The following is a 144,179-nucleotide window of genomic DNA, read 5'->3' as shown; positions in this document are numbered from 1 at the left end:
CTGAGTTTTCGGATAGTGTTGATGTTGACCGAGTTCATCTATGAACATACGCATGGTCCGCAAACATCAGTCCCACTATCCCAGGTAGGGGGTTCAGTATGTTCTATGTTATATGTATATCAACTAAGGGAATCCTAGGAAACATTTATCCACTTTATATTGTTATATGTATATTCAGTGAAAAAAACTTTGTTAAAGGGACATTATGGTTAAGTTGCACTACTAAAAACCTATGAAATTCAGTGAAAAAAATGTTGTTAAAGGGATGTTATGGTTAAGTTGCGCTACGAAAAACCGATGAAATTCAGTGAAAAAAACTTTGTTAAAGGGATGTTATGGTTCCAAGTAAAACCGAAAACCCCCTGAAATTCGCCAGTGCACTGCTAAGACTAACAACCAGGACATCAACGATGACATCACCACATGAGTGCACAAATCTGGGGGTACGCAAGTGCGCTTTCCACACGATTTCGCCGGCGCATGCGGGGTACGTGTTTTCCGGGATACATGAGTGCACGCTTCACATGATTTTTCCGGTGCAAGCGGGTACGTGTATTCTGGGGTACGCAAGTGCGCTTTCCATGTGACTTTTGCTGGCGCCAGTGGGGTACTTGTGTTCAGGGGTACACAAGTGCACTTTCCATGCGATTTTGCCGGTGCGAGAGGGGGTACGTGTATTCCGGGGTACGCAAGTGCACTTTCCACATGATTTCGCTGGTGCGAGCACGGTACGTTTAATCCAGTGTACACGAATGCGCGCTTCACGCAATTTCACTGGTGCGAGCAGGCTACGTGTATTCCGTGGTACAGAAGTGCACTTTCCAAGTGATTTCACTGGCGCAAGGAGGTTACCTGTATTCCGGGGTACGTGAGTGTGCTCTTCATGCGGTTTCACTTGCGCCAGTGGGGTACGTGTATTCCGGGGTACGTGAGTGTGCTTTCCACGCGATTTTTCCGGTGCGAGTGGGGTACGTGTATTCCGGGGTACGCAAGTGCACTTTCCACGTGATTTTTCCGGCGTGAGAGGGGTACGTCTATTCCAGGGTACACGAGTGCGCTTTCCACATGATTTTGCTGGCGCGAGCGGGGTACGTTTAATCCAGGGTACACAAGTGCGCTCTTTCCGCAATTTCACTGGTGTGAGCAGGCTACGTGTATTCCGGGGTACGCAAGTGTGCTCTTCACAGAATTTGGCTGTGTGGGCCCTCCCGGGTGTGCCCTCCACCCTCCCCTTGCCCCGCAGGTAGACCACACCACAGGGGACCACCCTAAACCCCTGAGCATACCCACAGCCAGCCCATCACCCCTGACCATGCCCTGCAGGAAGCCCACCCACCCTGACCATGCCCCACAGGCAGCCCATCACCCCTGACCATGCCCCGCAGTCAGCCCACATGGCACCATGCACTTGTGAGCCCTAACTGATGTCCCCTCACCCCAGCCCATTGATGGCAACCTGCCAGCAGGCCCCGACTCATGTCCCATCCGACCAGTGATGGGCACCTGCCAGCAGGCCCTGACTCATGTCCCCCCACCAGTGACGGGCACCTGTCAGCAGGCCCGACTAATGTCCCCCCCACCAGTGACGGGCACCTGCCAGCAGGCCCTGACTCATGTCCCCCCACCCCACCACCATAGACGGCAACCTGCCAGCAGGCCCCGACTCATGTCTCCCACCCCCATTGACGCTAACCTGCCAGCAACCCCCGTCACATGTGTTCCCAACAAACAAGTTGTTGCAACACAGGACCATGTCAAAAATGCCAACCGAAATCCCACCCCATGCAGCACCACCCCAGTGCAAGCACACAACCATCCATTGTACCCACTCCCCAGTAAATGCCCCATGGTATGACATTCACAATAGCACACATGCATGCACCCAAAGACATGTCCAACAGAGCCACACAGCAGTGACACATGACTGAGCCAATGCTGACTGACACATGCACAAAGCAAATGAGTGTACACCACACCAATAATGAACAGTTGTGAAATGTATTAAAAAAATCATAAATGACAAAATGCAAATACAACATGAAAATGAAAAAGTCATGACAGTCCAGTGAAAACAAATGCAAAATCCCAGAAAAATGAAAATCCCAAAAAATGCAAACTGAATAGTGGTCCATTTCTAAAGTCCAATAATCAGAATCCAAAACGAAAACCATAAAAAAACATTCCTTCATGGGATAAAAAGACAACTAAAATTATGTACAGGTCCTGAACTATTTACAATGAAAGTCCAAGGGGTCCTTTCTTCTGCCCCCTCACCTCGACCCTGGAGGTTCTACAATTTCTGCCCGTGGCCGGGAGGCCATGGGAACCTTGACCCTGTGATCTACATCTAAAGGTAAACCCCCTGGGCTTTAACTACAATGAACGCTTTGCTGTGATGTACACGCTCGTAATAACATTCTGCACGACGAGCGCCTTAATTTTTCATCATGTGTCTGCTCCCACGATGTTTCCCCAAAGCATTTACCATCTTGGGCTGCATTTGTTTTAATTGCTCATTGCCAGGCCCCTGTTTGTTTCCTGTTTGTTGCTGGCTTGTGAGGTGAGCCCCTATGACCTGCAATGTTTTTTTGTGTCCCCCAACCCTCCCCTTGACCTGCAATGTTTTTTCATGTTCCCCACCCCTCCCATTGACCCGCAATGTTTTTTTCATGTATCCCCACCCCTCCCCATGACCCGCAATGTTCCTTATGTGCCCACAATCCCTCTCCATAACCTGCAATGTTTTTTCTTGTCCCCCCACCGCTTCCCATGACCCGCGATGTTCCTTATGTGCCCACGACCCCTCCCCATGACCCGCAATGTTTCTTGTCCCCTCACCCCTCCCCATGACCCATGATGTTTTACTTGTCCCCACACCCCTCACCATGACCTGCGATGTTCCTTATGTGCCCACAACCCCCCATGACCCGTGATGTTTTTACTTGTCCCCCACCTCTCGACCTGACCTGCAATGTTTTTTCTTGTCCCCCACCCCTCCCCATGACCCGCGATGTTCCTTATGTGCCCACAACCCCTCCCCATTACCTGCAAAGTTTTATTTGTCCCCCACCCCTCCCCATGACCCACAATGTTTTTACTTGTCCCCCCGCCCCTCCCCATATCCCACGATGTTCCTTATGTGCCCACAACCCCTCCCCATGACCCGTGATGTTTTTACTTGTCCCCCCACCCCATGACCCACAATGTTTTTACTTGTCCCCCCACCCCTCCCCATGACCCACGTTGTTTTTAGTTCTCCCCTCCTCATGACCCTGTGATTTTTCCTGTGTGCCTCCCACCCTATGATCCGAATTCTTTATAGGTGTCCCCCCACCTCCTCCTCCATTGACCCTTGTGGCTCACTACCCCCTCTGGCTCCCTCCCCCCCTATACCCTCTATGTCCTCTCTCTGTCCTGTGCTTTCTCTGGTTTCCCCCCTCCCCTTTTATCTTCCCTGTTGGTGATCCCTGCTACTTGTCTCCTTCCCTTCTTTTTTTTTCCTTTGACCTCCCCCGTTCTACCTCTTCCCCCCTCCTTTTCTCCCTTCCCCCTTAGCACTAATGTTTTTCAAAATATGGCATCTGTCCTTTTAGAAAGCCACTTGTTCTTTCTTCTGCTCCCCCTCCTCCCCTTTCCCCCCAGCACTATCTAAATTATTGGCAGACCTAGTAAAATAGTCACTTGTTCTGTTCTCCTCCTTCTCCCTCTTTCCAATCCCCCCTCCCTCCCCTCCTCCTGTTTACTTTCCGGCACTACCTCTATTGCTGTTAGGCATAGTAATGTAGCCTCTTGTCTGTCTCACTCTCCTGCCCACCCCTACTCATATTCACATTTTTTTTTTTGCTCTTACTCTTCAGTTAACTCCGCCTGACCTATTTGTTGCAGCTTGTTTGTTCTCCCCTCCCTTCTGTTTCCCCCTTCCTACCCCCACCCCTCCAGCACTATCTGAATTGTTGTCAAATATAGTAGCATTGTTGCTCGTTTTGTTCCTCTCCTCCTCCTCCTTTCAAATCCCCCGTCCCCACCCTCCTCCTGTTTTACTTTCCGGCACTGCCTCAATTGCCGTCAGGCATAGTAATGTAGCCTCTTGTCTGTTTCCTTCTCCCTCCCTCCCCATTCACCTTAGCACTTGCACTATCTGAAATGTCGTCAGGCTGATTATGATAGTTGATCCTCTGTTCTTTTAACATTCTAACTGTTTTCAAGGACTGAAAGAATGTACGTTGTATTTTTTTCCCATGATCCCTCCCCTCCTTGAACCGCCTTGAAACACATTATGTATAGGAGCTATACAAATAAACAATCAATCAATCAATCATGACAAAATGAAACCTACATAAAACCCTATAAAAAACAAAACTATATACAAAGGCGGCGGGCTAGTCCAATGGCTCACTTCTTGATGTTCCGGCCAGGGCATCATCGACCTCCACGTCGATGTCCCGGAGGCGGGCATATTCCCTGGCCTCGAGGGCTCTCAGGGATTCTGCCATGGACTCCTCCAACTCCCTGCGAGTTGCCAGGAGGCACTCAGCCTGCCGCAATGCCCGGTACATGGAGTTCTCCGCCCTGACCATCATGAGCCGTGCCGTCTCTGCCCGCCACAGCTCTGCATCAATTTCCTGGCACAACCGCTGCCACACGGAAGACACCCCCAATCCTGGGTCACCCTGCCCATCGGCTGATTCCTGCCCCCGGGATGTTGTTGTCCCCAAGTCTTGAGCCTGCTACTGCCTAGATGACACGTGCCTGTGCCACCACAGTGACCTCCCGTACAATGGTATCCCCCGTCGCCATTGTGCACGTACCCTGCTCATAGATGCCTGCACATCCTCCATTGGCTGAGGTCCAGTTGGTGGTGTGACCACCTCTGATGGACCTCCAACTCCTGACTGTGGCAGGGATGTAGTCTCCACCAGCCTAGCTGCGTGCTGAGGGGCAGGTCCACAGGGTGCCCAGGTAAGACAAGGGCGGGAAGATGGCACAGAGGAAGACTGGCGCATGGGGGGTGCAGTTGAGGAAGGGGTAGCAAGAGCATCCAGCACACAGAGGAACCCTGTGCTGGTGACCTGTCATAGCAAATCGAGGCGGGAACACAGGTATTTGAAAGGACGTGCATTGTCATGCCTAGAACGCTGCACATCATCCAGAATACCACGTGTGCTCAACACAACACCGAATAGGACAGACTCAATCCGGTCACAGATTGCCACGTCTGCAGGGAGAGGAAGGCCAGTTGTTGTAGACGCATCCCCTCCCTGAGAACGGGTCTGGACAAAGGCATCCCTGCTGGTGCCGGATGATGCAGTCACAGGATCAGAGGCAGGAGTACACACAGGCACCTCCATGACAGCCTGTGCTGCCTCCGGCCCCTGGACTGCACCACTTGCACCAGTGGAACCACCCCCTCCAGGCCCTGTGTGTGAGGCTGATATGGCCTCCTCCTCAACCACACCCCCCCATCCTGGATGACTCCATGCCGTCTTCCTCAGTAGGCCACTGTGGGGGCTCACCTGCCCCTTCTGCTGCCGAGGAGTCCACCTCCAACCTTCGCATCTTGGACCTCCCCTCGGAAGCTGTGGCCATGGACGCTGCACCAGACTCCTTCTTCCGGAAGATATTGCAACCTGGGAGGGGAGCTGGACCTTGGGTATCCGGCTGGTGGTGGCATCACTGCCGCTGTGTTCCACAGCACCGTCTCCGCCCTCTTCATCAGTCGACGCTGTGGACAGGGAGAGACAGAACACAGGCATCAGGGAACCATACAATGGTCTGCTAGACACATAACAATTGCACATGAGTGGCAGTGTCAGACATCACAGACGCCATCACACTCCCAACACTCAGCTCAATTGAACACACGCACATGCACAAACACGCAGGGAACGTGCAACAGGCATCAGCATCCATACACACGTAGCGGCATGAACATCCAAAGGTTGGCATGACGTCACAAGCAACATGGGGAGTGCCGATCCCATGCACACCTGCCACCAGACAGACATGTATCTGTACATCTCCACCTCCTGTCACAGTGCAATCATCGGCAACTATGTCACATCTGCCAATCAGGTACCCAGATGTCCGTGTCACATGCATCCATGGCGTCTCACAGTCACACACATACCAAACAGACACATGAACATGTACACCGTGCACATACATGAAGGTGGGACCAGCATCAATGTGTCACACCCCAACCATGGCATAGTACATATCCAGAAATGCAAACATGTATGCATCTCCACATGCAGTTGGTCATCATGCATTGGAACACATACACCATTGATGTGCATCACACATGACTGGACTCACATGCAGCATGGGCATTTCCCTGCACACACACATGTCCAAGCTGCACACTCCTGCCACACCTCAACATGCATTGTGTTGAGATGAGATAGCTCAGACACTCACTGCTCGACTCCAGACTGGTCTGCCTCTCTAGGACTTGGTGGTGAAGCACTGGTTTGATGTGTTACAGCACCCTCATCTGGTCAATGGTAAATTGGACCTGGCAGCCCCCTGCATCTGCTGCACGCAAGAGGTGCCGGGCCTTCCTGATGGCAACCACGATGTCTGACCAGGTCCTCTTCCGTCTTTCCTTGTAGGCGCATGGTCATCTGAAGAGGGCATCATAATTCCCCAGGACTTGCTCCATCAGGATGCCAACTTCTCTGGCTGAGAAGCTGACAGCCCTCTGCCTCTCTGGCAGGGGGTTGCCAGTGGTCTCAGATGGTGTTTGCCCCGACATGGCAACCCCCAAGGCAGGTGTGGGTGGGCAATTGGGTCCTGGGGCTGGGCTCTGGAGCGATGGAACATCAGTTGGGAGTCTTCTGTTTCAGCAGGGGTGGTCACAGCAACTGCACCCCTGGCAATGGCTGATGTGCAGGCACCAAATAGCAGGGCACAATGGCAGCAGGCAGGCATGCAGCAGCAGATGGCTCATGGGAGGCTGCTCAGGGCTCTGGGGCGCAGGTAAATGGCCTTTTGGGCAGAAACGTGGTCTTCCTTGTGTTGTCGCATGACCAGCTCGATGCAGAGTGATTTATCACGTGAAAAAACAGCACATCAGTGTGTAATTCGAGGAAAGGGCTTTAGTGCGTAAGCGCGTAAGTGATGTGACGCATGCGGGCGTTTCCCTCAGCATGGGTCAAAGGTGAGCGCGGGCCAGCAGTTCGCTGTATGTGCTTTTCGCAGAGCCCGTCGCGTGTGTTGCTACTTCTTGTTGTTTCACACACCATCACTTCACAGCGGATCAAGGATGTACCTCTGCGTTTTGACAGGGGTGTTGCCTATGGGTGTTTTTCTTTCCCACGCTAGTCAGACTGTGAGTCGCGCACGCAATTCTTCCCACTGCCGGTCCCCCTGTGTATCGCGTGCCTGTTTTCAAGGTCATAGTAGCCTGTGTGTCCCATGCGTACGTGCTTTTTGTGTCCCTGGGTGCCACCGCATACTGCAGGAGGTTAATTCCACACACGTGGGCTACCAGGGGTTGCGTGCACGGTTTTATTGTATATTTGGGGAGCCTGAGCATTGCGTGACTCGCTGTTTTCTCCCAGAGGTCACATACAGCCTTGCAGGAGCACTGGGGTGCTGTTTACATCACGTACCCCACCCCCTTCAGCCCAATTGCCCAGGACAATTGTCGTGTGCACCTCCCATTGGCACTTGTACATCCATGCCATGGTTGGGAGGCCACAAAAGGTGAGGGGCACCTCAGTTGGGCATCCTCCACGTGTTGGGCATGCTCAGGGATGTGGCCTGGTGACCAGGCAGTAGGGGGAGTCCAGGGTGGCCAGGGTGGCTACAGAGGGGGAAGAGGGAGGGGTGCGCCACATGTGCAGGATGTCCTGCCATGTGCTGGTGCAGTAATGCCACCACCCCCTGTGGCTCATGGAGATGCAGCCGTTGCACACGACCCTGGCGCCCATGTGACACGGCAGTCAGTTTCATCTACTGTCATTGGCCCAACAGTAGTGGTAGCTGCAGGTGCAACTGTGGCGACCACCACCCAGGCTCTGGATCGGCCAGCACATGATGCGTTGGCACCTGATGACTGCCAAGCTGAATTCCAGGTGGTCAGGAGGCACAAGCAAAGTGCGCGCAGGGATGCTCTGACCGAGGCACGTGTCCCTGTGGCGGTGTTGTCATCTGCTGCCCCAAGCAGCCGGGTCGTGGCAACTGCATGGGCAGATGCAGCCAACGCCACCCCGGCTGTGAGTCTGCCAGCCAGGACAGTCTCGGTCACTGATTTTGCACCTGCGGCAGTTGATACGCTGGGTCCTGGCAACAGCACCCAGCAGCCACTTACGCAAGTCAGGGCTGCCGTCCTGGTTCCACCAGCCACTCTGTTGGTCCAGTCCACCAGCACCACTGCCCCTACTGATCAGGGCGGCATTGGCCAGTCAGGGGCCGTACCACCGCCCAAGAGGAGGAGGGTTGCTCCTGCGCAAGAGGCTGGGACCCCAGACACGGCTCCGGCCTCCGGTACATCGAGGAAGAAGCCTTTCAACAAGCAGGAACTGGATTTTCTTGTGGGCTACATGTCAGAACACGAATGCAATATACTCGTTGTCCCTAATTGCCTTACTACGCTTGCCCAGTTAGGGTCAACTGGCAGCATATTGCGATGGTGTTAATGCATTTGGATATCAGGTGCGCATAGCTCAGGGCTGCAAAAAGCATTGGGATGACCTCCGACGCTGTGCAAAGCAAAAGCATGCCTCCAATTATGCCATGAATCAGTTGACTGGCAGTGGGCCACCACCTGAGGAGGAAGAACTCAATACGCATGAGGAGATTGCTGTGGAGTTTATCCCGGCAGAATTGATCCATGTACTGGGAGAGATGCTGGATTATGATGCTTCATCCGGTGAGTGTTGCTGCGTGTATCTCCAGCTGTGTTGTTTGCTTTTGTGATGTGTTGTGCTTGACTGCCACTACATGCTATGTGTACATGGTTCTCATGTGCGAGTCATGCAATGCTTCACTGATGCTTGACTGTTGGATGCATGCTGTACATGTGAAGCAGGCAGGGACTGTCCTCATCACCACACATGCACCCTACTGACATGCTAGTCACTCGGCTGCCCCGCCGGTCCATGTTCCAGCTCACTGACCTGCCTTCATGTGGCCTGTGGTGTTGTTCCACTCAGCCCTCGGACTATGTCATTGCATGACTGACGTGCATGTGTGGTCAGCCTGCATGCGGGTACTCCACGCGGGCATGCATCATTGCCCCTCCACCCCTCTGCACCACAATTTTACCATGGCACTGGTGGGTAACATGTTGGACTACTGCAATGGCCTGTTCCACGCTCCTGTGTACATGCACACTTCCCTCTGCAAACCTGCCAGACATATACTGTGGGGTACATCCTTTGTCCCTGATGCAGGGTGTCTCACTCGGACTGTGCCGATGGCAGATGCTCCATGGGGACATGAGTGCCCATTCATGCTCCATGAGCATAACATGTGTTAGGGAGAATTCTGTGTTTAGGCTGAATTTCCTAACCTAGTGAGTCCCCCAGCAGCTTTGCTGGATTTTTGGGGTTTATTTTTTTCTCCTTCCAAGCGTGAGACTCTTTTACCCTCACTCTTGGACATGATTTGAGTGTGTTTCTTTGACTCTAGATGTGTTTAATGGGCTATGGGGTCTTTTACTCTATAGGGCTTCATGTGTTTTTGTGATGTGTGTTACACAGCACCCTCAGTGAAGAAACACAGGGGTGTTATAGTGACTCCCCAGTATAGACTCCATACCCTGGGACTGACAGCTGTCTCGCAGGGTCTGTAAAGTCACCATTGACTTTACTAGTCTTAAATTCTGAACAGAACCAGTACAAACCATCATATTGTGGACGTACTGGCTGGGGCAATTCGATTGCCCCGGGGTCTGTTAGTCGAGGGGGCACGTCTCCGTACCCGCTGATCGAGTTTTGGCTGGTGGCAGTGGATACTACTTTTTATATTCAACCGAGAATATTTCTCTAAGGGATTTTCCCATGGTTCGAGGCTACTATCTTTATTTATTTAATTACGATAGCCTCGAACATACCGCCGGTTTATTTAATTGATATTAATTCTCCGGTTGGTATTTTTTGCCAAAACTCGGTTCTAAAATGGCATTTGTGTTCTCTTCTGTGACTCCAACCCAAGTCGAGCCCTTTGTTCCACTTTTTGGCGGGCTTCTCCACAGAAGCCCTCCAAAGTGGTGCCTCTCTGTCTGGGGTACTTAGGAGGGGTGGAGGGGGATTTAGGCACCCTGGAATGAGTTGCCTAGGCAACTCAAGTCGCACTCTGTCCTGATTGGCCCAAGTGGTGAGCCGGCCGGATCACCACTTAGCATGTTTGAGTGACAGCTAGGCTGAGTGAACGGGGGTTTTATGCATAAAAGCAGGGCTTTTGGGGACTGGAACTTCAGAAGTCACCACAGGACCTAAGAATCCGACGAGGGAGAAGCTGAGCTGACCTGCCACGACGACACCACCGGTGGAGCCCTGCTGGACCATCTCACCACTTTTCCCAACGACAGAGGAGATCTCCCGCCAGAGAGTCTTCTTCCTTTGACTGGTGGGGATAACCAGTTTCACCGTCTTTTTGGCTTCCCAACGTATCTCGTGGCTGCTTTGCCTGTGCCAAGCACCCCGGCAACCGGGATACCACGTTTTACCACGACCGCGAATTAAAGGGTAATACCTTTAACCAGAAAACTCTGCGGCTGGTTTCTTCCCTGGCAGTGCAACGACCTTCATCTTTTCCTCCAAGTCGAGATCTTCTCTTTCCCTGGATGACGACGAGACTTGCACCCGCTGCCAGGAACAACTGCCACCGCTGGAGGATCCTTCCCACTTAAGGTATCGTGTAACGCCCAGCTTCCCTTGCCACTGACTGCACGGGGTAGATTTAGCCCCTGGCTTTCGAACCTGGGTTAGCCTGGGACACCCTGGCTACACTTTTCTGAGCCTCTCTAAACTCTTTTTCAAACTCTTTGCAAGACTTTCTAAGCCTAGTGTAACTGTGTGATCTTGGGCGCATTTGTGCTCTGCTCTGTCTAAGAGTGGGCCCAGCCTATGGACTTTGGCTCACAAGTGACTTTTGCTCTTCTGCCTTGCTAATAGTGTTCATAAAGCTTAGAGTGGTGTACCTTCCCATATTCTGTCTTTTTCCCTCCCTTCTTCATGAACTTGTTGGAGTGCCATCTATAGTTAAGCACTCACCTCTGTATGAAAATAAGTGGTGTTAACTAAGACTTATCTGATAAGGAATAAGGGTTGCATGTATTATAATAGTAACTGTGTTTAGAGTGTTTTACAATAAGAGTGCTGGGGTGTTTCAAACAGTGTGTGTTTTTAAATAAATAATTATATACTTTGATACCAAAGCTCTGGTCAGTGTTTGCTTGTATTATTGTATCTGAGTGCCTATTGTGTATACTTTGCATACTGCCTAACTCTTCTTGAGGGAAGTCTGCCTGCTCAGCCACAGCTACCAGGTAAATTTGGGTGGTACAGACTGCTACCAAGTGGGTTTACTGCTAACACCTGTAGTCCTAAATCTTTTGCAGTGTTCCCAAAGGGAACTGCACAGGTTTCTGCCTAACACTGGTGTACAGCGGTGGGATTTGTATTGAGTATACATTTTAGAGTGCTTTAGGATACTTTAGTACAACTAACCACAAAGCTTAGCACTGAAAAGGTAATCTTTCTAACATGTCAACTATGGAGAATTATAGTCAAGATTCCCTTGCTACAAAAACTGCTGATTGTTTAACAGTTCTCTGTAAGCATAAGAATCTCCTGACTAAAGGCAAGAAAATGGAATTGATAGAAAGGTTATTAGCTAACCAAAGTCTGGATGATGGTTCAGAGGAACCTACCATGCCAGAAACTGTAGATAACAGTATAGAGATTGATGTTGAACAAAATGTTGATAATCTTGAGGAAGAGTCAGAAGAGGAGGGTGAGGCTGCTGTGACTGTCCCCCCTGGGCCTCTGTCTGCTCTGCCAGCTGTACCTACTGGACCTTTGCCAGGTCCCACACTTAGTTCTCAATATCTTGAGCTAGAAAAAATGAAACTTGCACTAGAGTTCAAGAGACTGAATACTCAGGCTGAACAAAGACACCAGGAACTGAATCATGAACTAAGGCTAAGGGAAAAGGAGCTCAAGCATGAGCTAGAAATGAAGAAATTGTATGTTGAAAATACTTCTCTCTCTGGCTCCTCTAGAGGTTCCAGTCCTAAAAGACCCCGGATGCCTAAAGAATTTGTTGGTATGTATGAGCCTAAGTTGGATGTGTTGGATTGGTTGTCTCTGTTTGAATATAATCATGGGCTCCAGAACATCACAGGAAATGACTTACTCACCTGGTTTTTCTCTAGGCTCCCCCCTGTTGCAACTGATGTGGTAATGGAGTTGTGGGAGGAGGATTGGAAAGGGTATGAATGTGTGAAACTAGCTCTGATAGCTAGATTTGGGAAGACTCCTTCCCAGTATCTTAAGAGGTTTAGAACCCTCAAAAAGCATGATGGTACCCCTTGGGCTACCTGGGTGAGTGAAGGGTTGAAAAACTTAGAGGGATGGATTAAGGGTTACAAGGTGAACACTTATGAAGGTATGAAGAATCTTTTTATGTTGGAGTCAATTTATGATGCCTGCTCTCCTGAGCTCAGACAGCACTTGGCTGATTCAAAGGAATTAGATTCCAGAAGAATAGCTAAGGCGGCTGACTTGTGGGTTGCCAACAGGGCCACTCACAAGGATTCAGGGGTCACTCAGAAAAAGTATGAGAGAAAGCAGCCACCTAAAGTGAATCCAGAGAATTCTAATACATCCCATACCAAAGAGGGCCACAAACAACAAAATAACCAGGGTAAGCCCCAGGGTAAACCAAATCAGGCTAGTGTACCTTCTGGTCAACAACCAGAAGGAGGTCAGAACAAGCCACCCTTTCAGAGAGCATTTGGACAATGCTATATCTCTAAGGCTACTGACCATATCAAAGGGGATCCCAGATGCAAGGGTAAACCTGCAGGGATCAGCACAGTCTCCTTAGCCTTCACTCCTGAGGATGAAGTACAGATGGCTAGTGCCCACTTTGAACTCTATGCTGAAGAACCCTTGGGTCTTCAAGCAACTGTAAACTAAGAGCCTATGGGTCTGGTTAGTCCCCAGAATAGGGTTGTGTATAACTCCCTACCTGTTAACTCTAAGGTGTATTATGTGGACAGTGTTCTTGTCAATGGCCAGGATACTCCTGCCAGGAGAGACACTGGGGCCAGCAGAACAGTAGTGGATGAAAGCTTGTTTCAACCTGAGGATGTGGCAAAAGCACCCAAAGGTCCCACTAAGATGTCTGGAGGCCCTGTCCAAATCGTTCCTATTCGACCAGCCCTCATTCAGTGTAACAACATGACAGTGAGGATCCCTGTCAGTGTTCAGACTGAGGTGCCTAGGAAGGTCCTGTTGGGGAATGACCTGAGAACTCTAGGAGTAGTGTCACATACCCCCAGGCCTCCCAGTATGGAGACCCAGAAACTAACCAAATTGGCTAGAGGCCACCTTAAGGGACCACTCTAAGCCTGTGGGGACCTCTACTGAGACCCCCACTACAAGCCCAGGTGTTAGTAAGTTGACCTCTAAGCCAGGCACATTTCAGGCTAGTACATTAGGGAAATGGGAGCCCCAACCAAGCTCTATCATTGTTCCCCCAGTTTCAAAGTCTGTGACTCCCCCTGCTTCTGAGGAAGAGGTGGATAGACCTACTGGGCCCCTACCTAGGCCTGAGAGAACTGGTAATTCTCAATGCTGGTGGAAAACCAGGAAAGAAAGGTCTAAGGCCAAAAACCTTCAGACTGTTGGACCTTCTACTGAAGACCCCAACTCAAATCCTAGTATTAGGGGGCAAACTCCTACAGTAGGTAAGGTTAGATCTAAGAGGAAGGGGAAGCAGGTACATTGCCTAACCCCAACCCCTCCAACCAAGAGGCCCAATACCCAACCTGCTCCCACGAGAGAGGTGGTGAGGAACCTTGAAGGCCCCTCTAGATCTAAGGGAATCCTTTATAAGGACCCCTTGAAAAAGCCTAACACAGGTTCAGAAGTGGTACCAACTTCTGAGGGACTGGTCAACCAGATCCCCTACAGTTTCAAAAAGACTGATGTTCCTCAAAGGATGTGTAGGTCCTTTAGCTTACAAAGGAAAACCTTTGAGTTGACCATAGAACCTAGGTCAAGGTGTCACCACCAAAATGCTGCTGGACTCTCTAGGATGTATGTCATCGACTAGAGGTATGAGGTTCATCCAGAAGTGGATTAAATCCTCCTGTCCCTTAGTCTGGGGGGGGGGGTGAGTGTTAGGGAGAATTCTCTGTTTAGGCTGAATTTCCTAACCTAGTGAGTCCCCCAGCAGCTTTGCTGGATTTTTGGGGTTTATTTTTTTCTCCTGCCAAGAGTGAGACTCTTTTACCCTCACTCTTGGACATGATTTGAGTGTGTTTCTTTGACTCTAGATGTGTTTAATGGGCTATGGGGTCTTTTACTCCATAGGGCTTCATGCGTTTTTGTGATGTGTGTTACACAGCACCCTCAGTGAAGAAACACAGAGGGGTTATAGTGACTCCCCAGTATAGACTCCATACCCTGGGACTGACTACTGTGTCCCAGGGTCTGTAAAGTCACCATTGACTTTACTAGTCTTAAATTCTGAACAGAACCAGTACAAACCATCATATTGTGGACGTACTGGCTGGGGCAATTCGATTGCCCCAGGGTCTGTTAGTCGAGGGGGCACGTCTCCATCCCCCCTGATCGAGTTTTGGCTGGTGGCAGTGGATACTACTTTTTATATTCAACCGCGAATATTTCTCTATGGGATTTTCCCATTGTTCGTGGCTACTATCTTTATTTATTTAATTACGATAGCCTCGAACATACCGCCGGTTTATTTAATTAATATTAATTCTCCGGTTGGTATTTTTTGCCAAAACTCGGTTCTAAAATGGCGTTTGTGTTCTCTTCTGTGACTCCAACCCAAGTCGAGCCCTTTGTACCACTTTTTGGCGGGCTTCTCCACAGAAGCCCTGCAAAGTGGTGCCACTCTGTCTGGGGTACTTAGGAGGGGTAGAGGGGGATTTAGGCACCCTGGAATGAGTTGCCTAGGTAGGCAACTCAAGTCGCACTCCGTCCTGATTGGCCCAAGTGGTGAGCCGGCCGGCTCACCACTTAGCATGTTTGAGTGACAGCTAGGCTGAGTGAACGGGGTTTTCTGCATAAAAGCAGGGCTTTTGGGGACTGGAACTTCAGAAGTCACCACAGGACCTAAGAATCCGACAAGGGAGAAGCTGAGCCGACCTGCCACAATGACACCACCGGTGGAGCCCTGCTGGACCGTCTCACCACTTTTCCCAACAACAGAGGAGATCTCCCGCCGGAGAGTCTTCTTCCTTTGACTGTTGGGGATAACCAGTTTCACCGTATTTTCGCCTTCCCGACATATCTCGTGGCCGCCTTGCCTGTGCCAAGCACCCCAGCAACCGGGATACCACATTTTACCACAACCACAAATTAAAGGGTAATACCTTTAACTGGAAAACTCTGCGGCTGGTTTCTTCCCTGGCAGTGCAACGACCTTCATCTTTTCCTCCAAGTCGAGATCTTCTCTCCCCTGAACAACGACGAGACATGCACCCACTGCCAGGAACAACTGCCACCGCTGGAGGATCCTTCCCACTTAAGGTACCGTGTCCCGCCCGGCTTCCCTTGCCACCAACTGTATGGGGTAGATTTGGCCCCTGGCTTTCGAACCTGGGTTAGCCTGGGACACCCTGGCTAAAGTTTTCTGAGCCTCTCTAAACTCTTTTTCGAACTCTCTGCAAGACTTTCTAAGCCTAGTGTAACTGTGTGATCTTGGGCGCATTTGTGCTCTGCTCTCTGTAAGAGTGGGCCCAGCCTATGGACTTTGGCTCACAAGTGACTTTTGCTCTTCTGCCTTGCTAATAGTGTTCCTAAAGCTTAGAGTGGTGTACCTTCCCATATTCTGTCTTTTTTCCCTCCCTTCTTCATGAACTTGTTGGAGTGCCATCTATAGTTAAGCACTCACCTCTGTATGAAAATAAGTGGCATTAACTAAGACTTATCTGATAAGGAATAAAGGTTGCATGTATTATAATAGTGATTGTGTTTAGAGTGTTTTACAATAAGAGTGCTGGAGTGTTTCAAACAGTGTGTGTTTTTAAATAAATAATTATATACTTTGATACCAAAGCTCTGATCAGTGTTTGCTTGTATTATTGTATCTGAGTGCCTATTGTGTATACTTTGCATACTGCCTAACTCTTCTTGATGGAAGTCTGACTGCTCAGCCACAGCTACCAGGTAAATCTGGGTGGTACAGACTGCTACCAAGTGGGTTTACTGCTAACACCTGTAGTCCTAAATCTTTTGCAGTGTTCCCAAAGGGAACTGCACAGGTTTCTGCCTAACACCATGCAAGCCCCTATGTGTCCTTGGCAGGATGATTATTGTAGTATGTCTCCAGGATTACATACGTGTAATGGCATTTGGTCATCCATTCCATGCTCACTCTGGCTCAGACCTGCATCACACACATGTTTAGGGTGTCGTTGTCTGTGTGGGGCACAGGCCTCCCCCTGTTGCAGGCCCCCTGACTCTTTTGAACTGGTTTAGTGCCTTCTGAATGAATGGGTGTACTACTGAGGGTGCATCATGTCTCCTGCTTACTGTCCCATTCTCATATGCTGTGGTGTCAGTTGACAGAGATGATGCAATTGACGCTAGCCAACACTGTCTGCCAATACACAGTTCTCTGGTCAAACTTTCATTGCCATGCAATGCCTCCCTTCATTTTCACTAAGCGGGTCAGGCGGTTAACTGTAGCCATGCAACCCAGTGCATGCACATTGCACATGATGGCTGAACTTGCCCATACACTGCCGTCATGTTAACTGATTGACATCAAAACATAGATGTTTATGTAGATTGTTGGGAATGTACACATGTACTGCACTGCACCCACCCACTTCTGAGCCATGTTTCACCATTCTACATGCCTACTCATTGCTGCAATGTCAAAGTGACCTGGCATGTATGTTCAGATGTTCATCCCTTCACTGTTATGAAACGCACTAGCACAAGTGCACCTTGTGACACTTATATTATGTATCAGAACACCCTAGCGGGTGTTTAGCAAAATTGATTGGTCAATCTGCCAACTATACTAACTGGCATAGCCCGTAGATTGATTACAGCCCGCAAAATGGGTTGTTATTACCGTGGAGCTGCCTGCACGTGTGTATGAGTCCACTTTCACATACATCAAAGCAAGCAGCGTTGGAGCTGCTTGCTTTGATGTATAGGAAGGTGTTCATATACACCATACGGGTGTATATGAACACGGGTGTATATGAACACTTTCACATACACATGTTGAAGCAGCTTCAACGTTGTGTTGTGCAACATTGCAGCTACTTACTTTGGTGTGTGTGAAAGTGTTTTTTTACACATGTGTTCTCAGCAGCATTTTTGTTAAATTACAAACATGTCATTTTTTGCTGAATGCTGCTGAGATTTCTGCATTGCGCACGTTTTGTTAAACTGGCACAATCCTGAAGGTGCACTGTCGTGCACTACGAGTACGCCCAGGCCCACTTGAGAATACTGGTGGAGCATGGGCATAGTGATTTGATGCACTGAATCATGCTTTTTGGCACATTCACTGCACAAAGTGCTGAATCAGGTCCAGAAGGGTGTTCTGAAAGCTTCATGGACCAGCAGCTCGGACCGTACCGGGCGTTTGGTCCAACATACCTTGTTGAAGGCCCTCACTTTGCTCGGGATATTAACTATGTCTTCAGGGCCCATGACGCCCGGTACGGGCCGAGCTGCAGATCGATGAAGCTATATTGGTGATGATGATTTAGTGATGCATGTCTACATGCATATGACGTGTGTCATGATGTGTTTTGATTCACTTGCAGCTGTGGCCATTTGGCTGTTCAAACATGCTTATGCTACATGCCATCTCTTTGTTGACATCTGTCATTTCTGCCTGTGATCTGTGCCTGCCAGAGGTTGTGTGTGATGCAGGTGATGTACTACATTCTGTACATGTGTAGGTTTTGCAATTTAGACGCATCCATTTCTGCTTTCAGGATGCCGTTGCATATCAATGCCACTGGATGATTGCCGGAGTTTGAGTTGTGTGTGAAATGTCTGCTTCATGTGTTGGCTGTCGATGTAGTGATGTCTATGTGTGTGTGTGTTATGTGCTGCTGACATGTGTACTCATGTTTGTTTTGTTCACGTTACAGGTGATGATGTAATGGAGCCAGAGGATGAGGATGTCATTCCAGACAAGGGTTGATTTTACATCAACAACCCGGCACAAGTGGTGGTCGTGGGGTAGTAGACCACGAGAACCCATTTGTGCTCCAGACCGTCATGTCCAGGGCTGGCAATCAGTCAAGCTCTGATGACCCTTCTGAGCACAATGTTGAATTGGATACGCATCATGACAATTCATCGCCGGTGAGTGATGTAGATGTGGATGATCTACTGTCTGCCACACCTACAGTGAGGGGTCAGGCAGTGTTGGAACGTCCGCCTGTGGTTGTTACGGGCACATGGTCACACTCCACACCAGTTGCTCATGTTCCTTGGGCATCAGGTCGACAGGGGGATGCAGTCCTGCAGCCGCGGGCAGTGCCAATCCTGCAAGGACCACAGCTCCTTGGGTCCTGCAGGTGTAATGTCTGGCAACGTAGTGGCTGTGCACCACCGGGGACCACTGAGCGTGAGCATGCCATGTATGCCAGTTCACAGCAACAGGGGGCAGCTATTGAGATGATTGCTCAAGGCATGGAAAGTGTGGCCCAATCCATGCTCCCCCCTGATAGGCAGGTGGAGCTCCAGCAGCAGGCAACGCAGTCCACGTGAAGCGCACTTAGGCTGGGCATGGCGGCCTCAAACAGGACACACCGGGCTGAAATTATGTCTCTGCGAGAAGCACTTACTGCTCAGGCAGAGGCACACAGGGAGGCCCTGAGGGAAGAACACTGATCCCTCAGATCTACTCTGGGTGTGCTCTCGATGTCCCAGAGAATGCGGTCAGAAGTGAGGATGGAGCAGCTTGAAAACACCATCTTGGCTGAGCTACGTGCAAGCCGGGAGATGCTCCAAATGTCATGTGAGGCCATGCAGGCAGAACTCTGTCTTACACATGCAACCTTGCAAGAGGAAGCACGCGTATCACGTGAGGTGCTGTATGCTGATCTATGTGCCATTGCCACACACAACCATGCTTACCAAACCTGCATGCTTGCTAGCGTGGATGGGCAAGCTACGGATAGGCATGGTCAGGCAACTGTGCCGCGTCCACCTTCAGATTTACATCCAGAGGGTGACTAGGACGACGACTTATCTTCCACACAGATCGGGGCGTGCAGGCTTTGGGCCCATGGAGGACTTTTATCTCAACATCATCGCATGTGGGTGTTGAGGTGCACCCTGTACCTCTCCCCTACTGGGTGCCCCCCGCCCCCCAGGTCGTATGTGGCCATTTTTATTTTTTTAATTATTATTGTTTGTCTATTGTGCATTTATGAGACAGTGTGGTGCTTTGTGGCATTTGAAAGCATCCACTGTGTGTTCCAGCTGGGCCCATACAAGCTTGTCTCGTGTATGTGTTTGTGGCTTGGGGTCCTGACACATATGCCACTCCTGCTTCCTCTTTCCATGGGCTTGCAAGGATGGATTGGTGTGACAGCAAATTACACAGGGGCACTGGACTTTCATCATATCTGAGGCCAGTCTGCAGTCTTACTTGTGAATACATACACCCCTAGTGGGGATTGTTAGGGAGAATTCTAATTTATGGCTAATTTCCCTCAGCTAGTGAGTCCCTCAGCAGCTTTGCTGGATATCTGGGGTTTATTTTTTCCACCTGGTAAGAGTGTGAGCCTTTTTCCCACTCTTACAGTGTATTTTTGTGTGCATTGTACTTTGTGTGCTCATGGGCTATGGAGTGTCACCAACTCCCTTGCCATCATCTTTTTACTTGTGTGTCACACAGCACCTTTAGTGCAGTGACACAGGGATATCTTTTAGACTTCCAATGTGAACTCCATTTCTGGGGATGACTACTGTCCCCCAGAAACATGTAAAGTTGCCATTAACTTTACATAGTCACTTTAAACCACAGACCCATTACACCCCATCTTACATGGATTATTGGAAAGGGTTAACTCTTACCCCTTTTTGCCTGTGCCTCAAGGAGCCTTGTTTCGCTCCCTTAACATTAAGACTCGGCTGGTGGCATTGGTATCTACCCTAACTTTTCTACCTCGATTATCTTATATAACGTGGTAATGTTTTAGGCTATCATAGTAGCCTCAAACATAAAACCTGCTTGACCATATAGGTTTTCTTTTGGCTCCGGTTGGGTTTAGTTGCTGTCACGACCCTCGCCCAAAACCCCCTCTGGCAAACCCATTGGCCAGGTGGAGTCAGGACTCGGGCCTCTAGAGCCAGGCATCCTTTTCCAAAGCCCTCTTGGGGACACTCCAGGTGCCTATGGCGCCCATGGCACCAGGCTCATACACCATGAGAAACATGTGCTTGGGAACTACTTATTGAGTTGCCAGCCAACATGAAGGCAGCCACATAGCTTGGTTCCCAGGAACCAAGCTATGCGGTCTAGTGTTTTGGGTGTGGTAGCCTAGGGACTACTTTACCTGGACTATTTTGTTGGGACTATTTAAACCACACCCGAGCAAAACAACACGTTTCGCATTACTTTGCAGCTTGCATCGTGATGCTCACTGTGTCCAGCTATTCCCTCGAACCTCGGAGAAGCAGAACCTGCAAGAAGACAAAAGGAACATCATAAGCAGCAGCATCTAATCTGCAGTCTTCATCTTTAACCATTCGCAGCTTCTGAGAACAGCTTCCTTGAATCAGCACGCCTCCCGGACAGCACAACCTGAAAGAGGAAGATAGAGGCAACATTAAAAAAGCAGTAGAGACATTTGTAAATTACGAACTGCTCAAAAGACTTACCTGGCTGGTCGCCTCACGGCTGGCACCATTCCGGACATTCTACTCGAGCTGAAGAACACTGCGACCTACAACGAAGGAAAACACAGGTTAGCAAAGGCAAGACTTTGCAGCGCTGCGCATAGTGCCTTCTTACCGCATCATAGCGCTCTTAATGCACCATCATTTACCAGCGGGGCTCAACCAGGCCAGTTTACCGCGCTGAAGCTCCGCATACCTAAGGGAGGAAAAAGAGACATTCTAAATAAAGAAAGGCATGCAGGATAGCAAAAAAACTAAAGAACAGCAATAAGACCTACCTGAACAATATCAAACGGGCCGGCGCCAGTGAAGTAACTGGACCGCACACGCCCAAGAAAGACAACGCACCCCTGCAAAGAAGGCAGGATGGAGAGCATGCCTAATTTTACCACCAGGGTGAGGAGAGGGCCCAGAGGGGCTGAAATCATATGGGGGTGGAGGGAGGATACTTACCCCGGTCGGTCAGTCTTGAACACAGTCCTCCTGTATTTTCAGGCAGAACTTTCTCTGCAGACCACATCTGGGCAGAGCTGAGAAGCATACCAGCGAGTAACCCGGCTGGGTGACGTTCCTGTGGATACCAGGTGAGCGTAAAAGAACGCGAAGCCTACCATAACAAATCCACCTGGGCGCCATGGAGACATCAGAAATGGACCAATTGGCCCAATTACTAGGAGAGCTTCGTGCTGAGGTTCATTCTGCCTGACAAGAGACTAATGCCCTCTGGAGAGACCTAATAGTGACCAAAGAACGCACTGAAGAGATTAGCCGGCAATACTTGCAATCACAGGCAGGACAGACGCCTCTACGTGGAAGCAATCCGACGATGCAAAACCCCACCATATCATCCACTCCGGTGCAGATCATGTTACCTGGAACAGTTCCCTTCGCACCACCAGAAAGGTTCTCAGGCGACCCATGGAAGTATGCAGCATTCATCAATCAGTGTCACCTTCATTTTCTTTGTAGGCCTGGAGCATTTCCAAACCACCAAGCTCAGGTAGCTTTTGTCTTATCATACCTGAGTGGTAGCGCAGCAGATTGGTCGGTGCCGTTGGTAACCCATGACGATCATCTATTCTATGACTTTGGGGGGTTTCAGAGAGAAATGGAAACACTTTTTGCTCGCCATACCCAGGAACAATTAGTAGACAATGAACTCTTGTCCCTCCGACAGGGGAATCAGGACTTTTTAGCGTACATTGCTACCTTCAACAGATTGGTTGCCGAAGCTAGGTGGCCAGTAAACAAAAGAACCACATTATTCCATCGAGGCTTACAAGGCGAATTAAAGGACGTCTTAGCCCACGTGGTTTATCCACCCAGAGACTGTTCCGAATTCATAAATCTGGTCATGCAGTTAGACCACCAGTTGCAGGACCATAAAGCAGACCGGTCTAAGACGGACTCTCGAACCGTTTATGTTCGACCAAGGAAAAACACACCCCGTGTACCTGAAAATGCTGTAGAATCCATACAGATTGGAGGGATATGGCCTCCATTAACAAAACAAGAGCGGGACAAAAGAAGACAAGAACAACTTTGTTTGTATTGTGGGAAACCAGGACATTTCTTGAAGGACTGTCCAGTAAAACCCCCAAGAAGAATAGTCGTGGCCACAGAGAAGGATGAAGCTAAGGAATCAGAAAACTACCAAGCTCGACAAACGTAGAGGTCAGTTTGTCAAGTGAGAAGAAAGAGTTGCTGACCTTGCACTTTGCAATACCTGTGATCTTAATTAATCACCAACAGTCATCAAGAATGCATGCCGTTGAAGCATACATCGATAGCAGAGCAGATGGAAATTATATTGATCAAGAACTGTCAGCAGAGATGGGGCTTCCTTTGTGTTCTAAGCCAACTATGGACAAGGAAACCACCGTGGATGGGACAGAAATCACTTCCGGACCAGTAACCCAATGCACAGCCAGGGTAACCTTGCTGGGCCAGGATGGACATCGGGAGTCTATTTCATTTGATCTCATCAGGGCACCTCAGTTCAGGCAATACTAGGGATGCCATGGTTGGTTGCTCATAACCGTTTGATAGACTGGCGGGCACGAAAATTAACCTTCCCTAGTGACTGCTCCCCTGACTGCTATTACCAAGAGGAGAAACCCGACGTCTGTATCCCTATGACTCCCGGAGCGACAGTATCAACCCTGGGAGCAGCTAATATCTTGCCAAGTGAATACCATGATTTCCAGGATGTTTTCCGAAAGGATCAAGCCAATACATTGCCGCCGCACAGGCCCTATGACTGTCAGATCGACCTTGTTCGTGGTGCACAAATCCCTTGCGGCAGGATCTACGCTCGCACAGAACCAGAAAACCTTCATTTGAAATCCAATTTAGACCAGTACCTTGCAAACGGATTTATCCGTCCTTCGAAGTCCCCCTCAGCCAGTCCTTTGTTCCTCGTACCGAAAATGAAAGGAGACTTGAGAACCTGTATTGCCTATCGTGCATTGAACCAGATCACCGTGAAGAACTGCTACCCCTTGCCACTTATCCCTGAGATGCTAGACCAAGTTAAAGATGCCCAGATTTATACCAAATTGGACCTTCGAGGAGCGTACCACCTGGTCTGAGTCAGAAAAGGAGATGAATGGAAAACCGCCTTATGTACTAAGTATGGCTTGTTTTAATATCAAGTCATGCCCTCCGGGTTATGCAATGCTCCTGCGGCATTCCAATATTTCATGAATGATGTCTTAAGGGACTTAATTGATGTGTGCGCCTTCGTGTACATAGATGACATCCTAGTATACTCTGCCTCGAAACAAGGTCATGTCAGGCCCGTTCGTTCAGTCCTCACCAAGCTCTGTCAACATCGTTTGTTTGCAAAATGCTTTTTCACGTCACCGAAGTAGAGTTTCTTGGTTTTATCCTTACTCCAGGAGGCATCAGAATGGACGTGCACAAGGTAGATGCCATTCTGAAATCGCCTTCACCGACATCTCTGAAAGTGGTTCAAAGTAAGCTGGGCTTTGCGCACTTCTACCGCCATTTCATCCTAGACTTCTCTCAGGTTGTGCACCCAATCACAGTACTATTACGAAAAAACAATACAAAGTTTGCTTGAACCGAAGAAGCAGAAGAAGCCTTTCAGGACCTTAAACAAAGATTTACCTCTGTTCCAATCCTGCGACATCCTCGTCCAGACCTCCCTTATGTTGTTGAAACTGACGCGTCCAGTCTCGCAATGAGGGCTGTCCTTTTACAGAGAGACCCGGAAACCGGCCAACTACATACTGTGTCTTTTGGTAAAAAAAGTTCTCACCTCCAGAGATTAATTATGCCATCACGGACAAGGAACTCCTGGCTATGAAATCCACCTTTAAAGCCTGGAGGCACTACCTTCTGGGGGCCAGGCACACCATTACAGTCATCACCGAACACCGAAACCTGCAATATCTCAAAACAGCCAATGCCCAGTCCTTGCGCCAATTATGGTGGGCTCTTTACTTCACTGAATATGATTATGTAATTACTATCGAACAGGAGTCAGGAACGGAAAGGCGGATGCTTTATCTCGCATGGGCATAGATGAAATGGTATATACAACTCCAGACCCAGTACCAATTATACTAGAAGACAAACTCTTGGGTATCAAAACAACCTTAACACAAGCAGAACTATGAAAAGAAATCCAACAGACAATCAATCCTGATGCCTTCCTCGCATGGCAAACTCAAGGAGAACAATATACCATCAAGGACCATCTACCCTTTTTTAGGGATCGCCTATATGTACCCAAGAAGGAATTACAACAGCATATTATTTCAAACTATCACTATTCACTGATCGGAGGGCATCCTGGGATCGCCAAAACCCTAGCTAAGGTGAAAAAGAACTTTTGGTGGCCTACCTGGCGTAAGGACATCATTCAGTATATTCAGTCCAGCTGTGTCTGCGCACAAAATAAATCACATAAACAAAAACCATCTGGCCTCCTACAACCATTGGACATTCCTCCAGTTCCATGGCACACTCTTTCCCTTGACTTCATCACTGATCTACCTCCAAGCCAAGGGTTCAACCCCATCCTTGTAGTTGTGGACTTATTCTCGAAGATGGACCATTTTATTCCTCTCAAAGGCCTCCCAGACGCAGTCACTTTAGCAAAAGTGTTCCTGGAGGGTGTGGTTAAGCTACATGGCTTCCCTTCAGTTCTGGTCTCTGATCGAGGCAGCCAGTTTGTTTCAAACTTCTGGAGAAAATGTTGTGCAATGGCGCAGATTGACGTTCGGCTATCTACCAGTCACCATCCTCAAACGGACGGCCAAACCGAGAGAACCAATCAGACACTCGAGCAATATTTATGGTGCATGCTGCACCACAAACAAAGGAATTGGAAAGACCTACTATGGATAGCCGAATATTGCATTCAAGCACGGGACAAATGCCCTTCTATACCCTTTATGGCAGACATCCACGTACCTCTGAACTAGACCTTCCAGCCAGCTTGGAAATGCCAGTGGTAAAGACTCTACACACAATCATTACCCAAGCTTTCAAAAGGGCAAAGGAACACCTTATTCATGCCAAAGAAAAACAAAAGAGATTCGCCGACCAACACTGGAAAAGGGCCCCTGATTATCAAGTATGAGAGAAAGTTTGGTTAGCCGCTAAATTCGTACCCATCAAGGGAACCCAGACATTTTATCCCAGATTCTTAGGACCCTATACCATTAAGGCAATTATCAACCCAGTAACCGTGAAACTGGATTTACCACCTAATCTAAAAATCCACCTGGTATTTTTATGTGTCCCTCCTGAAACCAATGCAACCCGGCATACAAATTGGGACACCACCTAAGCCCATACTTGTTGACGGAGAACCAGAATTCGAAATCAAAGATATCTTGGACTCTAAATATTCTAGCACCAAACTATATTATCTCGTCAATTGGAAAGGATTTGGACCACAAGATAGAGCCTGGGAGCCCAGTGAGAATATCCACGCACCCTGTCTAATCAGGAAATTCCATTGGAACTTCCCAACAGGCCAGACAGAAGGAACACCATGGGAGGGGCCTTAGGGGGGAGTGCTGTCACGACCCTCCCCCAAAACCCCCTCTGGCAAACCCATTGGCCAGTTGGAGTCAGGACTCGGGCCTCTGGAGCCAGACATCCTTTTCCAAAGCCCTCTTGGGGCCACTCCCGGTGCCTATGGAAACAGGCTCATACACCATGAGAAACATGTGCTTGGGAACTACTTATTGAGTTGCCAGCCAACATGGAGGCATCCACATAGTTTGGTTCCCAGGAGCCAAGCTATGCAGTCTAGTGTTTTGGGTGTGGTAGCCTAGGGACTACTTTACCTGGACTATTTTGTTGGGACTATTTAAACCACACCTGAGCAAGACAACACGCTTCACGTTACTTTGCAGCTTGCAGCGTGATGCTCACCGTGTCCAGCTATTCCCTCGAACCTCAGAGAAGCAGAACCAGCAAGGAGACAAAAGGAACATCATTAGCAGCAGCATTCTACCTGCAGTCTTCATCTTTAACCACTCGCAGCTTCTGAGAACAGCTTACTTGAATCAGTACGCCTCCTGGACAGCACGACCTGAAAGAGGAAAATAGAGGCAACATTAAAGAAAGCAGTAGAGACATTTGTAAATTACGAACTGCTCGAAAGACTTACCTGGCTGGTCGACTCACGGCTGGCACCATTCCGGACATTCTACTCATGCTGAAGAACACCGCAACCTACAAGGAAGGAAAACACAGGTTAGCAATGGCAAGACTTTACAGCGCTGCGCATACCGCCTTCTTACCGCATCATAGCGCTCTTAATGCTCCATCATTTACCAGCGGGACTCAACCAGGCCAGTTCGATGCACTGAATCTCTGCATACCTAAGGGAGGAAAAAGAGACATTCTAAATAAAGAAAGGCATGCAGGATAGCAACAAAACTAAAGAACAGCAATAAGACCTACCTGAACAAAGGTGAAATTGTACTATCACTTGTAGTCTTAATCTTATGTAGTCGTCCCTAAGGGTACTGCATATGATTCTGTCTAACAGGGATTAAGGATGTTTTCTCCACGGCATGGCTGCAATCAATTTTGGTGAGTATATTTTTGAACTGTGCTTTTTTAAGTTGATTGTGATGTTTTTTCATTACTTGACTGTATAGGTGGTTGATGCACTTCATGCTGTAGACGGTAGCCTGCACCCTTTAGCTGCCAAAGCCACACTGATGATGGAAGGGGGCCGTGCGGTGTTAGGGAGAATTATCATCTATGGCAGATTTCCCTCAGCTAGTGAGTCCCCCAGCAGCTTTGCTGGACTTCTGGAGTTGTTTATTTTTTTCCACTTGGTAAGAGTGAGAGCTTTTCCCCACTCTTATCTGTGTTTTGCTCTGTGTTTCTATCTGTTTTTGTGATTGTGGACTCTGAAGCACACCACTTCGGCAGCCCCCTTCTTTTTGTGTGTCACACAGCACCTTCAGTGCCGTGGCACAGGGTTGTCTTTCAGTCTTCCCTCGACTCCATGTCTGAGGCGACTACTGTCCCCTAGAAAAGGGTAAAGTTACCATCAACTTTACTTAGTCAATCTACCACAGATCCAGTGCAACCCATCTTCCATGGAGTACTGGAAAGGATTAACTCGTATCCCTTTTTATCTGTACCTCCTAGAACATTGTTTCGCTATTTTAACATTTACAGGCCGATTCATGGAATTAATGTGCGCCGAAAATTCCGACGCAGAGGTGCCAAAACATGCAAATCGCAGTGCAAGTGCGAAAATCGCAGGGAAACCAGCGCACATCGATTCATGGAAGTCTGTGCGCGAGAAAAATATTGGATGTGCGCTGAAAAAGTATGCGGCGCATGCCGGCGCACAGGTCATCCAACGGCGTGCGCCACGGCCACAGTCAAATCGCACATAGCGCGGCGCACATAACAAAAGTAGGCCGAACACGGGGCGTAACACTCGGAATGGGGAACAACGCGTGGAAATGTGGGCGTCACTGGGGAAGTACAGGAGGCAAGTGCGCGGAACGCCCACACGCTCGCCTACAACTCGTATTCATGGAATCGAATAGGGCAAACTAGCGCACGGGCAAAGACGCGCATAGTCCCAAACAAGTCTGCCACAAGAAAGCAGGCAGTAGCGTCCCTGCGCCTGAAATAAATGTGTGCCAAAATGTGCGCTAACAAAAAGCACCTATATACAGCTATGATGAATGATCCATAATGTTGCCCTCTAGGACAAATGAGGTGCAAAGGGGTACCGACAAACACGGACACCCGCTGTGTGAAAAATAGCGTGTGCGTGTATTTCGGGGTGCGCAGGAAGTTCCACATGCGATTGGACTGGGTACGTGTATTTCGGGGTGCGCGGGAAGTTCCACACGCAATTGTCCTTGGTACGTGTATTTCGGGGTGCGCGTGAAGTTTCACACACGATTTCAGCAGGGTACATGTATTCCAAGGTGCGCGGGAAGTTTCACATGCAAATTTGCAGGGTACGTATATTTCGGGGTGCGTGTGAAGTTCCACATGCGATTTCAGCAGGGTACGTGTACTCTGGGTGCGCGGGAAGTTCCACACGTGAATCCAGCAGCCTACGTGTATTTCGGGGGTGCTGGGGAGTACTACACGTGAATTGGCCGTGTGGGTCCTCCCAGGTGTTCCCTCTACACCCTCCACGGCCCCTGCAGGCGGCCCACACCACAGGGGACTACGCTGCACCCCTGCACATGTCCCGCAGGCAGCCCATCCACCATGGCCATGCCCCCCAGCCAACCCACATGTCACCTGGCACTACTGCCCACCAACGCATGTCTCCCAGCACCCCCACCCCCCAGCATCCAGGGGCACCCTCCACCAGGCCCCCACTAATGTCTCCCTGCACCCCCACCGCCCAGCATCCAGGGGCACCCTCCACCAGGCCCCCACTCATGTCTAACATCCCCCCACCCCCCCAGCAGTCAGGGGCACCCTCCACCAGGCCCCCACTCATGTCTCCCTGCATCCCCACCCCCCAGCACTGTGGGGCACCCTCCACCAGGCCCCCACTCATGTCTCCCTGCACCTCCACCCCCCAGCATCCAGGGGCACCCTCCACCAGGCCCCCACTCATGTCTCCCTGCTCCCCAACCCCCCAGCATCCAGGGGCACCCTCCACCAGGCCCCACTCATGTCTCCCACCCCCCACCCCCCAGCAGTCAGGGGCACCCTACACCAGGCCCCCACTCATGTCTCCCTGCACCCCCACCCCCAGTATCCAGGGGCACCCTCCACCAGGCCTCCACTCATGTCTCCCACCCCCACCCCAGCATTCAGGGGCACCCTCCACCAGGCCCCCACTCATGTCTCCCTGCACCCCATCCCCCAGAATCCAGGGGCACCCTCCACCAGGCCCCCACTCATGTATCCCAGCACCCCACCCTCCAGCCTCCAGGGGCACCCTCCACCAGGCCCCCACTCATGTCCAACTCATGTCTCCCTGCACCCCCACCCCCCAGCAGTCAGGGGCACCCTCCACCAGGCCCCCACTCATGTCTCCCTGCACCCCCATCCCCCAGCATCCAGGGGCACCCTCCACCAGGCCCCCACTCATGTCTCCCACCCCCCCACCCCTAGCAGTCAGGGGCACCCTCCACCAGGCCCCCACTCATGTCTCCCTGCACCCCCATCCCCCAGCATCCAGGGGCACCCTCCACCAGGCCCCCACTCATGTCTCCCAGCACCCCCACCCCCCAGCATCCAGGGGCACCCTCCACCAGGCCCCCACTCATGTCCAACTCATGTCTCCCTGCACTCCCACCCCCCAGCAGTCAGGGGCACCCTCCACCAGGCCCCCACTCATGTCCAACTCATGTCCCCCTGCACCCCCACCCCCCAGTACTGTGGGGCACCCTCCACCAGGCCCCCACTCATGTCCAACTCATGTCTCCCTGAACCCCCACCCCACAGCAGTCAGGGGCACCCTCCACCAGGCCCCCACTCATGTCTCCCACCCCCCCAGCAGTCAGGGGCACCCTCCACCAGCCCCCCACCCATGTCTCCCTACACCCCCACCCCACCAGCATCCAGGGGCACCCTCCACCAGGCCCCCACTCATGTCCAACTCATGTCTCCCTGCACCCCCAGCATCCAGGGGCACCCTCCACCAGGCCCCCACTCATGTCTCCCTGCACCCCCACCTCCCAGCAGGTCAATTGGCCTGGGTACGTGTATTTCAGGGGTGCACGGGTAGTCTTACACGCGATTTCATCAGGGTACGTGTATTATGGGTCCGCGTGAACTTCCACATGCGATATCAGCAGGGTACGTGTATTAGGGGTCTGCGTGAACTTCCACACACGATATCAGCAGGGTACATGTATTACGGGGTTCGTGTGAACTTCCACACGTGACTTGGCCTGGGAGAGTGGGGTACGTGTATTCCTGGGGTGGGCGGGAATATTTACACGGGACTGGGCCTGGGAGAGCGTGTTACGTGTATTCCTGGGGTGGGCGGGAAGATTTACACGGTCACCTACAACGCGCCAAAAAAAATAGGTCCAATCCGGAAACACGTACGCCAGCATGAAGCAGGCGCACGTCCCGCGCAGCATAAAAGTGTGCGCAAACGACAAACAAGCTCAGCCGCCAGGATGAATATACCGTTCCTAGCAGCAGTGGCCGTGGGATACCGCAGGAGGAGGAGGAGGATAGTGAGGGCCAGAATCTTTACACCCAGAACCAGCCTTTTTGATATGCCTGATGAACAGGTGTATGGGAGGTACAGGTTTCCACCTCACATAATACTCGACCTGGTCAGTGAGTGGGAGGATGAGCTCACATCACCCACCCTGTGCTCCCAAGCACTCAGCCCCCTGGAGAAGGTCCTCAATGTACTGCACTTCTTGGCTACCGGATCATTTCAGCGGACAAGTGCCATAGGGGGGGGTGTCACAGGCCACGCAGTCACAGTGCCTACACCAGGTGTTGGCCATCATCACTGCACGCCCATCAGTCCGCAGGCACCTATACCTGCCCAGAACACCTGCAGAAAGGCAGGCTATCAGCCAGGATTTCTACAGGGTGGCACAATTCCCCAAAGTGCTAGGTGCCATTGATTGCACCCATGTGGCTCTACGTCCCCCCAGGGCATCTGAGCACATCTATAGAAACCGCAAGCACTGGCATTCCAAAAACGTGCAGGTAGTATGTGATGCCAAGGGAATCATTGCCTCAGTATATGCCAACTATCCAGGGTCCACCCACGACAGCTTCATTTACAGGATGTCAACCCTAAACCGGGACATGGAAGCTGGGCAGCATGGCGATGTATGGCTGCTTGGTGAGTATAAATGCCACAGCACATGCATGCATGACAGATAGAGAGTAATGTCACTACCCCACTAATGATCCCCATCACCACCTCCCCAGGGGACAGTGCCACCCTCTAAGCACCCACATTATGACGCCAATTCGGAACCCCATCACGCCTCCCGAGGTAAGATACACCACAGCCCATATTGCAACCCGGGGCATAGTGGAGCGCACATTCGGAGTGCTCAAGTCACGCTTTCGCTCCCTTGACCGTTCTGGCGGGCAGCTGTTATACGCTCCCCCAGTAGTGTGCAGGATCATAGTGGCAGCATGTGTCCTGCACAATGTTGCAACACGCCGGGGCCTGGCTGTGGACATGGTGGTGCCCCCACATCCCCAACCACATGCACGCCCACTGCGCATGGGAGGGGAAAGGGCACGGGGTGAGGCAGCCCGTATGCAGCTGGTGGCTAATTACTTCACATAGAACTCACACTCCGGTGGAGTGCACACAGCCCTGGCACATACCATCTGACAATCAATGATGACTCAATCTGACAATTCTGATGAATTAAGGGACAGTCAACTGTCAGAACCATAGCAGCCTGAGATTGTTCACCTGGACGTGTCACAATGTATGCATCCCTACCTACACAAACACCACCAATGCAGTGTCATCAAAAGACACACTTCTATGCAGCAAAAATGAATAACCACTTGCAAAATACAACATGAGAACAGTGCCATGTCACCCAACCCCTCCCCGGCACCGCCACACAACACACCATGGCATGTCATGCTATGTGAGAGCAAACAAATGAATCCCCACAACATGACACAAGTGTCACAAAGTACAGTGTCCCTAATGGAAACTGGCCACACATGAAATGCTCACAGTAATGCAGGACCAACAACACACATTACCAAATATTTAGCAATAATACTAATCACCTACACAACCTCCAACCTACCAGAAACATGACAGTACGGATTAAAAAAATTGGTAGTCTCACTACCTGATAATGCCAGCACTTCGACCACTTCCAACTGTACAGTGTTAGCGCCACGCAAAAGTGTAGGTGCACTGCTTACAACATGGACTCCATTTCCAAAGTAGTCCGCCTTGTGAAGACATGAGGAATGGACCTGCAAATTAGGAGGATGAGATGGATGCAGAGGCACATATCAATACACCATGCAGTGTACAATACAACAACAATATGCACTAGGAATGTATACACAGTATTGACTACAGACTGCCCACACATCAAATGGGAGTCCAACGTCACTGTGTAAGTCAATGTCACTTGGGCACACCCTTTGCAAGCCCATGGAAATGGGAAGCAGGAGGGGTGTGTGTCAAACAAACCCAAGCATCTAACCCAAATTCAGGACAAGCCTGCATGTGCCCAGCCACAATACAGCATATGCCATGGGAGCCACATAAGGCAACACACTGTAAAAAATAAATCAAAAATCAAAAATCAAAAATCAAAAATCAAAAATCAAAAATGGCCATGTATGGCCCAGGGGGTGTGGGGGAGGCCACCCAGGAGGTCCGAGGACAGGGTGCACACCAAAACCCACATGTGTGGTTTTGCAAGAAAAAAAAAACACCTCCATGGGCTCATGGCCTGCACGGCTTCCCTATTGTGAGAGAATTGCTGCTGTCGCTCTCCTCACCCTCTGCAGCTGCATCAGGAGGTGGTGGCACTATGGGAGGCAGCCCACGCAAAGCCCTAGTCTGGTCCTCCATGGCAGCAAGCATGCAGGTGTGGAAGGTCTGGTTCTGGAGGATAATCGTGCGGAGGTCCCCATGCAACAACTCACGGGATGCCCGGACCTCCTCCCTAGTTGCCTGCATCTCAGATGAGAGCGTACATGTGAGCCGCTCCAGCTACTGTTCTGTCCTCATGTCAGTTGAAGCCTCAAGCTCAACAAGAGTCACCCTGAGCTGACAGAGTTCTACCCTCAGGGCTTCCCTGTGGCCCTGGGACTCAATAGAAATGGCTTCCCGCAGAGTCTCCAGTGCCGCCCATCTGTCCGTGTTGGACGCCAACATGTCCTCCCTGTGTGACTGGCAAATGGAGTCTGTTGCCTGCTGTAGTTGTTCCATCAGCCTTTCTTGGGGGACAATGGAAGTGGCCACCCTATCCATGGCCTGAGCCATCATCTCAGATGATGCTGCCTGTTGGTTTGCCATACCGTATATGGATTGCTCCCATGCGGTATTGCCAGGTGGCGTACGGCCACCGCGTCGGCGGGCACCATACCTTTCTGGGCAAGGCGAACTGCGCCTTGCTGTGCTGGCACTGCCTGAGGCTGCAGGACTGCATTCCCCCTCTGATCTGCTGGCCCAGGAACAGGATCAGATGTTGCGGAGTGTGACCCTGCATCCGTAACCACCAAAGGCGGACCTACCAACACTGACATCCCCATTGAGGGTTCTACCCCTGGTGCAGGTGGGTTGGACAGTACAGAATCCCTCCCAGAAACACTTACCTGCGACCGCACATAGGTCTCATCATTCGAATCGACACCTGAATAGAGCTCGGGGGAGGTGCACCCAGAGACACCCCTTGAGATAATGGTCTGCAGCAAGTGTGGGTTCTCACCCACCACCACACCACGTCCCTCACTGGTGCCCGGTCGGGCCTGAGACCCCTCCGGGGTCTGCACCATCTCCACAACCCCAGCAGTATCAAGTGCGTCATCCCCTGCAAAGGCATGAAAGAAAAGAAATGGGAACAGGCATTAGCACCATGGCACACAATTAGGGCTGAGAAGCAACAGAACCAGTACTTCCTTGACACATGTCCCACATGACTATAACCCTCCCATGCATGCACCGTCACTGCGTATGAAGGGGAGGCAAATGGCACACATTGATGACACCAAGATGGAAGACCAACACATTTGCTGCATGCTGGCTAGCAGTGCCATCACACATTGGCCTGTGATTGGCATGTCCAATACACATACATGACATATGACATCACACAGATGGCATGTACCATAGCCATGCCACACATGTGACAATAGGACTGAGAAATGCCTAGTGAAAGTGGTGGAATGCAAACAATCAGCCTGAATGAACACAGAATAATATGCAACAATGTTGTGGCAAGATGACACTTCAAGGGCAACTGGCGTGAGGTTGGGCTAAATGTCTACTGTTGCCAGAAGGGATACTGCAATACCCAAATCCTGGTGCGCAGAATGTATTGGATGAAGCACATGGGTGACCCAAAGCACTCAGGCACACAAACCCTCACCTGGCACTCAATCAGAAGCCCTCACACACACACCATGCACATGGATGACACACACATGCATGTGCACTCACCGGACAATGCCTCGTAATCTGGCAGGTCTCCCACGCCTTGGATATGTCCCTCCGTGACGTAGGTCCCAGCAACATACTCATGTGGAGTGAGTTCAATGTCCTCTGCTGGAGACCCACCTCCAGTCACTAGAGTAGCGGCATGACTTGAGGCCAGCTTTTTCTTTGCCCTGCACTTCAGGTCATTCCAGCGCTTGTAGCAATCATTAGCTGTGCGCCTCACGAATCCAAGGGCACTTATGATGTCCGCGATGGTCTGCCAGTGTGCCAGACATTGTGCAGGTGTGGTCTTGCATCCTGCAGTAATCACCATTTCGCTGTCATGTGCGGACACATACTCCACAAGTGCATCAAGTTCGGCCTGATTGAAGCTGGGCTTCCTTGGTGGGCCGGACTGTGTAGCCATGTCTGGGGCATCAGCCTGTACTGGACGAGCACTCTTCCTCTTCCGCTTGGAAGGTGGTGGGGATCGTGCGTGTCCTATGCAGCTCTGGACACTAGGGGCAGGAGCCCCGGTGGACTCTGGACTAGGAGGGTGGGAATGAACACTCACCATGGGACTTGGTGCAGGCATTAGCTGAAGTGTGATGTAGTCAGGGGGAACGTCAGCAGGATGGACTGGGACCGACACTGTCCTGGCTGGGAGACTCAGAGCTGGGGTGGATGGAGCCGCAGCTGCCCCTGCAGCCTCCCCACCCTGCCTACTCGGGGCAGCAGATGACATAGCTGCCCCTGATCCACGTGGCCTGGTGACACCAACATGCACCGCCACACGTGGCCTAGACCTGCTGACCTGGAAGTCAGCCATGGAGTCACCCTGTGCCAGGTCTGGTGCCACAATGGGCTGGTCCAACAAGGACTGAGCAGGGATGGTGTCAGCCACGTTACCCTCAACCGGGGGGGGCATGGGTGTCCCTGACTGGTCACCCACACATTGGGGGCTAGGGGCACCCTGCAAGTCCCGGCCATGTCCCCTACCGTATCCACCACGGCCACCTCTTTAGGCTCGGCCACCTTTGCCACCCTTACTGCGTGCTCGCCTCCCAACCATGGCACTGATGTTGTTGTGCATATGGGAGTTGCAGTAAACTATTGTCCTGGGCAATTGGAGGTCAAAGGGGTAGGGTACTAGATGGAATTCATACCCTAGTGCTCTAGCAAGGCTGTATGTGACCCCTGGGGGAAGATGACTGGTCACGCAATGCACAGGCACCCCAGAAAAGGGAGATAATGTGCACGCAACCCCTCCTAGACCATGTGCGTGGAAAAATAAACCTGCACTACGCTGTGGCACCCAGAAACACAAAAATGAACGTATGCGTGTCACACGCAGCCTAGAATGACCTCTGAAGGGGTATGCGACACATGGGGCAAGCACAGATGTTAAATACGTGCGCGATTCACCATCTGCCTGGAAAAATAGCATGAAAAAGACACCTGAGGAGACAGGACAACAGAAGAAGTGAACGCTGTTTGAGGAAACAGGACCAGGAAAAAGATAAAAAGAGAAAAAACTGTCAGAGGTAACAGGGAGTACGAAATTGGAACGCCGTGAAGTAAATCGCGTGTGAACCGACAAGAAGTACAGATTTCATCCACTCGCTCTCCACGAAAAGCACGTACAAGGAAATGGCGTTCTACACGTACCTTTTAAACATGCCCACACGTCCAGCGTCACTTCCGCGTGTACGCGCTAAGGCCCTATCCTCCAATTACACGAGCTGACACTCTGACGTGCAGTCATTGGACGTGTAACATGCTCCCGTGTACAGGGAAACACCCGCGCACGCACGTCACAGACGCGCATACGAGCTGAGGCCCTTTCCACCAATTACACGCTATGACACTCTGACGTGCTTATTTTTTCTACGCGCCATGGAAAACGCACGTGCGCGTAACCACATAGACGCGCCTACAAGCTGGGGGCCTTTGGGTCAATGAATTTGAGTACGTGTGCTGACGCGCTTACACGCTAAGGCCCTTTCCTCGAATTACACGCAGACGGGCTGGATTTTCACGTGCCAAATCACTTTGTATCAAGCTGGCCAAGCGTAAGCACATGGAAGACAACGCCCCTGCCCAGAAGGCCGAATTACTGCCCCCCAGAGCCCCAGCACGCACCCACCTGCCATCTGTTGCTGCCTGATTGCCTACTGCCCACGTGCCCTACCATTTGCTGCCTGCACATCAGCCAGGGGTGCTGTTGCTGTGGCCACCCCTGCTGGAACCGAAGACTCCCGACTGGGATTCCATCGCTCCACAGACCAGCCCCAGGACCCAGTTGCCGACCCACTCCTGCCTCTGGGGTTGTCATGTTGGGCACTGCAACATCTGGCACCACTGGCAACCCCCGGCCAGAGAGGCAGAGGGGCACCAGCTTCACTGCCACCGAAGTTGGTGTCCTGGTGGAGCAAGTCCTGGGGCAGTATGATGCCCTCTTCGGAAGTTTGCGCGCCGACAAGGAAGGACAGACTCGGATCTGGACGGACATCGTGACTGCCATCAACTCGGAGGGGGTGGCAGTCCGACTATTCCATCATGTCAAGAAGCGATGGGAGGACTTCAGGTCCAGGACCCTCAACAAGGCCCGGCGCCTCTTGAAGGCAGAGGATGCTAAGGGGCGCCGGGGCCACTTGTCGGGAGATCAGATGAGGGTCCTGGAACGCATATCCCCAGCGCTCCTCGTCCAGGTCCTTGAGAGGCAGACCCGTCTTGTAAGCTGTGCGTGTGGTGGTGTACCAGTAGTGTGCAGGTTGCACCTGTGTTTTAATGGGGCCAAGTAGGGGGGGTGTACAGGGCCGTGAGGCTAACACATGCCAGGGCTCTCATGTGTGAGACATGGATGGTGCTTGTGTGTGTAGGCTTGCATGCCAAATGCAGATGTGTGGGCACACATGTTTGAATGAATGTGTATGTAAGTAGACATGTTCGTGATGTCACACATGAATGTTGGTTTCAGCTACATGTATCTGCACTGTGTACATGTGCATGTGTGTATATTTGACAAGGGGGCAACAGTGATGCAACATGGATGCATGTGACAGCGGGATGTGGAAGACTGATTGGCCGATGTGACATGGATGTCGATCTCAACACTGCAACAGTTGGCAGAGGTGTACACATGCATGCAAGTGTGGTGGTGTGTGTGCATGTGTAGTGCACTCCCTGTGTTGCATGTGAAGTCTGGCTCACCTTTGCCTGCTCATGCTGTTGTATGTTTATGGATGGTGCTGGCTGTTGCAATATGGCTGTGGTATGGCTCATGTGTGCAAGTTGAAACGACATGTGTGTTGGCGATTGTGATGGCATGTCTGAGTTTTGCCAATGCCACTCATGTACAACTGTCATGTGTGTATGTGTCCATTGTACAGTGCCCTGATGCCTGTGTTTTATTTCTCCCTGTCTGCAGCGTCAACTGATGAAGAGAGTGGAGAAGGTGCTGTGGAGCACAGCGACAGCCGGAGACGCAAGGCCCGGCTCCCCTCTCAGGTTGTCATCTCGTCGGTGAGTGAGGAGTCCGGTGCCGCGTCCCAGGCCGCAGCTGCCGGGGGGAGGTCCAAGAGGTGGAGGTCGGAGTTGGACTCCTCGGAAGCAGAAGGGGCAGCTGGGACCCCACAGGGCCCAACGGGGGAAGATGGCACAGAGTCATCCAGGTTGGCGGGGGGTTTGGTGGAGGAGGAGGCGTGCAAGCGACAGAGACAGGGTCTGGAGGTGGGGATTCTACTGGTGCTAGTGGTGCAGTGCAGGACCATGGACAGGAGGCAGCACAGGCCACCGCAGAGGTGCCTGTGTGCAATCCTGTCCCTGATCCTGTCACTGCATCATCTTGCACCAGCAGGGATGCCTACTTCCAGACCCGTTTTCAGGCAGGGGATGAGCTTACAACAACTGGCCTTCCTCTGCCTGCGGACGTGGCTATCCAGGTCCGGGTTGAGCCTGTCCTGACTGGTGTGGCGTTGCGTCAACGGGCCATGCGATGTGACCTGCAGTCTTTTCATGGGGAGACAGCACGTCATCTCGAATGGCTCAGTGACCACGTCGGCCTACTGGGACAGGTCACCCAGGCCGGATTCCTCCGTTTGCTGGAGCTTGTTCTGACCCCCTCCTCAACTGAACACCCTATGTGCCAGTCGTCCTACGTGCCATCTTTCCACCCATTTGTCATCTGGGTGCCCTGTGGAGCTGCCTCTGACGGTGCGGCCAGGCTGGTGGAGGACACATCCCTGCCACAGTCGGGAGTCGGACGTCCAGCAGGGGTGGCCACATCAACGACTGCACCCCGGCCGGTGGAGGATGTGCAGGCAGCAGGAGCCAGGGCACGGGCACAGGAACAGCAGCAGCAGCAATGAGGTGGGAGCAATGATGGCTCGGGCCTTCGACATCAGAGGGGCAGGCATCGGCCGGAGGGCAGGCGGACCCAGGACGGGAAGTGTCTTCCGTGTGGCAGCGGTTGGGCCATGCCATAGATGTGGAGCGGCAGTGGGCGGAAGAGGCATGGCTCACGATGCTCAGGGCGGAGAACTCCATGCGGAAGGCCCTGAGGCGGGCCGAGTGCCTTGAGGCAATCCGCAGGGAGTTGGAGGAGAACATGTCGTCATCCCTGCGGATCTTCGGGGCCATGGAAGAGGACATTGAGCAGGAGTTCGATGATGCCCTGGCCCGGAACATCCAGAAGTGAGCCGTCGGACTAGCCCGCTGCCCTTGTAAATAGTTCTTTCGTGTTAAGTTTCCTTTCGGTTTTGTTTTGTTTTGGGGCACTTGGACAATGCCCCAACTTCTTGTATATATTTCTTCATTAGGTAGGATTTTATTTTATAGGTTTCATTTAAAGGATTGAGCACATGGACCCTGGATGTTCACTTTGTACATAGTTTGACAATGGATTTGGATTGTTTATTTTTTTTTCCCATGGATCAATGCTTTTTTATTATTTTTGCACCTTGGATTTCTTTTCTCAGACTAACACTTTGGAGACTTGCTTTTGGATTGCTTTTCATTTGGATTTCATGTGTCTTTTTCATTTATTGGGCCTGCTGGATTTCTTTTTTTATTTCCATTTTCTTCTGTTCCATTTCATTGCCTTGCTTTTCTGTTTAATACATTATCATTTGGTACTTCAATGTGTGGTATTCTCTCTTTGGTTTCATGCATGTCGCAATGTGTGTTTCTTCATTCACATGCTGTCATTGTGTGGGTTTGACGGATATATGTTGATGTGCAGACTAGCCATTTGGGATGCATCATGTGCTGGTGATTTCTTTGTGGGGTGGATGTCATACCTGGTGGTGTGTTCAGACTGGGGTGTCGTGGGTAGTGTATTGAGGGGGCATGGGGGCCATGATTATGGATCATCATGAGGTGTTGAGGGGACATGTATGGGGGCCTGCTGGCAGCTGTCCTGCACTGCTGGGGGGTGGGGGTGCAGGGGGACATGAGTGGGGGCCTGGTGGAGGGTGCCCCTGGATGCTGGGGGGTGGGGGTGCTGGGAGACATGTGTGGGGGCCTGGTGGAGGGTGCCCCTGGATGCTGGGGGGTGGGGGTGCTGGGAGACATGTGTGGGGCCTGGTGGAGGGTACCTCTGGATGCTGGGGGGTGGGGTGCTGGGAGACATGAGTGGTGGCATGGTGGAGGGTGCCCTGCACTGCTGGGGGGTGGGGGTGCAGGGGGACATGAGTGGGGGCCTGGTGGAGGGTGCCCCTTAATGCTGGGGGGTGGGGGTGCAGGGAGACATGTGTGGGGGCCTGGTGGAGGGTGCCCTGCACTGCTGGGGGGTGGGGGTGCTGGGAGACATGAGTGGGGGCCTGGTGGAGGGTGCCCCCGGATGCTGGGGGGGTGCAGGGGGACATGTGTGTGGGCCTGATGGAGGGTGCCCTGCACTGCTGGGGGGTGGGGTGCTGGGAGACATGAGTGGGGGCCTGGTGGAGGGTGCCCCTGGATGCTGGGGGGGTGGTGCAAGGGGACGTGAGTGGGGGCCTGCTGGCAGGTGCCCCACAGAGCTGGGGGGTGGGGGTGCTGGGAGACATGCGTTGTTTATCAGTAGTGCAAGGTGACATGTGGCTTGGCTGGGGGGCATGCCCATGGTGGATGGGCTGCCTGCGGGACATGATCAGGGGTGCAGGGTAGTCCCCTGTGGTGTGGGCTGCCTGCAGGGGCCATGGAGGGTGTAGAGGGAACACCTGGGAGGACCCACACAGCCAATTCACGTGTAGTACTCCCCGGAACCCCTGAAATACACATACCCTGCTGAATTTGTGTGTGAAACTTCCCACGCACCCCTAAATAACGTGCAAAGGGGTACGCGACAAACACGGACACCTGCTGTGTGAATAATAGCGTGTGCGTGTATTTCAGGGGCTCGCGGGAAGTTTAACACGCGATCGGGCCTGGGGGAGCGGGGTACGTGTATTTCAGGGGCTCACGGGAAGTTTAACACGTGATCGGGCCTGGGGGAGTGGGGTACGTGTATTTCAGAGGCTCGCGGGAAGTTTAACACGCAATCAGGCCTGGGGGAGTGGGGTACGTGTATTTCAGGGGCTTGCAGGAAGTTTAACACACGATCGGGCCTGGGGGAGCAGGGTACCACTCACCATCTGCCTTGCGTGTAGAAGAATGCGTAGCCAACACCCACCCGCTGTGAAGTAATAGCGTATGAACCCCAACGCCTGCAGAACACACGCACCACACCCCATGAAAAGCACGTACAGAGCAATGGAAATCCACGTGGGATCTTCAAGCCCTGCCAGGGCAACGCCCATGCTCGATTCGTCACAGACGCGCTTAGGTGCTAAGGGCCTTTGGTCCAATGGAATCGCGTATGCATGCTGACGCGCTTACACGCTAAGGGCCTTTCTCGAATTACACGCTGACGTGCAGAATTTTCACGTGCCAAATCACTCCGTATCAAGCTGGCCACGCGTAAGCACACGGAAGACCACGCTCCTGCCCAAAAGGCCGAATTACTGCCCCCCAGAGCCCCGAGCAGCCTCCCACGAGCCATCTGCTGCTGCCTGCCTGCTGCCACCGTGCCCTGCCATTTGGTGCCTGCATATCAGCCATCTGCAGGGGTCCAGTTGCTGTGTCCACATCTGTTGGAACAGAAGACTCCTGACTGGGATACCATCGCTCCACAGCCCAGCCCCAGGACCCAGTTGCCCACCCACGCCTGCCTCGGGGGTCGCCATGTCGGGGCAAACACCATCCGAGACCACTGGCGACCCTCAGCCAGAGGGGCAGAGGGACACCAGCTTCAGTCAGAAGGAAGTTGGTGTCCTGGTGGAGCTTGTCCTGGGGCATTATGATGCCCTGTTCGGATCATCACGCGCTGACAAGGAAGGACGGGACAGGATCTGGGATGACTTTGTGGTTGCCATCAACGCGGAGGGGGTGGCAACCCGCAACATCAAGCAAGTCAAGAAGCGCTGGGAGGACTTGAGGTCCAGGACCCTCATGAAGGCCCGGCACCTCGTGGAGGGGGGCCGGGGCAGCATGAGTACCATCCAGCTGAGGGTCCTGGAACGGGTACGCCCAGCGCTCCATGCCCAGATCCTTGAGAGGCAGATCCGTCTGGAGTCGAGCGGTAAGTGGCCAAGCATTGCTGTGTGAGAAAGGACATGTTGCAGTGTGCTGGTAGTCTGATACTTGCCTGTATGTGTCACATAGGCCATGTACGCGTGTGTGTGTGCAGGGACATCATGGTCATGCATGTGAGACCAGTAATGTGTGAAGCACACGGTTGGTGTATGTGTTTAAATGCAACATGGGGAGCCCTTTGCGGAATGGACACATGAGAGCATGCCAGTCTCTGTTCCTGGACATGGGTGGGGGTGAGTGATGGGTGCTGATGCCATGTACATGTATGGTGTCCATGTCTGTGTGTCTGACCTGCCTGTGACTTGTGGATGCCATGGATGCATGACACATGTCTGTGGCAATGTTCAGAATCACTGATGAAGCCTAGTTATCCTTGCATCCACTGTGTCTGGGGTGTACGAGTCCAGATGGATGAAAGTACGGTGAAGTGTGTGCATGTGATAGGCATGACCCATGATGCATGTGAGTTCAAAAACAACATTGTATGTTTCAAGAGTCCTTTGGACATGTTTGCTAATGTCCATAGCATGCGCCATGCCTGTTACTGCATGTGTTTTGCCTGCAGTGACCCATATGTTGTGGAGGGACATGATGGAAGTGATCTTTGACAGTGCCACTCATCTGCTATTGCTTCCTGTCTAGGGGACCATTGTACAGTACCCTGATGCTTGTGTTCTATGTCTCCCTCTACACAGCGCAAAGTGAAGAAGAGGGCGGAGATGGCGCTGTGGAGCAAAGCGGCGAGGATGCCCCCATGGCTGCAGTGGAAGGGGTGGGTGAGCCCCCACAGGGGCTTGCAACGGCGGAAGACGGGGTGGAGCCATCCAGGTTGGTGGTTTCCACAGAGGAGGAGGAGGCCGCTACTGAGCCGCACATGGGGCCTGGTGGGGGCATCCCTGCTGGTGCAAGTGGTGCAGTCCAGGGGCAGGAGGCAGCACAGGTCGCCGTGGAGGTGCCTGTGCATGTAACTGTCCCTGACACTGTGACTGCACCACCATGCACCAGCAGGGATGCCCCATCCCAGGCCCATCCGCAGGTAGGGGAGATGTCCATGTCATCTGACTCCCCTCCACCTGTGGACGAGGGGACCCCTGGCCGTATGGAGAAGGTCTTGATTGGTGTCGCGTTGCGCACGGGTGTCATTCGTGATGAGGTGCGTGCTTCCCGGGGGGAACACGCACGTCATCACGAAGAGCACCGTGCCAACGTGGCCCAGTTGGGAGCGGCCATGGTCGGGGGTTTCGTACATGTGTCGGGCACTCTGGCGACCCTCTCCTCCTCTGTGGAGGCTATGCGCCAGTTGTTCTCCATGCCGTCTTCCGGCCCAGATGCCACCAGGGCCCCCTGTGGACCTGCCCCGACCAACCCAGCCAACTCGGTGGGGATCCCATCCCTGCCACAGTCTGGAGTCGGAGGTCCAGCAGGCGTGGACACACCAGCAACTGGAGCCCAGCAGATGGAGGATGTGACGGCATCATCGGGCAGGGCACATGCACAACGGCGTTGGTGGATTCCATCAGCCTGGATGCCGTCGTGCTGGCACCGGCAGTTGCATCAGAGGCAGCGGCAGGCTCGACGTGGGAGGCATCATGGCTATGGGCCATCAACATCAGGGGGGCAGGCATCGGCCGGAGGGCAGGAGAACCCTGGAATGGGAGTTTCTTCCGTGTGGGAGCGGTTGGGCCAGCAGATAGGTGTGGAGCGGCAGCGGGCAGAGGAGGAACGGCTCACAATGGTCAGGGTGGAAAACTCCATGCGGAGGGCGCTGAGGCAGGCTGAGTGCCTCGAGGATATTCGCAGGGAGTTGGAGCTGGACACTGCATTATCCCTGCGAGACCTCGGGGCCAGGGAACATGCCCGCCTCCAAGCCATTGAACAGGAATTCGATGATGCCCTGGCCCATGACAACAACCAGTGAGCCGTCGGACTAGCCCGCTGCCCTTGTAAATAGTTATGTAGTTAGTGTTAGGTTTCCTTTGCTTTTTTATTTTTTTTGGACCTTTTGGACAATGGACCACATTTTTGTTCATAGTTTTTTTATTAGGTACTATTATTAGATAGGTTTCATTTCTTCCGTTGGGATCATGGACCCTGGATTGTTTATCTGTATATAGTTGACTGTTGGATTTTATTTTTTTATTTGGAATTTACCCATGGAGCAATGGTTTTCAGTTTTGATTTTCCATTGGATTTACTTTTTTGAACTGTGACTTTGGACACCTATCTTTTGGATTATGATTTGTGGTTTTACATTATTTTACGGACATGCTGCTTTTGGTTTTTAATTCCGATTGTCGTTTGTTTATTTTTGATTCCATTTATGTTGCTTTTAATACATTTTCTTCATCAAACTTCAATGTGTAGTATCATCTCATTGGTTTCATGCATATCATGATATGGGATTTGACATTCACTGACACCCATTGTGTGTATGTGAGGGACATTTGTTCATTTACATACTTACCATTGGGGTTGTATCATGTAATTGGCATTTCTAAGTGGGTTGATGCATTACTTGGGTGGGTGTTTGGCATGTGGAGGCAGCCCATAAGGGCCAGGGATCTAGATTGTGATGACGTGTTGGCTGGGGGACATGAGTGAGGCCTGGTGGAGGGTGCCCCTTGAATGCTGGGGGGTGGGTGTGCTGGGAGACATGAGTGGGGGCCTAGTGGAAGGTGCCCCTGACTGCTGGGGCGTGGGGGTGCAGGGGGACACGAGTTGGACATGAGTGGGGGCCTGGTGGAGGGTGCCCCTGGATGCTGGTGGGTGGGGGTGCTGGGAGACATGTGTGGGGGCCTGGTGGAGGGTGCCCTGCACTGCTGGGGGGTGGGGGTGCTGGGAGACATGTGTGGGGGCCTGGTGGAGGGTGCCCCTGGATGCTGGGGAGTGGGGTGCTGGGAGACATGTGTGGGGGTATGGTGGAGGGTGCCCTGCACTGCTGGGGGGTGGGGGTGCTGGGAGACATGAGTGGGGGCCTGGTGGAGGATGCCCTGCACTGCTGGGGGTGCAGGGGGACATGAGTTGGACATGAGTGGGGGCCTGGTGGAGGGTGCCCCTGGATGCTGGGGGGTGGGGGTGCTGGGAGACATGTGTGGGGGCCTGGTGGAGGGTGCCCTGCACTGCTGGGGGGTGGGGGTGCTGGGAGACATGTGTGGGGGCCTGGTGGATGGTGCCCCTGGATGCTGGGGGGTGGGGGTGCTGGGAGACATGTGTGGGGGCCTGGTGGAGGGTGCCCCTGACTGCTGGGGGGTGGGGGTGCTGGGAGACATGAGTGGGGGCCTGCTGGCAGGTGCCCTGACTGCCGTGGGGTGGGGGTGCAGGGGGACATGAGTTGGACATGAGTGGGGGCCTGGTGGAGGGTGCCCCTGAATGCTGGGGGTGGGGGTGCTGGGAGACATGAGTGGGGGCCTGGTGCAGGGTGCCCCTGACTGCTGGGGGGTGGGGGTGCAGGGGGACATGAGTTGGACATGAGTGGGGGCCTGGTGGAGGGTGCTCCTGGATGCTGGGGGGTTGGGGTGCAGGGGGACATGAGTTGGACATGAGTGGGGGCCTGCTGGCAGGTGCCCCACAGTGCTGGGGGTGGGGGTGCTGGGAGACATGAGTGGGGGCCTGGTGGAGGGTGTCCTGCACTGCTGGTGGGTGGGGGTGCAGGGAGACATGTGTGGGGGCCTGGTTGAGGGTGCCCCGCAGTGCTGGGGGGTGGGGGTGCTGGGAGACATGCGTTGTTGATCAGTAGTGCAAGGTGACATGTGGCTTGGCTGGGGGTCATGCCCATGGTGGATGGGCTGCCTGCGGGACATGAGCAGGGGTGCAGGGTAGTCCCCTGTGGTGTGGGCTGCATGCAGGGGGCGTGGAGGGTGTAGAGGGAACACCTGGGAGGACCCACACGGCCAATTCACATGTAGTACTCCCAGGAACCCCTGAAATACACGTACCCTGCTGAAATCGCGTGTGAGACTTCCCGCGCACCCCGAAATACACGTACCCAGGACATTCCCGTGTGGAACTTCCTGCGCACCCCTGAAATACACGTACCCTGCTGAATTCGTGTGTGAAACTTCCGGCACACCCCGAAATACACGTACCCAGGACATTCGCGTGAGGAGCTTCCCACGCACCCCGAAATACACGTACCCAGGACATTCGCATGTGGAACTTCCCGCGCACCCCTGAAATACACGTGCTCTGATGGAATCGCGTGTGAAACTTCCCGCTCACCCCTGAAATACATGTACCCTGCTGAATTTGCTTGTGAAACTTCCCGCGCACCCCAGGAATACACGTACCCAGGACAATTGCATGTGGAACTTCCCGCGCACCCCTGAAATACACGTACCCTGCTGAATTTGCGTGTGAAACTTCCTGCGCACCCCTGAAATACATGTACCCTGCTGATTTCACGTGTGAAACTTCCCGCGCACCCCGAAATACACGTACCCAGGACATTCACATGTGGAACTTCCCACGCACCCCTGAAATACACGTGCCCAGGATATTTGCGTGTGGAACTTCCCGCACACCCCGAAATACACGTACCCAGGACATTCATGTGTGGAACTTCCCGCGCACCCCTGAAATACACTTGCTCTGATGGAATCGCGTGTGAAACTTCCCGCACACCCCTGAAATACATGTACCCTGCTGAATTTGCATGTGAAACTTCCCGCGCACCCCAGGAATACACGTACCCAGGACAATTGCGTGTGGAACTTCCCGCGCACCCCTGAAATACACGTACCCTGCTGAATTTGCATGTAAAACTTCACGCGCACCCCTGAAATACACGTGCCCTGATGGAATCACATGTGAAACTTCATGCGCACCCCTGAAATACACGTACCCTGCTGAATTTGCGTGAGAAACTTCCTGCGCACCCCGAAATACACGTACCCAGGACATTCGCGTGTGGAACTTCCCGCGCACCCCTGAAATACACGTGCCCTGATGGAATCGCGTGTGAAACTTCCCGCGCACCCCTGAAATACACGTACCCTGCTGAATTCGTGTGTGAAACTTCACATGCACATCTGAAATAAACGTACCCAGGAAAATCGCGTGTGAAACTTCCCGCGAACCCCTGAAATACACGTTCCCCGCTTGGCGTTTGCTGTTTGGCAGCCCTGTGAACTGGTCCACGGTTAGCGCAGATATTTGCGATGAATTGGGGATTTTGATGGCTTTTCCTTGCGCGAGGGCGTTCTTGGGGCGTAATTGGCGCTACTGCAGGGTCGCTGCGCCACTCTGCGCCACGGCTGGTTTTGGAGGCTAAAATCAATGAATACGCTGTGCGATGAAATGGATTTTATCTCACGCGGCTGGCGCAGTGTATCGCACAGGGACACTGTGCGCCATCGGCGTGCGCCACTTTTGTGCAAAATTCTATGAATTACCCTGTTAGACTTGGCTGGTGGCAGTGGTATCTACCCTAACTTTTCTACCGCGATTATATTAGATGAACGTGGTACTGTTCTTGGCTATTATGTTAGCCTCGAACATAAACCCAATTGACCAAATCATCTTTCTTTTTGCTCCGGTTGGGTTTATTCACCATTTCTTTTTGTTAAAGTCCTTCTTGTGTCTTTCTTTGCACGGCAAACTAGGTTCGCCTTCTTTGTTCACCGTCTTTTGGCGGGCTTTCTGTTCAGAAGCCCTCCACCAGGCGCCAGGTGTCTAGGTGGGCTGAATGTGAGGGAGGGGTGTAGTCACCCCCTGCGTAGGGGATCCTAGGAAACCCAAGTCACACTTTGTCATGATTGGCCAGGGTAGTTGTCCGGGCTGGACAACCCTCTGCTGGGTGATTGACAGCCAGGCTGTGTGAATGGGGGTTTTTCGCATAAAAGGCAGGTCTCTTGGGCTAGAACTGTGAGAGTCGCCACTGGAACTACAAGGAACCAAAGAGAAGTGGATAGAATGACGGCTGCTGCAACTACCCCATCCCGGTGAAGCCCTGCTGCAGTCCTGAGCTATCTTCCCTTCAACGACTTAGAGAAGATCCAGTCCGGAGTCTTCTTCCCTTGAGATTGGTGGGGATAGCCAGCTCATCTTCTACAGCCAGAGGATCCTCTTCCTTGGTCGAAATCGCTGCACACTGCTGTTGTGGTCCGGATAGCCACCTGAAGAGCCTCTCCTGTTTTTAAGGAGCGCACCTTTATTCCTTGTCGCTGCTGCCGGCTTCATCCCTGTGTGGTGCAGGCCCCCTTCAGACGTCCTCCTTCACACAACGAAGCTCCAGGAATCGTGGGTCTGCGGGAAACCAACAGGAACAACTGTCAGGGCACCAGCTGCACCACTGGGACAAGGTACTGTGTTCTGTTGAGGAAACTGGGTGAATCCCATTTTCTTCATTTCCTAGGCTTGCCCTTGTCTTCCCTCCTTCTTATAACTTTTGCTGCCGAACATTGACAATATCGAAGTACTTTTGGCTACGTTGAATCGTGAACTGTTTGACCGTGTGATCTTCGGCAACTGGTCCCGTTGTCTTTCGACCCTGGCTCCGGCCCTTTGACTTTTGAGCTCCTGTCTTTGAGTGTTTCTTGATTCTGCCTGCCTAACCAACATATTGCCTGTGATGTTTGTCCCCAACTCCCTCTGGGTATCTCAAGTGCTAAGTGTGTTTTTGCCCCGGTAGCATTTCATGTCACGGATACGTGTTTGTTTAGTAGACCGAACTGTCAAATAGTGTTGCAATTGTATTCGCGGTAACGTGTTTTGTTCCTAACACTGGTTCATTCAAACACAGGGTACTTACCATGAGACTTACTGTACAAAGTGAATTGGTTAGTTGTAGTATATTTAACGTGTGGTTTTTATTTGAGTTTAATAGAAGTGTTGTATTTATAACAAATGGTTTAAAAATAAATGTACTTATATTTTTATACCTGAAACCTTGAGTCAGTGTTTGCTTGAGTCACAGTAATTGTGGTCCCTTTGTGTAATCTCTGCTACTGCTCATATACTCTTGAGATAAACCTGACTGCTCCGCCACTGCTGCCACTCTGACATAGTAGTACAGGCTTGTACCAAAGGTGATTCTGCCTAACATGCGGTGACAATGGAACTCATTCCGAAGCTGGCGCAACGGATTACCGGCGCCGGTAAGGGCCCTGTTGCCGGTAATCCCTTTGCGCCCTATTCTGAGGTCCCTTAGCGGGAGCCGCAAAGGGACCAGGGAGCAAATTGCGGTACCGTTATTTGCACCTTCCCCATTCCCATTGAGCCCTATGGGGGCTCAAATGGGGAATGTTATTTTCAATGGGGATTTACCGGTCCTGCAAAGGTCCAACTAGACCAGTAAGTCCCCATTGAATGAGGACGGACTCGGGACCGGTATTGGAGGTAGTCATGGCGCTAATAGCGCCATGACTACCTCCATTCTCGGAATGAGGCCCAATGTCAAGTTGGTACACTTGGGCTACAGTGATTGGTCACTATTTGACATTGTCAATGTGGGGTACTATGTACATGATATGTTCTGCTGGTCAATGGATGTTCCTGTGTTGGGTTTACTTTTCAGGTGTCAGGGGATTGGTGTGGTTTAACACACTGAGGTTCCAGAAGGGCAATGTTCATATGTGATGTGTAAAGGACACTGAGGGTCACTTCACTTCACATGCATGTATTGAGTGCATGTCTCTACCGACACACACACTTACACAACACACCACCACACATATAACCACCCATCCATTGCCACAGGTGCACACAGATTGCCTTCTCTGCCATGCTGTGTCCCTGAAGCGCATGATCACTTACAATTTTCCAATCGGGTACATGCATCACAGTGTAATTTTTGTTGCTTGTCCTTTTTTATATGATGCTCAAGGTGTATCCCCAATGCAAAGGCCACTCACTGTGCTGTGTACTGAGCGGTGTGTTGCTGGGGACACATACACAGCACACGGTTGTGGAGTTTGCGGATTTGGATTGCCCAATGTGCATGCCAACAGGCATTCTGTCTTTTGTTGATGGTACCGCTGGTGGCATGCATTTGTGTATGACTTTGTATGTGTGGGAGGTTGTTGGTCAGTAATTTCATGTCAGGTGTAATTGTCTCTGGCCTGTTTCCATTTATCACGTGGCACTTCGTGACAATTTTATCATGTGTTGTGCATTTGGTTTGCTCTTTTGCTGTTGCATGCCATGTCATGGTGTGGTCGACTAGGGTCATGGGAGTTAGAAAAGTTTGGGTGAAATACCAGTGATTTTCATGGCCTGTTTTGCCTGGGGGGGTGGGGTGGTGGGATATGCACCTAGCATGTGTTCCTTTTGGTCACACAGGATTGGTTATGTTTAAGTAGCTAGGGATGCACACAATGTAGCACTTCTGTGGAAACATTCTCAGAGTGGTAAGGTTGTGACAGTTGACTGTCCCTTTGTCATCATCGATTGTCACCTGGTATGTGCCAGGCCTGCATGCACTCTGCAGGGGTGGGAGTTTAGGTGAAAAATGTGGCCACAAGCTGGGACCGGGCTGCCTCGCCACGTGCCCTTTCCCTTACCATGCGCAGCGTCTGTGCATGTGGTTGGGGATATGTGGGCACCACCATGTCCAGCAGCACGCCCCGCCGTATTGCAACATTGTGCAGGACACATGCTGACACAATGATCCTGCACACTACTGGGGGTGCATATAGTAGCTGCCCGTCAGAGCAGTCAAGGGAGTGGAAGCTTGACTTGAGCACTCGGAATAGCCGCTCCACTATGGCCCTGGTTGCAATATGGACTGCATTGTATCTTACCTGGGGTGGTGTGATGGGGTTCTGTATTGGCGTCATCATGTGGGTGCTCAGATGGTAAGCACTGTCCCCTGGGGAGGTGATGATGGTTGACATTAGTTGGGTTTGTGTATGTGTCTGTGTGTGACATGCATGCACGTGCACAGACATTTGTACTCACTAATGAGCCATGTGTTGCCATGCTTCCCAGCTTCCAGGGACCGGCTCAGGGTGGACATTCTGTATATGAAACTGTCATGGGTAGACCCAGGATTGTTTGCATAGACAGGGGTGATTATTCCCTGGGCATCGCATGCAACCTGTACGTTCATGGAATGCCAGTGCTTGCGGTTGCGGTAGATGTCCTCAGTGGTCCTAGGTGGATATAGGGCCACATGTGTGCAATCTATGGCACCAAGCACTTTGGGGAAGTCTGCCACCCTGTAAAAGTCCCGGACCACGGCCTGCCTTTCTGCAGGTTTTCTGGGCAGGTATATGTGCCTGCGGACTGAGGGGCGTGCAGTCATGATTGCCAACACCTGGTGTAAGCAGCATGACTGCATGGCCTGGAGACGCCCAACTATGGCAGTTGTCTGCTGAAATGACTCAGTGGCCAAAAAATGCAGGACATTGAGCACCTTTTCCAAGGGGCTCAGTGCTTGGGAGCACAAGGTGGGTGATGTGAGGTCATTCTCCCACTCAGTGACCAGGTCTAGGATGATATGAGGTGGAAACCTATACCTGCCATAGACCTGGTCATCAGGCATCCCAAAAAGGCTGGTCCTGGGCACACAAAAAATGCGGGGCCTGGCTGTTCTCCTCCTCCTGCGGTGTCCCACGATCATTGCTGCGAGAAATGGGACATTAATCGTAGCTGTATATGTGTGTTTGTTGTTTGCACGCACTTTTATACTGCGCAGGGGCGATTCCGCCTGCTTGCGTGAGGCAGACGTGTTTACGCCTGTGAGTGTCTTTTGGTGTGCGCGGGTTTTCCCTATTCAATTCCATGAATACATGTTGTTCGCGAGCGTATGGGCGTTCCATGTATTTCCCAGCGGTATTTCTCCAGTTACTCCTTCATTTTCACATGTTGTGTCCCATTCCGCGTGTTCCACGCCCTTTTTGGTGTGTGCGATACATGTTGTGCGCTTTTGCTGTGCGCATCGAGCACAGCGTTCGAGATGTCGCAGTGAGATGTAAGGTAGGCGCAGATTAGGCGCAACTCCCAGGAAAAACAAGCGCAGCGACTTCCATGAATCACTTGCGTGCGAATCGCACGCGTGCGCTTGATTTTCCACACTTGCGCCACCGATTTCGGCACAAAATTGTTCCATGAATCGGCCCCTAAATGTCTCTTTACTATTGTTTTTCCACTGAATTTCTTTGAGGGCACACTAGCCCTGTCCATTGGCCATGGCCTGTGACCACAGCCTTTGGCTTGTTTTGATATCCTGTGGGAATCTCTTAAATAGAGTAAAAAGAAATGCAGGTTTTCATTTCTGGAAAGTCTCTCAGCCTCTCTGCTGCAATGCACCATAGGATTATATACAGCTTTTTTGTGAGCCAGGGGCACCCTCTTATCCATCAAATATTTTAAAAAACTAGTAGACTTATTTCCCCGAAACCCTCAAAAAAATATCTGCCGTGCTTTGTGACTGTGCTGTCTATTATTTGGCAAAATCTGTCCATCGGTTTTTGCGAGAGGGGCATTCAAATGATGTACATTTTTGCTATGGGAAAATGAATTGGGCTAGGCCGAAAATAGTTTTTCCTTTTCTTATTAACTATTCTTGTGACAAATTTCTCCCAAAATGTCCAGTTTTGGTGATCCCGGGAAAACCTTTATTCTAGAAAATGTCCTCCATATCCATCCAGGGAGTCAACAGTTATTTATTTGTATGTGAAATGACGACGATAAAACTTCAAATTTACTGCAAAATGACCTTGATAATCGCTGTAAGTGCTTGCATCGATGAAAAAACAAGACAGTGGTTTTTCATTACTGAAAAGCCTTAGCTCCTGCAAAGCACCATGGGAGATAGATAAATGTGTTTCGGAGCAGTGGGCACCCCCTTCTCCATTGAATATTTTCAAACATATTGGACGGATTTAACCCAAACCAGTCAAAGAAATTATTGGAACGTTATGTGCCCAAGGTGTATCTTATTTTGGTCCAAATCTGTCCAGTGTTTTTGCGCTATGGCTTTCCAAAAATTGAATTTTTTTCTCTTTGGGAAAATAAATCGGAATAGGGTGAAAACAGTGTTTTTTTTCTTCTGAATGACTTACATTTGTTATCAAATCTTTCCCAAAATGTCATTTTCCGGAGGGCTCATGACAAACTTTGTGTTTGGAATATTTCATCCAGCAAGTGAAAGGTTATTAGCAATAGAATTTTGAGAAAAGTCTTGGTACAATGATTTCACCTTAACTGCTAGGCAATAACATACACATTATGGTGAAACAGTCTGATGCAACAAAGCCCTTCAAATTTGATGAAATACATTTAGTTCAAGTGACATTAAGGTGCCACAAAACCCCTGAAGTTCAGCAGGTGCTTAAGCTGTGCCCCCTTAACTACGATGTGCCCATTGCGCGACCCCTAAGCACCCTGATGATATCACAAATTATACAAATTATACCACTGATGATATCACATATGACTTTCATTTATGGCATCATTGGTGACATCACCTGTACACCAGATCACGAGTGCTAGAAAGAGAGAGGGGGCACAGCTTAAGCACCTGCTGAACTTCAGGGGTTTTGTGGCACCTTAATGTCACTTGAACTAAATGTATTTCATCAAATTTGAAGGGCTTTGTTGCATCAGACTGTTTCACCATAATGTGTATGTTATTGCCCAGCAGTTAAGGTGAAATCATTGTACCAAGACTTTTCTCACAATTCTATTGCTAATAACCTTTCACTTGCTGGATGAAATATTCCAAACACAAAGTTTGTCATGAGCCCTCCGGAAACGGACATTTTGGGAAAGATTTGATAACAAATGTAAGTCATTCAGAAGAAAAAAAAACACTGTTTTCACCCTATTCCGATTTATTTTCCCAAAGAGAAAAAAATTCAATTTTTGGAAAGCCATAGCGCAAAAACACTGGACAGATTTGGACCAAAATAAGATACACCTTGGGCACATAACGTTCCAATAATTTCTTTGACTGGTTTGGGTTAAATCCGTCCAATATGTTTGAAAATATTCAATGGAGAAGGGGGTGCCCACTGCTCCAAAACACATTTATCTATCTCCCATGGTGCTTTGCAGGAGCTAAGGCTTTTCAGTAATGAAAAACCACTGTCTTGTTTTTTCATCGATGCAAGCACTTACAGCGATTATCAAGGTCATTTTGCAGTAAATTTGAAGTTTTATCGTCGTCATTTCACATACAAATAAATAACTGTTGACTCCCTGGATGGATATGGAGGACATTTTCTAGAATAAAGGTTTTCCCGGGATCACCAAAACTGGACATTTTGGGAGAAATTTGTCACAAGAATAGTTAATAAGAAAAGGAAAAACTATTTTCGGCCTAGCCCAATTCATTTTCCCATAGCAAAAATGTACATCATTTGAATGCCCCTCTCGCAAAAACCGATGGACAGATTTTGCCAAATAATAGACAGCACAGTCACAAAGCACGGCAGATATTTTTTTGATGGTTTCGGGGAAATAAGTCTACTAGTTTTTTAAAATATTTGATGGATAAGAGGGTGCCCCTGGCTCACAAAAAAGCTGTATATAATCCTATGGTGCATTGCAGCAGAGAGGCTGAGAGACTTTCCAGAAATGAAAACCTGCATTTCTTTTTACTCTATTTAAGAGATTCCCACAGGATATCAAAACAAGCCAAAGGCTGTGGTCACAGGCCATGGCCAATGGACAGGGCTAGTGTGCCCTCAAAGAAATTCAGTGGAAAAACAATAGTAAAGAGACATTTAGGGGCCGATTCACGGAACAATTTTGTGCCGAAATCGGTGGCGCAAGTGTGGAAAATCAAGCGCACGCGTGCGATTCGCACGCAAGTGATTCATGGAAGTCGCTGCGCTTGTTTTTCCTGGGAGTTGCGCCTAATCTGCGCCTACCTTACATCTCACTGCGACATCTCGAACGCTGTGCTCGATGCGCACAGCAAAAGCGCACAACATGTATCGCACACACCAAAAAGGGCGTGGAACACGCGGAATGGGACACAACATGTGAAAATGAAGGAGTAACTGGAGAAATACCGCTGGGAAATACATGGAACGCCCATACGCTTGCGAACAACATGTATTCATGGAATTGAATAGGGAAAACCCGCGCACACCAAAAGACACTCACAGGCGTAAACACGTCTGCCTCACGCAAGCAGGCGGAATCGCCCCTGCGCAGTATAAAAGTGCACGCAAACAACAAACACACATATACAGCTACGATTAATGTCCCATTTCTCGCAGCAATGATCGTGGGACACCGCAGGAGGAGGAGAACAGCCAGGCCCCGCATTTTTTGTGTGCCCAGGACCAGCCTTTTTGGGATGCCTGATGACCAGGTCTATGGCAGGTATAGGTTTCCACCTCATATCATCCTAGACCTGGTCACTGAGTGGGAGAATGACCTCACATCACCCACCTTGTGCTCCCAAGCACTGAGCCCCTTGGAAAAGGTGCTCAATGTCCTGCATTTTTTGGCCACTGAGTCATTTCAGCAGACAACTGCCATAGTTGGGCGTCTCCAGGCCATGCAGTCATGCTGCTTACACCAGGTGTTGGCAATCATGACTGCACGCCCCTCAGTCCGCAGGCACATATACATGCCCAGAAAACCTGCAGAAAGGCAGGCCGTGGTCCGGGACTTTTACAGGGTGGCAGACTTCCCCAAAGTGCTTGGTGCCATAGATTGCACACATGTGGCCCTATATCCACCTAGGACCACTGAGGACATCTACCGCAACCGCAAGCACTGGCATTCCATGAACGTACAGGTTGCATGCGATGCCCAGGGAATCATCACCCCTGTCTATGCAAACAATCCTGGGTCTACCCATGACAGTTTCATATACAGAATGTCCACCCTGAGCCGGTCCCTGGAAGCTGGGAAGCATGGCAACACATGGCTCATTAGTGAGTACAAATGTCTGTGCACGTGCATGCATGTCACACACAGACACATACACAAACCCAACTAATGTCAACCATCATCACCTCCCCAGGGGACAGTGCTTACCATCTGAGCACCCACATGATGACGCCAATACAGAACCCCATCACACCACCCCAGGTAAGATACAATGCAGTCCATATTGCAACCAGGGCCATAGTGGAGCGGCTATTCGGAGTGCTCAAGTCAAGCTTCCACTCCCTTGACTGCTCTGACGGGCAGCTACTATATGCACCCCCAGTAGTGTGCAGGATCATTGTGTCAGCATGTGTCCTGCACAATGTTGCAATACGGCGGGGCGTGCTGCTGGACATGGTGGTGCCCACATATCCCCAACCACATGCACAGACGCTGCGCATGGTAAGGGAAAGGGCACGTGGCGAGGCAGCCCGGTCCCAGCTTGTGGCCACATTTTTCACCTAAACTCCCACCCCTGCAGAGTGCATGCAGGCCTAGCACATACCAGGTGACAATCGATGATGACAAAGGGACAGTCAACTGTCACAACCTTACCACTCTGAGAATGTTTCCATAGAAGTGCTACATTGTGTGCATCCCTAGCTACTTAAACATAACCAATCCTGTGTGACCAAAAGGAACACATGCTAGGTGCATATCCCACCACCCCACCCCCCCCCCCGGCAAAACAGGCCATGAAAATCACTGGTATTTCACCCAAACTTTTCTAACTCCCATGACCCTAGTCGGCCACACCATGACATGGCATGCAACAGCAAAAGAGCAAACCAAATGCACAACACATGATAAAATTGTCACGAAGTGCCACGTGATAAATGGAAACAGGCCAGAGACAATTACACCTGACATGAAATTACTGACCAACAACCTCCCACACATACAAAGTCATACACAAATGCATGCCACCAGCGGTACCATCAACAAAAGACAGAATGCCTGTTGGCATGCACATTGGGCAATCCAAATCCGCAAACTCCACAACCGTGTGCTGTGTATGTGTCCCCAGCAACACACCGCTCAGTACACAGCACAGTGAGTGGCCTTTGCATTGGGGATACACCTTGAGCATCATATAAAAAAGGACAAGCAACAAAAATTACACTGTGATGCATGTACCCGATTGGAAAATTGTAAGTGATCATGCGCTTCAGGGACACAGCATGGCAGAGAAGGCAATCTGTGTGCACCTGTGGCCATGGATGGGTAGTTATATGTGTGGTGGTGTGTTGTGTAAGTGTGTGTGTCGGTAGAGACATGCACTCAATACATGCATGTGAAGTGAAGTGACCCTCAGTGTCCTGTACACATCACATATGAACATAGCCCTTCTGGAACCCCAGTGTGTTAAACCACACCAATCCCCTGACACCTGAAAAGTAAAACCAACACAGGAACATCCATTGACCAGCAGAACATATCATGTACATAATACCCCACATTGACAATGTCAGATAGTGACCAATCACTGTAGCCCAAGTGTACCAACTTGACATTGGGCCTCATTCCGAGAATGGAGGTAGTCATGGCACTATTAGCGCCATGACTACCTCCAATACCGGTCCCGAGTCCGCCCTCATTCAATGGGGACTTACTGGTCTAGTTGGACCTTTGCAGGACCGGTAAATCCCCATTGAAAATAACATTCCCCATTTGAGCCCCCATAGGGCTCAATGGGAATGGGGAAGGTGCAAATAACGGTACCGCAATTTGCTCCCTGGTCCCTTTGCGGCTCCCGCTAAGGGACCTCAGAATAGGGCGCAAAGGGATTACCGGCAACAGGGCCCTTACCGGCGCCGGTAATCCGTTGCGCCAGCTTCGGAATGAGTCCCATTGTCACCGCATGTTAGGCAGAATCACCTTTCGTACAAGCCTGTACTACTATGTCAGAGTGGCAGCAGTGGCGGAGCAGTCAGGTTTATCTCAAGAGTATATGAGCAGTAGCAGAGATTACACAAAGGGACCACAATTACTGTGACTCAAGCAAACACTGACTCAAGGTTTCAGGTATAAAAATATAAGTACATTTATTTTTAAACCATTTGTTATAAATACAACACTTCTATTAAACTCAAATAAAAACCACACGTTAAATATACTACAACTAACCAATTCACTTTGTACAGTAAGTCTCAAGGTAAGTACCCTGTGTTTGAATGAACCAGTGTTAGGAACAAAACACGTTACCGCGAATACAATTGCAACACTATTTGACAGTTCGGTCTACTAAACAAACACGTATCCGTGACATGAAATGCTACCGGGGCAAAAACACACTTAGCACTTGAGATACCCAGAGGGAGTTGGGGACAAACATCACAGGCAATATGTTGGTTAGGCAGGCAGAATCAAGAAACACTCAAAGACAGGAGCTCAAAAGTCAAAGGGCCGGAGCCAGGGTCGAAAGACAACGGGACCAGTTGCCGAAGATCACACGGTCAAACAGTTCACGATTCAACGTAGCCAAAAGTACTTCGATATTGTCAATGTTCGGAAGCAAAAGTTATAAGAAGGAGGGAAGACAAGGGCAAGCCTAGGAAATGAAGAAAATGGGATTCACCCAGTTTCCTCAACAGAACACAGTACCTTGTCCCAGTGGTGCAGCTGGTGCCCTGACAGTTGTTCCTGTTGGTTTCCCGCAGACCCACGATTCCTGGAGCTTCGTTGTGTGAAGGAGGACGTCTGAAGGGGGCCTGCACCACACAGGGATGAAGTCGGCAGCAGCGACAAGGAATAAAGGTGCGCTCCTTAAAAACAGGAGAGGCTCTTCAGGTGGCTATCCGGACCACAACAGCAGTGTGCAGCGATTTCGACCAAGGAAGAGGATCCTCTGGCTGTAGAAGATGAGCTGGCTATCCCCAACAATCTCAAGGGAAGAAGACTCCGGACTGGATCTTCTCTAAGTCGTTGAAGGGAAGATAGCTCAGGACTGCAGCAGGGCTTCACCGGGATGGGGTAGTTGCAGCAGCCCTCATTCTCTCCACTTCTCTTTGGTTCCTTGTAGTTCCAGTGGCGACTCTCACAGTTCTAGCCCAAGAGACCTGCCTTTTATGCGAAAAACCCCCATTCACACAGCCTGGCTGTCAATCACCCAGCAGAGGGTTGTCCAGCCCGGACAACTACCCTGGCCAATCATGACAAAGTGTGACTTGGGTTTCCTAGGATCCCCTGCGCAGGGGGTGACTACACCCCTCCCTCACATTCAGCCCACCTAGACACCTGGCGCCTGGTGGAGGGCTTCTGAACAGAAAGCCCGCCAAAAGACGGTGAACAAAGAAGGCGAACCTAGTTTGCCGTGCAAAGAAAGACACAAGAAGGACTTTAACAAAAAGAAATGGTGAATAAACCCAACCGGAGCAAAAAGAAAGATGATTTGGTCAATTGGGTTTATGTTCGAGGCTAACATAATAGCCAAGAACAGTACCACGTTCATCTAATATAATCGCGGTAGAAAAGTTAGGGTAGATACCACTGCCACCAGCCAAGTCTAACAGGGTAATTCATAGAATTTTGCACAAAAGTGGCGCACGCCGATGGCGCACAGTGTCCCCGTGCGATACACTGCGCCAGCCGCGTGAGATAAAATCCATTTCATCGCACAGCGTATTCATTGATTTTAGCCTCCAAAACCAGCCGTGGCGCAGAGTGGCGCAGCGACCCTGCAGCAGCGCCAGTTACGCCCCAAGAACGCCCTCGCGCAAGGAAAAGCCATCAAAATCCCCAATTCATCGCAAATATCTGCACTAACCGTGGACCAGTTCACAGGGCTGCCAAACAGCAAACGCCAAGCGGGGAACGTGTATTTCAGGGGTTCGCGGGAAGTTTCACACGCGATTTTCCTGGGTACGTTTATTTCAGATGTGCATGTGAAGTTTCACACACGAATTCAGCAGGGTACGTGTATTTCAGGGGTGCGCGGGAAGTTTCACACGCGATTCCATCAGGGCACGTGTATTTCAGGGGTGCGCGGGAAGTTCCACACGCGAATGTCCTGGGTACGTGTATTTCGGGGTGCGCAGGAAGTTTCTCACGCAAATTCAGCAGGGTACGTGTATTTCAGGGGTGCGCATGAAGTTTCACACGCGATTCCATCAGGGCACGTGTATTTCAGGGGTGCGCGTGAAGTTTTACACGCAAATTCAGCAGGGTACGTGTATTTCAGGGGTGCGCGGGAAGTTCCACACGCAATTGTCCTGGGTACGTGTATTCCTGGGGTGCGCGGGAAGTTTCACATGCAAATTCAGCAGGGTACATGTATTTCAGGGGTGTGCGGGAAGTTTCACACGCGATTCCATCAGAGCAAGTGTATTTCAGGGGTGCGCGGGAAGTTCCACACATGAATGTCCTGGGTACGTGTATTTCGGGGTGTGCGGGAAGTTCCACACGCAAATATCCTGGGCACGTGTATTTCAGGGGTGCGTGGGAAGTTCCACACGTGAATGTCCTGGGTACGTGTATTTCGGGGTGCGCGGGAAGTTTCACACGCGATTCCATCAGGGTACATGTATTTCAGGGGTGCGCGGGAAGTTTCACACGCAAATTCAGCAGGGTACGTGTATTTCAGGGGTGCGCGGGAAGTTCCACATGCAATTGTCCTGGGTACGTGTATTTCAGGGGTGCGCAGGAAGTTTCACACGCAAATTCAGCAGGGTACGTGTATTTCAGGGGTGCGCGGGAAGTTCCACATGCAATTGTCCTGGGTACGTGTATTCCTGCGGTGCGCGGGAAGTTTCACAAGCAAATTCAGCAGGGTACATGTATTTCAGGGGTGTGCGGGAAGTTTCACACGCGATTCCATCAGAGCACGTGTATTTCAGGGGTGCGCGGGAAGTTCCACATGCGAATGTCCTGGGTACGTGTATTTCGGGGTGCGTGGGAAGCTCCTCACGCGAATGTCCTGGGTACGTGTATTTCGGGGTGTGCCGGAAGTTTCACACACGAATTCAGCAGGGTACGTGTATTTCAGGGGTGCGCAGGAAGTTCCACACGGGAATGTCCTGGGTACGTGTATTTCGGGGTGCGCGGGAAGTCTCACACGCGATTTCAGCAGGGTACGTGTATTTCAGGGGTTCCTGGGAGTACTACATGTGAATTGGCCGTGTGGGTCCTCCCAGGTGTTCCCTCTACACCCTCCACGGCCCCTGCATGCAGCCCACACCACAGGGGACTACCCTGCACCCCTGCTCATGTCCCGCAGGCAGCCCATCCACCATGGGCATGACCCCCAGCCAAGCCACATGTCACCTTGCACTACTGATCAACAACGCATGTCTCCCAGCACCCCCACCCCCCAGCACTGCGGGGCACCTGCCAGCAGGCCCCCACTCATGTCCAACTCATGTCCCCCTGCACCCCCACCCCCCAGTATTCAGGGGCACCCTCAACCAGGCCCCCACACATGTCTCCCTGCACCCCCACCCACCAGCAGTGCAGGACACCCTCCACCAGGCCCCCACTCATGTCTCCCAGCACCCCCACCCCCAGCACTGTGGGGCACCTGCCAGCAGGCCCCCACTCATGTCCAACTCATGTCCCCCTGCACCCAACCCCCCAGCATCCAGGAGCACCCTCCACCAGGCCCCCACTCATGTCCAACTCATGTCCCCCTGCACCCCCACCCCCCAGCAGTCAGGGGCACCCTGCACCAGGCCCCCACTCATGTCTCCCAGCACCCCCACCCCCAGCATTCAGGGGCACCCTCCACCAGGCCCCCACTCATGTCGAACTCATGTCCCCCTGCACCCCCACCCCACAGCAGTCAGGGCACCTGCCAGCAGGCCCCCACTCATGTCTCCCAGCACCCCCATCCCCCAGCAGTCAGGGGCACCCTCCACCAGGCCCCCACACATGTCTCCCAGCACCCCCACCCCCCAGCATCCAGGGGCACCATCCACCAGGCCCCCACACATGTCTCCCAGCACCCTCACCCCCCAGCAGTGCAGGGCACCCTCCACCAGGCCCCCACACATGTCTCCCAGCACCCCCACCCCCCAGCATCCAGGGGCACCCTCCACCAGGCCCCCACTCATGTCCAACTCATGTCCCCCTGCACCCCCAGCAGTGCAGGGCATCCTCCACCAGGCCCCCACTCATGTCTCCCAGCACCCCCACCCCCCAGCAGTGCAGGGCACCCTCCACCATACCTCCACACATGTCTCCCAGCACCCCACTCCCCAGCATCCAGGGGCACCCTCCACCAGGCCCCCACACATGTCTCCCAGCACCCTCACCCCCCAGCAGTGCAGGGCACCCTCCACCAGGCCCCCACACATGTCTCCCAGCACCCCCACCCACCAGCATCCAGGGGCACCCTCCACCAGGCCCCCACTCATGTCCAACTCATGTCCCGATGCACCCCCACGCCCCAGCAGTCAGGGGCACCTTCCACTAGGCCCCCACTCATGTCTCCCAGCACCCCCACCCCCCAGCATTCAAGGGGCACCCTCCACCAGGCCTCACTCATGTCCCCCAGCCAACACGTCATCACAATCTAGATCCCTGGCCCTTATGGGCTGCCTCCACATGCCAAACACCCACCCAAGTAATGCATCAACCCACTTAGAAATGCCAATTACATGATACAACCCCAATGGTAAGTATGTAAATGAACAAATGTCCCTCACATACACACAATAGGTGTCAGTGAATGTCAAAACCCATATCATGATATGCATGAAACCAATGAGATGATACTACACATTGAAGTTTGATGAAGAAAATGTATTAAAAGCAACATAAATGGAATCAAAAATAAACAAACGACAATCGGAATTAAAAACCAAAAGCAGCATGTCCGTAAAATAATGTAAAACCACAAATCATAATCCAAAAGATAGGTGTCCAAAGTCACAGTTCAAAAAAGTAAATCCAATGGAAAATCAAAACTGAAAACCATTGCTCCATGGGTAAATTCCAAATAAAAAAATAAAATCCAACAGTCAACTATATACAGATAAACAATCCAGGGTCCATGATCCCAACGGAAGAAATGAAACCTATCTAATAATAGTACCTAATAAAAAAACTATGAACAAAAATGTGGTCCATTGTCCAAAAGGTCCAAAAAAAATAAAAAAGCAAAGGAAACCTAACACTAACTACATAACTATTTACAAGGGCAGCGGGCTAGTCCGACGGCTCACTGGTTGTTGTCATGGGCCAGGGCATCATCGAATTCCTGTTCAATGGCTTGGAGGCGGGCATGTTCCCTGGCCCCGAGGTCTCGCAGGGATAATGCAGTGTCCAGCTCCAACTCCCTGCGAATATCCTCGAGGCACTCAGCCTGCCTCAGTGCCCTCCGCATGGAGTTTTCCACCCTGACCATTGTGAGCCGTTCCTCCTCTGCCCGCTGCCGCTCCACACCTATCTGCTGGCCCAACCGCTCCCACACGGAAGAAACTCCCATTCCAGGGTTCTCCTGCCCTCCGGCCGATGCCTGCCCCCCTGATGTTGATGGCCCATAGCCATGATGCCTCCCACGTCGAGCCTGCCGCTGCCTCTGACGCAATTGCCGGTGCCAGCACGACGGCATCCAGGCTGATGGAATCCACCAACGCCGTTGTGCACGTGCCCTGCCCGATGATGCCATCACATCCTCCATCTGCTGGGCTCCAGTTGCTGGTGTGTCCACGCCTGCTGGACTTCCGACTCCAGACTGTGGCAGGGATGGGATCCCCACCGAGTTGGCTGCGTTGGTCGGGGCAGGTCCACAGGGGGCCCTGGTGGCATCTGGGCCGGAAGACGGCATGGAGAACAACTGGCGCATAGCCTCCACAGAGGAGGAGAGGGTCGCCAGAGTGCCCGACACATGTACGAAACCCCCGACCATGGCCGCTCCCAACTGGGCCACGTTGGCACGGTGCTCTTCGTGATGACGTGCGTGTTCCCCCCGGGAAGCACGCATCTCATCACGAATGACACCCGTGCGCAACGCGACACCAATCAAGACCTTCTCCATACGGCCAGGGGTCCCCTCGTCCACAGGTGGAGGGGAGTCAGATGACATGGACATCCCCCCTACCTGCGGATGGGCCTGGGATGGGGCATCCCTGCTGGTGCATGGTGGTGCAGTCACAGTGTCAGGGACAGTTACATGCACAGGCACCTCCACGGCCTCCTCCTCCTCTGTGGAAACCACCAACCTGGATGGCTCCACCCCGTCTTCTGCCGTTGCAAGCCCCTGTGGGGGCTCACCCACCCCTTCCACTGCAGCCATGGGGGCATCCTCGCCGCTTTGCTCCACAGCGCCATCTCCGCCCTCTTCTTCACTTTGCGCTGTGTAGAGGGAGACATAGAACACAAGCATCAGGGTACTGTACAATGGTCCCCTAGACAGGAAGCAATAGCAGATGAGTGGCACTGTCAAAGATCACTTCCATCATGTCCCTCCACAACATATGGGTCACTGCAGGCAAAACACATGCAGTAACAGGCATGGCGCATGCTATGGACATTAGCAAACATGTCCAAAGGACTCTTGAAACATACAATGTTGTTTTTGAACTCACATGCATCATGGGTCATGCCTATCACATGCACACACTTCACCGTACTTTCATCCATCTGGACTCGTACACCCCAGACACAGTGGATGCAAGGATAACTAGGCTGCATCAGTGATTCTGAACATTGCCACAGACATGTGTCATGCATCCATGGCATCCACAAGTCACAGGCAGGTCAGACACACAGACATGGACACCATACATGTACATGGCATCAGCACCCATCACTCACCCCCACCCATGTCCAGGAACAGAGACTGGCATGCTCTCATGTGTCCATTCCGCATAGGGCTCCCCATGTTGCATTTAAACACATACACCAACCGTGTGCTTCACACATTACTGGTCTCACATGCATGACCATGATGTCCCTGCACACACACACACACGTACATGGCCTATGTGACACATACAGGCAAGTATCAGACAACCAGCACACTGCAACATGCCCTTTCTCACACAGCAATGCTTGGCCACTTACCGCTCGACTCCAGACGGGTCTGCCTCTCAAGGATCTGGGCATGGAGCGCTGGGCGTACCCGTTCCAGGACCCTCAGCTGGATGGTACTCATGCTGCCCCGGCCCCCCTCCACGAGGTGCCGGGCCTTCATGAGGGTCCTGGACCTCAAGTCCTCCCAGCGCTTCTTGACTTGCTTGATGTTGAGGGTTGCCACCCCCTCCGCGTTGATGGCAACCACAAAGTCATCCCAGATCCTGTCCCGTCCTTCCTTGTCAGCGCGTGATGATCCGAACAGGGCATCATAATGCCCCAGGACAAGCTCCACCAGGACACCAACTTCCTTCTGACTGAAGCTGGTGTCCCTCTGCCCCTCTGGCTGAGGGTCGCCAGTGGTCTCGGATGGTGTTTGCCCCGACATGGCGACCCCCGAGGCAGGCGTGGGTGGGCAACTGGGTCCTGGGGATGGGCTGTGGAGCGATGGTATCCCAGTCAGGAGTCTTCTGTTCCAACAGATGTGGACACAGCAACTGGACCCCTGCAGATGGCTGATATGCAGGCACCAAATGGCAGGGCACGGTGGCAGCAGGCAGGCAGCAGCAGATGGCTCGTGGGAGGCTGCTCGGGGCTCTGGGGGGCAGTAATTCGGCCTTTTGGGCAGGAGCGTGGTCTTCCGTGTGCTTACGCGTGGCCAGCTTGATACGGAGTGATTTGGCACGTGAAAATTCTGCACGTCAGCGTGTAATTCGAGAAAGGCCCTTAGCGTGTAATGCGTCAGCATGCATACGCGATTCCATTGGACCAAAGGCCCTTAGCACCTAAGCGCGTCTGTGACGTATCGAGCATGGGCATTGCCCTGGCAGGGCTTGAAGATCCCACGTGGATTTCCATTGCTCTGTACGTGCTTTTCATGGGGTGTGGTGCGTGTGTTCTGCAGGCGTTGGGGTTCATACGCTATTACTTCACAGCGGGTGGGTGTTGGCTACGCATTCTTCTACACGCAAGGCAGATGGTGAGTGGTACCCTGCTCCCCCAGGCCCGATCGTGTGTTAAACTTCCTGCAAGCCCCTGAAATACACGTACCCCGCTCCCCCAGGCCTGATTGCGTGTTAAACTTCCCGCGAGCCTCTGAAATACACGTACCCCACTAACCCAGGCCCGATCACGTGTTAAACTTCCCGTGAGCCCCTGAAATACACGTACCCCGCTCCCCCAGGCCCGATCGCGTGTTAAACTTCCCGCGAGCCCCTGAAATACACGCACACGCTATTATTCACACAGCAGGTGTCCGTGTTTGTCGCGTACCCCTTTGCACGTTATTTAGGGGTGCGTGGGAAGTTTCACACGCAAATTCAGCAGGGTATGTGTATTTCAGGGGTTACGGGGAGTACTACACGTGAATTGGCCGTGTGGGTCCTCCCAGGTGTTCCCTCTACACCCTCCATGGCCCCTGCAGGCAGCCCACACCACAGGGGACTACCCTGCACCCCTGATCATGTCCCGCAGGCAGCCCATCCACCATGGGCATGCCCCCAAGCCAAGCCACATGTCACCTTGCACTATTGATCAACAACGCATGTCTCCCAGCACCCCCACCCCGCAGCACTGTGGGGCACCTGCCAGCAGGCCCCCACTCATGTCCCCTTGCACCACCCCCCCAGCATCCAGAGGCACCCTCCACCAGGCCCCCACTCATGTCTCCCAGCACCCCACCCCCCAGCAGTGCAGGGCACCCTCCACCAGGCCCACACACATGTCCCCCTGCACCCCCCCAGCATCCGGGGGCACCCTCCACCAGGCCCCCACTCATGTCTCCCAGCACCCCCACCCCCCAGCAGTGCAGGGCACCCTCCACCAGGCCCCCACACATGTCTCCCTGCACCCCCACCCCCGAGCATTAAGGGGCACCCTCCACCAGGCCCCCACTCATGTCCCCCTGCACCCCCACCCCCCAGCAGTGCAGGGCACCCTCCACCATGCCACCACTCATGTCTCCCAGCACCCCACCCCCCAGCATCCAGAGGTACCCTCCACCAGGCCCCACACATGTCTCCCAGCACCCCCACCCCCCAGCATCCAGGGGCACCCTCCACCAGGCCCCCACACATGTCTCCCAGCACCCCCACCCCCCAGCATCCAGGGGCACCCTCCACCAGGCCCCCACTCATGTCCCCCTGCACCCCCACCCCCCAGCAGTGTGGGGCACCCTCCACCAGGCCCCCACACATGTCCCCCTGCACCACCACCCCCCAGCAGTGCAGGACAGCTGCCAGCAGGCCCCCATACATGTCCCCTCAACACCTCATGATGATCCATAATCATGGCCCCCATGCCCCCTCAATACACTGCCCACGCCACCCCAGTCTGAACACACCACCAGGTATGACATCCACCCCACAAAGAAATCACCAGCACATGATGCATCCCAAATGGCTAGTCTGCACATCAACATATATCCGTCAAACCCACACAATGACAGCATGTGAATGAAGAAACACACATTGCGACATGCATGAAACCAAAGAGAGAATACCACACATTGAAGTACCAAATGATAATGTATTAAACAGAAAAGCAAGGCAATGAAATGGAACAGAAGAAAATGGAAATAAAAAAAGAAATCCAGCAGGCCCAATAAATGAAAAAGACACATGAAATCCAAATGAAAAGCAATCCAAAAGCAAGTCTCCAAAGTGTTAGTCTGAGAAAAGAAATCCAAGGTGCAAAAATAATAAAAAAGCATTGATCCATGGGGAAAAAAAATAAACAATCCAAATCCATTGTCAAACTATGTACAAAGTGAACATCCAGGGTCCATGTGCTCAATCCTTTAAATGAAACGTATAAAATAAAATCCTACCTAATGAAGAAATATATACAAGAAGTTGGGGCATTGTCCAAGTGCCCCAAAACAAAACAAAACCGAAAGGAAACTTAACACGAAAGAACTATTTACAAGGGCAGCGGGCTAGTCCGACGGCTCACTTCTGGTTGTTCCGGGCCAGGGCATCATCGAACTCCTGCTCAATGTCCTCTTCCATGGCCCCGAAGATCCGCAGGGATGACGACATGTTCTCCTCCAACTCCCTGCGGATTGCCTCAAGGCACTCGGCCCGCCTCAGGGCCTTCCGCATGGAGTTCTCCGCCCTGAGCATCGTGAGCCATGCCTCTTCCGCCCACTGCCACTCCACATCTATGGCATGGCCCAACCGCTGCCACCCTGATGATATCACAAATTATACAAATTATACCACTGATGATATCACATATGACTTTCATTTATGGCATCATTGGTGACATCACCTGTACACCAGATCACGAGTGCTAGAAAGAGAGAGGAAACATTTGAAAAGCGTGTTTCTGCATATAAGGTTGGATTCAGCTTAGCTTGGAAAAGTTCAATAAAACTGTGCATTGTATGAAATTAGAGAGTTGATTGGTTCACAGACACACAGATCGCAAATCACATATATGTACCGCAGAAATCCTTACATTCTCTCATTGCTTTGGAGACAAATTCTGGTAAACACAGTGAACACTTGGACTACCAAATTAGCTCATTTGCACTATTTCCTATCCAAACATTTTCCCTTTGTGTTTTCCCTTTTGTTGTACCTTGTTCGGTCTATTTTATATTTGTTTTTATTTTCGCAATTCCCTTTTTAAGGATTTTTTAATCCTTTTTCTTTTAACTTTTGTTTTGTTTTCTTTTGTTTATTGTTTTTGATTATTTTCTGCAGGTGGTGACACAACATCCCGGTGCATCCTCCAGCGATGTAGAGATTGACCATGTCACAATCCCTAAAGACCACAATATGTTGAATGGGTATCGCAGCCAGCTCCACCCAAGAAATACCACCACAGGAGCTTCCCACCATCTCGCTGCTCAAAGACATTCCAATATTGAACATCAAGAAAGGAAAGTGTACATTTTGTGATATGGTAAAAAAGAGAGGATTTTCCATGGTTCCTGCACAAAGTCTGGACACCACAGCATTCGTCAACCACCTGATCTGTTATCACTAGTGGCAAGTGGATGAACATTTCAGGAGCAGTGCAATTTGCCTTGATTATAATGTCCTGCAAGCCACCGCCGGACCTGCAACGCCGCGGGAGTAAGCAGGACCATCATCACCAGCAGTGTCATCGGCTGGACCTCTCCCGTCGACTTCTTCTGGCACCGATGATGGGAGTGTCACCAATGGAGACACAGAGTTGGACCTTCCACGCAAACACAGGTCTCCAGTAGGTGGAATCTTTACCTGAAGGAAGTGCTATGTGCCAAGTGCTATGGTCCCGCCCTCTCCACCCACAATCCATTTAACCTGGAAATTTTGCGCTTTATGTGCGCGCGCTTTTTGTGAAGCACTGTTGTTAAGGGCTGTCTAATGCTGGATTTGCTGCAGCTTGGAGTGCCGTATCCTGTGATTCCAGTGATTACCAGTGAACGTGTCACGGTTGAAAGGAAAGGAGAAGTCAAGAAAGGACTAAAAAGTGGAACGTTCTATGTGCTTTGTTGGTCCTGCCCTCTCCACCCACAATCCATTTAACCTGGAAATCTCGCGCTTTATGCGCACATGCTTTTTGTGAAGCGCTGTTGTTAAGGGCTGTCTGCGGCTGGATTCGCTGCTGCTTGGAGTGACGTAATCTGTGATCCCAGTGATTACCAGTGAACGTGTCACGGTTGAAAGGGTACAACTGCTACAGTGTAAGAGATTGAGGTCATTTGGTTTTTATGACTGAACACTGACACTGACCTCTCTCTTTCTACAGAAAGGACAAGGCAAGAAAGGACTAAAAAGTGGAACTTTCTATGTGCTTTGTTGGTCCCGCCCTCTTCACCCACAATCCATTTAACATCGAAATCCTGCGCTTTATGCGTGCTCGCTTTTTGTGAAGCGCTGTTGTTAAAGGCTGTCTACGGCTGTCCACGGGGGTTGAGGTTGGCGAGGGTCCGGGTCTCCGGGGCAATTTAGCTCAAAGCAAAATCGAATTGGATATCTCACCCTAGGTTGGTGCTTTGATAGTTGTGACCTAATCTGGCGAGTCCTTTTGTACGCACAAGAACATACTTTTCTGTTTCCTTTTTTGACAGTGTCTGTTGATGTGCATTTTTGGTATTGTTTTAGTATTAATTGATATTTGTGAATTGTGAGAGTGTTTTAGTGTTTTTACATTTTTTTTACTTTTTTTAAACTATTTTATTATTTGTATAATTCTTATTTGGTGAAACTAAGACAACTGGGATCTGTATGCGTCATATCATGTACACTTTAAAAACCAACATGCCAGATACGTTAACTGTTTCCAACATGGCAGCGGGCCCCAGTGCTCACGCTCAAAGGAAAGTTTCCCAAAAGAACATTATCCTGACTCCGGCAGCCAAAAAAGATTCATTTAGGAATGACATCCGGGACTACTGTGTTACTCGTAGTTCAAATTCAGGAGCCGAAAGAGTTGGGATGGAAGGGGGGGGGTCTCTAGGGCCTTAGTCAAGCCAGTCATAGATCTTGGTGGATCTAAATCATGTGAGGAGACTGAAACAATCAATGAATTGTATCATGCTCAACGTCCGCTTAATGCGAGTGCACAGGTCAATTACACATTACCCAGAGTTGGAGGGGGCAAATCTAAAAGCCGCCCTTGTGATGACTCCCATATATCAGTTTCCCAGTCTTCAATGATGGATGAGAGTAACAACTTCTCTACCCCAATGACAACCAGTGTGGTGCCTATACTTGACCTGGTTCAAACTTCTATATCTGATCTGTCAATAAATGCAAGCTTTTCAAACAGGCTCCACAAAGATAATTTATTAAGCTCCTCACGGGTGCAATATGAGCACAAATCTCTTTCTACTTGTGCTTCTGTCTCGTTTGTTGCTCCAACTCCAAGACGGCCTACTCCTATGCCACAGGTGCAAGAGCCAATTTCTCAACCCCCACTATAAGAAATTACACTTGCTGCAATCAATATGGCTCTAGTTAGTCTAGGACGGCTATCTGAAATGCTTGATCACAGGATTTCACAACAGGTACTTCAAATTAACCATATAGATGAATGGATTAAAAAAGAAACATCTTTAACAACAAGATAGCCACACTTTGAATTGAAAGAACGGCAGCTTCTTAACAACATCATCCCTGTGCCACAGGTGACCCCTGGTGACACCAATATAGTTCCTATACCAGTGTTAACAATATTTACCAAAGTGATTCGGTCTCCTAGTGCCTCCGACTCGAATATGGACTCAAGGGTGGACAAAGAGCCAGCGAATTCCAGAACGTGTGGCAATTATCAGACAATCTATGACATGTTTCAGCCAAAGAATGGAAATAAAAAAGCTCTCAAGACATATTCGAAAAAAACCTTGAGTGTATCTGAAACAAAAGAAGTGAAGAAATCAAAAAACATCAAAAATATAGAAGTAGTTCCTAATTCATCTGTTAGTTCATCAAGAAACTATGGGCGACACAACAACAGAATGCAAGTTCTGCAATCATAAACAAATATATACTAATGCGAAAGTCTTTGGAAGGTTCCAATAAGGCAGTCGTGTTTGTTCCATCCCATCAACCATTGGACGACCTGGTAGATGAAATAGCTAAAGAACGATCCCCTGGTCAGAAAGGTACAACTGGGGAGGTAAGAGTACCATCTAAGACAAAAATAAAAGATGCACAAACTAAAGTGATGACGATGCCAGAAAAGGAGAAAAAGAATTTAGAATTGCGCAAAAAAGTGATTCGCGAAGCTGTAGGTGCCTATTTGGACTCACAAGCACAGAATAACAGCCAGCAGCATCCGCAAGGAGGATTTGTTATTACTCCAGATGATTTGAAAAGCTCGGCTCCGGTAAAACTTTTGGAATGTAGATGCCAGTAGAGTCAGAGTGCAACCGCCCTAATGCAACAAGGCCGAGGGGACACCTACTGAACTGCGTTGTCAAAATCTCAGTACACGAGAGCACAAGATCTATCTACTACAAACACTGACAGAAATAGAATTCAAAATCGAGCTGACCCAAGACCTAAAATGGATCAATACACATTCATCATAAAGTGTCCACCCGCACCCTTTAAGCAGTATACGCTGTCCCGAGCAAACATTCTGAATATCTTCAAAGATACTTCCTTGCTTACCGACCTTACCACAGTTAATGTGGCACAGGTCGAATTTCCGAACTTATATCAACCAGAGATGGCTAGACTTTGGATTTCTTCAGGACTGGTGGCGCGGACGATCTGGGAGGCCAAAGAGGAGTTGTTTGATCTAGGTTTCATCATCACACAAGATCAAGTGACTTCCAAAACCTCCGACCATACTAAAACCTTAATAAACAAATACATTAGTCGGGCCCGTCAGGCCTCCGCAGGGTCACATTGCCTTGCACACCATACATAACTTCAGAGCAATATGGTGAATGAGCGTGAAGAGGCAGCTGCCATCAGCCTTGCAAGTTGGAACACCAGAGGTCACTCTCATTTAACGAGTTCATTAGCAAAACATCTCAGAGATTTCGATATATTGGTGTTCCAAGAAACATAGTTGAGGAATCCACCCATTTGGAATGACTTTGATCTCTTTTTGGTACCAACATTGTTGATCTCTAAGGGTAGACCTACTTCGGGACTGATGGTGGTGACCAAACTGAGCTCCTCCTGCACTTTGCGCCCCTGGGCGGCAGTTAATCATTTCACACAATTAGACAGGATCTCATTCATGGATCAGGTTATCGCTTTGGTAAATATCTATCGAAATCCATCGGCCATTAGTGAAAACATGTTCTTGAAAGGAATAACAGAACCTCTTGACCTAATTGCCGTGGATACAGAAGTTACAAGTATTATTTTGGTAGGCGATATAAATCTACATTGTCTGGACAAGAGAGAACAAAAAAAAGCTGGAAGTGACGAAATGGATTGATTTAATGGTAGAACGAGAATTAAAAATGATCATGGAGCGATCGAGGGTGATCTGCCACCTCGCCCAACATGGTCAAGAGGTCTGTTGAAAAACACCATTGACTTTATATATACTGACAGATTGTTATTTAACCAAATTGATTGCTTTGAGGTGGTTATGCAACTCTTCAGTGACCATGATATTTTAACGATGTCATGGTCTTGGGAAACAAAGCTCGTAGTACCTCAAAGAGAACATTACTGCCACAATTTGGAAATAAATAACAACAAAACGACATTTCGCTGGAACGAAGATAAGTTAGCTCATTTGGGCAAACTGCTGAGGCGGAATGTAGTCAACTTTAAGGACTCTCTCTACACAAGTGCCCTACCGCCCTTTAACTGCAGCAATGGCATGAACACTAGCAAAAGACCAAAAACCCATTGCTTTGATCAAGAGCAAAGGGAAAGAAAGGCCAAAATGCGGCGTGAAAAGGATGCATTGAAATACATACCCAAAGAAGACAGAAAGGCTGCCCTTTGTTCCATCAAATGTCGGTATAGAAATTGGACTTGAGCAAGAAGAGCCATTAAATATCAGCGGGATGGTGAGACCATGTTGAGAACCTGGTCCTCGAAAAACTCAGCTGACATGTGGTCACTTTTGAATAATTTGCTGGGAAAGAAACAACTGGCAGCTCAAATTAATGAGGTCACTGAAGAACAATGGCTCACACACTTCCATGAGCTATATAATCTGTTGCAATGGTCATTCCAAACCCCACCAATAATCAAATGTGACAACTGGCAGTTAAACATCGAAAAAGAAGACATTGAGGAGTACATCAAAAAATCCTCTGGTTCACGAGCGCCAGGTCCAGATGGACTGACCAATGCCATCTTGAAAGCCCATCCGCATGAATGGGCAATGATTTGACATACTATCTTTCTGAATATTGTCAAAAGAAAAGTAATTCCTTTGTTGTGGCGGAAAGCAGTGGTAATTCCAATATACAAAAATGGTAACAGTTCCATGCCTCAAAATTATAGGCCCATATCACTGCTTGACGTCATAGGGAAAATCTTCTCCAGATGTGTTTTGCGAGAATTCAATCTATGGACTGCAAAACATCACAAGAGAGACCCATGCCAAATAGGCTTTGTACGAGGGATGGGAACAAGTGTCAATTTGTTGACATTGTATGCAATTCAACACCATGCCCTTATTGACAAGCAACCTCTGTAGTTTGCCTATATTGACTTTTATGCAGCCTTCGATTCAGTGTCACGTGAGATCTTGATGCAGAAATTGCAAAGAGCCAAGTGTCCAGTTACCATCATTGACATAATAAATAAATTACACACTGAAAATTGTCTGCAAGTGAGATGTATGTGGAGGGACTGTTGTCATCTTCTGTCTCCAATAAAAAAGGGTTTGAGACAAGGATGCATTCTTGCATCTGCCCTGTTCAAGTTCTTTATTCATGACATTCAGAGATCTTTCAAAACCTGACTTGTGACCCTCCTGCTTTGGGTAGAGTGAAGGTACCAGCATTATTATACGCCGATGATTTGATCCTGATATCAAAAACCCCTAGTGGCCTACAAAAATCATTGCATGCATTGGCAGATTACATTTCTCATAACCAACTTACGATTAATATCAATAAAATAAAAATGATGATATGTAATGCTCGAAAAAAGAAGTTGAACAAATTCAGATGGTTGTTGCAAGGGGTAGAGCTAGAAGTAGTTCACTAATATACCTATCTTGGGATGCAAATTGATACCCAGCAGTTTAACCAAGCTCATCTGGCGCTACTGAACCAAAGAGTAATAACAGCAATATCGCAATTGAAAATCATTTTGTTTAAATATGGCAAATTCTCAATAAAACCGATAATTACTTATTGCAATCAAAATACCGTCCCTGTCCTTTTATATGGCCTAGAAACTTGGCAAACAATGAAGAGATCCACTTTAGAGAGATTCAAAGGTAAATTTTGGAGGAGGGTTTTAAACCTCCCACAGTGTACGCCAAGCGCACTCATTCGGCATGAAAATGGATGATTATCACTATTTGTCAGGCTTCAGTGGTGCCAGTGTGCTCTGTTTAGAAAATGCATGCTAGTAGAGGAACCTGACAATTTGTTATCAGTGCTTGCAGGGTATATCTTAAAATCAAAGCACCCATTTTCAGAGAAATGGTGTATTTCTGTGTTTGCCACTTTGTTAGCGGTGGACATAACCTTGCAAACCCTTCTGGAAAATTCAGACATAACAAAAAAAAAATTGGATCTATATGATTGGATCCAAACTCGAGAAATAAGCTCCATGTATAAAGTGTTTAGACATAATACATTTTCAAGGAAAAAGTTTGGCGAATGTGAGCCATATTTGCTCCGATATCCGAACCCAGTTTTCCCCTCTGCAATATTACACTTTCGATTTAATCTGTGGAACACAGGAGAAGTTTTGGTTCAGCGAAAGGTACTCGATAAATCACTAGATATTTGTCGACTATGTAGAAACAAACAAAAAAGAGAATCATTGTGGCACTTGTTCATGGTTTGTCTGGGGGCATCGAAAGAATGAGAATTATTTTTACTTAAACACTGTCAATATCAAACTCTTGATTTGAAGGAAAAATGGATCGTGTTCTTTTCAACAAATCGGATGTCAGTGTATATTGCCATCAAGAGATTTCTGGACGCAATTTTTGTCAAATTAGGTTGAAACAATGTGTTTTGTTCTGTTAAGAGTTATGAATAATATTAGATGAAGATTAGATGAAGTTTGGATTACTCTTTGATTGATTCTAAACATTTTAACTTTTCGCGCTTTGTCTGCTCAAAATTGTTTTAAGAAATGTTTTATTGTATAAATGCATTTTTTTAACTGTGTTGTAAAGTTGATTAATTCAGCTAAATCAACTCATAAAAATATAAAAAATAAATAAAATGTGCCAATTGCACTAAATGCAATACATACTGAATCAATTGAGGGTGCCTGGGTGGAGCATAGGTGAAGTCGCCAGTTTTTTTGATTTGAGAGTTTTTTACTCCCTTTTTCATGTTTCATTTAACAAAAACAAAGAAATATAACATTTGTAATAAAAGTCTACTTTCCACCTATCTTTTCTATATCCACTCCCTCCCCCTCTCATCACCTCCTTAACCACACAAGGGTTATTTTCAGAACCACCATGAAAGTTCAAAGAAAGATCTAAGCTGGAGGGAGGTGGGTTTAATATTAAGCACCACAGCAACAGTTTAACCATACTGGTAACCACCTGCTGCCCAAGTTAAAGATCCAAATGAAACAAGCCTCCCTTAACGCAGACAGTGCTACCATTAAAAGCAGTCGCAGCCCGCTACCACATATTATGCCGCAAGGTCATTTTTTTAAATTGAATATCCTGAACCCCATGCAGGTGCTTACAGTTTTTAATTGGAAACTTCTGCGCCACACTCTACTTCCTCAAATCATCAACAGGGAAACAGGGAAACAGACTTCAGAAAGTATGGCATGGCATGGCACAGTGCCACCATAAGGTCATATACTTTGTTTTAATTGCACACACTTAGCACCATGCAGGTGCTAAGGGTACTTCATTCAGAAGAAAAAAAAACACACTATACATATATATGTTTTCCTAAACACACTTAGTACCTGCATAGTAAACTATACAAGTGCTAAGAGATGAGGGAAGAGTGGGGAGGGCAAGGATGCACAGGGGAAGGGGGCTGGCCAGTAGCACTCAGGTTGCTCATAACTCAGGTTTACACCAGAGAACACAGCCCTAATTACAAGCATCCAGATTGGCTAACGCCCCCTTCCAGTGGCACATAATTGCCCAATCCTCCAGAGCTCTTTTTCCTATAAATATAAACACAACAAAGTTAACCCAACACAATCAAATATACAATCTGAATTGAGAATAATATTTTTTCTTTCGGAAAATAAAATTCACCTTTCTACCATTGTCATGTGAAACAGTTCATCTCTGTGCCCACTGCCTCTTTGCTGAAACTAAAAACACTACTCTACATCCTTTATACCCCTGACATCAACCCATCATACACATTAAACATTAAACAATCCTGCAAGCAACTTGTACAAATCCCAACTTTGAGCATCACTCCACAGAGAACATTGGATTGAGAAGCACTTTTTTAAAAGTGTATGCTCTTTATTAGTATACGTCTAATGAATCGAGAAATCATGCAAAATAGTGCAGATTTATCTGAGTGCCCACAGCCTCTTCCACAGCTGGCAACACTAATCTACATCCTTTATACCCCTTGCATCCTCTGTTCAAAGAAATTAAATGTTGAACAAACCTAAACAAACCTAAAATCGACTTTTTAAACTTCTATATAAATCCCAATTTCGAGAACTAGTCAGACGAGAACACTGAATCGAGAAACGTTGCTTCAGATAACGTGAAAAACCTTGCCCAATCAAAAGAAAACATGATGTATCTACAGCTCAGCCATGAACATGTCTCAGTGGCGCTCTTTATATTAATAAAACAAAGATAAATAACACAAATTGGCATCTTAACACATAAACGCACAACGTTAAAACTACTTACTACAACCCCTCTGCACATTTTTATTTAATTGGGAAAGCATTTTTTTAAATACATCTTTTTTTAAATTCCCTTAACTTGCAACCTTGCTGATTACCACATATGAATGTAGTATTGTTTATGGGTATGTACTCTTTATTATCTCCATTTGTGCCACTTCTCGATCTCTGCAAAATATTTTTTAAAAAACCTACGCTATCCCCAAGCCCCAAACCTTCCCCAATCATCCTTCCTCACCCTGCCCAAATGCCCCCTGCCCTCCAAACTCCTTAATTGACAAATTTTGAAAAATTTTCGGGCACGTTTCAATGTTGATTCTGAACTTTATTCTCGAATCACGTAATTGCCGATTTTATGAAGTGAAAAAACTTGGCAACAGCAATGCATCATGGGAGTGTTGTTTGTGTTGTAGGTGCCTGAGTTGTAGTAGTGTGTGTGTTGTATGAGCTTACATTAAAGTTGCATGTGTCGTGCGAACATGTGTCATGGGTGTGTGTCATTAGGCCAGTTGTCATCGGAGTGCATCTGATATACGCACATATTGGGCCTCATTACGAGCTTGCAGTTAGACATGCCTGTCATACAGGCACAGCTACCGCCAAACTCGCTACCAGCAGCGCCACCCGTAAATGGGCAATTACCGCCCATTACGAGTTGAATGGGCCGGTAATTGCCCATTCGCGGGTCAGCGGTATTGCCAGGCTCCCATCCCCATTCTGCCCCATAGGCTCCCCCCTGTTGATAACGGTGCCAGCGCAATTACGTGTTCTGCTCGTGGGTGCCGCACAACCCGCCAGGTCAGACCTGGCGGGCAGTCAGGCACCCGCGAGCAGAACTCGTAATTCGGTGGTACGGTATGAACGGTGCCGGTACCACACCGTACCGCCAACATTATAATGAGGCCCATTGTCTTAGCAGGTGTTCTAGGAGGGCACATATTAAACGTTTGTGGTATTAGTTTTCATATAGAAAATGTTAATCTCCAACATATACACGTAGAGTTTTAATGTATAATGGACCTCCATTCTGCTTATCCATTGTATGCCTCTGATGCCTATGAAAGCTCAAATTAAAGTCAACTTGAACTTTAATGTGCTTTTTCAATACAGATGAGAGGTGTATAAGAACATAAAACTCTACACTTTATGTATATTATTTCAGCACATGTTGTTGGGACCTGTGTGGCAGAAGTATTTGTTGTACAAGTGTGAGTGATAGGAAAATGTGTTGTAGGAGTGTATGTCATCAGAGCATGTGTTGTAGGTGCTCGTGTTATAGGAGCATGTATAGGTAGTAGGAGCACATGTGTAGTAGTGGCATGTATCACAGGAGCTTGTGTTGTAAGAGTGTGTGTTATAGGAGTGTGTGGTAAAAGTGTGCAGTAAATGTGCATCGCAATATTGTGCATCGCTAGAGTGTGTCATAAAAGTATTTCTAGTTGGAGCATGTGTGCTAAGAGCACTTGTACATACAGAAGTTATGTGTAGTAGGCATGTATGCAGTAGGTTCACATGTCATAGGAACATGTATTATAGGATTGTGTGTTGAGGGAGTGCATATAATAGCAGTGTGTTTCGTAGGAGTGTGTGTCATTAAAGTGTGTGTCATTAGAGTTTGTTGTGTGTGCTGGATGTGTGGTAAGAATGTGCATGGTATGAGTGTGCAAGGTAGCAGCATGTGTCATAGGAGCATGTGTTGTAGGTGCATGTGTCCTGAGTGCATGTTTCATAGATAAATGTTATCTAGGTGCATGAGAGAGCACGAGTCATACGTCCACTTGTTATGATGGCTGCATATTGTTGCTTGAATTATGTACTTCCTTTCTTTAGTGTAGTTTGTAATGTGTACGCAGTGGGGGGATGTGTATGGTATGTGTGGCCATGATAATGTCAGCATATTGTTGCTTGAATTATGTATTTCATTACTTGAGTGTTTGTAAATTGCTCACAGTGGGGGTGAGTGCAGATAATGTTTGTTGCATGTTGTTGCTGGCATTTCTTTTCTTGAATGTATGTTGGCATGCATTCACAGTGGGGCTGACTTCATATGTTGTGCGTGTGTGTGTTTTATGTGGTTCGTGGGCTTGATCATTTTGGAAGCATATTGTTGCTTGAATTTGTGGGGTTGAGTGTGTATGTTGTGCGTGTGTGTTGTATGTGGTTGTGTGAGCATTACAATGATAGTTGCATATTGTCTATTATGTGTATTCTTGCTTGATAGTATGTTTGTGATGTGTACGCAGTGGTGTAAGTGTGCATGTTGTGTGAGTCGTTTGTGGTTTTGAGGGGATGATAATGATGGCTCCATATTGTTCCTTGAATCATGTATTTTCTTGTTCAACAGTATGTTGGTAGAGTTTAAGGAGAGAGGGTGAGCACAGTGGCAGTGAGTGCATATGCTGTGTGTGTGTTGCATATGACTGTGTGGGCATTCCTCTTCCTGAGCGGGCAGTGCAGGTGGGCTTTTCCATCTCTGCTGCACTGCCTGCATTTCATTCATTTTTTTTTTTTAAAGCGGTGTGTGGGAGCTTGAGCTCCATACCAACATGGCCACCCCCGTCAGCCCTCACGAAGCCAATGTTGCTTCCCAACCTCGTCTTATTGAGCATTGCCATTGGCTGGAAGCCCCTTTTGTTGGCCTCCAGAACCACGCTACTCACATCCAAGACCCACATTAAAGGCCTGTTTACCTGTCTGGACCTGTCTCAGGCTTATGGCAGCTTGGCGAGTTCCACTGTCTCTCTGCTCTAGACTTCCTCACTGTCTCATATGGTCGTAACCTGAGGAAACACTTTGATACTGCTCATCACTGCATGTAAAGGTAAGGAAGGATGAACACCCGTCTTGCTGGTTTCTCTCCTTGTTTGCCTGACTGTTACCTGTGTTAGTACGATCTTGGATTATGTTCACTGTTCCCCATCATCTTGTGCGACTGATGCAACGTTTTTCTCCTGGAGCACATTGCTTCGTCATCAGTTCCTTTTTGGCTGCACATGCAACAAACTTTATCTTGACTTTTTGATGCTGCTTCAGAACTTTGTCTCCATACTTACTTCCATTTGCTGCGCCTCAATATGCATTTGCTCCGAGAGGCATGCATGCCAGTCTTTTCTGCTATTTCATCTAGCCCATCTGGATTGTATACCTGATCGTAGCCCCATATCTGGAGACGAGGCCTGCCTTTTCTGTACATTTACCCTAATTGGGTATTGCTTTCACTCTACCTGGTACTGCATAATTGTTATTTTTTTCTCCATGCTGAGTACTCAACTATCTATTTCTGCCTAACTAACTTGTTTTGCATTTATTGTATCTCTTGCCTTCTTTCACTCCTGCACTTCCCCTCCTCCCTCTGTCCCCCTTTTCATGTTCAGCACATGCACATTCCAAATCATCTCACATCCTAGTCAGAATGTTTTTGTGTGTAGTCTTCCACAGCCCCCCTTCCTGAACTTCACCTCCTCACCCTCTCCCCTACTCTCATGCTATAGCATTTGCACATTCTGAATGTTTCAAGACCTATTAAGAACATTTTGTTTTTTTAATACCTTCATCCTCATCTCTATTCTCCCCCTTGTCTTGATGTGACTTGAACATTGTTGCTGTATAGTGCACTTAACAAATACCCAATAATGCCAATTAAACAATAACTATGTAATAGTGGCTGCATATTGTTGCTTGAATTAAGCATTGCCTTGCCTGAGCATGTGTTTGGAATGTGTACGCAGTGGGGTAAGTGAGTATGTTGTGAGTGGGCATGATAATGTTGGGTGCATTTTGTTGTATGTGTGTTGTATGTGGTTGAGTGGGCATGATGATGTGGACTGCATAGTGTTGCTTGTATTATGTATTTGTATGTAATCATGATAATGTGGCTGCATATTGTTGCTTTAATTATGTATTTCCTTGCTTGAGTGCATGTTTGTTATGTGTTTGCAGTGGGGTGAGTGTGTATGTAATGTGTGATAATGTTGGCTATCTATTGTTGATGTAGTCATGTATTTCTTTGCTTGAGTGTTTGTTGGAATGTGTTCGCAGTGGTTTTTGTAATGTGCATGAAGTGGGATGGGTGTGTATCTCGTGTGTGTGTGTGTGTTGTATGTAGTTGTGTGGCCATGGTAATGTTGGCTACATATTGATGAACATAAGGTCCTTTGGGTAGCGTATCATGCAGTGGATGGGAAGCAAAGTAACTATTACACCAATAACGGAACCAACTCAGGAAGAGGGCAAGTTTGTCTGTATCAACTGTTGAAAACAGGTAATTACAATGGACATCAACGGACATCGCACAGCATGGTCTCTTGAATCATTTCATAAAAAATGACACCTTTATAGCAAAAATGTGTCATACGTGACATCATACTATGTGGCAAACTAAGAACATATCTATAAGGGGTTGGGTTGTGATTGGACATCTATGTCAGGTGGACAACTCATGCCCACCCCAAGTGCAAGTCATCTTCAACAATTGTTAAGTACAAAGTATCTCATTGGCTCTCAAACTATAATGCCCTTTGTTATATGGCCCCCTAAAATTGGTTGCCACACTTGTGCCAGTCTGGAACAATCAGGTCACTAGCAGCACTTAAGCACATACCCAGGTGCAGGGATGTGGACATGACTTTGGCTCCCCAACCAATTAGCCCAACATCTCTCATCATCCATGCCTTCTGCCATAAATATTGTCTTTGAACTTGGCCTTGCAAAGTATCCCCACCACTGGGAATATAAGGGAGTGTGAGCATGTGCTATCATAGTTTTTGGACAGCATATCCAACTTCTATTTTCATCCTTGGTTCGCGTGACAGGAGACCACAATTTGGCCCATATTTCAGCATTTAATTGAATTAACTGATAGTGTTCTTTCTTTTCACCTTAACAAGGCATGATTCAACGTCTCAAGTCCACTGACTTCAAGGATATTTAACCACTTCTCGGTTGCTTCAGCCTTGACACCAGGCCAGTCAGCTCTTCCAGAGTCATCCACAATCTTAGCTGATTCTTTGCTGCAACAAAGCCCTTTGCTCTTCTCTCCATGGGTTTGAACTTACTAAAATTGAGACACTGATGCCCAGCTTATATATAATGACAGCTCTGCCTGCTGTCTATTTACTATGTATAGCATACTTCTATGATCACTTAGTCAACTTGCGTTTCTGCACGTGTACAGTTATTGAACAGCTTGAATCTTCTGCAGTGCTCTTCACACGTACAACCTTTATTTTGTACATGAAAGTTTACTCAATGCTCTACTTCATCATAAGCTTCTATAAAGTCCATACATTCTCTTCTTTAGCCAGTCTTCTCTGTGTGTCACGATTGTTTCTTGTGATGTCACCAGCTCCTTTTCTTGTACTTGCATAGTTCTTCAGGGAATTCCTCCATGAGATTTTCATCTCTTCGAGAGTACATCTGATAGGGCTTTATTAATGGATACCTTCTTTCGAATATTTGCTGCAGAATGGTCACAACCGCTGGTGTCAAGCATGGCACAATTTCAGGCTTCCAGCATATAGGTGGGAGGGGGCCGGGACTTTATGCAGAGGCATTCAGCTGCTCCTCTACATTGTTGCTATGCTTGAGTATATGTTTGTAATATGTACTCAGTGGGGTTGAGGTTGTAATCTGTGTGTGGTCTTGGCAATATTGGCTGCATAATGTTGCTGGAATCATGTATTTCTTTGCATGAGTGTATGTTGAAATGTGTACACTGTGGAGTGAGTGCATATGTACAGTGTGTGTCGATTATGGTTCTGTGGGTATGATAATGTCAGCTCATATTGTTTCTTGAAATATGTATTTCCTTGCTTGAGTGTATGGTTGTAACATGTACACAGTGGGGATGAGTGTGGCTAATATTGGATTCATACTGTTGCTGAAATCATGCATTTCTTTGCTTTAGTGTATTTTGGAATGTGTACACAGTGGGGTTAAGTCTGGATAATGTTGTCTGCATATTTTACTGGAATAGTGTATTTCTTTACTTGAGTGTATGTTGGATTGTGTATGCAGCGGGGCGGTGTGTATGTTTTGTGTTTGTTGTACGTGGTTTTGTGGACATGATAATGTTGGTTGCATAGTTTAGCTTGAATTATGTATTTCCTTGCTTGACTATATGTTTGTAATACGTATCCAGTGGGGTGAGTGTGTATGTTGTGTTTGGTCATGATAATGTTGGCTGCATATAGTTGCTTGAATTGTGGTTTCCCTTGCTTGAATGTATGTATTTAATGTGTTCGCAATTGGATGAGTGTGTATGGTGAATGTGTTTTGCATGGGGTTGTGTGTGCATGATAATGTTGGCTGCAAATTGTTTCTATGTTTGAGTGTATGTTTCTAATGTGTACGCAGTAAGGTGAGTGCGTTTGTTGTTGGTGGTAATGATAATGGTTGCTGAATATTGTTGATTGAATTGTGTATTTATTTGAGGATATGTTTGTAATGTGTATGCAGTGGAGGTGAGTGTGTATGCTGTGTGTGGTCATGATAAAGTTGGCTGCATATTGTTGCTGGAATCATGTGTTTCTTTTATTGAGTGAATATTGGAATGTGTATCCAGTGGGGTGAGTGTGCATGTTGTGTGTTTTCTGTATATCGTTGTGTGGGCCTGAGAATGCTGGCTGCATATTGTTGCTTGAATTATGTATTTCTTTGCTTGAGTGTATGTTTGTATCACATACACAGTGTGGCTCAGCACAGTGCAGATGAGTGCATGATATGATATGATATGATATGGTATTTGTAACGCGCCTATACACAAGTGTTTCAAGGCGCGACGAGGCAGGGAGGGAGGGAAACAAGGGGAAGACAGACAAACGATCCTACTAGGCCAGGTGTCATTCAGATCGCGCAAGTGCAGAGGTAAGGGGAAAAGGAGGAAGTGCAGGGGGAGGAGGTGGGGGGGAAAGTGCAGTACAAGGTAAGTAGCGTAAAAAATAATAATTAATAAATAATAAATAAAAAGTGCCAGCTGGTGGCAAGTGCGAGGTAAGTGCAGGGCAAGTGCTGGGAAGGGGGCTGTAGGGTACAGTGACAGTCCCACAGTGCACGGGGAGCCAGGGAGGCAGTGCAAGTGGAGAGTGGCTGGGCCCTGGACCGAGGTTGCTGAGAGTGGCCCAGATGCAGGTTTAGTGCTGAATTCAGTGGGGGGTTAAGCAGGTTTAGCAGGGGAGAGGGAGAGAGAAGGCAGAAGCGAAGAGGAAGGTTTTGAGGTGCTTCCGGAACCGGAGATGGTTCTCCTCAAGTTTCAGGGAGGCAGGAAGGCTGTTCCAGAGGGAGGCCCCTGCTGCGGAGAGAGATCTACCCCCAGCTCGTTGCTTCGAGAAGCGGCTGACCATGAGGGAGTTGGAGACGGATGAGCGAAGGGCTCGTGAAGGAAGATATTTAGGAAGAGAGAGTTGAAGGTATTTAGGTCCCTGGCCCCAGAAGGCCTTGTGGACAATGCAGAGGGTTTTGAACTTAATCCTCGCAGCCACTGGGAGCCAGTGAAGGGATTTCAGTCCTGGAGAGATACGGTCCCGGGGCTTGAGGCCAAGGACAAGTATCGCAGTTCTGTTCTGGATAAGTTGCAGAGGGCGGAGAGTGGAGGCAGGCAGATTAAGATAGAGGCTGTTACAGTAGTCCAGCCTTGAGAGAACCAGGGCTCGGGAGACAGTGAGCTTCTGGGGGAAGGAGAGGAAGGGAAGAATACCTCTGAGGAGGTGCAGCTGGTAGTGTGACTTCTTAGAGACGTCAGATATATGAGGAGAGAAGGAGAGTGTGGAGTCGAAGATGACCCCGAGGTTTTTAGCCTTGCAGGTAGGGGCAGGAAGGGGGCCAAGGGAGGCCGGCCAGAGAGCTGCAGGGAAGGAGGGAGTGGGTGTACCGATGAGTAGAATCTCAGTCTTACTGGCGTTGAGGCAGAGGTCATTGGCGGCACACCATTCCTGGATAGCAGACAGACAGTCGGAGATGAGGGAAGGAGAGGAGGAGGCCGAGGGTAGCCTGAAAATGAGCTGGGTATCGTCGGCATAGCACTGGAAGTAGGGGCAGAGAGCGGCGATGCGGTGGGCAAGGAGTGCCAGATACTGGTTGAAAAGCCAGGGAGAGAGGTTGGAACCCTGGGGGACACCACAGGTGGAGAAAAAGATGTCAGAGAGGAAGGAGCCCATTTGGACCTGGGAGGGTCGACCGGAAAGGAAAGAAGTCAGCCATGCCAGAGCCTGACCAGTGAGACCCAGGTTATCACGGAGACAGTTGAGCAGGATGGCATGGTTGACAGTGTCAAAGGCAGAGGAGAGATCGAGCAGAATGAGAACAAAGGGAGTGTTGGAATCGAGGTTCAGGAGCAGGTCCTCACGGATGTTCAGGAGAGCAGTTTCCGTGCTTCTGGCCGCTCTGAAGCCGGATTGATGGTCATGAAGATTACCAACAGATTCAGCATGGAGGTTAAGCTGGGAAATGGCCAGTTTCTCCAGGAGCTTACCCAGGAAGGGAGTAATGGAGATTGGGCGATAATTGGCCGGGCAGGAGGGGTCGGAAGAGGGTTTCTTGAGGAGGGGGTGCACAAGGGAGTGCTTGAGGGGGATGGGAAGACTCCAGAGGCGAATGAGTGGTTGCAAAAGTCAGCCAGGGCAGGAGCCAGGGAGTCGATGTGGTCCTTGATGGTTTTGGAGGAACAGGGGTGAACCTGTTTAGACGAGGCTTTCATAGATCGGACTTGTCTGGAAACCTCATCAGCAGAAAAAGGTGGAAAAGCAGAGAAGGAGGGCGGAGGGGCGGCTGCAAGAGAGCAAGAGGAAGAGCCGGGAAGAGAGGGAGGGGGGAGAGAGGAGGAGAGCGAGGACAGGATGTCCTGAGTTTTTGAGATGAAGTGCGAGGCCAGTGCAGTGCAGAGGGCCTGGGAGGGGACAGGAGAGGTAGAGACTGCAGCAGGGTTGGCCAGCTCCTTGCAGATTTTAAAGAGTTCGGCCGAGTTGTTAGATGCCTCAGAGATGCGGGCTTGGATAAGGGCTCTCTTCTTGGTGAGAACGGAGAGCCGGTATTGCCTTTGGAGCAGGCGACAGGCCAGTTTGTCAGAGGATGAACATGAAGCATGCCATTTCCTCTCTGCCACCTTGCACTTGCGTTTTAGGGTGACGAGATCCGAGTCATACCAGGAGTTACATTTGGCTTTGGGCTTCAGGCGGATTCTCATGACGGGGGCAAGGATATCGAGAGTATCAGATATAGAGGAATAGAGCATGGAAGGGCTGTGTCAGGGTGGGAGTCAGCCGAGGGGGGAGGAGGGGGCGAGAAGGTAGCAGCGAAAGCCTCAACTGACACGCGCTTCATGGGTCGGATGACCGAGAAGGTGGGTGGCAGTGAAGAGGGTGGCTTTGCCTGTGGGGTAGGGAGGGAGAGGTGGGAGGATAGGAGAAAGTGATCGCTCCAGGAGAGAGGAGTGGAGAGAGGGAGGGAGAGGGGAAGGTCAGAAGAGATCAGAGCATCAAGAGGGTGCCCTGCAGAGTGAGTAGGCCCAGACGGGAGAATAGAGAGTGAGAGAGAGTTGCAGAGTTCGCGAAAGAGACCAGTGGGGGGACAGGAGGCATCGAGGTGGATGTTGAAGTCACCGAGGAAGAGGAGTTGGGTGGTTGAGGACAGGAGTGAGGAGGAGAGGTCAGCCCATTCAGAGAGGAAGGAGGAAATTTGACCAGGTGGCCGATAGATAGTAGCCACGGTAAGGGAATCGCTAGGAGAGAGAGAGAGTCGGCAGACAAGGCATTCAAAAGAGGAGTAGGTCTGCGTAGGAGTGACAGAGGCAGGAATCCACTCAGGGAAGATAAGGGCAACACCACCCCCTGAACGGTTAGGCCTGGGCACGGAGAGGATCTTGTAGCCGTCAGGTAGGAGTGTGTCGAAGCTGGTGGCAGAGCTGGCTGTGAACCATGTCTCAGTGAGACCGAGGACGTCGCGGTCCAGTTCCTCAAGAAGGCGACAGATATCAGAGGAGTGCTTGATGGCAGAGCGAGCATTTAGAGTGGCAATGTGGAGAAGGTTGCCACCTTTGAAATATGTGCTGTGTTGTGTTGTATGAGAAATTATAATCATAGGTGTCCTTCTGCGAGAACTAACACGGCTAAGTGTCCTGTTCTCTGGGAAGGTATCCACTCGAGAGTCCACAGCCACACTTTAGCTCACTGTAACTTTCACAGAAGGGAAATAACTATTTGCATATCAGTCTTTGTCCCGCCCCCATGGGCAGTCCAGCACCAAAATGCTATGGCAATTCGCTTCTGAACAAGAGTAACAATAGCAACCCCTGACACATGATTCAGCTTTGTTGGGCCTCCTCAGTGAGGTGGAGCTGTACCTCTTTGAGCACAGTGAGCAAGGGGTCTACGTCTGGATGACCCTAGTGGACTTAGGGTGACTAAAACTAAGTCCCTTAAACAGTCAAAAAATTGTCATGGGCGCCGCTCTGTGAGAACAAATACAGCTAAATTACCTGTCCTTTAGAAAGGTGCCCACTCGAGAGTCTGCAGCCACACTTTAGATTATTGTACCTTTCACAGAAGGGGAAGGTTCATTTGCATATCAGTCTTTGTTCTGCCCACAAAAAATGCTATGGCAATTCTGTTCTGAACGAGAGTTTCAACAGCAACCCCAAACACGTGTTTCAGCCTTGTTGGGCCTCATCAGTGAGGTTTAGCTGTGCTATCTCTGTGCACAGTGAGCAAGGGGTTAATGTCTGGACGACCGTAGCAAACTTAAGGTGACTAAGCCAAAGTCCCTTAAACAGTCAAAAAATAGTCATCCCTCTGTGAGAACAGACACAGCTAAATGACCTGAGATGGTGCCTTTTGATTTGGACTTTCACTGACTTGTTCACGGACTTCCTGGCAAGCACCCACGTTTTCTTTAGTTAGGGTAGGGAAACCCCATTAGAGTTAAGGACAGATAGGTTTATTTTTCCTTCAAATTAAAAGTTAATAGCCATCATCATAGCTCCACTTGGTCAGTTTCATCCTTCCTTGTTGCCACAGTAATTCCTTGCTTGAGTGTATGTTTGGAATGTGGACGCAGTGGGGGTGAGCACATATGTTGTATTTGGTCATGATAATGTTGGATGCATATTGTTGCCTAAATGGTGTATTTCTTTGGTTGAGTGTATGTTTGTAATGTGTATACAGTGGGGCTGACTGGGTATGCAGGGTGTGTTTATAGCTGCTGTGCATCTGGTGTGCATGGTTGGAATTTATTTTTAATAAGATTCCTTTGATAGCAAACTTCAGTTCATTAGGACAACATGCACCACTGTCAGGGCAAATCTCCGCAATGCAAAGAAAATCACCCACAACTCATCTTCACTTAGACAACAACATGTATTTCTCCATGTCGTTCAGCAAACTGGCATTCAGCTCAAACCTTATCATTGGTCTTCCCCTTTCCTCCTTCTCACCTCTAAAGAAAGTTCTTAACTTCACTCCATTCACCAACTTAAATCTAGCAAGATCCTGTCCAACGTCTGAACACTGACTCCAGACTGGATATCTGACCATGAAAAATCAATCTCTCTTTTCGTTCGGACTCCGTGTCAACACAACTATGTCTGGTCTCCACCCTCGCCCCTCTGAGTGAATCTCCATTGAATCTCTCTCAAACTCTGGGATCCACCACTCTCCTCAATATGTATTTCTCGCGTAACCTCTGTACCACCCCTGCTTCTACTCCTTATCTCTACTTACCCCGCCTCCAATGGAATGCCTTCCCACTGTACATTAAAGTTAGCACATCTATGACGAGACTCATGCTGCATGAATTAGCATATCCAGGGGTTCTTCCCACACATTCATTAACACTCACCAACTAGCCCAATTGACAATGCCTAATAATGGCACAAATATGTGTAAAATGTTAATATGATTACTGTTCACTTGTTATGGAACATGGCCCCTATGAGCATATTATGCATTTTTTTTACATGTGTTGATATCATTGGTCTATGTCTCAATGTATATACCTTGTCATCATGAACTGGTTTGGTCACCTTCAGACATCCATCTCCTATTGTAAAGGCATACCATTCTTGGATTGACTATGTTGTCTGCATTATTAGCTATGTGTTGTTTTATTTTTCAATTCGAAATGGCAGCCCTAATGTTCAGCAAACAGAAAAGGAAATACAAATAGTAGCTGCCAGATAATTATTCATGTTTCCCTCATTTGTCTATGCTTTAGATAACATATTTTATTATTTTATGGGGCAGTGTGGCAGTCGTATTCTGCCAAATTGGCAACTACCAATGTTAAAAGCACATGTCTTTTTTCACATTCATCCCTTATATACCCTTGCTATGGTACATTGTAGGTAGCAATTGTGGGTTCCCAAATTGACAAACAAACAGTAGTTTTATAAATTAAGTTTCGTCAGTCTCTATGTTTGTGGCATTACCAACACCTTAATGTGTGAATTATGTAAGCCCTTAACCAATTATTTTACCTATACATTTTCATCATGTGATCAATACGCTGTTCTTAACATATTTAACAGATCTAAATAATACAAAAGTATATTTTTATATCAGAAGCACTTGTTTCAATAGAATCTCCCTTTACATTCTATGGTAAGAATATATTTTGTATTTGTAGTAGAATTTAATGAGGAGGACATGTGCCTTGAACAAAATCAATTACAGAGTACTGGAACAGATTCTTGTCTGTCCTGGAGTCAGTTGTCTTACAACAGAAGTAACAAGCATTGGATAGTTGGCCAATTACATCATGGTGACAGGGGTTGGTGTGGCATACAGACTAGGAGAAAGACTGAATAGGGCTTCTACACATTTGTGATGGGGTGATGAAAGGGCAGCAACAATATCAATATTAGAAGACGGTGGGGATTGCGAGGAAGTTATATTGTGTGAGGGGTATTCTTTCCACATGAAGGAGTTGGAGGTTAATTACTGATTTAAATGAATGGTTCTTGGTGTTGATATTAATGAATGGGGAAGGATGTTTCAGTGACGATGGATAAGGAGGGTGAAGAGGGGAAGAAAGAAGATAAACAAGGCATGTGAAAGATAGACAGATTACAGGGTTTGACAAAGACAGTTGCTGAAGAAATAGGACATTACATAAAGGAGAAAAAGACTAAAGAAGTTTGTAAAGATACATGTTGTCATTGATAAACAGTTGGTGTGGAGGATTTGGCAAGAGGTGTAGAAGGGGTTGAGTATTATCATATAATTAAAGAACATTAAACAAAAGCCTACAGCTTTTTTTTTGCAAAATGTAGAAGACAATCCTCCTTTTACCAAGCATAAACAACATCTGTGAATGATTTATATTAACTGTTAGAGGACATTTGGTTCAAAACTATATGATGCTCAAAGGCCAATTGTGAAACTCCCTCTTGAATATGTCTGCATACATTTTGTCTCATATCAATCTTTTGCCAACGCTTGGAGAATATTAGATATCATAAATTAAAGGTGTCCGCTAGCCTGTCAATATACGGATTACATAGAAATGAATCCCACATCTGCATACAAATGCCTGCTGTGTTTGCTATTCTTACTATAACTAACAGATTCAGTGTTTTTTTTTTATAGAACTCAGTGAATCCTTGCAACAAGGTCATTAAAACTCCTGCTTGTATTAGTGTTTCTATGTTTCTAAGGTTTGGCCAGTTCACAGTCAACTGATGTGCAAACGTTCATAAATACTAGATTTGGTTCTATGTAAGCATCTGTTAAGACCTTGTTTCATGGTTCCAAACCCTGTTCATTTTCCTCAGCCCATTCACTCAAAAGTTTACTTGTAAGATTTCCATAGATCTTATATCAACCTTCTAAGGACTTAAATGGCTCTATGTGACACAGGCTGAATCCTATTGAACTATTGAACAAAGGTACAGATCTGTGCCCTGGATATATAACAAAGTATGTTAAGGGATTAGGTGGACCTTAAAAAAAAAAACAATACAAACTCAAAGGATGATGAACCTATCAAATGTAATTGAAGCTTCTAGTCTCTTAGGCCGTCCCTATTTTTCTTGGGCTGCGCCATCCAGTGGGTACAATGCCACTCGCAGTCGAGGAATTTTAAGCACTCTGGCATTTCTTTCTCAGCTCTTGTAGATGAAAACATTGGGCCTCATTACTAGGTTGGCGGTCCGGTAATAACGATACCAATACAGGAATACCTGCATCATCTACCGGACGGGTGCATTACGACCCGCAATGCCGGTGCTACTGGCATCTGCAAGGACCCGTTGTGACCGGGTAGCATCTTCCCGGAATGAGCGCAGGCACGCGGCAGCCATGTCAGTAACACTGGCATGCAGCAAGGAAATGCACATTATGAGGTTCACGGACATGCACTTATCGGCATCCAGATGCTGGTAAGAATGGTTACCATGATGCCGTCAACACCAGCATCGCGGGGCAGCCGTTAATAGCAATCTGCTGTGTTGAAACCTGCCGCAGGTGCACACAATCAGCACAGGTGGAGGCAATGGAGTCTGGTACAGCACACAAGGAGCACACCCACACACCACACCCCTTCCAAACCAAAATGCTACCATTAGAAGTTGCAATACACGGGCTGGAGGACATGCCTGCACTGCTACTACTCCAGCAGGCATTGAACCAGGGAATGCAGCGGAGGAGATGGAGGGTGAGACAGGGCCAGCACATACCACCAGTGAAGGCAGTTGTACCCCCCAGGCAGCCACCAATCCCTCGCCTAAGGGCCAGTCCATTTGACCTAACCCCTGCACAGATCCACACCCTGTACCTCCGGGACAGGGACACCATATGCACAATAGTGAACCTCATCCATGACGACCTGGTAAGCCTCATCAAGATCCAAACAGGTATGCCCCCCTTACTGAAGGTAGTGTCTGTGCTACACTTCCTTGCCACAGGCACATACCAGTACACAGTGGGGCAGCTGCATGGCATCTCACAACCATGTTGCTCCCGTGTGCTCAAACAGGTGCTAGATGCCCTCCTGAAACATGGAAGGGACCACATATATTTACCACGGACTGTGGAGGAGGAGAATGCTTCCAAAATAGCATTCAATGCACTGGCAGGCATGCTAAAAGTAATCAGTGTCCTCGACTGCACCCATGTTGAGCTGGTAGTCCGGCATGCCGTGGAGGTAGTGTACCGCAACAAGAAGCTCTACCATTCCCTGAATGTCCATATGGTGTGTGATGCAAGCTAAATAATAACGCATTGCTGTGCAAGATTCCCGGGATCCACACATGATGCCATGGTGCTGCGCAACTCCACGCTTCCCCGCTACATGGCATGACACGCTGCACAACGTACCTGGCTGCTGGTTAAGTCTAACGGCGGGGCATTGAGGGGTGTTGCCTGGGGGGGACCACAAGCATAGGCAACCTGTCTTCTGGCCGGGGTATGAGGTGTGTTTAATGAGGGGGACCACAGCGACCTGCATTGCAAAAACTGTTACCCCAATTACCTCAACAGCATGTTCGACAGCCAATGGATGCAGATGTAGCATGCCTACACAGCTGTGTCTGTAAATGTAATCACCATACACAGCGCCCACCCCAGCACATGCACCTGGAACACCATCAGACATGAACCACGGGTACCACAATGCACCACCCTGCAGGCACAATGTATGAAATACATGAGTGCAGCAAAGTACATCACGGGGCATGCAGCCATGCCTGAGCCAAATCCAACTGCCACACATGGAAATCTCTGTCAATGCACCCATCCCACAAGTACACCGCAGACCAGTATACCGGCCCAGGCACCTTAAGGGACACTTCCAAATGCAATGGTCCAAGCAAGGAAATCATCAATCAGTTACCACCACTAACATATGAGCAAGTGGCGCAGGACCCATCCACAGTACCTCAGCTCCACCATGCTAGTAAACACCCAGCCCCATCAGAGAAACGTTTGCCTTCATTGGCGGTCCATACCACCAATCCCCATGTGCCTTGGTAATATGGGGGAAGGCGTTGATGGACAAGTACATGGTGACATTAAGTAGTCGAAAGCATGAATAGCAAACCACTGTGTATCATGAAGCACATCTGGCAAATGTGTCATGATGCACTCCACATGTATAGTAAATATTTCAAATGTAACACACCCATCAGATGTCAGCACATCATGGACCTTCTCACCTCATTTGTGTGAGTGCAGTACCTGATGGAAAGGTCCCTAAAACCTGAATGGCACACATACGCCCCAATCATGGATCACCCCTAAGTACACTTACCTGGGTCTTACTATAAGGAAATGTCAAGTGCAGTCATGAAGAATCTGTGTCATGTGACCATGAACACTGTACAGGCAGTGCACACAAGGAATGACAACAATGTTCACAAATACACTTTCCATTGCTCCTCTGCAGGTGATGCTGGGTATACCCTGAAGCCATGGCTCCTGATCTCCATCAGGCAACCGGTCAACAGGCACAAAGAGAACTACAACTGTGCACATGCATGTACTCGTGTCACGATTGAGCAGACCTTTGGCCTGTTGAAGGCCCGTTTTCGCTGTCTCAGCAGTAGGGTGGGGCACTCATATACAAGCCTGAGAAGGTGGGAAAGATAGTGTTGGCATGTACTGTGCTGCATAACATGTGCATCCGGCGCAACATACCCCTACCCCCTGACATGGACCTGATTCCACCTGAAGATGAGGAGGATGAGGAGGATGCTGGTGAAGATGCTGCATATTGTTCACAGCCCAATGTGAATGAAGGACGTGCTTTACGCCAAACTTTGATTGCACAATACTTTTGATGGATGACTGGGTAAGACAAGGTACTGGGAATGGGGGGCACTGGGCACTGTAAAGAAATACATTTACACCCACTCATAAAGCAATGTCCAGTCATGTGTTTTTCTTATGCACTACAGGTGTATTAATTAAATGAGAACTATGTACATTGAACATAAAGCAACGTGGACCTCTATCCTTTAATATACAACAAACTACCCCAACACCCCCACACACCCATTCCCCCCCACACCCCAATACCCCCACACACTGCAAGACCCCCACACACCGCAACACCCCCACACACCCCACTGCCCCCACTGCAAGTTCAATTTGACTCCCTCATGACATGTACATGTGTGTCAGGCTACTGACTCCCCCTTTTAGGTTGAGGGGGTTGTTGGTCTGTGCGGCGCATACAATGCAGTGACCACCGCACTGTGCTTGTCTGGGTTGAACTTGCCAGGGTTGTGCTGGTTGATGGTGCGGGTTGTGGGTCGGTCTCTGCATTAGCTGTTGGGCCATGGTGGCAACCAACTGGGTGACGGCCTGGGTCATGGCTGCCATTCCTTCCCGCACACGCCGGGCCACACGGTACACAGCACGGCTGACTGTCCTGGAATTCTCCGGCATGGCCCGGTGTGTGGCTTCACCTTCCGCCACATACTGCCTGACCATGTCATGCATGGCCTGCTGGCGCTCCTCTATGCCGGTCAGCCGCCCCTCCAGGTCCCTGATGGATTGTGCAGGTGGTGGTTGCACGGGAGGTGGTGTGTGTGTGCTTCCGGGGCTGCATGCATCTACGACCATGTCATCTGCAGAGCTGTGTCCACCTGAGCCAGGTTCCGGTGAGAACTGTGGGATAGGCAGCATGGGTGGGGTGTTTGGCATGTCTTCAGGCGTGCTATTGACTGTGATGTCTGCTTCCTTCACTTACTCCTCCTCCTTCGCTCTGTGTTGTGCAGATTGTGCCACCTCACCCAGATCACTGGTAGCCATTGACTGTGGCCCCTCCACCACATTGGCCACTGGGGATACCACCTCTTCCACCTGAGGTGTTTCCTGTGGCCCAGATATTGTTTGTTGGGTTGGGACCTTTGTGGCAGGGGTGCCTCTTGGCAGGTGTGCCTTGATGCCAACAGTGTGTCTTTGCTGGGGCTCATTTCTGGGTGTCGGTGGTTGCGGCTCGGCTTGTTCTCCAGCCTGTGTGCCCTGTTGGCTGGGGGGCTGTGGCTTGGGAGTGGTGGGACGCTTCTGGACAGCCCTTGATGTCGAAGTCCTGGAGGCGGTGTGGTCCCCTCATCTCAGGCGTGCTGGTGTCTACTTGGGTGTCGCAGTGTGTTCTGCCTCACTGTCTAATTCTGTGCCTGTGGGGTACAGAGAGGCAGGGCATCAGTCATGGGTCAACGTACATGTTAAATACATCGATGCTAGTACATTTAGAGTCCTGTGCATTCTCATGGACATGTTGGTGGGGTGGCCATGGTGCTTACAGGAGTTGGGGGTGGTGCAGTGTTTGGGCATCCTTCTGGTGCAGCCATGATGTGCATGGTGTCTGTTGGGTGGCCTACAGGTGTATCATGGCTTGTGTGTTGTAGCCATGCCTCAGAGGCTGTGTGCCATGTGTTGTTTAGATGTGGGTCAGATGTGCTTGCAGTATGTGCGTTGTAGCATTGGTGTTTACACTGCGCGCGTGGTCATGGTCGGTGGGTCAGGCGTCCAATCGGTAGTGGTGATGTGTGCACAATGCAATGGGCTGGCAAAGTGGTCAAGCCTGCATCTGTACGGTGATGTATATGTGTGTTTGCACATGCAGATGGTGCATGTGTTTGCAATTGGGGACTCATGTGGTTTGTGTGAGTGGGGTTTGTTGGGTGTTTTCATGGCAGGGACTTTGCAGTTTTGTTGGGGCTGACTTTAAGTGGGAGTTGATGGGCCATGCATTCGCTCTCATCTACTTGCCATTTGGACTCCGCCATTGTACTTGGGGTATTAGGTGTGGTTTGTGACTTTTGTATTACACTAAAGGTCACTCACCGTCATCGGCCGATGATTGGACTCCCATCTCTGCATTGCCAACACCCTCGATGAACTCCATATCCATGACTGTGCTGCACGTCTCCTTCCATTGTGCAAGTTTAATAGGGAATGATGCTCCTCCTCCTGTGGCCAGGGCCTGGCTGCGATTCGCAGAGAGGATGTTGCGGACACAAAGCCGCAGATCGTCGCAGCGTTTCCTGCAGTCACGTACGGTGTGTGGTGTTGTCCCCACCACAGAGACATTTTGCGCCACCTCCTCCCATATATTTTTCTTGCAGATTTGAGCCGCCCGGCGCAGGTCTGCGCAGAAAACTACATCTGCGGGCTCCACCAGTGTGTCCGCGAGCATGTTCAGTTCCTCGTCGCTGAAACGTGGCTTTCGCAGCCACACTGTGCCTGTCCTAGTAGCCATGGTCCTCAGCTTGCTAACACACTGCACAGTTCTCCGGTCCAGGTGCTGTAGGCAGAGTATTGCAATTGATTGAGTTTTTTAAGATGGCCGCTGGAGCATTTCCCATTCTGTCACGATGATGTTGCTTCTGGTACCGGTATTTACGGTACCAGTATTTACGGTACTGTTTCTTATGGCATCTAGGTTGCCGGTGTCTGTGGCATCGATGATGCCACAATCGGGTGTTTGGAGGGCCTTACCGGCATGCCGGTGCAGCCGTTTCCAGCATGCCGGAATGCGCGTGCACGCTGACTCGGAATCAACCGTTGATTCCGCCAGCAGTGCAACACAGACATGGTTGTACCGGCATGCTGGTAATTTGCTTTTTTTACCGGCCAACTCGTAATGAGGCCCCTTGTCTTTAATCAGCATGTTCTTCTCTTGTGGACATCTCCTCTTGTTTGCACAGTAGCCCATAGACTAACCCTCAGATTCCTTGTGTTTTTAGCCAAGATCTTACTGAAAATTGGCAAGCATAATGTCATGCCACAGGCTCCTGCATCCTTTGGGACACAAACTTGCTTGCTGGTCTTTTCCTCTTGCCTCAACTTCTCTGCTTCATTCTTGACTGTCTCACTGTTCTCCTGCCCATCATCTGACCTTTCTTCCTTCCTTTCCTCCTCAATGATCCACAATGTTCTTATACTCTCCTCCTCCAATATAGCCATGCTCCTCTCATTTTCTGCTCTCCTTTAACTCAACTGATTCCCCATGTCTCTTCCTTTTAAGAGCCATACCATAACATGGCACTTGCTCTCGTTCTAGTCCTTTACCTCCTAACCTTTCATTTATAACTTCTCCTTACTTTTCTCCTCACTCAGATGTGTTGTTTCTCTTTCCACCACCACTTTGTTTCCTTCTCGGCCTGTCCTTGGAGAATTCTATGACCACTTCTTGATTATATGTCACCTCATCCACCTCAATTTAATGAGATATCTCCTCCTCCACTAATCTCTTTCTGTACCACCTCATGGGACTCTTCCTTCTCTGCTGCAACACCTCTTTAACACATCCAACTTCCTGTCACATTGTGACATAATCATCAACTACCTACAACTCCAGCACCTGACTTCCATACCATCCCTTTTGAACTGGAGATTTGTATCCACCAGTGGGTTCACCTGGATGATTGATGATTGTGGGAAAGTTATTCTTAAAGGCAGATGCTCACTGTGCAAAGGATGCAACTCTTACTAGCTTCACCCAGTGAATCATATGGCAATCTCTCCAACTCTATCTCTATAAGGCCTGTTGTGAGGCAAGGGAAGGAGTGTATGAGCAGGAGATCTGACCTTTAGCTGCCTGGTGGTAATCACTGTGTTGTAGTAATAGTTCTTGGTGTGGGATGCAAGGTAAAACATCTCAAGTACCTTTACAAAGGAAGGATTGAGGGGGATAGCTGGGGTTGGGAGTTTAGGTTGACCAGATTTTCAGGTTGCCAACATAAAACCAACACTACAATTTGACAGTGACTGCTATCACAAAAGTAGGATTACACTTTAATAGAGCATGGGATGACTTTCAAACATACGATGTTCTCTTGCATTTGTATAACGTTTGCAGCAATTGTATAACTTGGAATGCTAATCCACGTAATCTGAATTAATATATTTGCTCAATTGCAATTCATTTGAAAAAGTGCTTGTGCATCATTCGTTTTCCCTTTTGGCTCAACAGAGCAGCAAATCAAGAGGCACTTTAAACAGTAAGTCAAAGTTGCATGTCTTATCCGGTTCCATATGGCTGAGTACATCTCAACACATTGCAGCTCAACCTTTCGGGTGTAACCTGGCACCCCACCATTTCCTTCTCTCATGTTACTTGAAACATTGCTTTCTTCCCGTCTGCTAGCGCAAACCCAGCCTTTGCTGACTGAAAGAAAACCAGAGATGAACAACAGATATCTCGAAGGATGAGCATTGGAATGTTATGTTCTTTAATTGTTAACATTAGTATAAAAGCAACAGAGACACACCCTCAGGGGGGGCCTGGTCTGATAGTTGGAGACATATATTCACATTGTGTGCATTCTGCAGCAATGTGACCATCACACAGAAGGAGTTTCTGGATCAGCGCTACTGAAGGTGCTGGGGTTCTGCTAATCTAAGTGATTTGAATACAAGGCTGCACTGTCAACAACTACATTCGTTATTTTCTGTTTTTAATTGTTAATTAGTAGCCTTTGTGAAAACAGTAACAAATGTGGCATTGCTACCATCAGATCAGTGGCCAGCACAGAAATGCATACATTGCCTTGGTTCCCATAATGGAATCAAACCATTTATTTTTTATCTGATTGCGACCCTTTCTTATAAGAAATTGTATTTTGATTAAAGGAATGGTTCGGTCAGAAATATTATTGTCCCTATGGTTCGGCCATGTGTTTTTACCATAAATCGATCGATCGTACAAACATTTCCTATGCACCTTACCCGAGTTTTCGTCTCTTGACCACAAGCGAAATCAGGCAGCAGGGCACGGCCATTTTGTGATAATCTTATCACTTGCCGCATCGCCCTAAGTGACCTGCGTTTGCGGCACTAAATCATATCCCCCGCCCCTGAGCCTGACATAACCAAATCATTTATATTCTCCGCCTCTCTCCGTGATGTTGCTGTGCAGCGTGGCCAAACGCACCCAGTCGTCACCTACGCGACTAGACGCAGTCCCGGAAAACAACACACATCGTCTCACAGCATGGCGTGTCACAATTAGGAATATGAAACTGTACTTTTAAAGGAAACAACAAGACTGTACGATTGGTAAAGTACATTTATTTCGGCGTGTGACTGAATCAATTAAAATTGAACTTTTTTTCTTTGCTCTCGTTTCATAAATCCGCAAATGTTTATTGTGAGTCACGCGCTGTTCCTTTTGGGTACACAGGGTGTTCGTTTTGTCTAAACGAAGCACTTCAGTCGCTCGGTGAATAGCAAGGCTGGTGCATGAACTTGGCACTAGACCACCATAAAGGTTGTTATGTCGCTCCTAATCGTCGATACCGCATACGGACATATTGGACCTTGTCTGTCATACCAAAACACGGTCAAGTAGATCCAGTGATTGACATGTAGCTGCAGCTGGCCATTGAAGAAGCAATCGGTCGGGGTTTGGAATAGATGACAATCGCAGAACGGCACGATGTACCTGTTTGCAAAAGATAAAAAATCGAAAAGTGTCTCAGTAGCCGATCTTTATTACAATTAATCATTTCCTTTATTAGCGTTGAGGTGACACAATGTGAACCGAGAGAATACAATGTAGAATATCAAAGTACTCTTCTATTTGCTTCCCGAGGATAGTGCGAATGAGAATGTTGAGCTCTAAACGTAATGCGTAAACTGGGGCAAGAATATGAGGTGCAAAAACAATGTAATGATTTATTAGCGTAGAGCCAGGGAGAAACGAGTGGTCGTCTACATGCGTCTCGATGCTGGCCTGCCCATGTGCGCGGTGGATAGCCCTGCACACAAAGGTTGTAATAGCACTTCATTGCAATATGCCAAACAGATCAATCAAGTATAATGTCACCCAGCAGTAACGGTCAGCTATTCGTATTTCGATTAGTTCTGGTATGTAATTGTCTAAAGAGAAACTTACATTATATTCGGCATATCCATTCTCTAGGCGTAATGCACACTGTAATGCAGACTCATCCGTTTGTGTCAAAGTTTTCTCATAAACTGAACTTACATGTAACTAGGTGCAGTTTCGGAATGGGAGTTTCGGAATGGGCAACCTTATCATAGCATACGTTATTACACCCCCCTCAATTCAATCCCTTTCGGAATGGTCCCTGGTCAAAAAACGATAGAACCTTATACTGTGCGCGGGACGTGTGGGTCTCCCAGCTCCCAAGCAAAAATTCAAAGCTGTTGACCTTCATTCAAACTGAACATACATTCTTACTTTGCAACATCCCGCGTTAACGCATCCATGAGAACATGAATTTTGAAGCACGGGAACAGGAAATTGGGGGCTATCACTGCTCGTTGTTCGTGGTGCTGCTCAGTTGTAGGTGAAATTTGCCAATGACAGAATGCCCCCTATTCCCAAATTATAGTCGGTGTAACACAAAAACTGAGTCAAAATGTGTCTAATAATAGTGCTACCTCTCCTTATCTCATGGCCTCCTACCCCATGGCATGTTTTCACAGTCAGTACTTCTTGCCTGCCTACAATGTTTTGTGGCCAAGGTCTAATCCCTTTTGTAGGACCAGCAGTTATTCAGCTTTTTGCAGAACTTTATTGCAAGTCAACTGCCAAAACCCAAATATTCTTACACACTGTTACCCATTGGCCATTATCACTAAAAATGAAGGTCCCACAGTATCTCAACTAAACTGTGAAATGTGAAGGCAATTGTAATAATTGAAATATATTTTTTAAGAAAAGGACTGCGAGGATAAGTATTGAATATAGAATATAAAATGGATACTTTATTTGTAGTTTATAGAAAAAAAATTTGCAAAATTAAAAACAGATGGTAATCATTTCAACCGGGATTTGAACGATTTAGCAAGCTCTGCTTTGGGTGGACATGGCACGCTGGCAACGTTTTGTGGCAATGGATGTGTGCTCTGAACAGATTTGTGCACGATTCCATGAGTATGCTTCTCGACGACATTAACAATAAGATCTTTCACAAAATCGAATTCCATTTTCTCATATACTGGTTTGACAACCCATTTTTTACTTCTTTTCGTAAAGGCCATAGTGTAGCAAAGCATCCCTAAATTTCCTGCAGTACTAGATTGTTCCCGGCCTACATTCTCGTTATGCGCCAATACCGCAAGCAAAGTCCGACATTTAACTTGGATGCAAAAATGCAATCTCTTTGGCCTGTACTTTAGGCACATATTGTGGAACTCCTCCAAATCTCCTGTGTGACAGAATTCTGTGAGTACCTTCAGATCTCTTGATAGAGTTTTATCAAACACAATCTTCTCAAGGGCTTTGTGTGGAGGTGAAGATGGGATCAACCACTTCTTCTTAGTGCCTGCTCTGGGGACAAAGGGCCATGTTCACATTGGTGGAAATGTTGGTTTTCTGTCCAGTGGTGAACGTTGGAACAGTGGTGCATTAGTGACAGCCATTTTTCCAGTAGAATTTCCGCAGACCCATCACATGTTTTGGAACTCCATCAAAGATGGTTGCTGGAAGACTGGGATCATTGCGAAATACCTTCCAAACATTTTTTTTCCCCTGCATCCGAGATTTTTTTATTGATTGATTTGGCAACATGCCATACAGCAAATTGATGTTTAATATTTGGATACTGCTCTCTCATTGTCTTGGATATTGAAACGTGTCTGTCCGTGGCTATGAGGTCGATTTGCATTCCCCTCAATTGTAGATCTTCCAGTGATTTTACAAAACCAAGTTTCTCCATGGCCACTGAGGATCTTCATTGGGACACCTGCACGACCACCAAACTCACAATTTTCTTACTTTATTTTCCATGTCCTGAAGATGGTAGGTGCAGTACTGTCACACTGTCCATCGCTGGCTAGCCTGAACCGTTTGTCAGGGAATGTTCTTTCAATAGCCAATTGTTCAATTTTCCAAGCTTCACTAATGGCAGGGAATAGATAATCACGTTGGTATTTGTAGTATTGTGTTTTAGAAATGAAATGGAGTCCCACAAACTGAAAGAAACTGGATAACTTTGTGAAACTAGAGCCACTGAAAAGTAAAGCTGCTGCACACAATAGATTGCCAGCTGGCAGTTTCCCCAGCATCGGTTGAGCGGACCATGAAAATGCTTTATGTAACTTTTCACAGATGGCATGTATTTTCAGGTTACTGCCTTGTGTTAGACGAGTCAAGCTCACCAATGGCTTTCCACATATTTCCCCTCCCACTGAATGCACACATTTCAGCATCTCCATTAAGCTGCCGTCGAATACTATGTATTTGGCCTCTTTTATAATACTGTCATCTGGCAACACTGTTGTTTCGGACTGAACCGTGGTGGACATATCAGCAAAACTGGACATATTATAGTCGATATCTTTGTCTGTTTCATCGGTCAATAGTGTTGATGCTTCAGTTTCTATCATTTCAACATCTGTTACTTGACAATGGATAGGAGAAAACAACATCAATGTGGACAGTTTTTTGGGGGGCATTTTTATGGCGGGTGTCGATTGTGTCACGTGCTCATCTAATAATGTTAAACTATCATCTATACATTCAATTTCACCTTCCTCTGGCGGAGCGTGCGCATTGTAGCAATGGTCCAACAACACTTTGCTGGAATCGCCGGTACTATTAAATTCATTTTCTGGCTATTGGACATCGGCATCTCGAGTGTGAACACGACGCGCCTCAATGAATATTTCCTCCATGGTGAAAACAGTTTGGCAAGCAGCATCTGTCATTTGTATCGCTGTCTGTGTCTGCATAGTCCGTACTCCATTGGGCAACTACAAGACAGATAGGAAAGGGATGTTCAGTGTAAATCCAACATACAGTGTTGTACAATTTACATTAAAAAAAGGATATAATGAAGGCCTTAGCACAAAACTATTGCCAACAATAGAAAGTGTTTATAACTAACCTTATTTTTATTTCTTTTCTTTGAAACCTTCTTTACTCTAACGTCAGCAAACTGGCGCACCGACTCAGATACACGTTCCTCCGGTTCAATATTGTATACATCCCTACAAAAAATAGTATCCATTTAAAATTAGTCATTGGCATTACACATCTAATTAGACCGACTTTCTTTCATTCGATGGTACTGTCAGTACGCATACCTCTGGCTCCGGATCAACTGTAAGGTCTGGTTCCGGAACAACCACAATGGATAATATAATTGTAGAGGACGCAGCAGCATCTCCGTGAAACACAGTACTTGCATTACTGGAAAAGATTGGAAACGGGACACACAATTTGGAAAGACGACAAAGGTACATATCAATAGTAAAGTAGGAATGAAACATTGCATAAAACAATTACATGGCATGAAAATATGATCAAATTATCTCGTCCTATTGAGGTATGAAGACCCATACCACTGGCACCGGATCGACTAAAAGGGATGTTCTAAATGTAGTGGACGATGCAGCATCTCCCTGAAACACAGTACTTGCATTAGTAAGGACGAAAAGATTGGAAACGGGACACACAATTTGGAAAGACGACAAAGGAACATATCAATAGTAAAGTAGCAATGTAACATTGTATAAAACAATTACACAGCATGAAAATATGATCAGATTATCTCGTCCTATTGAGCTATGAAGACCCATACCTCTGACACCGGATCTACTACGAGGGATGTTCTGATTGTAGTGGATGCTTCAGCATCTCCCTGAAACACAGTACTTGCATTAGTAAGGTCGAAAGATTGGAAAAGGGACACACAATTTGGAAAGACGACAAAGGTACATATCAACAGTAAAGTGGTAAAGAAAAATTGTGTAATGCAATGATACGTTGTGAAAATATGATCACATTATCTAGAATTACGTACAAAAAAACAGTCTGGAACACAATAGCTAGGTAAGATTACCTGATACGCGCTCAAAGTGGTTGATGACTCCAGGCAAGACATGGATGTTGAATCTTGTTCCTTCATATTCGGTGGATATTCATGGAGTGGTAAAGGGAAAGTATTATTCTATTTAGAAATTCCAACATTACAAAATGGCATGTAAGGAGACTGAATACGGGAACATTACACTTATTGAAATGCATAATATAGCACAGTTATCCGTCCCCATAAATCATTTTTCAATGTGGGTTCTACAAAACAAGGACTGATGTTTAGCAAAAAATTAATTATTTCAACAGCTATTCAATCACATACATATGGAAAGTACTATAAGTGGCATTTAAACCGAAAATACAGGCATAAAGCTAAATCCGGAAGCGTGACTCACATGTGTCAGCATTTTCACGAGTAAAGTCGGAATAGCATTGGGGGCAATTTCCGAGTTCTTCTCAGTTGATTCCTCTTTGTGTACAAGGATGTGTCGTACATATCCAGTGAGAAGGGCAGGCTGCAGATGCGGTATCGATGACCCCTCTTGTCCTCCAAGACTTGGTTGACTCTACTTTCAAGCTTTTCCGGTAAATATCCGTAACGTCTGACCCATTCTCGTATTCATCAACAGTCTTAGGGATTACATGCATTGTAATGCCTTCGGATTTGTCATGGGTCTTCGAAGGGCAAACGAAAATAGAACATGCAGGCATTGTTGTAAATTCTGCGAAATAAAGGTCAACATTATTAGAAAATGATTTTGCATAAGCATGTGAGAAAGAATGAATTGGACCATACATTGTTCGTTGCACTCTTTCTTTTGGGCACCACAGCAAAACCAGTGCAGCGTGTGCGGCTGTATTATGGGATAAATTTCACAAACGATTCATTGATGTGTTGAAAATCAGAACATGTTACTCGTCCCTTGAATGTTCTATCATGCACGAAAAGTAAACATGCTTACATTATAGACACGGTCCACGAAGGATGCAATACGATGCCAATTGACACTGATCAAAATTGATATACCAATAACATAACAAAAGAAACTCAAGTCAATAGCAATAATACAAATTAACATAGCACTACAGAGTTAGATACTTCGGAATAGATATACATTTACAAATGAAGGAGATATGATTAGGATACATGCCCTTGCCTTGACCAACAAACAGTTGGATTCAGCAAGCAGAGTAATTAGTGGAAGGAGAACAGGGAGATGTTCACAGGTAGCACAGTGACGAGTTCACTCGAAGCGGTCACAGAGTAGCACGTTCACGAGTTGACTTGCAGTACTCAAAGATGTTCTCATGGTAAATATGCAGTGGTTTATAAAGAATAACAAAAAGGGGTGTGTTTGTGATGGGGGGTGATGGGAGGTGGGATGGATGGGCTGGGAGGCGTGCAGACAAGGCACCGGAAAACTGCTGAATGGAGACACACTTATGTGGATTGCAGGGGCACGGTCTGCTTCAGGGGAGGCCTGCCCGGAGCACGGGGTCTGAGGAGGCCATGTGAGCAATGGCCCCTGGGCGTGGGATACCTTTTGAAGTGCACATGTGGTTTGGCACCTTGGTCGTTCGCACCCCTGACAGCACCCCATGGCAGCGCACATCCACTGGCGCAAACTGCCTTTGATAGTGGGGGGTGGGATGGATGGGCCGGGTGGGGTGCAGACAAAGCACCGGAACACTGCTGAATGGAGACACACTTATGTGGATTGCAGGGGCACGGTCTGCTTCAGGGGAGGCCTGCCCGGAGACACAGGGTCTGAGGAGGCCATGTGAGCAATGGCCCATGGGCGTGGGATACCTTTTGAAGTGTACATGTGGTTTGGCACCTTGGCCGTTCGCGCCCCTGACAGCACCCCATTGCAGCGCACATCCACTGGTGCGAACTGCCTTTGATAGTGGGGGGTGGGATGGATGGGCCGGGACGCGTGCAGACAAGGCACCAGAACACTTCTGAATGGAGACACACTTATGTGGATTGAAGGGGCATGGTCTGCTTCAGGGGAGGCCTGCCCAGAGACACGGGGTCTGAGGAGGCCATGTGAGCAATGGCCCCTGGGCGTGGGATACCTTTTGAAGTGTACATGTGGTTTGGCACCTTGGCCGTTCGTGCCCCTGACAGCACCCCATGGCGGCTCACATCCACTGGTGTGAACTGCCTTTGATAGTGGGGGGTGGGATGGATGGGCCGGGAGGCGTGCAGACAAGGCATCGGAACCCTGCTGAATGGAGACACACTTGATTCACTTAAAAACTGAAACAACCATTGATAAAAAATATGTTGTGTTTTATTTGGTTTCTTATTTTGATGGCACAAAAATACTAGACATTGTAAAGGTCTGGTTGCAGCTCAGCGAGTGAAAATCCCCTATACTGACCATTGTCACTGGGGAAAGTTTGTCTAATGGCACCAACGACACAGGCGGGTATAACTCGTCGGACGCGGTGTCCAAGCCTCCCATGAAGCCTCCATGTGTACAAACGACAGGCCAAACAGAGAAGAGAGTGGGCACCACCATGTATTCAAAAATGTTCAGAATATTCAAGTAAAAATCAAATGTTTCAAAAAAGAATATACATCCAATTGAAAAGGAGCTGGCTGTGACAAGTCTGGAGACACCCGGACTTATAATTGCAACACACGCTGGAGACCAAGTAATAATACTGGGTCACACAACCGCTCTCATATGGGGCCCAAGATGGGCACGTATTTATATCTGATTCACGACAATATGTTCAAGTATCCATAATATACCATACTTCTTAGAAAAAGGAAGATGAGTCTTTCTGATTCATATCAAAAATGATTTATCCATAGTAATTCAAACAAAAAGCTATCACTAATAATCCTTAGTGAGGAAGCAGTTGCCACAATCCACATGTATTAGACTAAAAAAGCCAATGCATTTCGGAAATTATTTCCTTCATCAGGGCGAGTCTAATTATATAAGTCCAGCAAGCAATTATATAACATAACAAATGCAAGTATGTAACATAAATTCATATAATGGTGACAATTCAAACGAAACATACATTGAAAAAAATGAAAGGAAACATACCAATCAGTAGATGTTTCATCATGGGTAAATATCAATGGCAAAAAAGAAAAAAGAAAAAGAAAAATAAGAAAAAGAAAAATGCCGTAAGTGGTTTAAAAGGTAAATAAATGAAACCAAAGAATATTAGGTGTGGATTTACCTCATTGGTGTGGTCAGTGGTGAAAAACAGAACGTCCTGCGTTCATGCCCACTCAGCAGTGGGTTGTAAATGACATTATGCACAAAGGCATGGAGAAAATCCACTCGTGCTTACAAGGAAACCAATCTGTGGATCATAAAAGATCCAATTAGATACTGTGTTTTACACTCATACTTGGTCAAAAAGAAGGATTGTAATCAGATTCTTACCTTGTAATACACAGAGAGAAACGATCCTCCACTGTGCAGCTGCAGGGCAGTGACTCAGACTGCAGTGTGAAGCCGTTGTCTAGGCAACGGTTCTTTTGTTTAGCATGTGACCACCTCGTTTCTGTGAGATGCAGGTGGTCACAATTAATGATGTAAAATCGGCCAGGGCCCACAAAAATGACAAACCAAATATTTATGGGGCATCATCAATAGGTGCCCGTAATTGTAATGATAAAATCCGAAAAAAAATCCCAAAAAAAAATTCAACATTAGAATAATGAAGATAGAAAAAATACTGTCACAGGTCCTGTGGCTGTCTGGTCACAAATACTGCTGTAAAGTCGGCCAGGGCCCCCAAAAATAAAAAATGAGGTATTTATAGGGCATCACAATTGGGTGCCCATAATTATGATAACAAAATCCCAAATTAAAAAAATTTATGAAAAAACAAAGTAGTAGTGATAGATTTGTGCAGGTGGTCACAAATAATAATGTAAAATAGGCCAGGACCCACAAAGATGTCAAACCAAGTATTTATGGGGCATCATAAATAGGTACCCATAATTGTGATGATAAAATCCGAAAAAAAATTAAACATTAGAATAATGAAGATAGAAAAAATACTGTCACAGGTCCTATGGCTATCTGGTCACGAATACTGTTGTAAAGTCGGCCAGGGCCCACAAAAATTAAAAATGAAGTGTTTATGGGACATCACCAATGGGTGCCCATAATTGTAATGACAAAATTCCAAATAAATATATAAAATAACAAAGTAGTAAAGATAAAAAATAAAATAAAATAAAATAAAATTCTGTCACAGGTCTTTAAGCTGTCTGGACAGCAAGACATAGCGAAATTAAGCTAAGGTAATAGTAAGACTATTCAAACGTAGATGAGCAGTTGAAGTACAGTCACAGTGCGTAAGGTGTCGCCCAGGGGCGGCACCTTGGGTCCCAGACGACCGTCCGGGACATGCACTAGGGCTGTTACTAGAATGCTCCAAACATGATTAGACAAAAGGCAACATATGCCAGACAATAATTAAGAAAATAAAGCAAAAAAGGAGTACAATTACGCCCGACCCTTTGCAAAGAAAGCAAGGAATTTGTTCGCAAGTGGGAGGCTATCCTAAACAAATGTTCATTAGACCTGATCCTACTTACCATCCAGGAACTCGCAAAAAACTTGGTTACTTTGGGTACAGAAATTCAAGAGATTGAAAAGGAACTAGTGGCTACATTGGGTAAAGAGGAATACGATTCAATTCTTCTGGATATTAATACAAAACTTGAAGAATACAAAACTGAGCTTGAACAAAAGAAAATTAAGAAATTTAAGCGCGACACATACAACTATATTAATGATGAAGTGTACACATGGATGGAGAAATATGGCCCAGTAGCACCAAAAAAGCTCCATAAATACCCATCCGACAAACAATCATCTGATAACACCTCTAGTTCAGACTCAGAAGTACAGAGAGATTCAGAAACACCAATTGAACAAGCACTTGACAACCTCAACCACACAGCGAGCTCCTCAGCACAAACATCCACCGCAGTTTTTTTAGGCGCACGGCCAAAAGAACCCGCAGGGGGAGGAGGAAGCCTAAGACCCAAACCTCAAACACGTCTACAATTAAGGAAAACTTAGTGATTAATATCTCAGACAGAACTCTCACTAAACAGGAAGAAGACACATTGCAAAAAGGTCTCAGTTTTGTTTCGACCTATAGTACAAAATTGTTCAACAGTAAGATCGAACTCTATAAATTTGTAAGGAAGCTCAAATTGAAAGTGTTCTTTGAAGAATTGGAAACATACGATAAACCTCCCAACATGCCTGATTTCCAAGAGTTTAGGGCTAAAAGTGGGTTCATACCTCCCATCAGTGTCCCCTCTATCGACATTTTTCAAAAACTGGTCACTCGAGATCTTGAACGGATCAATTATCGAACCCCGCCACACAAGAACTTGAAACCTCACGAAATGAGACTTATTAGAGATCTCTACAGCGACACCAAAATCACAATTCGCCCTGCAGACAAAGGAGGTGGCCTTGTCATCCTTAACACTACAGACTATGATTCTGAGTGCAACAGACAACTTCAAGATCAGACCACATATGCCACTCTAGATCATGATCCAACTATCTCAATCAAACAGAACTTAGTTATTCTGCTGGACAAAGCACTCGAACTAGATTGGGTAAATGAACATACATATAAGTTCCTGCTCAATGAACATCCGAGAATTCCGAATTTCTACACTCTGCCAAAGATTCATAAGGACCCTATCAAACCCCCTGGCAGACCCATTGTCGCAGGAATGGACAGTATAAACCAGCCACTTGGTGTTTACATTGATTTTTTCCTACAACCCCTAATTCAAAAAACCCCTACTTATACTCGAGACACAACTCATTTTTTACAGAAGCTTAACAATATTACTTTCCAACAGGATCATCTGATGTTTACTATAGATGTCAAAAGTCTATACACTTCTATACCACAGGACCTTGGAATTGAAGCAGTAGAATGGCTTTTACTTCAATCACCGGATGTTCGAGCCCAAAAGGAATTTATTCTAACCCTTCTGCAATTCATTGCTGAAAATTCTTATTTTCAATACCATAACCAGTTTTTCCTTCAAGTCTCTGGTACATCCATGGGCGCAACTATGGCGCCGATTTACGCCAACTGTTTTATGTACAAATTCGAGTCGGACCACATTTTGAATAAACCCGAATGGAAGAAGGATATCTACATGTGGACTCGATACATAGATGACATTTTTGGCATTTGGACAGGCACAGATATAGCATTTGATGACTTCTTTGAGCACTTTAATAACATTGACCAACGAGTTCAATTCACTAGGGAATCATCACCGGACAAGATTACGTTTCTAGATGTACAAATAATAAAGAAAGACAATGGTTATAGTACCACCCTTTTCCGGAAGCCAACTGATCGCAATAATCTGCTACACCGCCTTAGCTTCCATCAGCCTAGCTTACTAAGGAACCTGCCATTTAGTCAACTTCTTCGAGTCAAAAAGATTGTAAGTGACCCCGAGGATTGTATTTCACAGCAACTGGCTATGAAAGAGAAATTTCTTGCAAGAGGTTACCATCAAGAAGAACTGGATTCTGCAGTTGAAAGGGTCAACAGTCTTGACCGTAAAACCTTATTATCCACTCCTAAGAAACCAACAAGGGACCTTAAATCACCAGTATATGTATCAAAATTCTCTACCCAGAGCAATAAAATCAAACAAACAATTAAGAAACACTGGAACATTTTCAAAAACGACATAAGAGTACAAAACTTGTTTTCTGAATTACCTGTGTTTGCATATCAGAGGAGTAGGAATCTCAGGGACGAACTTGTACATACAAGACCTCCATTGAAAAAAATTATCACACAACGCACTGGCACGTTTCCCTGCCTACACTGCATTAATTGCAATTCCGTCATTAAAGACAATGTAATCTTCTATCCACGCACAGGTAAGAAGATCATCCTCAAGACATTTGGCACATGCGACACTGCCAACATCATATATGGCATTAAATGTCCTTGCGGAAAATACTATGTCGGCCAGTCAACTAGAGCAGCCAAAATCAGATGGAACGAACACCGGTCATATATCCGTAATTCCAACCCTAATTCGGCTGTAGCTCGCCACTGGGCCTTGAACAATCACAATCTTTCACAGATTAAGTTTCTGATTCTGGAGGTACTCACAAGAAATAATCCTCATGAAGATTTAGGTCTGCGCCTCAATCGCAGAGAGACATTTTGGATTGATAAACTCTGTAGTTTGGTCCCGAGCGGTCTGAATGAGGAGATCAATTACCACTGTTATATTTGATTGTGATACTACTGTTTTGCCTGTGTTAAAGGTGTATGCTTTGCCATGTTTTCACACATAAGGGTCTCTACTGTTTCTCTTGTGACTTTACTGTTTCTACTGTTCTTTCTGTGCTTGAGTTGTATACTTTAACATGTTTTCATACATAGGGGTCTCTTTGCCCTGTGCTCTAATTATTACTTTTTGATTGCATTGGCTACTTTATATGATGCTCAGAGTAATTTGTGAAAGATGTTCTGAACATTTGGATACTGTTCTTTTTACATTTCCACATGTTGACAGCCGTTGAGCTTAACTTGTTCGAATCACTCTACCTCATGTAGCCTTTTTTGCTTTATTTTCTTAATTATTGTCTGGCATATGTTGCCTTTTGTCTAATCATGTTTGGAGCATTCTAGTAACAGCCCTAGTGCATGTCCCGGACGGTCGTCTGGGACCCAAGGTGCCGCCCCTGGGCGACACCTTACGCACTGTGACTGTACTTCAACTGATCATCTACGTTTGAATAGTCTTACTATTACCTTAGCTTAATTTCGTTATGTCTTGCTGTCCAGACAGCTTAAAGACGTGTGACAGAATTTTTTTTTATTTTTTTTTATTTTTTTTTTATCTTTACTACTTTGTTATTTTATATATTTATTTGGAATTTTGTCATTACAATTATGGGCACCCATTGGTGATGTCCCATAAACACTTCATTTTTAATTTTTGTGGGCCCTGGCCGACTTTACAACAGTATTCGTGACCAGATAGCCATAGGACCTGTGACAGTATTTTTTCTATCTTCATTATTCTAATGTTTAATTTTTTTTCGGATTTTATCATCACAATTATGGGTACCTATTTATGATGCCCCATAAATACTTGGTTTGACATCTTTGTGGGCCCTGGCCTATTTTACATTATTATTTGTGACCACCTGCACAAATCTATCACTACTACTTTGTTTTTTCATACATTTTTTTAATTTGGGATTTTGTTATTATAATTATGGGCACCCAATTGTGATGCCCTATAAATACCTCATTTTTTATTTTTGGGGGCCCTGGCCGACTTTACAGCAGTATTTGTGACCAGACAGCCACAGGACCTGTGACAGTATTTTTTCTATCTTCATTATTCTAATGTTTAATTTTTTTTCGGATTTTATCATTACAATTATGAGCACCTATTGATGATGCCCCATAAATATTTGGTTTGTCATTTTTGTGGGCCCTGGCCGATTTTACATCATTAATTGTGACCACCTGCATCTCACAGAAACGAGGTGGTCACATGCTAAACAAAAGAACCGTTGCCTAGACAACGGCTTCACACTGCAGTCTGAGTCAATGCCCTGCAGCTGCACAGTGGAGGATCGTTTCTCTCTGTGTATTACAAGGTAAGAATCTGATTACAATCCTTCTTTTTGACCAAGTATGAGTGTAAAACACAGTATCTAATTGGATCTTTTATGATCCACAGATTGGTTTCCTTGTAAGCACGAGTGGATTTTCTCCATGCCTTTGTGCATAATGTCATTTACAACCCACTGCTGAGTGGGCATGAACGCAGGACGTTCTGTTTTTCACCACTGACCACACCAATGAGGTAAATCCACACCTAATATTCTTTGGTTTCATTTATTTACCTTTTAAACCACTTACGGCATTTTTCTTTTTCTTATTTTTCTTTTTCTTTTTTCTTTTTTGCCATTGATATTTACCCATGATGAAACATCTACTGATTGGTATGTTTCCTTTCATTTTTTTCAATGTATGTTTCGTTTGAATTGTCACCATTATATGAATTTATGTTACATACTTGCATTTGTTATGTTATATACCTGCTTGCTGGACTTATATAATTAGACTCGCCCTGATGAAGGAAATAATTTCCTAAATGCATTGGCTTTTTTAGTCTAATACATGTGGATTGTGGCAACTGCTTCCTCACTAAGGATTATTAATGATAGCTTTTTGTTTGAACTACTATGGATAAATCATTTTTGATATGAATCAGAAAGACTCATCTTCCTTTTTCTAAGAAGTATGGTATATTATGGATACTTGAACATATTGTCGTGAATCAGATATAAATACGTGCCCATCTTGGGCCCCATATGAGAGCGGTTGTGTGACCCAGTATTATTACTTGGTCTCCAGCGTGTGTTACAAACGACAGGCCACCAGCCGGCACCACCTATGAAAGAGAAAGATACAATCTATTTTTAAATGACCAAGATAAGTGTATTAAACATTAGTTGTCAATGACAATTCTTGTATGCAATGGCATTTTTGCCAGGACAAATGCAAACTAGACACTGCACATTATTGAATGACTTTCATGCGACTATTACTGGAGAATTGCAAGACTAAACGGATATGACAATGATATCTTGAAGTTACGAGAATATAGGGGACAACCGTGAAATAGTAGTGGCCTAACTGACATCACAACCAGAATATACTTACTCGTTACTTGGATTACAAGGGCGTACTGATGCGCGAAGTTTGTGCATAAGCACCATCAAAATCCTCAACACGGAACGTGTGAGACAGACTGCCGTGAAGTCTGGCAGCTCGGTAACGCATTGCGGCGTTGGATCGCCTTGTGATATGTAAGACAAGCAGCCAGAGTTTTCTCGGCAGCAGCAGTTCTCCATCCCGGTTGGCATTAGCGCGCACCGATTGCAGGTACACCAGGTGGATACACTGTCCATGCGACTAGGCCCAGGCTCTTCATCTGTTGAAACGTCCGCCCAACTGTTTTTGTCCAAATCCCCATCGTCTACATAGCTTGCTCTTTCCAGTAATTCCTCCTCGGAATACTCGGGCTCATACAGGTAGGGCATTATTGTTGCCATTGTGTGGTAAAGAAACGAAAATAATTTATAGCAGTCGTACTGATATCTGTTCACACGGGCTACAAGCAATGAAGGTAGCTGACCAGAGCACAGAAACGATTCACAGAATACTCAAAGAAATACAGCGAGAGGAATGGAAAAGAAAATCTGATGTTGTGTGTTGTGAAACGTTCTGTTTATACTTGTCGAGGAAAGAGGCTTCATGCCATTTCCATGGCGACATGTCATTAGCTGAGGCGCAGAGAATGTTGACACGAGACGTGCTTTGGCGTTGTGAAATGGGCGGTATGCGTCTAGTGATGTCAGGTTCAGGGGTGGGGGATATGATTTAGTGCCGCAAACGCAGGTCACCCAGGGCGATGCGGAAAGTGATAAGATTATCAGAAGATGGCCGCGCCCTGCTGCCTGATTTTGCTTGTGTTCAAGAGACGAAAACTCAGGCAAGGTGCATAGGAAAAGTATGTACGATCGATCACATTATGGTTAAAAACACATGGCCGAACCATAGGGACAATAATATTTTCTGACTGAACCATTCCTTTAACACAATGGGCTATGTTTTTCAACAAAAGAAAGTATTGAACAGAGACATTATGTGATTGTACTAACAATGCAAACTGTCTCTTTCGAAAATGCAATAACTATATTTTCCACACCGTGCATACATTATTGCTCTGCTCACTTTCTATTTATTGTTAAAAATATTCATATGGATCGATGGAAGGGTATACGTAACACCAATATGTGTTCCTGGCTCCTTTACATAAGAATGCATTTTTAAGCATTCAAATGAACACTGATTGTTATATTTAGGCATGGTGTTCGTTATTATTTTTACAACTCTCACTTTAACATTGACAGATTTGTAACCATTAACCACACATACCCATGTGTACAAGTGTAGTACTTGGATGTGAGGATAAGATGGCTTTTAGTCATCTTTCATTCAATTTCTCCTTTCCAAATGTAATGATTTCTCACTCCAAAGCTGGTTGTTGATATTAGAATAGAAGTGACTGTATGTATACCCACAAGCCTATGCTTAGACATCCCTGGAGAATTATAATTATCTACTACTAGTTTGATTGTAGAATTTTGTTAATTAGATACTCTAAAATTATTTGATACAATGACTTCACTTGAGATTACAAGAATTATGATGGAGTTATCAGGTAAGAGGATCTAGTAAGAAATGGCCAATGGTTACCCAATTCTCCACTGTCATTTTGTTTCCAAAGGCAATTAGCTCGCTGGGATAATGAAGTAGTCACTGTTAGATTGCACCATGATATTCCTATAATATTACCAGGGTTGTCAGATGTCGTTCTGCCATTGAAAGAACGTAACCCCAACAACAATGCAAATATATTAAACACAATAATTTCTGTTCTGTTCTTCCATCATTCATACTGACAGGAGGCACTCCTGTTTCCCTATCTTCTTCAGGCTCTCAGAAATACTCTGCCTGCCTTTTTCTCAGATTAATTTTAAATCCCCCAAATAACTGAATGAGTGTAATTTGAAATTCCTTCAAGATTGGAGAAAAGTACAGTTAGAAAGTTGTACAGATCCCTCAAGAATGTTGCTGCTGTGACAAATTGGATTCTGCCTAGCAGGAGTACAAGGATGAATAGGGGTAAAATAGACCACTCGGCCCCCAAACCTCTACAAGCCAAAATACAACACAGATATAAAGGTAAAACAGAGATGGTTAAGAGAAATTCCTCCTTTGCATTGTGTGGTAACGTGGGCTGAGGAAAGGCTATACTCTCAAGAGAGGCCAGTAGTGGCCCAAACAACACAGTGGGCCTCATTTCGAGTCTGGCAGTAAGCCTGCGAGTGATACCGATGGCTTGCCGCCAGACTCTGAAAAAAAATGACTGGCACCGGATTTCCCCGGTGGCTGGACAGTCAGGCGCCAGCAATTTTGTAAGTCCCCCTTCCCATGGATTCCTATGAGACTCCATGGGAATGGGGACCGCGGAAGCCCTGGCACCTTGTGCAACAGTGCCGGTGCTTCCGCGAAAGTCTGCAGGCAGGTGCTGTTCCACCCGTCGGTCTGACGCTGTCGGGCGAGACGGCACCCGCCTGCAAACTCGTAGTGTGCCGGTCCGGTAACAACAGTGCCGGTAGGCTTAGCGGCACTGTAGTTACCAGACTGGCACACTTGTAATGGGGCCCAGTATCACAGTCCTAAATAAAGGGAATGTCCAATCAAGGTTCTATAAAAATATATATTTTAATTAAACACAGCAACTGCACGTAGAAATAAAATAGAATACTACACACAAACCCAGCCCAAGGAAGAACAGAGAAGATGCAACAGACTGGAGAAATTAGCACTCTGAGCGCAATTACAGGAGTGGGAGTTAAGGTACTACCTTAAAAAGGATATCTTGTTGGAAATAGAAGCGATCATGACCTAACCAGCCCCTTGGGTTCAAGTGGAATGTGGGGGCAGATCAGAGGCAATAGTCCCTGGATTCAGTTCTTGGTGGGCTGACGCAGTCAGATCCAGATTCGTTGATCAGGCTCAATTAGGGAAAGTAGGATCTTTGAGTCCCCGGCACCAAGCGGGAATCGAGTAGGGGTGAATTTGGGTGCTCTTGCAGTAGAACAGCAGCTCTTCATTGATGCAGGTCGGGATGGTCCCAGGAATGCTTCGCAGTTGGCAAGGCCTAGTCAGGCTTTAGCTGCTGGGACAGATCAATGAGTGCAGCCGGTTTGTGGTCTTTGGTGCGTCAATATGTGATCAATGAGCCTGCAGTTCAAGGGCTAGTTGGTCCGAGCCATGTTTGTAACCCCTGGTTAGAGTTAGCGAATGAGTCTACAGTGATTCTGTTCGGGTCCTGATGTTGAGCAGTAGCTTTGGGCCTAGCAGTTGAATTTCTTTGCTAGGACACAATGCAGTGTCGAGCTGTTTGAGATGTAAGCAATAGTTCGGCTGGATGGAGCAACTCAGACCCCAGCGCCACTGCTTTCCCTTTTGTTCAAGATGCAGGGAACATGGAGTGACCAGTTTGGTGTGGTAGAAGAGGGAGTTTCAGTTGGACTGACCCTCTGGTTGCTGTAAGGCCTCCACAGAGTAAGTAAGAAGAGAAGAGTCATAGGCTACCCCTAATCTAAACGTATGTAAAAGGTAGGCTGAGAGAAAGCAGGAAGCCAGTGTATAAATGCTGGCAAAAAAGAGGGACCAGCAGAGGAAATTTCAGCAAAATTATCAATTTATTCAAAACATTGTTACACACTATTAAAACAATAGGTCTAAACACAAAACCTATTGAAGAGTTTACTTGAGCCAAACCTCAACACAACATTGGAAATGTTTTAAAACATCACAGTTTGAAGTAGGTGGAGGTTGGTAACATGTTTTTGTGAAAAAAGGGTTTGCATTACTACTTTGAACATATAGTAGTATTGGTTGCCGACACAAAAATATGTTTCCAGTCCGGGGTGGAAATGAGCCTTCACTTGAGCGTAGTGATGTAGTTTAGTGAAGGGTCCGGACTTTCATCAGGACATGGTTCAAGGGGTTGGATTTCTAGAAGAAGATAGGAAGATTTAGAATAGTGTTTTGAAAAACGGGGGACCACAAAACCTGCAGGGTCAGAGCCTACCTTATCAAATATCAGTGGTTAGGCTGGAAAGTATTTCAAGAAGGGCTGTGCAGGTTGCTAGGCGAAGCACTGTAGCCGGAGTCTACAGGGGTAAAATGTATAACAGTTGGTTATCTTTGTACAAATAAATTCACAAAATGGTGATAATTTAAAAGAAAGGGGTACCTTAGTCAGAAAATGTTTTCCAGGTATGAGGCTGGAGAACGGAGGCAGTTATATGCAGTACCCGATACGTTGAAGGCATTGAAAAAATGATGACAAACCTTATTAAGGTAAGGTTGGGAAACAAAATGACTAAATGTTGTGGGTGGTGCCTGCATTGAGTTATATAAAGCGGAAAAAACGTCCATTAGTGCTCAGCCAAGACATTTTTGAGCTGGGGTGGTGAAGTGGATGGTGCGCGGTTTAATGCCACAGTGAGATATTAAAGTGACTAGCGCAATGGTTGGATCAGAGTGGATGGTGTTGTAAGCGGCCATCCGTGAAGGACGATTGTGGCGCATATATAAACTTATCAGACAACAGACTGATTTGTGCAAAAAATCGTAAAGCGGAGGGGAATGGTGTTATCCAGTGTCCTAACAATAAGTCGAAAAACAAACAAGTCGAAAAGCAACGGTTCCGCATAGGGTTTTATGAGAACTTACCAATTGGCTGTGCTACAAAAATTGTAGCAGTGCTGTTCGTGAGCCATGAGCAGTGCGCGAACGTGAGCTGTAGTAATGGCTGTCTCCGACTGAGATAGCCAGGAACTGCTGTATAATGCGCATGCGCGCAGTAGAGCCGTAGGAGAGCTACTAGCGCGCATGTGTGGTGGGGGATACTGATAATCGGAGCATGCTCTGTGGAATTGGAGGCAGCTCACAAAGGAAAGTGAATTTCAGAACGTTATTGAATGGGCAAGGCATACAAGACAATTGGGTGAGGATATGTCAAGTATTGTAGTGAATTCTAAACCCATAAATGTCAGTAAAAGGATGCGAAACATCGCAAGATGTCGGCTACAGCATTAATTCATACAGGTGTAGTTAGGAACATTAAAAAGAAAGATTAAAAAGAAAGGCAGCAGTTTCGAAAACCATTTCAAGAGTGACACTTAGTATTTGGCAAATAAATCGTCATATAAAGGCACATGTTATGGCATTGTTCAAAAAAGCAAAAACGCAAATGCAAGGCCAAATTCCATTGTTGAAAACAGAGACATCAATGTTAGTGCGAAAAATGAAATTGTTTACAGTTGTAGTACTAACACATTATTTAGTAACACATTATTTAGTAGGTGGTTTACAGATACAATGTTGGTACAGAAAGAGACTACTCTTATGGCATATTGGTAAATAGGAGAGAAGAAAATTAATGGAGAAGAAAGGTTAATTAAGCCAACTTAATGTCAAGAATAATGCACATAGGAAGGAAAAAAGGGGGGGGGGAAGAATTGTTGATTATTTGAAAAATAGGCTCCATTCAATTGCAAAGTTAAGGCCTTGCTTAACTGAATTCAGGCGATATATCCATTGTTGCTCCAATTTTCGTAGGGCCAAATATATGTCACCTCCTCTCAAAGGGTTCTTAGCCGTTTGCAGAATGAACCAAAAAATGTCATTGTATGTGTGTTTCTTTTCTTGGAAATGTGCTACCATCGGTTTGTCTTGAATGCCGTTCTTGATACATGAGCGATGCTCACAAATGCGTTGTCGTATCTCTCGTTTGCTTTTGCCAATGTAGAAAAGTTTGCATGGGCACTGTATGGCGTACACCGTCCATTTACTTTTACAGTTTGTGAAAGTGTTGAAAAGCCAAGGTTTACCATTAAGTTCAATGGATTTCATGTCTTTTGTTAGGCAGCAGACGGAGCAAGATCCGCATCTGAAGTGACCTTTTACCGGGGGTAGGTCCCATAAGGTATTTTGTCTTTCAATGGTTTTAGTTGGTTCAGCATAGGTGTTGACCAATCTGTCCTTTAGATTTCTGCTTCTTTTGAAAGCGAAGCGAGGTTTGAGAGGTTTGAAGGTCTCAGTGTGCAAGATGTTCCAATGGCGTAAAATGCTTTTCTTGATTTGTTTACTTAGTGGAGTGAAGGTAGTGACACAGGTTATTTTTTCTGTACTTTTTTCCCGGGGTGTTGGTGTAAGACAAGATTCTCTACTCCTATTTTTCGCTTTTTTCTTTGCCTGGCGAATGATATGGCTCGGGTATCCTCTTTCTTTAAGACGCAGTGAGAGATCTTTGCTGGTTGTGTCGTAGTCTTCCCGGGTTGTGCAGTTACGCCTAAGGCGTAAGAATTTGCCCAAGGGTAAGTTGTCTTTAAGTGCTGCTGGGTGAAAACTCTTGAATTCCAAAAGCGTGTTTTTTGCTGAAGGTTTGCGATAGAGAGTAGTAGCTAGGGTGTTGGTAGATGTTTTGTACACTGTAAGGTCTAAAAAAGGAATGGAGGTTCTGTCTGACTGTATAGTGAATTGGATACATGAGTCTTTGCTGTTCAGCTAGATGAAAAATTCTTGCAGATCTGTTTCGTTACCTTTCCACGTCATAAATACATCGTCGATGTAGCGAACCCAAAAGCCTATCTGGTCTTTGAAAGGGTTGTTGATGTTGTAGATCGATTTGTCTTCAAATGAGTCCATAAAAAGGTTTGCTACATCAGGTGCAAAGGTTGCTCCCATTGAGGTGCCGTGGCACTGTTGGTAAAAAGTTTTCTCATAGACAAAGTAGTTTTCTGTGAGGGCAAGCCGGATGCATTCAAGTAGGAAGGCAGTTGGAGGCTCCATGTTGATTCTGCGGTCCAGGTAGGTAGCTAGGACATCTATACATTCGCGCTGAGGGATACTGGTATACAAAGATTCAACATCCAAAGTGACCAGGAGGTCATTGTGTCCTACAGAGAGGGTGTCCAAGTTTTTTATGGTTGACGTAGTGTCTTGTACATAGGAGCGCATTTGTCCAATAAAAGGTCTTCGGAAGTAGTCGATGTAGATAGAAAGTGGTTCTAGGATAGATCCTATTCCGGCTACTATCGGTCGGCCTGGTGGGTTGGTGGCATCTTTATGGCACTGGGAGTACAGCACTGGGACTCCCGATGTGCCCTGGGAGTAGGTAGGTGTCAGGAATAAGGGCAAGCGTGTGTATACTGGGCTCAGAGGGCTAAAACACTGAAAAATCCAGCAAAACTACAAATTCCCAGCAGTACTTGGGAGGCTGGGTAGTTTACTGCTGTGCGCGCGTGTGGCCAGCTGATCTTGATTGCTAACGGTTTATGAGCGGCCCACGGCAGGTGTGGCTTATTTTGTTTGGAGGTCGAAGCTGCGTCGGTCGAAGCGGCATCGGAGAAGTCAGGAGCCGCCCGCTATGGAATTGGTATGAACGCGGAGGCGGCGGGCGTGAGCACTTTGCAGCGGGGAGAGGAGTGATCCCGACGGCTGCTACGGGCAACAGCATTCAACGTCCGGGAAGGCTCAGGAGCTTCCCGGACACAAGATAAGTGCGGAAAGGGCTTATTTTTTCATTGACGAAATGCACACGTGATTACGAGCATGCTAACAGCAGTACCCAGTGGGGTTTTTAGAATTTGCATTGTCCCACATTGTTCCAACCCAGCAGGGGTTGCTACGGGGTATTTATGGAGACAACGACATACTGAGAGACTGTACTGTGCATATTTTTCTGTTATGCTGCAAGGAAGCACTCGACAAATCTTTATGTTCTATACGTTTATGTGCTTGTTGTGCTAGTTGTGCTTGTTAGTAACTATAAGTGTTGCATATACCAGCCCAGGGGGCCATGTGTCATGTCTTCATCTTGGGAGCATTCCCATCGTATGTTTCATCTGCTAATCATGCTTTGTTTTGTTTCATGTCAATGACACACAGTGTGTGAGATACATGTATTAAGATGTTCTCAAGTTATAGGTTATCAGGTAACAGGCAGTACTACCACATATGATATCAAGTAATCAAAGTATTGCAGGTTATGGTGTTACAAGTATTACTAAGTGTAGGATTTTTCCCTGTACTTCCCCTAGTCCTATCCAAACTAGGTTTTCCTCTACCCTCTATCCAGTGTTCCTAAAACTCCTCACCCTGTCCACAACCTCTCCCTAACCCTCTTCCCCCCACTGGCTGCCACGTGGTGTCCTGTCTATATATATATCAGGTACCTGTGCCAACCACGGTGGGAGGGTCGACTTCATTCGGCTTCCGTGGTTCGGGGGAGAGTGTCGACCTCTCCTCCTATTATTGTGTATTTTGACAGTAGGGGACAGATCTTCCTTCTGTCTTGGATGATCCTTCTTCACATCAGGCTGAGGGCTTTGGAGAGTACAACTCTCCCAAAGGAAGTCCAGTGAGTTCTTCAGAAAAACCCTGCATACTTAAAGGATATGAGAAGAACCAATCCCTGCCACTTGCCGGAGTGGACTTTGCCCTGATGATGTCAGACACAGCATGCTTTGGTCCAGAGGAAGGGAAAGAGACACAGTGAAGAACAAGATGGTGGAAGGATTCTTCCAGTGACAATAGCCCTCCTGCCTGTCCCAACCCCTTCCCTCCTTACTGACAACAAAGGCCTTTAGACTTGCAGCACCCTGGTGTGATGCTACTCCTTCTTAATTGGTGTGCTCCTTTGATGCCTTGGCCCAGAAAAGCTGTCTGCTGTGCGGCTGTCTCTGGGGGAGGGTATTAGTGGCCCTCACAAAGGGGATCAAAGCGAGTCTGGGCCCACTGGGAATCTGTCCTGGCATTTGGCAATATCAGCCCATCTGACCCGAATACACATTCCTTACACAGCAGCTGACACATGTGCAATATCAATTTATATGTGGCGGTTATGATCATGAGTAGTGTCATGCATTATACCTCAACTCAAGCATGGCTTATTTTTAGAGATTACCCTGACACAATAATGGGGTACTTATGATCACAGTATAATTTGGACTAGGGGGCATAACTTAAATGCAACCCCTGAACGCAGCAACATGGCTATCGATGCAGTGGTCAAGTGGGCATCTTGTGACCTTTGAACCTGCTCTGCGCCACAAGCAGAGCAGGTGCTGTGGATCAGGCTACTGATGCAGCAGGGCACAACTACACTATGATACTGTCATGGAGTTGGCGACAAAGGGGGATCCGGGAAGATTACCCTTTGGATAAGAAACCACCCACAAAATTGAATGTATTAATACAAATCAAAAAAGCAAGGGCTTTGCACCCTTGCCAGATGGCAATTCCTCACAGCTGCTTCATTATCACATTGTGAGTTATAGAAATTAATGACACACACGTATTGTTGTTTTAGTTATGTGAAAATCAACTCCTTGATGATTATTAGATATTATCCCAATTTGAATACATAACAATCTCAGTTTGGTTGAAATCCAAATACATGGTTCTACGTTATTTCGTCGACCACTTTTTCATCGTGGGACTTTTCATCGCCGACCCTTTCATCGCCAACATTTTTTTTATTTTTTTTTTATTTATTTATGGGGGTGCTGTGCCCCCCCAACCCCCCCTTACTTAAATAATCATACCCCAATCCGCACAAACAGCCCCCCCTAAAACATTTTTTTTTAAAAATGTTGCCGATGAAATGGTCGGCGATGAAAAGTCCCACGATGAAATGCGTGTATACCCAAAAACATACATTACATCACCTGAAGTGGGATTGCTTTTATTGTGCATTTATTGCAGTCTTTGCAATGCTGGAATATCCATTTTAAAAAGGAGATAAAATGCTCTCAAATCTCTTGAAGGGGAACTATACCATGTCTACTAAATAATATAAGGGCATCCAAACTGTCTTGTTTACTACTCATCCCACCACATTTCATGATCAAAGTCTTACATTTGAGTATTATTTAATTCCAAATAATTTTGAATAACTGCACATAAGCAACCTTTAAGGATTGCATAAGACTAAGGGCCTCAGAACGAGGATACCTCTGTGGGTGCAAATGGCTGTCAAGTTGTGGTAATTCATTACTGTTGCATTACCGCTGAATTACTGCTCTGCACTCAGCTATGACGGTACGGTGCAGGAAGTACCTCCAGCAAAAGTCTGCAAGTATTTAATCTTCCTTGCTGCCAAAACCCAGTTATTCATCATGTGAAAGTACGGCTTGCTCTAATGTCATAGGACTGACTGGTGGTAACAGTGTATACATTAGTGGGCACTCAACTTTACATACAGGATTATCTCACAATCAATAATGTTCCACTAGAGATGTAAGGACAGCCTCTATTTGAAAATTTCACATTCATTAACATTGATGACAGCAGTTGGTGTGTGCCACTTGAAAGGAGTACACCATAAGGAATCAGGATTTATATTTAAGCATTAAGGCCAAATTCAGTGGGCTGTATCAGGTGATATGCCCCTCATTGGCCAGTCAATGGGCCCAAGCAAGGGCCTTTAAAATGGGGAGAAAGGTTTTTACAAGCCATTACCGACCACCAAACTCATCATTATTGATTAACACATCAGGCAAATGTATATGGTGCTAAGGGCTGTTTCATTTGTGAACAAACATGGCCAGAAGAAGCATGTGACTCATGATTTTCTCAAGAAACATACAATTAAGGTAGCTGCAATTGAATGTCAGGGCATGTCGCCCATGTACATGGCAATGTGCAGTGAACACTGATGTGTGATAGAGAAGCAGAGCGAGTGATGATTAGCTAAGTTGGATGGAGTGCCAAAATGAGGCAAACAGGGTGTGGTGGAGGCATTGAGCGTGAAGAAGGCAGGGCTCAAGTCGAAGGTACAAGCGGGTGGTCAGAGTCCAGGGACTCAGTCACCCGCAGCTAAAAGGAGAAACATTGAACATTATCTTTCAATTTATGACTTAAAGATGACATCAGGGATCAAACTGCAGTCATCAGGTCTGCAGGCCGGACACTTAACCGCTGCCCTATTTAACCTGATGAAAAATAACAAATAACAAACAATTAAAGGTGAAATGTCCCATTTCGGTACTGCAAGTTCCAGAAAAACATTTGGATTTATTATTTGAGTTTCAAACATGTACACCTTTTAACTTTTTCAAAAACACTAGTGGAAGAAAATATTGTCTCTTGGTTTTGTGTGTGTGTGTTGGTTTTACGAAAGACAAAGCCAATTTAATGAAATGTGTATATTTCACCTTGATATGCTAATTTCTGGTGACGTCACCTCCCATTGTGTTTGTTGATTAGTCTCCCCACTTTTATTTTTAGGGCTTGACCCTTGGAGGCAAGGGGTGGGCACGGGCAGCGAAAAGCATGCTTGTGTCTATGGGCCTCATTCCGGGTTTGGAGCTAACCATGGAGTAATTAGCTCCATGGTTGCCTCCGAAACCGTCCCAAATCCGTCATGTTGAATGGAGTAATTAACGGTCCATTCCAGGGTTGGAGGGACCGGTAATTCCCCATTCACCTTTTGCCCTTCCCCATTCCCATTTCTGCCCCATATGGCTCAATGGGAATGGGGAAGGAGGTAATTACGGCACCGTAAATTACGGTACCATAATTACCTCCGAAATACCTTTACGGGTCCCGTACTTAGCTCCTGCTAAAAGCAGGAGGTAAGGAAGGACCCGCAAAGGGACCTCGGAATACGGAGGTAAGGGATTACTGGCATCGGCACCCTTACCGGTGCCGGTAGTTCCTTACCTCCAACCTCGGAATGACCCCCTAGGTGCTATTAGCACCATGGTCCATGCCGGAGTCCGCCATGGCGGAATAGGGAATTACCACCCCATTCTGAGGTTGGTGGGGCGGTAATTCCCCATGCCGCCATGGCCCTTCCCCATTCCCATTTTTGCCCCATAGGGCTCAATGGGAATGGGGAAGGCGCTAATTACGGTACCGCAAATTGTGGTACCGTAATTAGCACCAAGGTCCCTTTGCAGGTCCCCACTTTAATGACTGGTAAAACCAGCCGTTAAGGTCGGGTCCCGCAGAGGGACCTCATAATTAGACGCTAGGTGTTTAACGGCACTGCAGCCTTTTGTGGCGCCGTTAAACACTTAGCGCCTGGGTCATAATGAGGCCCCATGGCTTAGCGCCGGAGTCCTAATGAGGCCCAAGATGTATTCTTGGTTGAAGAAGCTATTACAAAATTAGAAATTTTGAATTTGTACTAAAATTGTAAACCTTTTTTCCAAAAAAGATTACAATGTACATTTCCAAATCTTGTTACCATTAAATATTTTAATGAGTAAAGCCTAGAACAACAGTACAACTGACTTCCCCTTGTACTCTATATAAATACTGCCATGAAAAAGACACATGTAGAAAATGGCACAAATGCATATTGCTGGCAGCATAGCATACAACAATCACATGTTGGGAACCTAAGGATTTCTAAATATCTTTTTATTTGACAACTATGTTTGTCATAACATGATTGATTGCTTGAATCAAAAAAGTACATATTGCACACTTGGCATGGTGTGCACTCATTGTGTATAAACCCACCCTAACATGAAGCCAGAGACCATGATTCATACATTCTCATTTGTAGAGCCTTGGATGTGGATGTTAGGATGAAATGTATGTGAAATGTATCACTCATGTGAAGTTAGAGGGCTATCCCCCTTCATAGTTGCGAGAAACCAGGAGCTGTGCTGAAATTTAGAAGAGGGGGGGGCTAGAGAGGAAGCAGGGCCTTGCTCATGCCCAGTCCCTTGTGCAGAGATATCCTTATAGATGTATACATATCTTTAGTTTTGATCTCTGTTCACGGGTTAATTTCCTTCTTCGTAGACCGCTGGCCTTCAAACGTTTAAGTGCTCAGTGTAACTGATCATGTCATCTCATGTCCCTGTTTATTAATGGCAGTGTTACCTTCAGGCATATCAGCCTGAGTGCCACAGTGGTGACCTTAGACTACTAGGGTAAAATGCCTCTCAAAGTTTTATCCAGTTCGGTATAAGCCACAGTAATAAACAAATGCATATTCACATGTAGATAGTGAGCTAAAGACTCTGGGTAAGGCTCTTGTAACCAGGACTCATGTCTGGCAGAGAGTCTCCCAGGACACCCCTTGTTATTTGCATTCACATGTGTGGCAGAAGTGTAGCGAGCCCTTGGAATACATTTAAAAGCAGTAGCTATTCTATCATGCCATTTACATTTTTTCAACTATATTTCACATACAGCCTTTTTTATGTGTTAAACAATGCAATTTTATACACTTTTCTTTCAAATTTTCCAGCCCTTTTAGTGGAATTCAGTGATGTTCTTTATGCAATACTAGTATCCCAGCAAAGGTCAGGATGACTACACCAATGGAACACATCACACAGAAATGTCCAGAGTCGGGTTGCCTAGAAAATGAGCCTAGATCCATACTAAATGTAAACCATTGGTACACCAATCAATGACAGTATTATTTGGACTGTTGGCAAAGTGATTTCCATGGTTCACACATTAGTGCCAGTACATTCCTCCCCTAACAAATGTGAATGGCCATGGGACTGGGTTAATATGTTTGTATCTCCATAGTTGGTTAATGGGATTCCAAGTCTCTCTCCCTCGATCACCCAACACCAACATCATCAGCAGCAGGGTAATTTTACCACACCATTTGGCAGCAGGTTCAATTTTGTCCCCCTACGAAGGAATCACCCCATCTTCTCTCCTGTTAGAAAATATTTTCTTTTCACCCTTTTCCTCCATTGACTTCCATTAAATCATGGATCAAATCTGCTTTTGTCTGGATCTGTGTTGATTCCTGGGGTGAGCAGGCCTTTTGTTGCTCACTCAACTGCGTCTCTAATTTCATTTGGGGTGCACTGACTGTCCTTATGGCTAGGAGTACAGAGAATGCTTCTCCCTTTGCTTTTCAATATTATTTTTTTACAGTGTAGCAGAAGTAACTTTCAGTTGACTTCTACAGAGACATTGGGCCTCATTATGAGTTTGGAGGTAGCCATGCCGTTTTTAGCAGCATGGCTACCTCCAAACTCGGGTCCGGGACCCGCAAAATGGGATTTATTGGGCCATTCTGACCTTGGAGGGCCCGGTAATTCCCTTTCACAGGACATGGTCCTGGACCCAGTACATCCCCATTCCCATTTGAGCCCCCATAGGGCTCAATGGGAATGGGGAGGATGCTAACAACGGGCCCATTAATGACGGGCCTGTTGTTAGCATCCCGGTCAGCTAGCGGGTCCCGCTCTGCACATCTGGTCTGACCAGGCGTGCAGAGTGGGACCCGCTGCAGACATTGTAATGTGGCTGCCTGGAATGAACAGTGCCGGTCCCTTTACCGGCACCGTTCATTCCATGGCCGCCTATGTTGTAATGAGGCCCACTGTGTGTCTCTCTTATTTTTCTTAAAGTAACATCCAAGTTAATTTTGTGATGTGTTCTGAACAGTCTGTTGGTTGTGGATATGTTCATCTTATTACCACAACCTTGCACGATTACATTTATTCATGACTAGCTGTTGCCCGAGGCTTCACTCGCGTGGATTTTGGGATCTGGTACAATTGTTTTCAAAAGAACCAATAGTTTTTTGTTTGAAATTGAATTTACATGTTGATGTCTTAACATCATAAGCAATGTTTAGTGCAGACGTTAGTCAGGACATATTGGCTACAAAACAAATTGATATGCATCCAGAAATGTTTTTGTGTTGTAAATAAAAACAGACAATGAGACAAACAAATTAAAATTACTCATTTGGCATCTGCAACTTCCCTTCAGGTGCTAGGAATATCAGCAAGGTGACCTCACTCTGGAACAGGCCACGTTAAACTGCCCATGCAAGAAGTAATGTTCCCCTAGGTCAATCCCCCCTACCTTGAAAGTCTGCTTGTGTGATTTGTTGATGGTCATGGAGAAACAACCCTTTAAGGTAAACTGAAGTCTTTTGAATTCAAACGAATATTCTGAAAGTATAAGGGGGGTTTTTGGTATGAACAGGGACTTCATCTGGCCAGAATCGGTAAGCAGCATAGCCTCAATCACATTTCTGTGGAGAGCTTTTACTCACAATCTGGTGTCATTACAGAGCTTAGGTGTGTTGAGGATATAGCAACAAACGATTCTCTGTGTTTCTCATTCATGGGCACCAATAAGCTAATGTGCGGGCATGGCAACCGTCCAACACCTTTACAATATGTTATTATTCTTCTGTTTTCAATTAGTTCAATATTAAATTGTCATAGTCAAATATTAAATCCTAATGATATATTATGACTCAACTGTCAGAGGTGAAAAAAAAGAATATTATTTTTTAGTGATATCCATATCTTGAGAACTACAGACGTTTGGAGCAAGAAATGTGGCACACAAACCTACTATATAATGAAGCTTTGAAATGTCAATGTTTACTTTTGTAACATCTTCATTTTGTGAGATATGGGTATCCTTCCAAAATAATTCAACCTCCAATTTCCACCTCCCTTAACTGAATTTCCGGAAAATAGTAAGACACATGTTTCTCTATTTTTTAAGAAGAATTTATTTATCATTTTTTTACGTCTGTAACATCTTCAGTTTTTGAGATATGAGTACCCTCAAGAAAACTTTCACCCCCCTTTTCACCTCCTTCAGGACGGAATTTCCAAAATTCCTTCCTTAGTGGAAAACAATGCACCTTCCAAATTTCACGTTTCTAGGTTAAACGGTTTGAGCTGGGCGTTGATGAGTCAGTCAGTCAGTTAGGCAGTCAGTCAGTCAGTCAGGAGATCTTGTTTTATATATAGATAAAGCTGTTTTGTGAACCATAGACTCAAAATAGCTGCTGCTTGTTATACAAGTCTGTTCTTTGTAACTTTAATTTAATATGTGACAAAGACTGATATGCAAATGAATAATTCCCATCTGTGAAAGGTACAGTGAGCAAAAAGCGTGTGCTGCAAACTCTCACCTCAGAACAGGTTATCATGCCATGTTCATTCTGGAGAGGAGCGCCTACAACTTTTTTTTTAAATATGTGCAAGGAACTTGGGGTTGGTCACCCTGAGTTACCTGGGGGCAACCAGATGTGGACTCCCTGCTCACTGTGCTCAGAGAGGCACAGCTTCACCTCACTGATGAGACCCAACAAAGCTGAAACACGTGTATGGGGTTGCTTTTGGTACTCTTGTTCAGAAAGGAATTGCCATAGCATTTCGTTGCTGGACTGCCCATCTGGGCGGGACAAAGACTGATATGCAAATGGATATTTCCCATCTGTGAAGGTACAGTGAGCAAAAAGCGTGTGCTGCAAACTCTCACCTCAGAACAGGTTATCATGCCATGTTCATTCTGGAGAGGAGCGCCTGCTACCTTTTTTGAAATATGTGCAAGGAACTTGGGGTTGGCCACCCTGAGTTACCTGGGGGCAACCAGACGTGGACTCCCTGCTCACTGTGCTCAGAGAGGCACAGCTTCACCTCAATGATGAGACCCAACAAGGCTGAAACACGTGTATGGGGTTGCTGTTGGTACTCTTGTTCAGAAAGGAATTGCCATAGCATTTCGTTGCTGGACTGCCCATGTGGGCGGGACAAAGACTGATATGCAAATGGATATTTCCCATCTGTGAAGGTACAGTGAGCAAAAAGCGTGTGCTGCAAACTCTCACCTCAGAACAGGTTATCATGCCATGTTCATTCTGGAGAGGAGCGCCTGCTACCTTTTTTTGAAATATGTGCAAGGAACTTGGGGTTGGTCACCCTGAGTTACCTGGGGGCAACCAGACGTGGACTCCCTGCTCACTGTGCTCAGAGAGGCACAGCTTCACCTCACTGATGAGGCCCAACAAGGCTGAAACACGTGTATGGGGTTGCTGTCGGTACTCTTGTTCAGAAAGGAATTGCCATAGCATTTCGGTGCTGGACTGCCCATGTGGGTGGGACAAAGACTGATATGCAAATGGATATTTCCCATCTGTGAAAGGTACAGTGAGCAAAAAGTGTGTGCTGCAAACTCTCACCTCAGAACAGGTTATCATGCCATGTTCATTCTGGAGAGGAGCGCCTGCTACCTTTTTTGAAATATGTGCAAGGAACTTGGGGTTGGTCACCCTGAGTTACGTGGGGGCAACCAGACGTGGACTCCCTGCTCACTGTGCTCAGAGAGGCACAGCTTCACCACACTGATGAGACCCAACAAGGCTGAAACACGTATATGGGGTTGCTGTTGGTACTCTTGTTCAGAAAGGAATTGCCATAGCATTTTGTTGCTGGACTGCCCATGTGGGCGGGACAAAGACTGATATGCAAATGGATATTTCCCATCTGTGAAAGTACAGTGAGCAAAAAGCGTGTGCTGCAAACTCTCACCTCAGAACAGGTTATCATGCCATGTTCATTCTGGAGAGGAGTGCATGCTACCTTTTTTTGAAATATGTGCAAGGAACTTGGGGTTGGTCACCCTGAGTTACCTGGGGGCAACCAGACGTGGACTCCCTGCTCACTGTGCTCAGAGAGGCACAGCTTCACCTCACTGATGAGGCCCAACAAGGCTGAAACACGTGTGTGGGGTTGCTGTCGGTACTCTTGTTCAGAAAGGAATTGCCATAGCATTTCGGTGCTGGACTGCCCATGTGGGCGGGACAAAGACTGATATGCAAATGGATATTTCCCATCTGTGAAAGGTACAGTGAGCAAAAAGCGTGTGCTGCAAACTCTCACCTCAGAACAGGCTATCATGCCATGTTCATTCTGGAGAGGAGCGCCTGCTACCTTTTTTTGAAATATGTGCAAGGAACTTGGGATTGGTCACCCTGAGTTACCTGGGGGCCACCAGACGTGGACTCCCTCCTCACTGTGCTCAGAGAGGCACAGCATCACTTCACTGATGAGGCCCAACAAGGCTGAAACACGTGTGTGGGGTTGCTGTCGGTACTCTTGTTCAGAAAGGAATTGCCATAGCATTTCGGTGCTGGACTGCCCATGTGGGCGGGACAAAGACTGATATGCAAATGGATATTTCCCATCTGTGAAAGGTACAGTGAGCAAAAAGCGTGTGCTGCAAACTCTCACCTCAGAACAGGTTATCATGCCATGTTCATTCTGGAGAGGAGCTCCTGCTACCTTTTTTTTGAAATATGTATTGTGACATAGTTTACATTATAAACTTTACACAAATGTACATATAGCTATATACATATGTACACATACAAAATATAACTAAAAACAACAGAATACCATAGAAAAACCATGAACATATAGTTGTAAATCTTGTTTTCAGGTAAAACAATAACACAATTCTTAATCAGCTTCTTATAAGGTTATGCCCAGACCAACTTTCACTCTCAGCCAGATGTTATACAGTGCTATCAGCAGACTCATACTATTGGAGTTAACACAATGGTGCTAGAAAGGTTCTTCCTTAATGTACTCATGATTATGAACATAACTCCCCAGGAACAAATAAATCCTACTGGTCATTACAAGGCATTCTGTTAGAAGATGCTTTGCTGACTCTAACTGATTTTGTAATTTACACAAACGGCAAATTCGCAAATCAGCGGAAATTTGATCTTTTCTCCCTGTAATCATCAGAGTAGGCAATTGCTCCAGTCTGAGCAATAGAATAAAACGTCTAAGCCTTACTGGTGGACAGAGGTTCAGGTAACTCTGGGGCTTCATAAACTCATAAAATCTGTGCTGCAGAAACTGATAACTTTTTAGGCTCCCCAGATGGTCATAGTTCTCTAACCAGTCCCAGCGATCTATTTGTTTTCCTAATGCCCCATGTACCTTATCAGAGTAGCCCACCCACTCAATTGCCATCCTATTACACTAAACAGTTTAGTCATCTGATCAATAGTTGAACAGGAAGTGTTCTCCCTAGCCATTTCCTGATGTACAGCTGTTAGTAGTCCTTTGCTTGTGTCTCTGGTCATTTTTAGGTACAGTGCTGCCCGCTTCTTCAGCACTATGGCCTTCAGGGAGATCAGCCCAAGCTCTAGCCTTATCAAAGCCATTGGGATACCAGGGGGCAGACCAAGAATACGATGCCAGAATCTCCCTTCGATCACCTGTAACCATTTGAGGCCCAACTCCAGGAGGGCTTCCAGTCGTATGTTATGGCCGGGGAAAAAGCTTGTACATATAGTTGGCGCATGCCCTTTAGCGTAAAACCTCCCTGCTTGGTGGTAAATCTATAAAACAGGGCTATTAATTGTGCAGCTTTAATGACACGCGCTTGTTTACATGTCACAAAGTCACCGGCAAGTTTGACATCGATACCCAGGTATCTGTATTGCGGGGCGTATAAGATGTTCACCGTGCCTACCGTGAGCTGCACATGAGATACTTTCTTATTAGTGTACCTCATAAACTTCGTCTTCTCCAAATTGATACTAAGGCCATTGACAACGGCATATTCCCAAAGGTCTTCTGTCGACCTCCGAATCCCACTAATGGTATAGTCGAAGATTACCAGGTCATTCGCACAGACCAATACGGAGCAAACAGCTGCACCAACTTTGGGAGGTCAATTTTTTGCAGCAGATATTACTACCGGGATGTCATAAACATATAGATTATATATTAGGGGTGCTGTGACACAACCTTGTTTTACTCCCCTATTTTGGCAAACTTTGTCTGTAATGCAGCCCTCTTGATCTAGTTTCAATCTGACTGTATTGTCTTGGTGTAATAGTCTGAGATAGTATAACAAACCTTCAGGGCAACCCATTAATTTCAATTTTTGCCAAAGGCGATCTCTGGGGATAATATCAAATGCTGCTGTGAAGTCTATATATAGGGCATACAGGCCCCCCCCCCTTTCCTAGCCCGGGTGCGTAACAGGTCCATTACCAGAAAATTATGAGCAGTGGAATATCCCTGTCTAAACCCAGTTTGGAATTTTGATAGTATGCCAGAAGTCTTCCTCCACAACTGTAGTTCTTTTAACAGGAGTGAGGCGAATATCTTCCCCGTGGCGTCTAACATTGAAAGTAACCTGTAGTTGCTTGGATCTAACCGGTTTCCCTTTTTAAACACTGGGATAAGTATCACTGTTTGCCATGATCGGGGTATTATTCCTATTTTTAAGATCTTCTGAAATAGGATAACCAGCAGACTAGCCCAAAACTCAGGGTGGGATTTAATGACAATGTTGGCCAAACCATTAGGTCCAGGTGCTTGAGAAGATTTTAATTCTTTGATCTTATTCAATATAACTTTGTGTGATATATTGATAGGTGCCACTAGTGGAGGACTGCCCATTGGTATTAATTTCTTATCTGTTGAATTAGTATTTCAATTTTCCAGGAATTTTGTCCACACCATAGCTTCAATGGGATTTAATAATGGACCTTTCTCTGTCCCTTGGGCTTCCCCCAGAAGGGACCAGATTTTACGAGTCTTTCCTTTGCAGATGGTTTTCACCAATCTTTGCCAGGAAAGATTCTTGTCTGCCATTTTCTTAGCCTTAATGGCTGATATATATCTGTTTTTGATACTCCTGATATTTGCATGATATACCTCCAGGGGGGGGCATTGATTTTCTGGCATTGTGAAGCTCTGCTCTAAATTTCCTTTTCATGTCTCTGATCGTGTTATCATAGGGCAGTTTATTTTCCTCTGATTTTATCATAATCCCCATAAGAGCAGCAGCATGCTTTCCTGCGAAGGCATAAATCCAATCGTCTATGGAATTGATTGTCATCTCGTCAAAATTTGGGAAACAATATGGACTATCCAAGGCCAAGGCTTCCATTGCATGGGTTAAGTTTCTGTCTGACCAGAATATCCTTGTGCCTGCATGATTAGTATGCACATTGCCCGTATTTCTAAAAAGTGTCTCCCCTCTAGCAATATTCATCTTACATATCAAGACGGCATGATCGCTCCAGTTATAAGAATGACTACCATATCCTTGACCTGTAGTTGAGTCTTAGGGCACACAAATATGTAATCCAAGGTGCTATAGGAGGTACCGTTTGACCATGTATGATGACCAGCATAGTCACTAATCGTTCTACCGTTTAACATTTCCATTTCCCAGAACTTAAAGAGATGTTCCCATATTCCACCCTCAGGGTCTTTTTTGTATGTTCCATAGCTCCCTTCTCATTCAACTTAGGGTTCTGAGTTTTACCCCCATTCCCAATCATATTACAGTTCAAATCACCAGCAACTATTATCCCTGCGTTACCAGATATTCTCAACCAATTCGCCAAGATATCATGAAGAGCATCTTGCAGTTGTTCTTTTTGCACAGCTCCAGGGGGATTGTATAGGCTCACCAGTAGGAACGTTCCCTTAGGTCCCTTATTGTCAGGGATCACTTCTACTACAACCAAGTTGCTTTCTAATTTAGTATTAATCTGCCTGGAGCCCAATGTATTAGTCACCCACGTGATCAAACCTCCATTTGGCCTACCTTTTTCCCCTCTTTTTTCTGCTGAATGGTAAATCACATATCCATCTAATATTAGGGGATCCATGGCACATGTCTCTTGTAAACAAAAACAGCTATGTCAATCAAGCAGTTGCATAGAGCCCTACAAAAATAGAAGATGTGCGAAGCCACGACAATTCCATGACAATATGGAAAGATCTCATTGTTTCAAAAGTACCCCTGGAAGTGCTTCCACCAACCATTTTAGCACTTGTTAGACATCTGATACCTCCACCTTCTTCCCTTTTAGTAGTCTTAGGCAGTCTCAGTCTGCCAAAGGAATGTTCGGCTCTCCAAACGGACAATTTGGATCTATTTTGTTCAGATCAGCGTTGACCTCAACATCCACCGCTCTCAGTTCCTCTTTGTAGCTTCTTCTTAATTGCGCTGTAGATAAGAATTTACAATGTAATACAGAGAATTTAGGATTTGGGCCTTTCAGAGGTTCCACAAATTGAAAGTCGTCGGATTTGAGGGCCCGTAGTTGTGGTACCGAGTTCAGTCTCATCAAGAACTCTGAACGTGATAGCCATTTGTTGTCCCCACTTTGATAAAGATTCTTGATCAGACAGACTAGATTCCCTACAACCTCCTCTTTATTGCCCGTAATTACAGTTAATGACACTCCTAGATTTTCCATCCCCATCGGTTGACTTATCTCCTGTGCCTCCATTACAATCTCGTCATCACACAAGATGTCCACCTGCGAAATATCCATCTCCTCTTCGAGCTCATTCACCTTTGCTTGGTCAGGTAGCAGCCAACTTGTTAGTCAGCCCTCACCAGCTGCCTTTCTTTTCTTGACTCTAGCTGCTCTTTTCTTGGCTTTTTTTAGAGGGGAGCCCCATAGAGCCCTGCTCCACTGACCGGGAAGTCGTGGGATTAGCTCTTTTGCTCTTTCCGACTCTTCTTGCCAATCTTTGCTGTATTCGTGAAAAAAATGGGTCAGGACTATCCTGATTCCGATCTATCTCTGAGCTTTGCTGTTCATCCAATTCATCAGCAATGTGGATGGATTTTGAGAGATTGGTTTCCACTTCTTCACATGCTATCTCCCTCCTATTGTTTTCCATATTTAGCATGTTAGGGTTAGCCGATATTTGCCCAGACATCTTCAGCAGACTCTTAAGGGCAAATTGTAAAGATGCTACTGATGACTGGATCTCCACTATCTCTACTGCCCCTCGATAGGCAGTCTATTTCGGCATCAGGCACATCTTCAATTGAAACCATTGCTAGATTAGGAGATATTGATAGTCTATCCAGTCCTCCCTCAGGGGTAAATGACCCCGGGGGTGTAGTCATCTGTCTATCACCCTGTGTTCCACTACTAGTGATTATTACTTCATGATGAGGTGTCATACTTCTTTGAATGTTCAGACATAATTCTAATAACAAGTTATTATCAATGTCTTCAAAATTTGATGTACTCAGTGGGTCATTGACACAACTATCCGGAACGATTGTTTCCTCGATAGCAAGAGAATTTATTTCTGGGGGCTGATTTTGTGGAAAGAATTCGGTGATCACGCCTTGTTTTGCCACAATGGTATTCTTGTGTTTGTTTTTGATTTTTGTTTTTTCCGTCTCATCTTCCTTATTTGTTAAATTGTGTATTTTCGCCATCACCTTAGTTCTTCTTAGATTATATTTGGATTGAATCAGCCCTCTCCCTGATTGCATTTAAGCAGACTGTGCAGCTGACTGAACAGGGCCTCTCCTTTAATGGGCAGGTTATGAGTCCTAGTCGGATGTCCCTCAATCCACTTGTGGGCCCTGCTTGCTTATGCACTAGCTAGGTTCAGTCAGCTAGGCTCTATTTAGTAGGGCCCACTTTGATCTAAGTAATAGGATCAAAGGCACACTGCCCGCAGTCTCCTAATGCTATTATGTTATACACAATTTCAACATATATATGTGCTCAATCGTTATTGTGTATCCTCTAAAGTGGAGAGGTAATCCAATTTGGATTAGTGGCACAGACCCTAAGGAGGGACCCACAACAATCCGTTGGCAGTTAGATCATACGCCCTCTAGCCACTAATTGACTTTAGGGCAACAGTAGCCACAAGGGAGTGGGGTGTGGCAGGCAGGGCACAAAAAGGCAAGTGATCCTTATTATCTTGCTCTTTTACTCGCAGCCCCATATGCACGCCCGGATCTCCAGGACAGTACTGCCGAACTCGACACTAATCACTGAAAAGAACACCCAACAAGAATGACAGGGTCTCCGTCTCTCTCCGTTTACTATCGGCTGCGGTTCAACTCACCGCCCACCGTCCTCACCACTCGTAGGCGGCCTTCCAGCCACACTCACTTCACCTGTCAGCAGGTGCTCCCCAACTCGCTCTCCAGAACGCCGTTATCCGCACTGGTCCGGCCAGCTAACACGGACTGCGCCACCAGGATCGCACCCTCCCTCTCCGACTCCGACTGCGAGGACCACGCACTGGGATGGTTAGAGGAGAGCACCTCTAAGCGTAGCTGCTTGGCAGACGTTTGATCGTCAGCAGTCAGCAGTCAGGAATTGTCAGATCAACCCGCACCTCACTACTGTTTACTCCTCTGAAATGTCACGCAGTAGAGGCCAATCCGTCTTTGCTGCCATCAGCCTTCCCCCACATGTTAAAATTGCCATATGTGCATGCATTTTTTTTGTTGTCCAGCTTTAGAATCCCATTTAGTGCATTGTGCGTGTGAACTGGCTGCAACTGTGTTTTGGGACTGCCTGTTCCCAATCTACACTTCTGCCGGATTGTGTCCTAATGCTGGGCAGAATGTGATGAGACAGCCTTTCCCTGATGAGACAGCCTCCAACCTTTTTCAAAGTTTAAAGCCACATTCATTGGTGAATTCTGGATCGATTTGGTCTGGATCCATTTGAGATTGTCAACCACAATTTCCAAGCACCTGGAAGACATGCTGGGGAACTGCTACTTCTACCGGCATTGACCAAGCCAACCACTGCCATTCAGACCTCTGCCTTCAAACTGATTGGCAAACCTGAACATGGTACCTTCCTACTGTGGACTGGTGGGATGACCAGTTCAAGCCCTGCTGTGCATCCATCAATATTTCAATGCCAGAGTCTTTGCTGGGTCTGTATTTGGCCTGCACCTGACTGGAACTGGACTGCAGCTTTGTGTGGTATCAGTGATGTTTGCAGTTAGAGTCCAGTGGTCAAAATGGAATACCCTATATCTGTTTATGTGTCTCAATCCCCATTGACTTGAATTGGGAATACATGCCTAATCTTAAAAGTAGCTACCTTGTTGGACCAAATGCGGTGGAACCTGAGTCTGGAGTCCTCTATTTAGAAATATAAGACCTGGGGACTAGTAGACTATTCCCTTTATGACTCTAGGACTCACTAGGACTTTCCATAATGACCGTTTTCGGATGCATGCTTTACAAGATCCCCTGCTTGTTACAGTCTGACCCCTGAAAAAGGTAGGAGTGTATTTCCTAAGTACTGATTTGGAGTGTTAGGATATAATTTCCCTTTTTGGACTTGTGGATCTAATCTTAAACTGTTTCCCTCACATTAGCTATTAACAATGAATATTGCATTAAGCAACTATGTTGCATTCGATAGTGGTAGGTAACCCATTCAGAGGACCACTCCGGTGGTGATAGTGCGCAGTAAAAACGTCCTTTAACATTAACATTAACATTAACATTAACAAAATGTATTTGCACATATGTTTTACAGTGACTTTAATTACTTATAATGTGCTGAACTTGATGCTTACTTACTTGTTTAGTAATGTTGAATAAATAGTATGTTTTCCTGCTAACCTGTGTGGAGCACTGATTCTTAGCAGACTTTGTTCTTTATACCCGTACTTCAATCGATGCCTACCTCCTCTTGAATCTAACTGTTCAGCCACCCTATTATTTAGGGTGTGGTCAAAGAGTTCAGTGTGATACTGGTTGCACATTTACGTTGGCTTTTCCAAAAACCCTCTGGGGACACGGTGTGGGGCAGCTAGTGTCAAGAATCAGTGAAGCAAGCAAATAACTGTTAACTCACAGTCCCAAATAGCACAGCATTTTGAAGGGAAAATACTGTTGTAGGTAATCAATTAAACACGGACACATCCTCAAAGGAAACCCTGAGTGGAAGGGCAGAACCCTCAATATTGGTTGAGTAATGGATGCCTTAAAAAACATCATTCATAAGTATCTGTCTACTCCTCACTTTGACTCACTGGCGTGTTCTTTTATCTCTAGATGAGAAAACACGTAGGACATTGCTCTGAGGTCGAGCGAAACAGGTCTAGTTCCATGCAAACTTTCCAGGCGGAATTCTAGGAATCCGGGACACACAGACTGGCAGGTAACTTGATTTGAAATCAAATTCACATACAAAATCATGCCTTTGTCACATCTAACAAGAATCTATTATATTGCATGAGAATCCAGTACAAATACCAATATAAATATTGGAATTATGTGCTCCAGGGCACCAGTGTTTGGACAATGACACAAGATTTTCGGACTATTTCCGAACTCCTTCGTTTATTTGATAAAGGCCTGGAGCCTACACAGATTGGTGTATTTCCAGTCGGGTGTGGTGAAACACCAATGCCTAGGACGAGGGGATGTAGGTGCCGTGGTTGGGGAGGGAGGATAGCTATGCGGCAATTTGCTTTTCTTGGAAGGAAGACAACGCAACACAACACATCCAATCGCACACTTAGAAACCAATTCTGCTATTAAGCGCGTTGTAAAAGAACAATTATAATAATAATTATGGTTTGAAGGGCTGCAGTTTGCGAGATGTGAGGTGTTGGGAGGATCCTACATCCACTTGATAGAATCGCCTTGCTTTCTGTGATGGTTACTACATGGAGCCAATGCCTTGCCCATGCCTGTTTATTTATTTATTTTATTTATTTATTTGTAACGCGCCGAAGCTCGCAAGCATCAGGGCGCGACAAGGACACAAGGACGAAGAAGAACGGGACAACACATAGAGAGCATAGAGAGGGAGGAAGCAGAACGATGGCAACTAGAAGCGGTGTGGAGGTTGTCTAATTATATGAAGAGAAAGGTCTTCAATTGTTTCCTAAAGCGTTGGAGGTTGTTTTCCAATCTGAGGCTGCAAGGCAGTTTGTTCCAGTGGAAAGTCGCCAGGTTCGGAAAAGCTCGGCCGAGACCAGTGGCTTTACCTGGAGGGCTGGGATTGATCAATCCTTGTTTTGCAGATCTCAAGCTACGGCTCGGCTCATACCAGCTGAATTTATTCTTAAGGTATGCAGGTGCCGTGCCATATAGGCATCGGTGGGTTAGGATCAGTGATTTAAACTTGATCCGTTCCTTTACAGCCAACCAATGAAGATCTTTTCTGTCCTTGGTGATGTGTTCACGTTTGGATTTATTAGTGATGGACCTAACAGCATTATTCTGGATAATCTGACATTGTTTCAGGCAGTTGTTGCTGGCGCCGAGCATTAACGCGTTCCCATAATCTAAGCGGGATAGTATGGTGGCTCTCCCTATCGTGGTGCTGTTCTTGGTATTAAGAAAAGGTCTTATCTGACATAGAAGCCTTTGGTAGTATTGACAGTTTCGCTTTAAATAAGCGGTTTGGGCTTCTGCACCTAAGGAGGATTGTAAGTAAATACCTAGTGTTTTAACCTTATTAGATACCTTAATGGTAGAATCTTTTATGGTGAATGTGGAGTAATCCGAACCAAGATTGTTTAAGGCTTTAGCGCTTCCGAAGGTCATGAGTTCCGTTTTGGAGCTATTAAGACACATCCAGTGTGCAATCATCCAGTTTTCGATGATGTCGTAAATAGCCGATAGCTTCTCGTTATCTGCGTGATGGTCTCCGCTCAGCTCTAGAATGAGCTGTGTATCGTCAGCGAAGTTGGTGAAAAAAATTCCGAGCTGAGATAAAAGAGTACAAAGGCAGTTTTCTTTCTTACCACCTGGCTTTGGGCCTTATTCTGAGTTTGGCGGTAATTTGGTGATAATCACAACTGGAATTACTGCCAAAACCAGTTATCAAGTCAGCCACTTGGTCCTGTGGGTTTACCATTGGATTACAAGTGGTTGTAGGGCAGTGTTAGGCCCCATTTCCCTTGTCCATAGGACTCCATTGTGATTCTTCTGATTTTTGGCTTTAAGTGGATTATTTACCTCCAGCATATAATATTGAGAAACAGAGTTGCTTAAATTGCAAAGGAAATATTGAATCTGTTGTTAAGTAAGACTGATACTCAAGGGAGACCAAACAGATTACATAGTCAAAATAGTTTGAGTCATGGTACAGAGGACCACACAGAGTTCATTTCAACAACATATATGCAAAATATGAGGTCATCTAGTGGAAAAGATACAGTGGCTAATTGTGATTGTGATTGTGATTCGGAATGTACTAAAAAGACCCGAGCAAGCTCAGAATCCATACAAAAAAGTTGTATGAAGGACAGGAACACATGAACAAAGCATTACTGCACAAATAATGGAGAAAAGTGAAGTGGTTTTTTTGGCCATGCAAATGTGGTTTATATGTGTGGGGTACCACAATTGAAACATTATCGATATGAAACCCATATTTCACATGTAAATGAGACAATACATTGAATTGTACATATTAGAGGGCATAGGGCAGTTAGAAGAGGCGATATGCCATCAGCAGAATGGTTTAATGAAGGACACAGTAATAATTCTAATTGTAAAAAATCGACATTGTATGATATGTTTGTGACAGAAGGACTATTAGGCATGGAATATCAATCAATTGTCCCCATTGATTCAGTTACCAATAATTCCATGTCTAACAGTGAATGTAACGTCTTTATCTACATCTCTGATGTCTCTAAAAAGTCAAACGTCCTACTGCACCTCCTCAGAGGTGCTCTGCCTTTCCTCTCCTTCCCCCAGTATCTCACTGTCTCCCAAGCTCTGTTTCTCTATATGTTGTACTATTGTAACAGCCTTTTTCTAAATCTATATGCCTCTACTCTCCGCCCTCTGCAACTAATCCAGAACCGGACTGCAAGATTTGTCCTTGCCCTCAAGCCCTGGGATCGTATCTCTCCAGCTCTGAAATCTCTCCATTGGCTCCCAGTGGATGCAAGGATTAAAATATAAAACCCTCTGCATTGTCCACAAGGCTTTCTGAGGGGTGGGTCCAAAATACCTTTAGATATCCCTCTGCAAATACTCCCCTCTTGAGCTCTTTGCTCCTCTACCTCTAACTCCCTCAGGGTCAGTCTTTTTTCAAAGAAAAGAGTTAGGGTAGATCTATGTCTTTGGCTGGGGCCTCCACCTGGAACAGCCTCCCAGCCACTCTAAAACTTGAGGAGAACCATCTCTGGTTCCGGAAGCACCTCAAGACCTTCCTCTTTGTGTCTGCCTCCGCTCCCCCTCTCCCCTGCTGATCTGTTCTCTCTTGGCACTATGCACCTGGCCACCCTGTGTCCTCCGGGCCCAGGTACCTGCTCACTCTAACCCTCCTGCACTGCCTCCGGGCCACCCCTTTCACTGGGGTCTTTATCTGTACCCATAGAGTACCCCCCTTTTCTTCCTGCACTTATCAGACCTACCCTGCCTGCTGGCTTAAACCCAGCACTTGCCACTTGCTGGCTGTACTACCACTGTTTGTTGCCTTTATTATTTATTTATTTATGTATTTATTATTATTTATCTGGTTCTCCTTTGCTCCACACTTTCCACTTCTCCCCCCTTCCATGCAGTTTTCCCCTCCCCCTCTCCCATGCACTTGCACGTTCTCAGTGTCACTGGGCCTAGTAAGATCGTTGTTTTGTTCTCCCCTGTTCTCCTCCATTGCCTTGTCGTGCTTTGAAACACTTGTGTATGAGTGTGATAGAAATAAAATCAATATCAATATCAATTAATGAACAGATATTAGGAATAGATTACAGTAAACAAATTAAAATAAAATTCAAAATGTATCAGATGAGCAGGTTGTGATTATACCTGATTGACAGACCAGCAGAACTCACAGATGTAGCACTAGGTATGCAAATATCTAATTGTATTCAGTAGGATGTACTTAGTATCACCATGTCCACGATTCCTCTGCTCAGTCAAGTGGATACAGGTCCTGCCACCTTATACAGTAGATTGGTGGCTTAGTGTGATCAACTGGATGATGGAAAATCTGTAACTGCATGGTTGGTCCAATATTGAAACATAGATGGAATTGTGGCTGAATTAGATGACCTTGATTGGACTGACTTTATTTCAAAGAATCAGGTAGTGCCCTTCCAGGAGACCCGGGCTCTCCACCCAGTCCTAGTGAAAGGATAACAGTTTTTTTGAAGCTGGTAAATCTTCATCAGGAGGCCAAGCTAAAAGGTGCCTAATAATATTAATATCAACCAAATTAGGAGCAGGGTTTACTTCCTCCATGTTGACTTAAAAACATGTACAAGTGGTATACTTTTGTACTCAGAAGGGTGATCTAGTAATTGTTTTAAACACACATAATATTCCTTTTGAAATGCACTGATTAGAATCCCTGCTTTCTTGTTTAGAAGATTCACTTATGATATGATATAAGTCATTTATAATGCACCTGTACACATTTGTTTCTAGGCGCGACACAACCAGGGAGGGGAAGACAGAGGGAGCGCGGCTCTGGGTAGGGCAAGGAGGACAAGAAATGTAGGGTCACAGTAACAGCCCCTAAGTGCGTGGTAGGCCTGGAGGCAGTGCACGGGTGACTGATCAAGAAAGAGCCTGGTACCCACTGAGACTCTAAGGGTAGTCAAG

Source organism: Ambystoma mexicanum, chromosome 3p (assembly GCF_040938575.1).
Source record: "Ambystoma mexicanum isolate Mex_15411 chromosome 3p, UKY_AmexF1_1, whole genome shotgun sequence".
In the NCBI taxonomy this organism is placed as follows: Eukaryota; Metazoa; Chordata; class Amphibia; order Caudata; family Ambystomatidae; genus Ambystoma; species Ambystoma mexicanum.
The sequence above is the reverse complement of the archived record's forward strand: the minus strand, read 5'-3'. Positions refer to the sequence as shown.